At 42.0% G+C, this 103308-nt stretch overlaps 4 protein-coding genes and 1 long non-coding RNA gene across 19 annotated transcripts in view; 2 read left to right on the top strand and 3 right to left on the bottom strand.

Annotated features, from left to right (window-relative positions):
- Positions 1-1201: 1201 nt before the first annotated feature.
- LOC309446103 lies at positions 1202-36352 on the top strand. 2 transcript variants are annotated; one of them, XR_014185410.1, is made up of 4 exons: positions 1202-1302; positions 11453-11554; positions 13884-14016; positions 35777-36352. It is a non-coding gene; the product is annotated as an uncharacterized lncRNA (long non-coding RNA). The 2 variants fall into 2 exon arrangements; XR_014185411.1 differs by having other exon boundaries at positions 35748-36352.
- A 1942-nt stretch (positions 36353-38294) lies between these two features.
- ADNP (activity dependent neuroprotector homeobox) lies at positions 38295-64709 on the bottom strand. Of its 14 annotated transcripts, none has more exons than XM_082065717.1 (11): positions 64444-64709; positions 61811-61860; positions 59505-59626; positions 57697-57959; positions 56697-56792; positions 54492-54650; positions 53118-53163; positions 51693-51999; positions 44161-44273; positions 42871-42963; positions 38295-42493 (listed from the first exon to the last, which is right to left on the bottom strand). In XM_082065717.1, exons 7-11 carry the CDS (start codon positions 53154-53156, stop codon positions 39362-39364), a joined length of 3684 nt encoding a protein of 1227 aa, XP_081921843.1. In that variant the 5' UTR covers positions 53157-53163; positions 54492-54650; positions 56697-56792; positions 57697-57959; positions 59505-59626; positions 61811-61860; positions 64444-64709; the 3' UTR covers positions 38295-39361. The 14 variants fall into 14 exon arrangements, with proteins under 14 accessions (XP_081921843.1, XP_081921847.1, XP_081921848.1 ...); XM_082065721.1 differs by having other exon boundaries at positions 57697-57951; XM_082065722.1 differs by lacking the exon at positions 57697-57959 and having other exon boundaries at positions 54492-54647.
- Positions 64710-74977: 10268 nt separating this feature from the next.
- On the bottom strand, positions 74978-84838 carry DPM1 (dolichyl-phosphate mannosyltransferase subunit 1, catalytic). The gene is made up of 9 exons (XM_082065347.1): positions 84681-84838; positions 83697-83796; positions 83097-83130; positions 80855-80931; positions 80720-80745; positions 79689-79784; positions 78882-78950; positions 78481-78595; positions 74978-75365 (listed from the first exon to the last, which is right to left on the bottom strand). Exons 1-9 carry the CDS (start codon positions 84785-84787, stop codon positions 75261-75263), a joined length of 729 nt encoding a protein of 242 aa, XP_081921473.1. The 5' UTR covers positions 84788-84838; the 3' UTR covers positions 74978-75260.
- Positions 84839-84860: 22 nt separating this feature from the next.
- On the top strand, positions 84861-87258 carry MOCS3 (molybdenum cofactor synthesis 3). The gene has a single exon (XM_082065346.1). The coding sequence runs from the start codon at positions 84919-84921 to the stop codon at positions 86320-86322; it is 1404 nt and encodes a 467-aa protein (XP_081921472.1). The 5' UTR covers positions 84861-84918; the 3' UTR covers positions 86323-87258.
- Positions 87259-99004: 11746 nt separating this feature from the next.
- KCNG1 (potassium voltage-gated channel modifier subfamily G member 1) overlaps positions 99005-103308 on the bottom strand; it is a 10838-nt gene continuing 6534 nt past the window's right edge. Inside the window, exon 5 of the mRNA XM_082065788.1 lies at positions 99005-102838. Within this exon, the coding sequence (XP_081921914.1) occupies positions 102036-102838 (803 nt within the window). The 3' untranslated portion in view covers positions 99005-102035. The remainder of the gene's footprint in view (positions 102839-103308) is intronic.

Below are 103308 nucleotides of genomic sequence, written 5' to 3'. Positions count from 1 at the left end.
ATGGTTCATTTTCTCTGTGGTGCAATGACTTCTTCAGCACGCTTCCTTTGGAGCACCTGGTAACACCTAGTTATTGATATGGCTTTTTTTTTTCCTAGTCACAGTTACATTGGTGATGCTGAGAAACAGGGAACAGAGTTTGAGGGACAGATAAGAACAGCAGATGGTGCCAAAGGAGCTAGAAAAGGTAGGGACATAATCTAGTGCAAGGGTTCATGCTTGTATAAAAAACATTTTATTGGTGTGGTTACAACAAGCAAAGCTGTATCATAATCTGGCATGTGTCAGTCAGTTCTGAAAATAATTTCTGCCTAAAATGAAACTGAATGTCTCAAGTCTTGCAAACGGAACAGAAATTCCTAGCACCTAAAAGCTGCTCTCAGCTGCAGCCTTTAACTTCCCAGCGATTAGGAAACAGACAGTCTCGTGCATCTGATCATTGAATCCCAGCATGTCAGGGGTTGAAGGGCCCTGGAAAGCTCATCCAGTGCAATCCCCCCATGGAGCAGGAACACCCAGATGAGGTTACACAGGAAGGTGTCCAGGCGGGTTGGAATGTCTGCACAGAAGGAGACTCCACAACCCCCCTGGGCAGCCTGGGCCAGGCTCTGCCACCCTCACCGGGAACAAGCTTCTTCTCATATTGAAGTGGAACCTCCTGTGTTCCAGTTTGCACCCATTGCCCCTTGTCCTGTCATTGATTGTGACCGCGAAGAGCCTGGCTCCATCCTCCTGACACATTTATCTTGGCCTCTGCCTGCTGGGCTGCAGCACAGGCTTGTTGAAGCCAAATGCTGTTGGTCAGGGAGGGGCCGGCTCCTGCCTGTGCTGGGGCTGCACTTGGTGCGGGTTTTGTCGAATCACTTTTCGATGGCTGAGGTGTGAATTTAAACAAGAATTGTCCTCAAGGAGAGCGCTACGGCTCCGCTCCCGCCTGCGCGCCCCGGGCCGCCGCCTCGCGCCGCAGCCGTTGCCGCTCGCGCTGCCGGTCGCTAGGTGACGCGCGCGGCCCGCTCAGGCGGGAAACGCTGAGAGCGCGCTGGGGCGGCGGGGGCGCTGAGGGGAGCGCGGAGCGGGGAGCGCGGAGCTGCGGAGCACTGAGGCGGCGCGGCCGCGGGCAGCTCCCGGCGGCGCTGGCTGGGCAGGCGCCGGGCCCGGCCGAGGGGAGGAGCGGCAGCCAGGGGCGGAGCGGCGGCTGCCATGAGCTCAGCCGCGGACCGGCGAAGCGCTGCAGCGGCGATGGTGCCGCGGCCGGAGGAGTTGAGGGCAGCGCGGCTCGGCGGCTCGCCCGGAGAGCTGGCGGTAGGCGCAGGGAGGGGGCGCCGAGCGGGGGCTGTCCCGGCCCAGGGGCGGTCCGAGAACGGGGGAGTGAGGGGCGGACTCGGCGGCGCCTCTCGAGGGGATGGCTGAGGGGCCGAGGCTGCAGGTGCAGCCGCCGGGCAGGGCGGCGGGGGCTCCGTGAGGCCAGGGGCGGCTCGGTCCGGGGGCTCCCAGCGGGCAGGGCAAGGCCGCCGGGGGGCAAGAACCTCCGCTCCCCCGGGCAGAGGCACCGGGGAGCAGCTGCCGCCGGCACACGGGTGAGCAGCCCTGGCCCTGCCCGCCCGCGGGTGGCGGAGCCCCCCTGTCCCGGGGGCTGCCTGGCTGTGCCCGCAGCTCCGGACGAGCCCGCTGCTCGGGATGCTTGTCGTGTTTCTGGAGCCGGCGGGGTGTTTGCGTTCCCCCCGGCTGAGGAGAGTCTGGTCTGCCGGTCTCCCGGGTCTGGGATGCCGTGCTGGACAAAGTTGAGCTACTGCCGAGCTCCTGAAGAGCTGAATAAGTGTTTCCATGCTGCTTTTTTAAAATGACCGTGGCTGCTGCTCTGTTACTTGATGATGTGGAAACAAGTCTGCTGGTGATAGTAAGGTGAGGCTCAAAGCACTGGTGTGATCGAGTGGAACTCAGTAACCCTGGTGTAGCTCCATCAGGATGGTGACAGTAGTGACCCTGCATAGCACTGTCACCATCCTGGTAACGGATAGAGGACGCTTGAGAGCCCTGAAGGCAGAGAGGGAGGTTTTGAAGTTGCATTTTGTAGGCGAAGACGTTCTCCCACCCATCCCCAAACAGAGGGGAAGGCTGCAAAAACCGAAGTAGGGAGCACTTGGGAATATCCCCTTTTCTGACCTGTACAAAGCTCCTATCCTGCTTGAGCCTGGTGGTGATACGAAGTGAATATGAATCTCTGTGGGCAGGTTATTTAAAACTTTCTCTTGTCAATATAAAAGACACTCTTAAATCAGTATTTAAAACAGCTTTCCCTCACTCACCCCCTTCCTTCATTTTGACAGTAAAATGTTGATATGATTTATTTTTGTGTCCAAGAAAAAAAAAAAGAGAAACTCCAGTTTGACTATTAAGAGGTGGTTTTTTCCTATGCTTCTCTCTTGACATCATTACTCCCATCAATTTCATCTCTCCATATGGAGTTGTCTATGATTTGCAATAAGCCAGACCACTCACACACATCCAAATGTTGGGATCTTTTTGTTTTTCTGTTCAGCATTTTCAAGGAGATGATATAATGCTTAGTCCGTGATAACCACATAATTTTCATATAGTTAAACCACTGATGGCCTTTCTCTTACTTCTGGATCAATACTTCATTCATCATCTATACATCTATAGTGGACCAGAAACAAGTATTGGTAATGCTGATAACAATTACAGAAATGCATTTTCAAGCTTGATTAAGATGACATTGCAAAGTGAACAACTTAGTAGGCAATAAGGTTCATTAAAGTATTAGTTCATGTAGCTGGATTCTATTGGTTTTATCAAGTGCCGCTCATACTGGTGTTAAATAAGAAGTAAAGAAGACCTGCCAATTAATAAAACAGGTTTCTTGTATAGTGTTGCATGGCAGACTATGTATTTTTGGGCCCGAGTGCCAAGCCTGTTAGTTCTTACAAGGAACACAGCAACAACTTGTGTTCTTTGCTACTTGCAAGTCATTCTGCTTCCTTCAGGCATCTTCGGCTGAAATTACACGTGTTTTGACACAGATCTCTCTTGAATCTTGCACGTATTGGTAGCTTGCTCAAAGCAGCATACAATTGAGGTATTTTCCTCCTTGGGGATTAATCACAGTTTTTGTCTTCTTAAATGTTTCTTCCCGTAGGCCTTGGCTTGCTAGCTCAGCTCTGTCACATATCACAGTGGTGTGGAAATCAGAATGAGGGCTTTCAGTTCCTTTACGCAAAGAGTTGCCTTAGTTTGGCGTTTTAAAAATTTTTTAATTTAGCATATCACTCCCGATTTTCATTATGATTTTTGTGTAGCAGTTGTGGAAAATGAGACTATGATAACGATGAATGCAAAATAAGAAAAGAAACAAAGACATTTAAAGGGAAGGGGTGAGAACGGGATATTACTATGGGTACAGTATTACTACATAAAAGAAAGTCTGAAAACTAACCTCAAAGCCAGACTGTGTATTTTAAGTTACAAACTAAAGTCGTGGTGTTAATTTTACTTTGTTTTCTTTCCATAAATAAACAGGAGAATCAACAGTGGATATATGGGAACATTAAAATGCCATCTGGAAGTGGTGCTGTTGTGCCTTTGGCTAAGGTTTCATGATACCTTAACACCACTATTGAAAGATCCGAGATGTCTCCTCCCCTCGCTACCTGTTTTCTTTGTCAGTGTAGCCTTAATTAAAATGGCTGTGTAATGAATCGGGTTCAATAACTGATCTGAGATAAAATGATACGGCAAAGGAATTAACAGTTAGTTTTCAACCTAGAACAACCCTGATTCATTCCACTGTGAATGTCTGTCCTCTCCTGTGCAAAGGGTTGGCTTTAGGGGCATGAGTGAGTGATGGAAAAGGATAAGCTACTTCTGTTGCCAGCTTATGTAATTTTAAAATGATTGTGAAATTATAGTCTTAAGTAAGAAACACTTGTCACCCCATATTTTCATCATAACGTTGAAATGTGTTCAGTGGATTTTCGTTCAGATCTTAATGATAAATATACAGTGAGTTCTGTCATCAGCTGGAAGGAGCTTGTATGGTGTGTTTAGTAAGTACCTAATTACAGATTACGGTAAATATATTGTTGATACTGCAATTTGCAACAGGCTCTTCTTAACCATTTTGGAAGTTGTCTTAAATACCTTAAGCCCTTAGAATGTTATTTTTCTCCTTTGCAATTCATATGAACTGCTAAGTGTTTGTGGTGGAGTCCTTTTCAAAAGTAGTATTTTGGCTTTTTATGCCTAGTGTGCTTTTATAGTAGCATGTCTTGCAGAAATAGTGTTAAGTGCTTTGTTTGCATCTATTTTCTATTGTTTCTTACTATTGTTTTCTTACTTTCAGACTGTGTAACACTCTAGAGTAGAAATTAAAGACTGTGAATCTGTTTTGAATTAGCTTATTCTCAGTGGTGCCAATAAACTTTGCTTTTGTCCTCCAACACATGCTACTCCAACGTCTGAATCTTTTTGAACGTTATGAATGCAAGATGCTTATGGTAGACTTTGGAAGGGCTGGTAACGTCAGCAAGTGACTTGTCTGCAGCATGTCTGCAAGGTTAGTCAGAGCAGGACAGTAACCTGTACAGCTAATGCAATTTCCTTAAATGGATGCTTCTTTAATGCATCACCTGTCAAATTAGTGGAATTTATACCTGCTATACAGTCATTCATGTAATGTCTGCTACCATTCAATGGCCTTTTCAAAGCTGTAAGTTTGGTATCAGGTTTGGATTATCTCTTTTGGCCAACTGTGCTAGTTCTGAACATGTCGCTACGTTAGTGGCTTCAGGCCTGTGAAGCTGACTGCACAGACTTGCTAAGAAATATTGAGATTTGATAGAACTGTTCTGTAGGCCGTCTGATGCTTGCACCACCCACTTAACAAAAAAGCTAGGAATTATGTTTGGAGAATCTGAGGTGCAGTTAGGATAGGAGAATATGATTTATTTATATTATTTAAATTGCAGTGCAAATGCAGGATTTGGGGTGGCCTTTTAATTTTACTGATTTCCATCTCCTGTATTTGAACTCTCATTATTCCATTTGTTTTTAAAACTATGCTCAGAATAGAAGGTTTGTTCTCCTTGTAGTTGCCATTCTTTACTGGGATTTTGTGAACAACAGTCTTGAACTATAAACTTCAGTGAAGAGTGCATGTCCACCGCTGCTGAGTTTTTGTGCAGTTCTGGCTCCTTTTCCGATGTGGGAAAAGCATTTCTGCCGTTCTGAGCCGCTCTTGGTTTTCTTTCATAGTGTTCTACTTCAGAATAGTCAAAGTGCATGTTTTGGTGTGTGTATGTCAGGTATTTGCTAATGGGTTGGGTTTGGGGAGGCTTAACCAGTTTGCTATCAGTGAATGATGTGGGTTGTAACTTCAAATCGCCTTCTATAAATCACGCTTTGCTTTTACATCCAAGTGCGAATGTTAGAATAAGCCTTCCTGCTTTAAAACTCGAGTGAGATCCTTGGCAAGGAACTTCTGCTGAAATACACATTGACATGATAGCTGTGAAGGTGCTGGCAGAAAACTCATTGTGAGATCCGGAACTGGAAACCTGGGAGATGTTGGGGACATCCCTTGGGTCACCTGCTAGTGTGGAGGGGGCAGTCCCTCCCAGAGCCTCCACATTTTACATTTCCCAGTACTATGAGTTCTTGTGCATCTGGTCTTTGGACTTTTGGAGCTGGGGATGTGGTGGTTGCCAAACAACTCCCCGGTAGGACGGCAGACGAGGCCCGAGCTCATCCTCAGGTCCCGTTCTTCTCCCCCCAGGTGAAAGAAGCGGGAGAGACGCTTGCCAGCTGCCGAAGGGCCCGGCCGGGCTCCCCGGGACAGCGGCCCGGTCCGCGGCCCGAGCCCGAGCCCGCCGGTCCTGTGGGCGGGAAGGCGGGCGGCGCGCGGGGGCGGCCATGTTGCCGCCGCGGGCCAGGTTGCGGCGCTGCGGCGCGCCCAGCAGGTGGCGCTATGGGCAGCGGCGGGAGCGCCCCCGGAGTTATGAAATACCCGCCCTTTCCCCGGCCCTTTCCATCACCTCGGCTGTGTCGTGGGCACAGCAGCGCTAGACTGCTGCAGACAGAGGTGATGTGGTACAGCAACATTCACGGGCACCAGCTACGAATTAGGGCGGCCCACGCAAGGTGCTGTACAAATGCATCAAGCTGGTTGTGTCTCCAAAGAGCCTACAGTCAGAATGTGAGAGAGAAGTTGACATAGGTGGAGTAACCGAGTGGGGAAATGATGGGGTTGTGACCCATACTCTGTGCAACATTTCTAACACATCAGTTGTCTTTGCCAATTATCCGTGCCTAATTGTTTGTGATAAACCATTTAGAGCAAGAGGTTTGTGGTACCATGTAGCTTACCCTTGGCTTTCTGCATAAAGTAGCACTGTCTGAAGGCTATTTGGGTTATGTTGTTCATGTCAAAATAATAAGTGTGATCTTTGCAGTCAGCTTTTCCTTTCTTAGGCTAAAAGATGTAAAATTAGGTAGAGGAACTCATAGTGCATTTGAACCCTTCCCAAGTGTTTCATAGAGCGGTAGTTCAGATAGCATGGATCAAGTTTACCTAGAGGGACTTCCTCTTGCAGTCATTGATGTGCTGACCATCTTGTCTGCTACCAGCACTTGCCACATTTTTCTTCTGTCTTGAGGTATCTTTTATGATATATGTGTCACTGGCAAATAAAATGGTTGCTAACTGTATTGAATGCACTTCCAATGGCAAGAAGTGACCAGCCAACAACTCCTCAGAGACTTGTTGCTTATGAGCTATTTTGTTGGGTGATTCTTAGGAATTAGATAGATAAATGGAGAGGGGTAGAATAAAGTGAAGCAGATAAGAAAATTACGTGACAAATGTCTCTTAGGCAGTTGAAAAGCAATTTCCTGGCTTTATTCTTGCCAGCATTAGTGCAAATGAAAGACATTGGTGTGCTGGCCTTTCTGCACATGTTCTTCTGTTGACAGAACTAATGCCAAAATTGCCTTCTGAGCATCTTTCCACTTTTCTGTTCACGTGTCCTGGTGTTGTTTGTAGAAATGTGCTTACTCTCAAGGACAGAACTCCTGAGTCACAGTAGGTGGCCCCAAAGCAGCCTGGTGTGGTCTGCAAGGACCCATGCAAAACTCAAATTAGCATACTTTGGTTATGCGACAGGTGTTTCTTCCAGCCTGGATGTGGATTCTGCGTAAGAGAAGTGAGGCCATCATCCTTGTTGTAGGCAAATCAGTCAGCAATACAACCAGTTATTAATACTCTTTCGACTTCTATCGGAGGTTTCTGGTTTTGTTGTTGGCATGTGTTGCGTATGGAAAGGAGGCATCATTGCTTCCAGAAGGACGTGACATAGAGTGGAAAGAAACAAAAGCTTGGCTCGTCAAAGCCTCATTTGGTTTAGTAGGGGACTTAAAGGGAGAAATAGGTGCCTTGTACGAATGGTTCAGTATTAGTGGCTGTTGAAGCAGCTATTTTTCCATTCAGCTTTTGACAAAAATAGCTGTAAAAGAGCGTGTGAACCTCAGAGCATGCAGTCTACTTTTTGATACATCTTGGCTTACATTTGTCAGCTTTAGATTCTATAGTACGGCAGATTTAGTCTGTGAAAAATGTAGAATACAATAGATTGGTTTCTTGGGCCAAAAAAATCCTTGGAGTTCATTCCTGAAAGGTGATGATTGCTTCAGTGATACAACATCACCTGTTCAATGCAAGTGGTTTGAATCAATAGCTCTTCACTGCTGATTGTGTTCCATCTGATTTACTCTTGAGTTCATTCACTCAATTCTTCCGTTTGGGAGCTTACACGAAGATTTTGTATGTACCTTATGATTTTTCCCTTCAGTCGGGCATGCACCTTACTTTTTTGCCTGCAATATAGGGAGGATAGTAAGCTTGTTTGGGTAGATCCAGTGAGCTTCCTGTGAGACTTCTTGTCTTGCCAACCTTTTCTACAAAACTTAGTTTCAATACACTACTTTTGCATTGCCCGGAAAACATTTTTCCACAACCTGCAGACTGTGAATAATGCGCTGGTGTGCAGATTACTGACCTTATCTGGGAACATCAAAGCACTGCAGTCAGTGTGCTGATTCTGTGCCTTCTCTCCAGTACCTGCAATGCAAAGTTCCTTTCGGCAGCACATCAAGTGATATCTGGGAATCTGATAAATACAATGTAGTATTTGAACTGATTACAGCTTCTGTGCCTAGCAATAACTTGTCTTTTGTCTATGCTGACAAAAGGCAAGAGGAACCTGGCTTTTTTCAACTGGGCATTAAGTATTCACAGAGAGGGATTTGGCATTTCTCCTTTGAGTGTGCTGCGGATTTCACTTACAAGTACTCTTGATGCATACATTTGAATATTGCAATGAGCAAAAACCTGGATCCTCAGTGCTAGGAAGACACAATGCTGTTTCCCGTGTTGCACTGTTGTACCTGGCTAGGCACAGCGTGGCACAGCGCTTAAAACGGACACTCGTACAGGAGGTAAGGTGCAGTGACAATGTAAATACAATTCAGCATGCATCACACTTGCCCTAGAAGGAGCATCTTGCAATGAAAAGACTGTGTTAGAAGAATCTTAGTGCCAGTTATTTAACTCTTTGTGATGTCTTCCTTAGGACACTGACTTCAACAAAGTAAAATTAATGTATTTTGAGTGGCTTCAGAGCCAAGTATAATTATCATATTCTGATTTTTAACTGAACTATGATTTGAACCAGTGACACACAAGCAAAAAAATTCAGACTTTCATATATGCTGATCTTATATTGTTTCTATGGGTCATTGTTGGTTGCCTTTTTAGGTACAATTATTTGTTCTTCTTGTATATCTTAATGATTGAAAATGATATCTCTTCAGAGATGCGTGGCATGCTATTAGTTACATGTGGGAATTCACTACTTCCATTTCTTTGGCTCCTAATCCTTGAAGAGGATGTATGGATAGATACAAAATCTCTGGTTATATTTGATACTCTTTTTTTTTTTTTTTAATATGTTGATCTTCCAGCATACTTACCAGTTTATAAAACCACAGATTGGTGTTTCTCAAACCATTGAACCTTCTTGCAGAACTTGCCCCAGGGAAATAATGTGTTTGTAAATCTTGCTTTATTATGGCTCCACAGCCCAGCTGCTGGCTGCTTATCTTTGTCTCCTGGACTTGCAGTTTGGGAACCTCCTCCCCGAGGCACTGGGTGCGAAACCTGGTTTCCACACTGGGGAAAAGAGAAGAAGAGGTGGTTTTGTTTGGTTTGCTGTGGCCTGGGTTTGCTGACTTCTCAGGAACATACCAACCTCAGCTTTCTCTTCTCACCACTTAGCTGCTCAGTTTACAGTGGTTACTTGTGATCCTTTTATGCTACTCTGACATATGGTATCAAAGACTGGAAAAGAATACAGAGAGATCCTTTCAAAAAAGTCCCTCTGACAATTAGACTTTGCACAGTATCTTTGACTTGTGGCTCCAGCTACTTTTTTTTGTTTGTTTCCTGAAACAATGATAGTTCTTATAAAATACATACTAAAAAGAATCTGTGCTTGTTACTGCAGTGTATGCAAGGATCAGCTCTCACTGCCCTACATGCAATGTGCCATTTCTGGTTTGTGTTCCACTTCGTCATTTGTGCTTTGGTTGTGCTGTCTCTTGACTTTGGTGCAGTTGATTTCCTACCTTCTTGAGCTTGGTCTTGCTGGCTTGAATTAGAAGACAAAGCTGAATCAAACCCTCCCTCCTCCAGTTAGCGTAGTAAAACCTAGTGAGAGGAATACAGGTTTGGTTTGTTTTTCTCGTGGACTGCTGTGCTCTAGTGCTTGTGCTGAGCGCTCAGCTAAATCTACACTAAGATAAAGTAAAATACATTGTACAAGGGGAAATAAATCTTGTTTTAAAATGCGAGGTTTCAGGCCAGTCCTGCTTTCTCTGGCTCAGGAGAGGCTGCTGCACCAAGAGAATCATTTCCCTTTGTCATGTGCTGACTCCTCTTGAACTCCTCTGTTGCGGCGGTTCTGCAGACTGCTGCAGAATGACTCTTGAATTGTATCTGCATATCATTTCCTTTCATCACAGGCTGCTTGCTGGCAAATCAGCTCTCCTGTGTCTTGTATTGCTTGTTTGCTTTTACCCTCAAAGACAGTTTAGATTTGTTCCGTGTCTGCTCTGACCTTCTGTTGATAGTTTTTGTACTGGGTCTGTACAACATCTCCCTCTTTCTGGCTCTGTCCCAACTCGTGTTATATTTCCAGCATTTATCTAGTGGTTAGCTGGAAGAGTGGTTCTTCCCTAGTCCTTTCCCAGACCAACATTAGCAAACGTGTTTGTTACCTTAACTTTGGAAAGTCCAGGCTCAAATTTTATTCTGATATAGTTTACCCAAGTATGAACCTCTCCTCAGACAGATCACCAATCTGATTTTCCTATATTCTTTATGATTGAGGAGCTTTTTTTCCCACTGTTGACCCAAAGCAATTTAATAGAACAAACCTGGAATTCTTCTGCTTTGGCTCTTTCATTATGTATTAATTCTGTATTTTTATTTAACATTAGAAAATATGTCTGATTTCATTCCTAGAGATTCTGCTGGCATGTCTGCGCTGACTTCCTGTTGGGTGTAAAGTACATACTGTAAAGATAACAGTGTGGCTGTGTGTGCAGTTGTGTCACTGCTGGGAGAGCTGTCCGTGTGTATATTTGATGGATGTGGTGCTCAGACCAGTTGGCTTGAGTCATTACTATTTTGATATGTCTGTTTGATCTCCTATTGTAGAACACTTATAGCACTATAAAAGCACTTGATCTGCATGTAGTCATTCTGATAATAAAAATGCTGTAAAATCTTACTATGAGTAATTTTATAGCTTTGTCTATACTCACATTTTTAAAACACAGTTTCTTAAAACAAAACACCAAACACACAAATTAGTCATCAGTAAAATGTCCAAGTACCTACTAGAGTTTATAATGCGTAGTCCATGGATTCAATTACTTATAGCAGGCATTTATGCTTTAATGGCAATCCAGGATTAAATCTCAAAATGCCCAGAAAATTCCCTGCAGTATTAGCCCAACTCCAGACTCTCACTGTTTTAGCTAAAAGGTCCTTACTCTTTCCTGTGAGGTTGAAGGAAGAATATCTTCTACTCAGTCTTTGGGACAAAAATCTCTTTTGAAGGGATCCGTATTCCTTTGTATTCTTTATTAAAATTGTTGGATGTGGGAGTCCTGCCATCTACTATTGTTTGTTGTATTGTCTCATGGATTACTTGAGAAAGTAAGTTATTTTTCCCAATCTCTACTTGATAACATACTGCAAAAGGACCCTTGTGATGCCTTTTCTGAATAGATGTTTTCTGAAATATTCATGTGAAAAAAATAGTGTAGTGTTTATCTTCAAAATTCATCCTCATGTGAGATACTTTTTTTCATGCAGATTAGAAGTGATACATGTAGGATCCTGGACAAGACCATTCTGCTCATTAAAGACAAGCTGATGGAAATGTACCACATCTGTGCCCAAGTTGATAAATTAGAGGTTTGTTCATTGCATTAGAAAGTTTATATCCTTCTCTTTATGTGTTTCATAGGTTAACTGTGCATGTATTTAAATGTTTATGGCTCTCTATTGTCTTATGTATGTTTTTAAAATCAATGTGTTTACCCACGGTTCAGCACATATGAGTGTTTATGGGTTTGGAACATCGCGGAGTAATTTATTGCTGTGGATTCTACAATTCCTAATGATAGCTTAAAAGCATTAGTTGTGGGTTTTATATTAATAATGCTAATAATATTAATTGTTTTGTGACTTGAAGGAATATATCTGAAACTATTTATAACTTCAAAAATTCAAGTCTCATGTCCAGTGCTGGACATACCCCTTTTAAGTTGTTGAGATCATCCTATGTAGTAGTGGGGAGATTTCTGAGCTCCCATCTTCTGTTGTGTCTGTTCTGGTGTTTATTGTATCCCAAATGAGGGAAGCCACTATGACTCACAAAGATGATGCCCTCACCATATTTAGGAAGCGGTATGTTAAAATCTGTGTCAACTGAGGGCAAGTTTGCCTCCGGGAGGAATATAATGAAAACATGAGGAGATAAATTGTGTAATGTTTAAAATCAGTTTTAACTGACTCAAAGGGAAAGAAACCAAGTGTTTGTGGCATTAAATCCAGATAGGCAGTGCTTTAAGCTTCAGGCTCTACCCCTGTACAAAGTAATATCCTCTGGTAAGGTTTATTACTGTGTGAGGGACAGGACAATTGCCTTAGCTTTCAGCAGGTTTCCTTTAAATGTGATTCATTTTTGTAGTTTGCATTTTTACACTGACATTTAATAACAGACTTATCAAACCACTTCATATTTTACAGACTTACACAGCACCAGGAGAAACCTTCGGACTGGAAACTGAGGCAACAAAAGTGCGAGTCAACTGTTAAGTTGTTTAGAACCTGTCTAATTTTTAGAACTGAGTACCCCAGTCCAAGAAATAGCTACTGGGCTCTCAGCATACTTGACAACTTGGCCATGTTGAATGTATACTTCAGCTAGCACCATGAAAAATAGCTAACTGAGTCAGGTTTCAGCCAGCTGTTTCGGGAAGTGCCTCACCCATTTAGGTCTTTTTGCAAATTCCATGCTTATAGGTGGTTGGGATTTTATGGAGAGTGTGGGAAGGTGTTTTTGTCTTTGATCAGGAAACTAAAATTAAGCAATTACTTGTGCCAAAAGTATGGTAAGCAACAGGGTTCCTTATTACTTTTTTCCCTCTGATACAGGGAGAGGAAAAAAACCCAACACCACTACAACCTTCCTGGCCCCATTCCTTTAGTACAACCGTAGGGACATAATAATCTGGAATATGGAGAAAACACCTGTCTTTTCAAGGACAACCGTAACCTAGCATAATGCAGCAGAGTTTTGTTGAGAGGCTTTTTTTGGTTATCAAGGGAGTATAATACCTTGATTGGCCAGGAATCATTTCTTCTTCCTGCCATTACCAACTGTAATGGCAGTAATCTGAGAGCACAAGATTAAATTGGCAATTTGTGCAGTAGTTAGTGTTTTAATTAGAACTTTTACATTTAAAGCTTAGCATCCATGGGAATTTTCAAGGGAGAAATTTACTTGTTTTCCCAATAGCAGAAAAGGAAGGGGCTGTTGTGGTTATATAGGGTGAGAATCTGTTGCGTTTTCATTTTGATGTTGCCATTGGTATCTTTTGGGCAATTAATTCACCTGTTCAGCATCACCTTCCCCATCCCTAAAATGGGCAGTGCACAACTTCTCAAAAAAAAATAGTGAAGCTTAATCATTAATAGTATCAAAACTCTTTACAAACTGTTCTGTATTTTAACAAATAAATGCTGTGTTCTTTCTAGTTGGCTTTCCCTTACTGCTCAAGTTTCAACTGAAACCGAACATGTGTATTTTAGGTCAAGAATTCCTGACCTTTTTTTAACTGAAATTGCCTGTTGTCTCCTCCCTCCTATGACTTTGGCCACTTTTTCACTCCCACCAGTAGGAGCAGTGTCTTTTCTGGTTCTGAAGAGCTTGTCACCCCACTGTTGTTGTTAGACTTCTAGACACTATGCAAGTGCTGACATACTCTGTTTGCTGAAAAGGGAGCAAAACTCTGCCCTTGGGTAAGGAGAAAAATTAGCCTTAGGTGGTTCTTCTCATAGCTGTAAACGTCTGTAGTCTGCTGATGAGCATGTGCCCCTTGGATATTTATATTAACAATAGTGCACTTCGAAATCTTGTTCAAGCTTTTCCTTTGACTTCTGATCTTTAGCTAGGATAATGTTGAAACCCAGCACATGTGCTTTTAATTTTCATTAGGTGTTTTTCCTCTCTCTACAGGCATTTGTTAAAATGGTTGCACACCGTGTTTCCTTCCTAGAAGACCAGACTTGAAGAAGAGAAGAGCCACAGCATGTTTCTTAATACTATTTGCAAATTATTTCGGTGTGCAACTATCTCATCGCTTAAAAATGTGAGTATTTTTAAAGTTGCTTCCAGCAGATGTGAAAGTGATGTTAAATACCTGTATCAAATGTAGCCTTACAGCATATTAAATTATTAATTTTAAGTGGTATAAAAGAACTACCTGCTGTTTGCTTCTGTAAATGGAATTATTTTTACACTTTTAAACATTTTGAATCATTTTATGTTTTTAAAGAGCTGCTGCTTTTTTTAAGAGTTGCATGTAATAGTTAAAGCAGTAATTTTTCAACTTCCCTACATTTTGCTCCTGAATGAAATTATTTTCTCTGTATATGTAAATACAAATAGGAAGCTTGCTATACATCATCTTTAGTGAAAGAAATAAGCGTAGATTGGTCTTTCTATTCAGTCTTTGTTTTTATGTCAATTGTGTTGAAACTACTTTATAAAGTCATCCATGGCTGAGCATTAGAGGGGGACGAGAACTCTTTCAAGGAGTTTTAGTGATATTTGCTGGTAGAAGAAGAATGTTGAGAGTCAGGGATAGTGAGATCTGGTGTGGACTTGAGGAAGCTTTACATACTCCTCATCTGTTCTGTCCTTGTGTGCATAATGTACTGGGTAGGCAATAATACACAGGTATCAGTGATCATGTATGTACAGCCGAGCCATTTCAAATTTTTGTCTGGTGTCATAGCAACCTCTGAAAGCTTCAGTTGCAGGAAAAATCCAGTTTAGTTTCTGCAGATCCAGGGCAAAGCTAAACTGCTTCAAGAGAATAATGAATATTCAGTCTGGTTAACAGAGGCGTGGACAGGAGATGGTGTACACTGATTTCATCTCCAGCTGTCAAACTCTAGTGAATCTTTAGAAAACCGCATATATGGACTCAATAAAGAGTTGTAACTTGGCCAAATTTGCTAATATTTTCATAGGAATGGGGAAGTATGTCCCTGATGTATGAGGGCAGTTTACTGCCAATTTAAAATCTCTGTTGTAGCTTATGAAGGGATCAGTGCTTTTCAAAAGAGCTAAACAACACATATTTTCATTAATTTCATTATCTGAATTGGCTTGATTTTGTTCCCTAAAACTTTCCGAACATGTAAATCTTTCAGCAGATACCCAGTCTGGAAAATATATCAGACCTGGAAGTTTTGCAAGGTTGGTCTGCCTATACAAATACTGTTGTATAAGTGGGACACCAATAAGGATGTGGAAAAGGCCAGACTATTTACTCAGAAGCTGGCTTGAGTTGGGCTTAGAGGCAGTATGGCATTTTCAATTTTTTTTTCCTTTTAATTACAAAGAAAAAAATGGAAATATTGCATAATTGTGTATTCATGCTTGCAGGTGTCTTGGAATGGTAATATTAGTGAACAAAACAGAACAATAAATAGGGACTGGGAGAAAAATAAATAGGGAATGGTGTAGCTTCTTACTTTACTGATCCTTATCCCTCCCTCCCATCCTTTCCTACTAATAATTGCACATCTAGAAATGGCATTGGGAAATAAGTTTGTATATTTACCCTTTAAACCTGTCGGTGGGCATCCCTTCAGCTGGTTACCACTTGAGAGGGATTATTTGGCTGCACAGACCTTTGAATGATACTGTACAGCTGCTTGTTATGAACTTCGACACTGTGGCTCTCACTCTAAATTCTGGCTCTGAATGACAACGCTGTGTGTTGGTAAGGAATTATTCACTTCTTGTAGAAGTGTGCAGGAAAGGACTGAATTGTTTAAGGACATAAATGGAGATTGAGTTTCTACAGCAATTTTCCTTTTGGTTTGACTGTTGCCTGAAAACTAACAAGATCCCTGCCAACTACGCAGACTTCTGTACTCTCTCTCCAGATCTTTATGGTTGTCCATCCCCCTTCCCCTGTTCCATAGGATATCATTGGCATCTTTTGCTACTTAAAAATTAGGACCATCACCTTTTTTATAGGTGAGCTGAATTTGTTCTGAAATGAGAGTATCCTACTTGTATATCTTCTCTCCATAGCCTTGATCAGACTGGGTAAAAAGTCCGAGAGTTCTCCTCTGTCTGAGTAGAGTGTGTGCATGTATATATATATTTCAGCTAAGTTTTTTTCCTCTTCTAATTAAACACGCATGCTGTTTTAAATGTAAGGAAAATCTCGCTTTTATAATTATATTTCAAGGTGCAGCAAAATCCTGTCATGTTTGTCTTGTTTGTCTTTGCCTGTGCTTTTGGGGCATGCACAAAGTTGTTTCATATAGACTTCCAGGGCACAGTGACACTGGGAAAGGTATCTAATTTGGGAGAGAAAAGTGAGTAATCAGAATTCACTCTTTGTGTCAGGAATATCCAGGGGTGGTCTGAAAAGAAACAACCTTACACTAAATATATGTTTCAAACATGACTGGGTAAGCCTGACAGGTTATAAGAATATAACACCTCCTGAGGGAACAGAACAGAGGAAAGAACTTTCTCTTGTGAACTTTGTGGCTTTGTGGAAGAGAAACTTTTATTCTGTAAAGCTTGAACTTTGTGTGGGAGAAACTGTGATTGCAAATCTTTTATCCAAGGATGTTATCTGTGCCCTGGCTGAATGGGGTTCAGCAATATTACAGAAAGGAAAGGAAATCTATTTTAGAAAACTTCAGCATGTGGAGTTTAAAGAAAACCACTGGTATCTTTTCTAAGGGAAGAAAATGGAATGTCAGCAACTCTTGCTGTTTTGTCATACCTCTTGTCATATCTGGCATTTTCCTAAAGCCAGAAATTTTCTTTCAGTGTCATTGGTTGGAAATCTTGACAAATATTTATTTTTAGAGTAACTTTTAACCCTTGTATAGCTGCAGGGAAAGGCTTATAAGATCATAACCTCCAAATATTTCATGTTGATGATATGAAGAAAAAGGTGCACCTTTGTTAGATTTTTTTTCGTTTAATGGAGGCTTTTTATTGTCTTTTTCTTTCTACTAATACTGTAATCTCTAGAACAGTAGCTCTCTACCTAAGGTAGGATTTGACATCTTGTCTGGGGTAGATTCTGGCAAATTGAACTGGGAAATTGATAATGGTATATGAAGCATTCCGTGTGTTACTTTATTAGTTCATCTGAGCTCAGTCATGAGCAAGAGTTATTGATGAGTTATATTGACTAAAGTGGCGGTCACTGGTGTAAAGTGTGGAATTGGACATAGATTTCTGGCTGCAGTCTCCATAGATTGAGAGTAGATTGATTCTCTGAGAGAAGAAAGCTCAGAAGGACTAAGGAGCTATGGAGAGTTCAGGTTTTGCTTCATGTAGAAGACAGATAGCTGGCTTTGGATTTTCATAAATAAATCTTAACAAAAATAGATAATTGGAATAAGAAGTCTTTCCTATATTGAGGCTTTGCATTTTTTAAACTTTTCCAGATCATCGTTTGTATGCAACTTAATGTCAGTTTCAGGTTCCCTATTTACTGTCTATGTTACCAGTTTCTTTTTTTGAAGACTCCGAAGCAGCACATATTGGGATTTCTGTTACTGTCTTTGCCACTGACAACGTGTGATCATGTAAATGTCGTGTTACTTCGTTGTGTCTTGATTTACCTCACAAGATAATGTTTAGTGTTTCCAAAATGCTATGAGATTTTTCTGACAGGCTTGAAGAAAAATATTTGTTAAATTATTACTAAAACATAACAGATGGGAAAGATGAGAAGAGAGAAAATAGAGCAGATTATTTCAAAACTGGGGGTGTACTACATTCATATCTAAAACTCATTATTTTTCAAATGCTGAATACTACCAGCCATTTTTTTTAATATTGGGAAAAATAAAAAGAAATCTGACACACACTGAAATTTTTCACGTCACGCACTCTGCGGGCATGTTCAGCTACGCCTGAGGTTGATTCAGTTCCATTCTGATTTGGACTGATTCATTAACTGCTTTGGGAGCCCCAGAGAGCTCATACTGGTTCTGTTTTGAGAAAAAAAACACTTAAAAATGGGAAGATTCAAGTAAGTGAATGCAGTAGGGGCAGAAGTCAAGGTTTCAGCTCCCCATGTCTCTGGCGTTAATTTACCCACTGCTTCGAGAGAGCTGGCACAATTCCCAAAGTGACGCCAGAGTTTCTTGCCAGTTTGGTGAGTCTGGGCTCTGGTGGACGAGCTTGAGAGAGGCTGCAGCGCTGTGCTAGACCCCAGGCAGCGCCGCTGGTTTGGAGGAGCAGAGGAGAGTGCTTGTGGCTCCAACACCGTGCACGGGGCTGAAAACGCACCTGGGCACACACTGGGCATAGAGAATGTGTGGGAAGGTGGGTGGGACCCAGCAGGTGCAGGTACAACATTGTGGGCACTAACACTGTGCGTGGACAGAAGTCAGAGTACAAAACACTGCCTCTTCCCACTTGAACCAGTTTTCTTTGCGTGCACCTAGAGCATATGTAAAAAGTCTTTACACTAGAAATGTCATGGTTCGACTGTCCAAAGCAAGACAGCAGCGGCACATAAATAAGGATTTGTGCAGTACATGTTCTGAGTTACACACACACCGACAGGGAGAAACGGGAGTGTAATTGCTGCTCTGCAGGGAGAAGATGGTGCAAAGGGCCTCTTGTGCTAAACAGGTGCCACTTCGGGGAAACATCAGCTTCTAATCGAGCCATTATGCTGAAATGGTAGTGGAAAAAAAATTCTCTAGCTTATGTGCAACAAAGAAGTTAAAATAACAATCCAGATTGTTTTTTTTTTTTAATCAGTGCTAAGATTGGCTTCTGACTTCCTGTTCTCTGATGGGGAGGGATTAGGCCCTTTATGTTTGGAAAGATACTGAGCCAATTCCTGCTGCAAAATTCAGTACTGAGATCAAATGAATGAATAAAAACAGTTAGGAAAAACTGGATTTGTCAGAAAGCCACCTTCATTAGTGCTTTCTTTTCTACCATAGAAATTATTTTAAGCTATAACTGCATCTCGCTGACAAAAGCTCCTGGCTCCGTATGTAAAGATTTGTAGAATACTGCTTTTCCGTAAGCTGGCATAATCTGTGCCAGAAAATAGAAACCCAGACTCTGCACGTTAAAGAGCTCCTCCTCCAGAGTTCTGTTTCAGTGACTATTGGTTAGGATTGTTGAGGTTTAAATATATTCTGCAGTATATGGTTTACTGGGCTTTGATGTGTGCTCTTGAAAGTAAAGCAAAAAATCTTCCTTCAGCATGCTCTACGTAACATTGCCTTGTGCAGAGTTAAAGTGAATTAGTTACAGAAAAAGTAGTAGCTGGCACCAGTGAAATAAGCGGGAAATGTCACTTCACCCTCCCCTTGTGTTCTGTTCCTTCAGCTGCTCCTGTAAGGAATGCAGCAAGCGGTGCCGCTGCTCGCACTGTCCATTGAAGCGTTGGTGTGCTGTCCATCGCAGTCTGCACTGCCCCGTCTGCTGGGCAATGCAGGATGGCTTCAGCTGTTTGTACTTCTGTTTCTGTCTTCGTATGAGGATCTGTGCCGTCATATCTCTTGTTAAACAGGATTGTGTGCATTCATCATTACAAAACACTGCATGAAAAATACCTGCAGTTCACCATCTCAGTGGTTCAGGGTTCCTGTTCATAAACCTGTGCTGCGCTGCCGTTGATTCTTAAGGAAAAAAAAAGGCAATGAAATAATAAAAGCTCAAAGTTGGCTGCTGTATCTCTAACATGAATGCCCAGTACGTTGTGACAGGTGCTGTAAGGTCCCTTTCTTAGCAGAATTACTTGTCTGGATTTTTTTCATCCCAGAGTCTCTGTTACAGGTGTGCCATTTATACGCTGGTCCTAAGAGAAACTGGAGAGAGTGGAGCATCTCCCACGTGAGGAAAGGCTGAGGGAGCTGGGGCTCTGGAGCTGGACAAGAGGAGGCTGAGGGGAGACCTCATTAATGTTTACAGATATATAAAGGGTGAGTGTCAGGAGGATGGAGCCAGGCTCTTCTTGGTGACAACCAGTGACAGGACAAGGGGCAATGGGTACAAACTGGAACACAGGAGGTTCCACTTAAATTTGAGAAGAAACTTCTTCCTGGTGAGGGTGGCAGAGCCTGGCCCAGGCTGCCCAGGGGGGTTGTGGAGTCTCCTTCTGTGCAGACATTCCAACCCGCCTGGACACCTTCCTGTGTAACCTCATCTGGGTGTTCCTGCTCCATGGGGGGATTGCACTGGATGAGCTTTCCAGGGCCCTTCAACCCCTGACATGATGGGATTCTGTGATTTCCCAAAATATTAGAATTCTCTTACTAAAAAAGGATGCCTGTTTTCCCTGTTTCTTGGTTCCTTTGGTTATAGTATTTTTCTCAGTTTATGCTCTACCAACTACATTTTAAATTCTAGCTGAGGTGCAGAAATATGCTGCGGCTCAGACAATGTTAGGGTTAAACGTCTCAGACAAATTGTAATACATTGAGAAATAACATTTTTGCCAGCCATAGTTGTGGTGAGTTTGATGGGAACTTTGTTTTACCATATTTCTGTGGATTATTGTCTCCACAGCGTGGTATGCTTCTCCACTTATTTCTGTAACCATGTAATGTATACTTGTGTAATGGTGTCTCATCAGAGGAATGTCTGTAGGAATTGTGGTCTGTGTGACAAAAGCAAACATTTCTGTGTTTATTTTGTGCCTATTTTTAATTCTGCACCAAAAAAAAAATAGTTGACCTTCAAAATGATTTTCTGTTTACAAAACATTTTACTTAAACAAAAAAAGCTTTTATAATTTGTAGTAAGGGCTGGATCTTGAAGCACGTGACCGACAGTAGTTCCAGGCACAAACTGCTTTTTGGCTAAACACACCAGACAAAAGGGCAAAAGGAAACACATGCACCAACTTGCTGATGGGAATTGGATGCAAACAGAAGTAATGTTAGTTTATCGTGGTTGTACCATGATCTACCGTGTGGGCTGGCGCTACGTGGAAGTGCCCACGAGCCCTGAGTAGGAGACTCTTGCTGCATGAAACTTGTTTGATAAACTATCATCATACTTCAGCTTTCCATCTGAAGCCCCTTTTTAAAGGATTAAAAAAGAACAGGTGAACAAAGAATCCATTTTTTAACTAGATAAACTGGTACATGACCCAGGAAGATACTATGAGTTAGTAAAGGGTTTAAATACAAAAGTCCTCCCTACAGATATTCAACATGGAAAAATTTCTGTGTTAAAATTTTATTTCATAGCATCAAAACTGTCACATCTAAATAAGTGATTTCACGGTATTATTGAAAATTGTGAAAGATGTTAATAAAATCTGTGCAATGTTTTTAGTACAAAGAAAGCTACTCACAAAATGAATTCAAATCTCGGGAAAAGAGCAGTAGGGAAGGAACTGAGGACAGTAATACTTAAACATATGGGTTTCATTAGTGTGAGAATGAGTGAAGTGTTGGAAATGCTGAGTGAATTCAAGAAACACCTGGGTTTTGTGGAGAGGAAAGATCTGGTCAAAGATCCGGGGTGGAAGTAAAAAGGCATGAGCTTTAAGTATGGAGGATCTGGGACCAGATAAGGGTTTTTTGCTGTGAAGAACGCCTTGTGTTCAAGTATTTGTGGTGTTAATATAACCTGTTAGTGTTGTTTTATGTTTGTGTGTGACATAGGCTGATGTTTGTTTTACTTTGGTTGCAACCACAGTATTTTAACTTTTGTTGTTGTGGGTTGGGTTTGCTTGGTTTTGTTTGGTTGGGGTTGGTTTTTTTGTTGTTGTTGGTTTGGTTTGGTTGTTTTTACTGTTTCCAGTCATTGGAAGTAGGACCCCAGCAGCTAATGAAGCTTTACCAAAATCAAGTCATGGTAGGTAACAGTGGAAATACATCCAAAGAAAAGTGACATCCAGAGAAATTACACTGTGCTGTGGTTTTATGAAGGTAAAATAGTTCTACAGGCTAGTAATAGGAAATGGATGAGAGAGCCAGAAGTCATGATTTCAGGTTTCACACGCTGACTTTATCATTACACCTGGGCTGTATATTAGAGCCATTTTTCATGCACAGTTACTGTCCAGCGACTTTTGTGAGAAGGTTTTGTCCAGCGTCCAGTGGAGAGGTTTCCATCTCATGCACCATCACCACGCGGGCTTCTCTCCCTGGCAGCTTCTGTAAAGAAACCTGCTCTGGAATCTTCCCATCTAGATGAGGAGCTGCTGCTCCGTGTATCTGGGATACTGATGGTAGATGTCATGCATCAAAGTGATTAATCGGATACTTTCCTTACAATCACCCATTTAAAACATGATACTTGTTAAAAGACACAAATGTGGATCAGGCGATTTTCTTTCTTTTTTTTACTTGGCAACAGCTAAGCAGAACTTCATGGCACATAATTTCAGAAATATTTATTCCTTGGTGCCATAGCAAATTCCTTTTCACTTGCATTGCTGAAATGCTTGAGTGCTCTTTAGGATTATTACTAGAAGCACACTGAATGTCCAAGGAAATACCATTTTGGCCAAAACTAAAACAAAGCTTGGCATCCTGTAAGTCATAGGCCCATTTTGGGGGGCAAAATGTTGTTCACCTTTAGTTTTCATGAGGGTAGGAAGTTAGAACTTCTTTTTTTACAAAGCTAATTTTTGGAAAATAAGTCATTTAAAAATTGCATGTTTCTCCAAGTGGAGAAACATTCCATCTGCCGGTACCCAGCCCTTCCTGGCTGGGCCGTTGTCTCTGACCACCAGGCAGCGTTGTGCGTGGTTCGATGGTTGTGCAGCAGGAAAGGTGCTTTGCTGTGCTGGAGCCTTGAGGAACTGCAGTGCCGAGTGGTTTTCTCCAGAGCCTCCAACGCGAATGTGCACACAACACTTGTGGTGGTTCCTTGTGCTCCTTCTACCAGCATGTTCCCTTCCCCCATCTCTTTTACAAAGGGTTTCTCCCTGAGGCAAATTTCTTGCTGTCTGGAGTACCAAACATGCACAGGCATTTTCTTTAAAATTTCGTAGCGTAGCTATGATAAAGCAGCAATAGCTAAAAAGACTGTTTCATGTATGTTCTGTTTTTAGCAGAGAGAGTATGTGTGCACATGTAAAAAAAATCCAAATAAACTCCTAGTTTATGGCTGAGGCCAGGTTTCTCCTATTTCTTTTTTTTTAAGTGCCTTTACTCAGCAGTCACATTTTGTTCTTGTGGTAAAAAAATGCAACATGAGCAGATGGCAAGTATTAACACATGAAATGCACTGCCTGCCTGGAGTTGATTTACCAGTGCTCCGGGTTTCCGTCACTGCCTTGCAGTTAGTTAAATAACGTTTACAAGTTAATGAATTTGTTCCACTTGAAATATTTGATGGTATGTGCTGGGGTTCAGTAGTAAAGGGATCCTTTAGGAGTCATCGAGGAAAACGTGAGGTTTCCAGACACTGGGCTTTTTTGGTTTTGGTTTTTTTTTTTCCTTTGACTGATTTTAGCATTTTTGCCATCAATATGCAGCTGAACAGGGAGGCAGAAGGAACAGTGGCAGACAGTAACACACAGCATTTTCTCTTATACTGCGATCCTGCTTTGAGCACTGCAGTGACACCGTACCTTACAGCAGCTGCATATTTGAACCGGGTAGTTTGCAGTTCATTCCTATTGAATGTCTACAGTTCCTAAACTGTAGACAATGATTTAAAAAACGAAGTTTTATGTAGCAAATTGGGCAATGTTTTCCTATTTCTATGTGGTCTGCTTCCATGCCCGCTTTGGAAGTATGGGTGCAAACTATTACATAGGCTGCTATATACAAATTACCCCACATTTGGCAGCAAAACAGCCTAGAATAAGGTGATCAAATTCCGTATATTTTCAGTTCATGCATAAGATTCCTTACTACAACGCCACACGCTATCTGCATAATAACACTTGAAACTAAGCCAGCTCCAAGGATTTTATTCATAGTAAGAAACAAATATTGGTTGCTGGTAATTCAGCATCATACACAATTAGTATTTTATACAGCGAATTTCTCTCTGCATAGAATGCTCCATTTGTCAAAAGTACCTAAACCTGCAAACCAGGATTCCTTGTCAGGCAACCTCTAAGCACGAGTGCACAGAAAGAGTTAATAAATTTTACTATTTGGGCAATTGGTGCCAAAATAGTATGTTTTAAGGCTTAGTTAGTATATCTGGCACTATGTTTTGAGCTTTCTAAAATTGTAGATCGTAGTTTTGTTAGGGGTTTTGTAAAATGTTACTCACTTTAATAACAGTTTATTCAAACAGGACTGAAGGTCAAGTTCCTATTTGAAAAAGGGTACCGTACTTAGATCACCTTCAGCTTGAAATGTAAGATCACAGCTGCCAGATGAGACCAAACTAATTTGCCTGAATATGCATGAGTGTATCTTTAATACCTAAAACCTGACAGTGATTGACTGTATCCTTTAGAAAGGCTTTTCTCCAAAGTAAACAGCGCTTAGTTAAGTATGGTTTAGATGAGTCTGCAAGCACAGACAGCAGTGCAGCTTCGTGGGGAGGTGTAGGTTTTTAACCACCGGGGCAACGGTATGGTTAACTCAAGGGTATGGTTAACCTGAGGGTATGGCTAACCTGATGGTGTGGTTAACCCCCACCTGTCCGGGGGGGGTCTGTGCTCCTACTGTGTGAAGCTCATGCACAGAAATGGGACTTGTTAACCCAGGCATTTTATTGGGCTTTATGGATGTGTGACATCATTGGCAGCCAATCAGAAAGTGCTTTAGGGCAGAGTTTAAAAGCTATTTCATAATATATTTATATTCTGTGCAGATATTTTTGGGCTTCAGTAGCATTCATTTTGTCGCAGAGCCTGTGTGTCAATATGGCTTGGGAAAAAAAAATATATATGAGAATAGCATGTTTACCCTTGTTTTTTTGTAATTCAGCTGGGTGGCAAAATACTATAGAAAGCATAGCTGGTATGCTGCAAAACAGTTACTATGGAAATTATATTCTTCCTCCAGCAGCAGTGAAGCTGCAAGCCAGTCTCGGGCGATTGTTGCGTGCTCCTTGCTAGGCTGTTCCTGCTGAAATAGCCAGACCTGCAAATATTTCCCAAGCTGCTCTGGTTTGCCAAGAACAAAAATGCAAAACAGTCTGCAGAAAATACGTGTGTGTGTGTGTGTGTGTGTGTGTGTGTGTGTGTGCGCGCGCACGTGCACCAGCCAGTCACCCCAGCAGCTGGGCTGGGCTCTGCTCAGCCGGAGTCACCCCAACCCGGCTTAGCTGGGTTCGGTTCAGCTGAACTGGGCTCCCCCTGCCTGTTCTCCAGCCCTTCTGCAGCGCTCACCCCCTGGTGAGCCAGGCGTTGCCGTAGTCCACACAGACTGTTTTATTCCCTGTTAGTTGACACAACTTTACCTGTCGAAGAACTGTTCCCTGATAGTGTCCCTTCCAGAAAAGTCTCGTTAATCCATGCAACAGCCCCCCCATTCCTGCTTAAGTCTTTCATTTCCAGAGTGCCCCCTGTAGCAGGACAATATGGGATTGTAAAACAAAACTACTGCACGAATTTCCAGACTGTAACAACAATTTTTTGTGTCCGTTGTTACTAAGACAAAATTATATTTCTTTTTATAGGAAGAAGAAATGGAGGCTTGTATCAGTGGTGGGACTATTATTACTTCTATTTTTATTTTGGGCTGTTTCTCCTCCCACTTAAGCAGTGTGGCTGTGCTCATGTCTGGCTGCTAAAAGTCACTATTCGCATATGTTCCATGATGGGCCTGCAAAGCGTACAAGTGCAATGCTGTCTCCTTCATTCTGTTGCGATCCAAATGATTATCTGCTACTGAGCAAAAGACTTGGGAAGAAGTCTTTTGGATGCTAGCTGTATGTCTAGCATGCTGTTCAGCGTTCACCAATAATTTAGAAAATGAGGCATACAATGAGATGGGAAAGCTTGTTGACATGGTTATTTTGAGATCACAGAAGTGAATGCCAACTGCAGCGAGCTGTAGACAGGCCCTGCAACATTGAGAGACTGAGTGGAAAAACTTGTAGCCAAAATGAAATGTCAATAAATATAATGTGATACAAGTGAGGGTGATGCGAGTGAGCCTTATGTGTATGGTATTGGTCTCTGAATCAGCATTTCTCACTAAAGAAAGAGATCATGAAGTAATTAGAGGTGGCTTCATGAAAACTTTCAGCACAGCAGGCAAGAAAGAAAATAGAATGTTAGGGATTATTAGCAAAAGTGCAAAGAAAGTAAGTAAAAACCTTGTGCCATTCTAAATCTGTGGCTTTGTCTTTACAGACTGAAGTTCTGGTGCTATTGCAGCAGAACTAGAAAAGGCATCTAGAATGGGAGTTCGGGACCACAGTCCTTTGGGAAGCAGCCAAGCAGACAATTATTTTAGCGTTCTCTTTTCCACACTGAAGAGGAATGCACTAGAGTTCTTTGAAATCTAAAATTGCATGAAACAGTAGGTAGAAATAATTATGAAGAAATAGATTCAAAATGAACTAATGGAGTTTTTTTTCCTGCAATATGTCAATTAAGTTTGGAACTCACTGTTGCAGTTGTAAATGAAAGAAGATTTGTGTATGTTGAACTCGATCAGACAAAGTAATTTAGCAAAGTTACCTATTTCTAGGACTCCCTATGCTGCAAATTCCTGTAGGTTAGGAGAGCATTCCAGGCAGGAGTTTTATACTCCAAGCATCAGCTGTTGGTCTCAGCTGGAGATGAGTTACTGAGCTTTGATGTGACAGTGCAGGCACACTGGCTATGCCTGTATTTGTGGTCAGATTTCTGCTTGTACTACTGTAGAGCAGCATCACAGCTGCTGACTAGAGGTTGACATATACGCCCAACCTCATTGATCTTTGTTTCCTGCTGTATTGCTCTTGGAAACTGAGTGTAATTTTTCACCTCCTATGTGGGTGGGTCAGCCTCTCTGTTTGTCTGAATGCCTTCCCAATGAGCATCAGAATTCTGTATATTTTGCCAGGCTAAATCTAATGCTTCCAGTTTTGCCACATGTCTGGTATCTGCTGGAGCATCTAAGGTGCTATGTGCTTTCAGTTCCCATTGCCTTACATGGAAATACAGCAGTACCAACATCTGTCTGTTTTAATACTTCTCCTTTATGAATACTTTTTCTAGCACCATTTCTCTATTAGGAATGTTAAGTTTGTTCTTACTGGGAATTCGTCAGGAATAATATGATTGTGATATTGATAAACTTGATTTAGCTCATGGGAAGGTCATCAAGATACTTGGGCTGTAGAACTTGCTCAGTGAAGAGAGGCTGAGAGAACTGAGTTTGTTCAGCCTGTCCCCATGACCCAATAGTCGTCTAGTGCTGAAGAAGTGTCCAGGGAGCTGAAGCTCAGTTCTATAGTGAGGTGTGTTGCAGGTGGAGAGGAGACAGCACTCATAAATTGCAATGCGTTGTTCTGACAACCTCATCCGTTCCCTCAGTGCTGCTGGACCTAATGTGATATAATTGATGAGTTTATGTATGATGTTTCATACTGCTTCATTGCCCCTATTTTACAGATAATCAAACCGAAGTACAGAAACTATAAAGGCTCTTTAGAGTCACTGAGGTTACATCTAAATGTCTTTCTGGTACGAGCTTGAGCTCACTTGTCTCACATCCACACAGCCTGTTTGCTTGTTCATAGTCTCTGAGGAGGAGGCAGAAGGTTGGTTTGTATTATGATAACACTGAAACAGCAGGGCAGCTTGGGAAGCAGGATTTTCCTTGACTTGGCTACTGCTATTGACTTGGAGTGAAGCCAAGTGAAGGAAAGGTGTGTGAACTCCTTGTGCTTTGTCATGTCTGTTTGGTCCATCTATTTTGTTATTAGCCTTATCTGATTCCCATTAGAATTGCAGACTCCTTTCTGAATATAATGCTGCCTCATGCTTCAGATGGATGGTATTATTTTTGTTTATTTTTGTCTGTGGTATTATTCCAGAAAGTGAAATCAGTTTGAGTTGTTCCTTGGGGACCTTCGCTGTTGTTCTATGTGCAAGAGCCTCCAAATGTTTAAATGTCTTAGATGAGAAAATCCGTTGGTATGAGTTGATTTGCAAAGGGACCTATAATTTGAGGCTATTACTATTCTGGTATTGTATGTGCTTTACTTAGACACTGCATTGATGAAGAAAACACTGCTCTAGGACAGACAGCCTTGGAGTCTGCTGTTTATGCTGTAACTCATTTCAGAAAGACTGAAAGCCAGGCTAAGATGCCTAGTTGAGCCTCCCTAGCCATTCATTTTAGCACCTTTGTGGAAAAGCTAACTCCTGCTTTGAAGGTTTGTGGATATAACTCTCAGTCCCTTGGGAACTGGCCTGAGTCTGCCAGCAAGCGATACATTAGTGAATAATGAATAAATTCACTTTGAGAATTGTACATGAGCAGCACACATAGCAGCAGACTTGGACTTTGCACATTTTGCTAGGAGTGCCACTGCATAATGTGAGTGCAACACTGCATGTTTAAAAATTTATAATTTAACTTGTGCAAGAAGGCAGAAAACCTACTTAACCAAAACCTACCTAATCCTAATACCACGTGGGGATTCCCCAGCAGTTAGGGAATGGAATAAATAGCCCAGAAATGCTGACTTTAAAGCTTAGAGTTAACATGATTAAGACCACAGGTAGAATTCAAGTAATTTCTTGCTTCTGTGCCTCAGTTAGAATCACTGAATAACAGAAGTTGGAACTTTTGGAGGCCATCAGATCCAGCTCTCTCTTGAAAGCAGGACCAACAGAAGTTAGGTTAGGCTGCTCAGGATCTTGTCCTTGCCAAATTTGAACATCTCCAAGAAGGGAGATTTTACAGGAACCTGTTCCTGTAGTTCTTTGACTACATCATCACCTAGTTTTTTTTTCCTTGTGTCTGATTGATGTTTCTCTTTCCATAACTTACATCCATTGCACTTCTCCAGGCTGAAGAAACTGGCTGTCTGAGCCTCTCATAATGTGTGTGCTCCAGCACTGAGCATCTTGATTGTGCTCTGTTGGACTTGCTCCAAGTATGTCAGTCCAGTAAATCCTTCACGAACTGGGGAGCCCCAAACCAGGCACAGCACTCCAGACTCAGTCTCGTGGCAAAATAGAAGTGATGACACCCGTGGGTCTGTTGGCTGTGCCTGTACCAATGCAAGTGTGCCCATAGTTTCATTCCTGCCAGAGCACTCTGCTGACTCAGGTTCAGCTGCTTGTGTCCAAGGACCATCAGTACTTTTTCTGCCAAGGTGCTTTCTACCTGGCTGTTAATTAGGTTGGCTAACCATTGTTTGCCCTTATTTGATGTATGCTGACTCTTTTCAATCACCTCATTTTCTTTGAAGTGCTGGAAATGGAATCCAAAATGATTCACTTCGTATTTTCTTTGGGACTGAGGTTAGGCTGAACGTCCTGTAGATTCCTCTGTCTTCCTCCTTGGCATTCTTGAAGTTAAGCATGACATCTGGCTTTTGTCCAGTCATCAAGAACCTCCTCTGATTGCCCTGACCTTTAAGATGACTGGCAGCAGCCTCACAATTATGTGAACCAGCAATTTTAGCATCCTCAAATGCATCCATCTGGTCCCACGGTGGATTTTTTTGTATGTGTTTTTGGTTTTTTTATTAAGCAGGTCACTGTAGTAGTCCCTGGTTGGATCTGCCCCTGTCTTACGCACTTCCTTAGATGGTGCCACTAGACGGGGCATCGCTGCAAAGAATGCACAGAGTTATCTTACTAGTAAAATGAGAATACTTGTGTTAGAAGGATATTGTGAAGATCCAATGGCCAGTTTCTGCCCTTTGTGCTCCTGCAGATAGAAGTCCAAGGTATCATTGTTATTATGTATCTTAGTTTGTCTCATTCTTTCTTTCACTCCTATTCCCTTTTGGCTTTCCTGAAGATTAACACACGAGGCGAAGCCCCAAACATATTACCGCTTCTTACTTAGAAATAAATTGAGAGACTGAGAGTGCGGGAGGCAGCGCCGTGTGCCTTAGGAAGCCTGGTAGACACAAACTATCAGACCTGTCACCAATGGCAATAACAAAACAAATCCAGGCTTGTCTTTTTAAAGGACATGCTCCTTCTGGCAACACTAGATCAGGAAACGGATTATATTAGTGAGAAACTAGATCCATCACTGAAGAGAAGAAAGCCTGCTGGATAACATGGCTGAGCACAAAACCTTAGAGTATATACACTTAGAGAGAACACAGTTTGCAGTGAGATTCTTCAGAGCTGTCACATCTCTTCTGCATCCCCCACTTTCTTGGCAGAGCTGCTGCATCCGTGTGTTTCTGTTTCCTCCTCGAACAGCTAATAAACTGTACTTCCGTGTGGCTTCAGCAAGGTTATTGATTTGTGCGGTGATCATTATTACAACTGTTGAATAGATCTTTGCCAAAGAGACTGAGGGGAAAAAAAGGGGATGTTGTGGGGTTTTTTTCTCCTTTGCCTTTTCTAAATTCTCTTGACTTTATGCATCTCATTACTATTTATAGACAGTTTTTACATGGTTTTGTGGCACTGTACTTCACTAAAGGAAGCCTGATTTATCCTTCCCTTGAACAGATTCTAATCATAAGTCATAAGTGAAAGGCTGTCATTAATGGCTAATCTCAGCCAAAAGGATATATACGATGCTTTCTAGAGCTTGCATGGAATTGGCCTTGCTCTGAAGTGCTTATACAAAATGTTTACAACAACAGGAAGAAAGAGCTTATGATTTATGCCATGATGATAATATGATCATGCTAAGAAGGATAAGGTGTGTGACTTCTGAGTTACAAAGCAATCAGATGAGGGGATGAATTGAATTCTAATAGGTAAATTTCCCATTTTTGTTGTGTATTATTTACTTTGGAAGCTGTTTAAGAATGAAACCCACCCGGTCAGTCTGTGACCTGTTTACCATGCTTTTGAGACCAGTATATAATGCTAGAGAGTGATATGATTGCCTTCTGTTTGGAAACAGCACGCCTCAAACTTTATATTGTCTTCTAATTAGGCGACTAGTAACAGATCACCATAGGAAGAGCCCCCCCCATCTGCTGGTCCATCAGAGTTAAGAAAATTGATGCAAGAGTCAATAGTCACCTGGAAAGCTTTCACAGAAATCCCACAGATTGAAGGAAAAGGGGAGGATGAGGTGCTCTTCAGACAGAATTCTGTGGAGTCCATTTACAGGGGTTGTCACTGGAAGCTTTTGTTGGTGCTGCGGGTGAGGTCGCTGAGCTCAGCCGACTCCAGCTCCTGACAGGTACCAGCGTCAGGAAGCGCTTTTGTGTTTGCTCAGGAAGAAAATTCTGCAGTTTGTACTCCCCATCCTGTCACGTTCTGGGCTCACAGGACGACTGTTAGATTTCTGGTTCTGTAATTCAAACTTTTCCCCCAAAATGTCTCCCAAGAGCCTGCTGGCACTGTGCTGGCTGGGCTGGCAGCAATCCAAAGAAGGCTGATTGGAAAAGTCTGAGTTCATAGGGTTATAGTAAGATTTTAATGTTGAACTTTAAATATTTTTGTTTAGTGGAAATGAAAATTATTTTACCACTGATGTATAGAACTATATTAAAAATTAAATCCAAATAATAATTTTTAAAATTTTGCTGGAAAAAAAAGTGAGAATGTTTGTTTGGTTTTGGAGCTGCCAAAGAAACAGGTTTCTGGGTTTGCCCTGTTTTGATTTCTACAGTCTAGGTATTCATACCTGCGAGAATGACCATATCTGAAAAACAATTATTACCAGATAGCCAAGAATCCCCTTTTCTCTTTCAGAGCAGAGTTCAAATTGCTGCTGCAGGTTTCTGTGGAGAACTGCTCTTGTGTTTTCTCTGGATATCTGCAGCGGTGCTGATCCACTTCAGAAAGCTCAGTGGTCTTTCACTGCCACTAACAGGAGCAAATATGTTTATTGGTGTCGAGGGAAATGCCTTTTAGTGCTGCTTCAGGTGGTAGACAGCAGATGTAAAATAAACGGATTCAGGAGCTGTGGGAACATTATTAGTACTCAAAGTTATCACCACAGTCCAGCAGCATGGACGAAATATTTTATCATTGCTCCTTTCTCTGCTTTGAAGCAGCAGAAGTGATGAGGAGCTCCATTCAGAGGGTAACTACCCCAGGACAGTTATTGTAAATACATCTAAGTTGAACTACCAAGGCTTTAAACTCGGTAGCCTTAGAGGAGACTTTTTTGGTGGATCTGAAATGATTGCTGTCAGAGTAAGAATGTTCAAGTCACCAGCTAAGTTCCAGAGACGCAGCATGTGGAAGGTTAACTTCTTTTTTTCTATGTGAAATAATAACCCTCCTCCTTTTCTCAAGTAATCTATTATTTTTGCTGTCAGTGAAAATAGCTGAGTATTTTAGCTGTAATGGTCGGGCGCACTGCAAATAGCCTGAATAAACATGCTGTTTGGAACGGGGTCAGAAATCCTGACAGTGATGCCGAACGGTTCCGCTGGGGCACTGTGTGGCTGTGCCCACGCAGACACCTCCTGCGTGTGCCCAGCTGCTTCCCACCAGGGTTGTTGTGTTACACAGGGGAGGGGCTGCTGTCCTGCCTGCTCCGGAGGCTGTTGGCAAAGAGAATGGCCAGGGACAGAGGATAAATTGGCTGGCTGGGCTGGGCTCCTGGTCCCTGAGGGGTAGATGCCCCACATCTGCACCATAAAAGTAGGACCAAAGTGGATTTCTGGACCATCTTGTAGATACTTGGGTAGAAGGGAAACAATTTTCCGTGTCCCATCAGCAGTTCTTAGAGCGCTTGTCTTAAATGTAACATTGCTGTGTGTTCAGGCCGACTTCAGCCCGGTGTGAAACAAAACTGAGCAAGCAGACACGTTCAGCCCAGCGTTTAGTTTTGTTCAGCAGAAGGTAGAATCTGACAGTCTGTGCATTAAGCTGTTTCCTGGGTGTGATACAACCTGGAAGTGATCACCTTTTGACCCAGCTTGGCTGTTCTGATGCTGGGTTGCGGTTGTCAGAGTAACCACTGTGCTCTTAAATGGGTCATTTTCTTACCGCTCTGGCGTATTTTGCTTTATCAGCCAGGGCCCTGGCTCTTAGGGGCTTCAAAGTGCATTTCTTGAGGGGGCTTTTAGTGCCTTAGATATTATTATGCCACACGACTTGTCTCCCTGGATAACTTGGCTGCCTGTTAACATGCAACTGACTGAATTCTCTAAAGCTGCCACCAGAAGTTTTAATCTTTCAGGCATGATTCTACATGCCATGTCTTTTATTTGCCTGCAAGTGTGGAGTTGTAGTGTGTACTTTATTATTCAAAAGCTCCCTCAAATGCCTTAATCCTTTTGTTCCTGCTATTGGATCTAGCTTCATCTAAACACGTTATACTGCCTTTCAAATGCTAAATTCCTCTACAGTGTCTTTAATTTTTGTTTCCTCGGTTTATTCGCTCATTGTTGGATCTTTAAGGTAATTAATAGTTTCCAAGTTTGGGAGGAAGAATAAAGGCATATGGGGCATCTCAGCAGAGATCTGTTTCCAGTTTGTGTGTTCCAGGTACAATGTAAACTGGCCACACTATGCTGGGCTGTCTCAAGCCTGACCTAATAGACAAGCGGAGAAACAAGGCTTTATGTATTTGCACTGAGGCCAGCGGAATGCCAGAACCTCACCTGAGGCCTCTAGAGCCTGGATTAGACATAAACCCAGTTTAGTTTTACTGGGACTTGGCCTTCAGTGAGCCAGGGCTGCAGTTGGTGCCAGCGGTGGTTGTTATGGTATGGATGCCATCCTAATGAGAGAGCCTCCTTCATTAGATTGTGACAGCCATGAATCCAGCCATCTAGAGGTGAACAGCTAGTTGTTACCGCTTGAACCTTTCTCTTTTGATGACTTTAATAGGCTTTGGAATTTCAAGCCACTTCCTCCCCCTCCCCCCTCTTCCTTAGCAGGCAACCAGATCATTTTTCCTTGAAGTTTCACAGCAGCCTGACCACAAAGGAATTATTTCATCTTAGGGCTGTGTGATGTGCACAGCACAGACATTCCGTATGCCCTTGTCCTTTAAGCTGGGTGGCACTTGTCCCACAGTGACAGAAAGCTTTCCTCAGCCCGTTCTCACAAAATACTGTCAGGTCGTGTGGATTGGCGCCTTTGCTCTCATTTACTGTCCTTTAAGACATTGATGACTGAAGTCGTTCCTTTAACAGAAGCTGGTGACGAGTGATCCAAGTTTGGTGTGGGTAGATGTAAAACGGGAGGAGTCACCTTTCTAGGGATTTATGGCCCAGTTACACAAGTCACCCAATAGAATGTGGAGGGTGTACAGAAAACAGAGAGCCTGCAGGTCAGAAGGGACTAAGTATATCTATCTATGAATCTTAATACCTCTAGTACTATGCAAGTAATAAGGTATTATTCATCAAAGCAAATTATGGCATCATCTATTTTGAGGAATTCTGGATAGTAAGTTCTAAGAATAAGCAGTTCTAAAATAACCGGTTGCAAATCAGAGTGGAAGAGGGGTTTCCTGAGCTATGGGACAGCCTGAGTCTACTGTTAAAGTTAGTTTGAGGCTCAAGTCCTTATTTCAGTCTGACTGTGCTGATCAGGGCTTTCTGCAGCCAGATTTCACCCAGCCCGTTAAATGTGATTACTGTCACTCAAACACTATTCCTGCCCTGTTTTCTCTGGGTATGACCACTGGCAATATTGCTCTAGAAATGAAGGACAGATTATCTTTCTTTGAAAACCTGAGTGATTTTTAAACTTTTCTTTCTCTCCACTTTTATGGAATATACAGAAAATGTATTATCCCATGGTGAATCAGTACAGCTGGCTGTCTCTACAGCTGCTTTTGGTTGGGGTTTTTTCTCCTTTTTATTTTGCAGTTCTTATGTGATCAATTCAGATTTTTCATCCCGTCTATCCTCAGCGGTTGTGACTGTTGATTTTCAACCTTAGTTGAAAAAACATTTTTCATTATTAACATTTCTAGTACTCTGCCCGCTGAAAGGAGCCCATCTCCTTTTGTTTGGGTCTGCACATAAAAACTTCCAGCCCCCGTGCATCTGTCGATGATTATCGCTACGTTTCTCCCCCATAGCAAGGATCCAGACAGCGAGGAGCTGCCTCTGCTGGGAACACGTGCTGCTCATCTCCCAGATGTGGAAATGGGGAGTTCGTCAGCGGAGCCCCCGTTCATCCTGCACATCCTCCCGATGGCACCTTGGGCATTATATAGATGAATACTTACTTAAATTGTGCCTGGATGTATATGGAGAACCAGTATCTATTCCAAAGAACTAACAGTGGACACTATCAAGAAATGTTTGCACAGCAGAAGCACATAAATGAGAGTTAAATATAAATAAATGTGAGGATTACGTCTAAATAGCAAACTATTCTCTGGAAATATGTTTAAAGCTTGAAGACCGTTAGCTTTACAGCAAGGCCAGACTCTTCATTTTCCATTGAGACTGATTTTAGCTAGAGGTTTGAATTGTTGCACTACAGAAAAATTAATTTATCTCCTGAATTCAGGATTAATCAATTATTTGAATTCTTAAAAACCCCAGAAGCAAAACCAAATCCCTTTCTATATTTCTTCTGTAGTCAGTATTTTCCAATGCCATTAATTCATTTGCATTTTTCTGGGCTTTAAAACTCATTTCCCCTGTGCTCTACTCTATTTTTATCTGGTGGGTATTAATCCAGCTAAGCTGATTGCAAAGTCTGTAGAACCAGGTGCGAAAGTAAACAACTTCGCATTGTCAGCACTGTTTACAGAGCCACTTATCTTGTATTGGGAAGTAACTTCAGTTCTGAGATGCTGATTCCTCTCCCCACCCCATGTCAACCCTTTAAGAATTTTATTTCCTCTTCTTCAGGATTAATTTCTGTCCTGTTGTTGTTTCAGAGACACCCTCCACCAGCACCAGGCTCCTCTGACCTGCCAGAACTCCACCCAAGACTTTTCCCATCAACTATGTAGGTACTAAGTATCAAAGTCATTATTTTTTTACTACCAAAAGGTTTTTAGGAACAGCTGCCTGAATTTATTCTTAACGGTTCGTGTTTTATGACCTTAGGAAGAAGTGTTACATTTCGGGTCTTTGGCTGGCAGTTTTCTGATTGTATTATTGCTGTACGAGGCTGGAATGTTTATTCTAAGAGTTGATGGCAGTAGTTTGCACTTAATAACGAAGAAAATGAGCAAAACCTCACTTAGTTTACCTTCATTTTTACACTCAAAGTGATCAGGAGGTTGGTGAGTGCTCTCCTATAGCACGTTAAAGCTGTTAGGTGATGTGCTAATACCACCAACTTCCCAAACGTTCACATTTTACAAAAGAACATGAAATCAATGTCAGAATTTTAAAACTCAATGTACTGCGCATGGCCAAAGTTTGCAGCACTCCATTTCAAACTCAACGCAGGGTTTTAAAAGCTGTTGTGTAACGTAACTTGACTGGTACAAATAAACCTTTTGCAAAGCTGTTCTGGACCCTTGGCTGTGCCATTTTGTAATGAAGAAGCGATTTAACCAGGACCAGGAGTAGCACCGTTCATCTCCCAACCTGTAGCCTTTGTTTTTGTAATGACTGCAAAATAGGTCTAGGTAAATAAAAACCACTCAGTTCTCTGGATAAGAAACATAAGGGAGAGAAGGTTATATGATTTTAGATGATTTGGTTTGCATACAGTAAAATACGGAGAAATAGAAATAAATGCTCGTTTTACCTGTGGAAAGACTCAAGATGGAGGATCCAATGCAAATTCTGTAACGGGGGAGAAAAAAGCTTACGGTGAAAGTAAAGCTACATGGCTTTGAGTAACCATGGAGACCAGTGCCTCTGGTGCAGAAATAAATGAACTCAACCTTTTCATATTTATTAGCGGGACTGATGATGAAAGATAAAGTTGAATTAAAATATAAAGCAATAGAAGACAAATGCAGTCAGTGTCTCTGCCCCTGCAATGCAGGTTACTCTAATGGATTATTACAAATGAGCTGCAGAGGCAAATTAGTTATGAAAGGAACAAAATACTCTTAGTTATACCAACCTGTTCATCCAAATATCAGCTTGTTTATTAAGAGAAACGAAGAGACAGTACACACAACATATTCCTGAAATCTTTTTGTTCTGATAAAAATTGAAATAAACTTGTTTAAGACCATAGCAGTGTATGAAATACATGTATTACAAAATGCTGAACTGTTCGCTGTAATAGCAGATATTTGAAACCTACTAATTTCTTGGTGGTTAGAATGGTAGAACTTTCTGATCAAAATTCTGGGTGAATATTCAGGTTTCTGCCTTGGAAATACATGTCAAAGGGTCAAATATTATCGGCAGGTTGTTGCTACAGAAACGTTACGGCCGAGCAGAGGATGGCAGCGCTAAATGTCACTTGTGAAATACAACTGCGATGCAGCTATTCCTGCAATACCATGTAAAGGTTTGGTTGAGCAGATATCCTGTGTCAATAAAGGGGTGAGTCACAGGGCCCAAAGGAAAGTGCTGAGATAAGGGTGGCTTTAGTGTGACTATTTTTGTGCAAAACCTTTAACCACTATATAAAATGCTATTTCCTATCATGGAATTTTCTGGTAAATGAAACACTTCCGAAGAGTTCATATTTCATGGCCTTACTGGAGTTCATTAAAGTAGCGTTGCCACATCTTGAGACAAATATGATGCAAATTGGTAAGATACCAGATTTTTTATTTCATTACTTAACAGATAAAGGTGGTTGTACTATTCAGCTATTTTTCCTGAAATGTCTGAAGTTTTCAGCCAGTACCCTCCTGCAGAACAGAGCAGCCTGCAGAGGGAGAAAGGCACAGAACTGCGTTTTCTTAGCAAGGAATAACCTTTCCTAGGACTTTGAGTCCCTGGTTGTGTTGGGAAAAAGGTCAGCAACCCACTGACATCTGAAAGTGATAGTTACCAAACTCTCACCTGATTGACTGAAAAGTCATTTTCAGTGAAAAACTTTGGAAAACCTTCTTGTCTAAATCATAGGTGTTCAAATACCTTTGCTGCCATTTACCCTCAATACGTAGAGAGACAGTTCTAGGTAACTTCCTAATGCGTGAAAGTGATCTCTGTTCATATAGATACAATGGGATGAAAAATATAAGTAATACATAAACCTTGTTTCTCCAGGGTGCAGAACAAGCAAATCTCTATAATCCTATTTATAAAATAGTGGTTTAGAATGCTAAATAGTGAAGACAAATCCAGCCAAATCTACATTTTGTAGATTTTCGATATCCCTGAAGGAGATCAGTCTGTTCAGTAAGGAAGTACCAAACATCCATGTCCCAGCAGAGCTGTGGAGCACGTGGCAAAAACAAAAGGAATGAATGTAGTAGCAAGGTGGGATTTACCAACCAGGAATGCAGCACTTGCATGTAATAAAGCAAATAGTTACATTAAGCACAATACAGCAATTTATTTAGATGTTTAAATGAAGAATACAAAGGGAAATAAAGATCACAAAATTATACATACTACAACAGTGTGTCATATATTAGATGGTATAAATGAATACAACACCTTGTTGGTGTTAACTAAAGATAAAACTAAATATCCAAAACACAGCACTTTTGTTTCAGCGTGCTGCTTGAACACAATACACTTTTATACAGATCTAAAAGGTGTCAAAATTAGTAGCTGCAAACTTGTTTCTTGCATGTGATTTTTCTTTTTTTAGCTTAAAAGATTTCAGAAAATGGCTCTGAAATACGTTTGTCATCGGTTGTAATGTCAAGGATATTCAGAACAAGAAAATTCTATAATACAATAGAGTCCAGATATATTTTATGTTGCTGGCCTCTGGTTTGAGATTGTACAAGGTTATGTGCAAAAACTAAGTTTGTCAAAATTCATACTATAGCAGTTTCAAGCTTTTGCTAGGTAAACTAGATACAGCATTTATTACACAGCAGGGCAACACTAAAAAAGAGAAACAAATCTATGATGGGTACACAAGAACAATTTCATAAGCTTCACTTGAATAGGTCTAAAAGACTGTACAAATATACATTTCAACTATTCAGAATGATACATGAAAAAAATCAATTTCCCCATAGTCTACTATACACGTTGAACTGGTAGCTTGGATGGTTGGCCCTACACTACCATGTGAAAAAGGGTAATGTTTAAAAAGACATCCAACTGAACATGTACAAGAGTGAAATAAATGTTGAAAATGCAGATAAAATAAACCTCTGCTTTTTCTGTGCATTCTGGAGCCACCAGCTTATCTGTTTTCACATTAAGTTACTGTGCTCAGCCCAGCAGGTATTTCTCAAGCCAGATTCGCCAAGAGCATCCTCAGACAACCCCGGGCAGAGCGGCCGCGACCGCCCGCCCTCACACCAAGACAGCACCAGTCAGTACCAGCCAGCCGCCAAGCTTCGCAGTCACACTGAAATGAAGGTGTTCGGTCAGCGGGAGATGGATCGTGTTCCTGACGCTTCCGAGTGCGCGGCTCACGCTTGCTGGCTGCTCAGCTCCACCCCGGTTAGGCTGCTGTGCATCGGCTCCGCCACGCCGGCAGCCACGCCGTCAAACTGCTCTCCATCCTCGCTGTCAATTGTGCTGTTCTGCCATTCCATCTGCTGGTTCGACAAGCTCTCCTCCATCTCCGATGTGTTTTTCCATTGCGACTGGTCTTTAGACCAAAACTCTTCTACTTTTCCATAGGAACGATTCTTCCACTTTGACTGTTCTTCATCACTTTCAGATCCACCCCCTTTTGTCTCAACAGTCGGTTTACTGCTACCAGCATCTTCACTTTGGGAGGATTCATCTGTCCATGCTTCTGGTTTTACTTCCAATGCATTATCCTCAAAATCAGAAACCTGCTGAGAACCGGGCCCACTCTCAGACTGTGAAGCTCCATCCTTCCACTCAACAGCATCATCCTGATCATCCTGATCATCCTGATCACCTTCGCTATCTGAAACATCTCCCACCAGCTTTGTTGGCTCTTCAGCAGAAAGAATCTCTTCATATTTCGAGCTTTCCTCTGGTTTTTCATCTGGCTTCTCCGGAGACTGTGATGTATTTTCTTCAATGATTTCCTTGGATATGCTGTGCTCTGCGTTCTCCACGATGCTCTCAGAAGAGGTTTTCCCACCAATGTCAGGAACACACTGACCAAATGGACTACCACTTTCATTGTACTCCTCTTCTATATTTTCATAGCTGTCTGAGGAACTTTCATTATCTTTTTCTAAGCTTATTTTTTTATCAACAGTCTTACTAACATTGACTCTGGAATTCTTTTCATCGTGGTTTTCAAACAACCATTCTGCATCAAAATCCATTTCATGTTTAACCTTGTTTAACTCTTTCATATTGAAACCAAGCAGCACACCAGGTTTGTATTTTTCACAATCTCGAACGCATTTCTTCCTTTTGTTACTAAAATGAGATGCAATATCAGATTTCCATAGCCACAAACTGGCAGCCAGCTTTTCAATCTCTCTCCTAGTGGGATACGGTTGCTTATTAAAATACTTTGTAAGAAATGTTTTCCTGGCTTCATAGGAATCATCTTCATGACCCTTGGGGTCCAATGCTAGAACAACAGGTTCTTCAGGCCTCTCCTCAAAGGCAGAGGGGGAGTCGTCATCATCCATCTTCCTTTTCTTCATTAGCGAGAACTCCATGTGTTCGTAAGTACGTTTCACGGGTGCTACGGCCGGAGCACCCAGCCGAGACGCCGAAGAGCCTTTGTCCTGCCCGTTCTGAGTCTTGCCCACCCCTCTGCAGTGCACGAGGTGCAGCGTGATGGTGGAGGCCGTCATGTTGCTGGTGTACACACCGAGGCAATGGATGCATTTGTAGGTCAGCTTCTTCTCAACCGGATGAACTGTCTGAATTACTTGATGCCTCTCCCGTAGATGATGTGCAAGCGCATCAGAGATGGGGCCTTTTAGGATTGAAAAGCACAAAGGGCAGAGAGTCTTCCCCACGTCTTTTTTGTAGGGAACCGCTGCTTGCGGAGAACTTTTGACAGGTACATCAGACTTCTCCTGGATTTTCGGCTGTGGTTTTGGAGGAACTGGGGGAGTATTCTGAGCATGGTAAGCTACAGATTCAGCAGGAGCATCTCTCAGGTTGTAGGTGGTTACAAGGAGATGTATATTCGTGTGACTACCCTGCTGCAATGTCAAATCAAAGGTTAGCGTGGAATCAGTCTTAGGTCCCATTTCTTCGTCAACATGAACCATTCGCATGTGAGCAGCCATCTTTTCAACATCATTGAAGGTTGAACGGCAATATGGACAAGACAGACCATGTATTAACATATGATTAAGCAATGTATCAGTGGGTAAATAGCGGTTACAGTATAGACATTTACTAGTGAAATTGTGTATTTTCATTATATAGTTAGCTACTGCAGGCACCTTTTCAGCCTTGTGCTCCTTTTCAAAGTGGACACTATACACATTCTCGGGAAACAGCTCATTACAGATAGTACAGATTTTCCACTTCTGTGTGGATGACGTATTGACACTGGAAGGACCCGTAGCAGCTACAGATTTCGAGCCAGACTGACCTAATACTCTTGAAGCTGCCTGCGACTGAGATAATGACGTCTGCTTCAGCTGAGCTGACGAAAGAGAAGATGAGTTGGCAGACTGAAGAGAGAATCTTGCTGAGGCCTGTGACCTCTGCTCCCCTCCAAGAGTGTATGGCCTTCCATTGCCTGAAAACTGTTTCATTGATTGCGATTGCTGTGGAATAGAAACTGCTGCGTTACCGCTTAAGCTGAGCCTTCCGCCTGGCTGGCCAACATAACTTGGTGGTACCGACTTGACTCCGTAATTGTTTTGTTGTAGGTGAACATTTGACATCATTCCTGCGGAATTTAATGTAGGCTTTGGTATAGTGAGTCTGTTCATCATCTGTTGTGACGAAAGAGATCGAACGCTTCCAGGGGACAGGGCACCCATCCTCTGCGGGAGTCCCATGGGCTTTTTATCCTGTGGTTTTGGAGTTATCAGCATCAAAGGTTTAGATCTTGGAACCACTACATTAGTGTGACCTATCATTGCTGTTACCTGATATCCTATACGTTCGTGGTCTTCGATAACATGCTGTACTAAAGCTTCGTATGATTTCGGCATAAAAAGGCATCGTTTGCAGTGGATACTACCCTCCTCTCGGGTACTGGAACTTAACGGAACTGCACCATTGAGTGACTTCTCCCCTCCCTTTGCTATATAAGGAGCAGCAACATGCTGAAAATGTTCCCTGTAAATGTGCTTTCTAACTATTTCATACAGAGGATCTCGGTAAGTGCACTTCTTACAGTAATAAACAGCTTGTTCTACACTGTCAGCCTGCTTGGGTTTAAGGCTCTCATGTTTGTTTTTATCTTTAAAAGTGCTGATGCCTCCACTCGGTGTATTGGCATTTGGAGCATGAAATATTTTAATGTGCGTTTCCAAAGTCTTTTTGTCCGCATTGAAAGTACAGTAAGGACAATTAAGGAGAATCCTATTTTCAAAGTCTTCGCTATGAACATTCCGGAAGTGGCTTTTGTATGCTGAAAAGAACTTCGAGGAAAATGGACATGCACTGCAGCAAAAGGGCTTTGTCCGATAGTCCTTAAAACAAAGAACACATTGAAAAGCCAGTTTTAGAAAAACAACAGCCATGATCTTCTCTAAACAACAATGTTTCTGAAGTCTCAGAACCCACTGCAATAGATCTTTAGATTAATTTCTTCTCTCCAATTTTTGATGCAGATCAGAACCTAAAAAGTTTATCATCTGAACACACACATGATGTGGTAAGTGCCAATTTAGAGGTGCCTCAAGAATTTAAACTTAGCATGCAAGGCTAAATCATCAACGTCTTCCTTCACCAGTCCAATGAAGATCAATAGGCAAAACTGCAGAAAAAGCTCTTGGCATATTTGTGAAATGCCCTTTAGTATGAACCACCTTCGGAATGAGACGTGTCAACAAAAACCATTACCAACCTGGTTTTTTGTAAGCGATGGGTCCCACAATCCTACATCTTCCCATGTAGTGTTTTTCAAATAAAAGTCATTAGGTTCAAACTGCTTAAAATCCTGGAGAAGGGGAAGATGGGAAGAGAGCACAGAGAATCAAAACCAAAGAGCAATTTCTCCCTTAAGCAACTCTTGTGAGGTGCGTGCAGCCCTCTCAGCTGCGGCTGGCAAACGGGACATCGTTAACCCAAGGAACCAGGAGTATTTGCCATGTACCTCTTTGGAGGACGAGTTGTCTCAACATCAAAAAACACCTGAAGAACTACTTTCAATACTCATCCTCCTAATTAATCCAAGACTGTAATTACATACCTGCCCCATTTTCAAAAGCAGACATGGAGAAAAGTTTTCCCGGGCTAGTGCTAAACATTTAATATCACACAGATGCTTTAGCAAAACTCTGATGTTAGGTTGAGTGGTGGGTTTTGTTTGATTGGCTTGGGCTTTTTCTTACTTTAATTTCACAGAGGAATTCAGAACCAAGTTTTCAAAGTTTGGCTACATGTACGATGTCCAAGAAGCCAAATTGCTATTAAAAATAATCCTATGAAGTACTTCAGTGTTTCATCTTTGGCAAAAGACCACAGCACATAAGGACTCAAAAATAGTATTTCCACTGAAGTGAACACTGAAAGTAACATCATCTCAGGTCAGAATTTTGCCCTTAAAAATTACGACTTGCTCCACAAATTTTGCACGCAGAAAGGACTGGCCGTTCGTTCTTTTACACATCTCCTTTAAATGCTCTTTAAAGAGACAGAAACAGCAAAGCTGAAGCAAACAGCTCATAATTTGCTGAGCACTCTAAAGAGTTAAAGTGTGTGAATTTACAGGACAGAAGTTACTGTTCAGGAGGGAAAGCTCGACTTTGGGATGGGAGTTATGGAGTTTGTCCAGAAGAGCAGTACAAATGCTCTTCCCTTGTAGGAACTAACACAGGTACAGAAGTGATTATTTAACTCGTAAAAAGTGTTTGCAGGTACATTGTAGCTCAAGTCATTAAGTCCTACTTTGTGTAGAACTTAAAAGCAACGCAGGGGTAGCAAATGGAATCCCAGAATCATTCTCAGAAACTGATGAGAACAGAGGAATAGGGTGTGGGAACAGGATACAGAGGATTCCTTCCAAATTAACAGGAAACATTTAACATTTTGTGAAACAGATTAAAAAAAAAAAAAAAGTCCTACACCAAAGACCTCACAGTGCCACTAACTTTGGAGCGTTTTAACCACACCCCCTGGGAGGTACGATACTTACTTCTATATGCTCTTTACAGTATTCCAAACCAATGTCACTAAGTATTTTTTTCACAGTTTTCCGGGCCTTTCTTAAACTGCCAAGGTTGTTGACAGGGAGTTGGAACATAGTTTCTATTGAAAAAGAAAGTAAGAGAACAGGTTTAAGTCAAATGTGTTTTGTCTGATAGTGTTGCACTTTTAATTATTACTAGTTTTCTGTCTCGTTTTACCCATATAACTCAGTATCAGAGCTGTACCATTAACTAAGAAACTACCACATTTTCTGTCTGATTTGTTCTTAAATGAGGCCATAAAGCCAGATATCGACAAACTTAAGAGAGCACTTGAAAACCCAACAAACTGATGTATCAACTACTGCAGGACTAATCAGGTGCATCTGGAAATAATTGGTTTTTAAAGTGTTTGTATTTACAAGAAATTTACCCCCTATGCTGAATTACTTAAAAACTCAATTTAACTTTTGTGCATAGACAGAGATCTGAAAATCAGTCAGATGAGCTTTGAGGTTTGTGTCAGTCTTGTAATACATTTAATAGTATCTCCTCAGTGGGAAAGACACTTCTGGCATTCAGACGTAGGCAGGAAAAGCAATTTATACTGCTTCCTCCATTTACTGTATATATAGCTTTAAGCAGCTGCCAAGCTGGGTAGCATACATTTTATTAAGATGGGACCCAAAAGCTTGGGTAGAGCCCTTCAGATATAGAAATCACTGGAAGAAGTACAAGAGATGCCTCAACACCTCTAACTGGAGCTGAGACAACCCCCCCTTTCAGATCCCAACACAGAGCCAGCTCATTCCAATTAAACCGGCCGTTGATGACCGCGACCATCCAGCTGCAACAAAGTCTACAGTTTTAAGATATGTGGATCCCCAGATTCAGCCGTCACCACTAAGGTTTCTTCCAAACACTAAGAACTAGTCTTGGTGCGGGTGTCTGCAGTTCCCAGCCCGTGTCCTGCTGTCCCTGCTCAGCTACACAACCACCCCCGAGGCTCCTGCGCCTTGAGAAGGGGCAAAACAGCATAAACGGGAAAGTCCCTCAACACCTACAGTTATCTCGGAAGGGAGAAATTGTTGTATTAAAAAATTAAGCCCACGAAGAGTACATTTACATGTTTCAGGGCAGCATCACAATTAGTTTAGTTACTTCACCAAATAGAACTAAAAATCTCAACTAAAAATACCAATTGAAGGTTGCAATTTTGCTTCAATTGTAAAAACGTATAATACAGTTTAAAGTCGAGCCAGATCCATTTGACATTAAAGACATAAATAGTAATTGAAAATATTTAAGAATGGGGCTGAGGAGCGGCAATACCAATTTTGTGAAGTATCACTAACAAATTAGTTTAAAAGATGGTAAAAACTCATGGGAAAAATTCTGTTGCCTAAGAATTGCAGCTCCTAACTGGCCCACTGATTAATGCCCATGGTTTAGTAAGGTTGTGTCTTATTTGCAACTTCCAAGTAGTAGCATTTTATCTATTTTTGACCTGTAGTTGAAACAGCAAGAGAACCTTAACATTTCCAGATGGAAAAAGCAACTCCAGCCTGCAGTTTCTTCTCCTAGGCCAGGCACTATGAAGTAGCTTTCAATGCTCAGCCCACTGCCACTTCTTTCATGACTTAAACCAGACCTGACTTGTGTGATAGCACAACTGCATTAATAGGAAAACAAAAAAATGCCACATAGTGCACAGAGTTGAGTTATATCCCTGAACACAGGTCACAAATTGGAAATAAAATATGCTTAACATTCTATTCCCTCTCTTCCCTGAACAGAACTGGGAAGTATGGCTCTGAACGCTAAGCTAACACAAGTTGGCTTTCAAAGCACAGCATAGTGGGGTTTTTTTGTTGTTTTTCAAGTCAAGAACACCATTTCTAACAAGTTCTTGCTGCTGCAGTTCATCGAGCCAGAGTGAAAAATATGACTGTAGCCAAGAAACATCTTCTGGCTCCACTAATTCCTGCTCTGTCAGGGCAGCGGGCGGACGCTGCTCATTGCCTCACTTCACTCGTGCTGCCCGGGGCTGCTCCACAGCTACCTGCACGCTCCATTTTCTCATGGAAAAATATATGAAGCAGCACAGTCAAATATGTTCAGGATTTGAATGAGTATTTTCAAGTGAACTTCAAATCCAAGGAGGTAATGTCCTAGTAATTTTATTCCACAATAACCCAAGTTCTTAGTATCAATTGTAGAAACGTCAGTGTCTGAAAAACATTACATTTGAAACCTTCTAGCAAGCTGTGCTGTTTTCCTTAAAACCAAAGTCCCTGATTAAAGAATTTATTCATTTTGCTTGTGAAGAAACCATTTTTTTTTTCTCATGAACAAGTGATGTTTGTCTTTAGGCGATAATCACTTGTAAACTGGAAAGTCAGCCACAAGCTGAAAATCATGCTTATTATCAAATAACTTCTTTAGTACAAAACACTGCTAACAACTTCTTCACCAAAAAGAATCAAATGCTTTCTCTTAATTACTGTGTCTAATATAACTAGACATGCCAAATATGCCATGAGATATATAAAGCCAAGTGATAAAGAAAGCAAGACTAAGGATAGATCTCTGTTCTGTCTGCACCATCTTGCCTCTGCCCTTTCGCCTGCCTCCCAGACAGATCTTAAAGACAAGAAGTGACCAAGATCTTCCTCTCCCAACACATCAGCATAGAGAACAGCATTAGATCTTCACATCTGAAAACTCAAGATCAACCTTAGTTTGCAAATTCTGCTTCATAGCTGAATCCAGCTCACCTAATCCTCACAAACAACTCCTCCTTAAGCAAATACAGTTAATTGTATTTGGGAAGTTCCTTGCCCATTTAATCATAATTAGTGGAGTGGCAGATACAGTCTGATATTATTATGGTTTGTGACTACACAAAATGTCTGACTGTACCAGTCAAAAAATAGTGGTAAAATAAACAGACTGCAGGAGAAGTATTTGGAACCTGCTTTTGCTCTGTATTGATGCAGCACCAAGCGTAAGGGTCTAGGCCACAGCCAGGTACTGATTCCTAGAATAATTCAGCAGCCAAATGGAAGCAGAAAAGACAAGCTACAAAAAAGCAGAGTATCGTTACTAAATTAGAAACACTGCACTTCAGTCTCCAGTCCACAGTCACGTTTTGGAGGTGCAAAGACCTATTTTAACCAAACTTCATGCAGAACTATTTCACTGCTATGGGCAACAGCCACTATGCAAAACATGAACGAAAAGACGAGTTTCCTAGCGAGTGCACGTGTGTTAACGAAGCGGCCTGGATGAAGCACGCTTGGATCTTCATCCAAAAATGTGAAGGGAGGGTGGGAGGGAAGGGTTTGTGACAAAGCAAGGACTATTTGTAAGGTAAGCAGAGGAACAACAGTTCAGAGACTTCACTGAACTCGGAGTGTGTACATGGTATCATGCACTGAACTGCAACACCATCCTTGGCTTTAATGGGCTGCAAGAGTCCCAGGAAGGAAGAATTTAATCTCAAGTGCAGTTCTGGTATGTGCATCTTATCACCTCAAAATTAGGGCATAAAATCACAACAAAGACTTCTGAAGTTTGAGAAGTCCGCAGGAACCACATCAGTTCACTCAACAGAATCACACCCTGAAATGGGAATGGGCCGGGACACCATATAGGCTGATTGATGTAAATTAATAATTATGTCCAAGTTTTAAGAAGCAACTACAACTGCAGGCCAAAAGAGGCAACAGCATTTGGCTTCATCTGTTTGAAATCAAAGGCTTCCTCACTGTTTTCAAAGAACTCAGGTTCACAGGTGTAATATGAATAAAAAGGGAGCTCACTTCCAGTTAGCGCTGCCTCCCAGCAAAGGGTTTCCTCTCGGCTCAGTTCTCTGACCCTTTTCGCCATCGGTGGGAAAAGAAAATACTAGCGGGGGGAAAATGGTGTAACACCTTAACATGCTCTCAGGAGCACTAGTGTGAACAATATTTGGGAAAAAATATAATTCAAGTGAACAGTAAGGACAAACCCACTGCTAGAGAAAATTTCTGCTTAGTTTTAGGAACTTAACAGTGCAAATATCCTAAGCACGGGAAATCAAGACTTTAATTTTTATGGCATGACAAAAAAGCAGAAAGTTAACAAGGTCTAGCCCGCAAGTTAACCACTGCATAGTCACACACAAGTTCCAACAACCCCCATATTTTTCAACATACTAGGGGTTTTTTTTAAATAGATTTTAGCATTTAGATAGACTTGCAGTGACTTGTTGCTACTCTTACTAGCACTTCAAATTCCAGACAGAAACAACTGCAGTGACTATTCTGAACGCTTCCAGAACGCAAAGTCTGACACATCCTGCTGCTACGTTACTCGAAGTGATTTTTAAACCACTTTTAGTATTTAATAAAAACACACTGTCCCCACTGTAGGAGCATCAAGCACTTCAAATTAACATGGCCATGCAATTCAGCCCTTTAACGCATCAGTTACCAAGGGACTGGAACCACCTAGAAAACTGAGTCAAAAGATGAATTCAAGATAATTCATGGAAAATACAACACTGCATGCCTGGTTTAGAGTTCTACGTTGCAACCATGAAGGGTTTCTTTTCCTCAGTGCAAGCAGCGCTCCCATCCGAGGGGAGCACCCATCTCATTCACAACACGCCGTGTTCACACCTGCAGAGCTACCACCTGCCAGGGGGATAAGGAACACAGGAGGGAAAACCAGCAAAACCCCGCATCAGCCAAACTATCACAGGTGATAAAAAAGAGAAAGCTTCCACCTGTCTTTAGACCCCAAAAGCTGTTCCTATTTTAGTGTAACTAAAAATCTTCATTCTCTGGTGTGTCTTTTGTATTTTGGAGCTCACCAGAAGAGCTGCCTTTGATAGCATCAGGCAGCAGATGTCAGACTGTTTCAGCTCTGCCAACTCCATCTACAACAATGCATTAGAGGATCTTCCACCATACAGCTTCAAAGCACCCCCAAGGTAACAATGCTGTTCTAATTCCGGGAAAGATGCATCAATTTCAGAACAAGACAACCTTTTCCTCTCAACTACACATTCCAAATCTGCCTCATCATGTTATTTTCATTTTTGGACAACATTAACGTGCTTGCTATGCTTGTTTTGTATTTGAACTTTGTTACAGTTCTGACAAGCCACAGGTATAATATCGTTCTAGTGCCACAGGCTAGTTAGGAAAATGGTGGGTTTCATCCAGAAATAGTTTAAAGACCTAAAGAAAGAATCTGGAAGAAAATCTTGCTGTGCAAAGGAGCCAAGACAACACCAGTCTAGGTATTCTAGAAAACCTACTCTAGATTTTCTCTTCTTTTCTTTATGCTTAACTGAAAACGACACCAATTCCTTCCTACCACTGCCAGTCTGCACCATCAGCAAAGCTTCCATGAGCACCAGCACAGACCTGCAGGTGACCTGCACAATCCAGCCAGGAAGAGTCCTGCACTCAACAGGGTCTGCAAAGAGCATCACCGTGAAATGGCAAGTGAAAAAGAAACAGTTATGGAATCCCTAAAAGCTATAAAGAAAAGAGCCCTAGTCCGTAGTGCAGCTTATTCAGGCATCTGGGTATCCCAACGCTCCTCACAGTGGCCACTGATTCTTCTGAAGTAGCTGTTCCACTGGGGGGACAATGGCAGTGGAATACACGAGGCTTTTAAAGCCCTTTTTTTTTAAACATACAAGGAAAGTATTATGTCAACATTGCTAATGATACTAGAGGAATAATTTTAAAGTCACTATCTGGCTATTCCCCTTATTTCCTTTGGGAATTTTATGAACATAGTTGTGAGTTTCTGTAACTTCCCAGAGCTGAGAACAGTCAGAAGCAGCAGTCAGTCAAGAAAACTCCACAATTCCATTTTCCTAGTGAGTACTGAGTGAAAATTAGGAACGAAGAGAATAAAAAAATTACAGAAATAAAACCGAGGCTCCTGGAAGTAATTGTTTTTATATGCATTTATCAATTTTGCTGACATACAATTTATTTTACCAGCTGATGACTCCCAGGCCTACAATGAATCCTGACTGGAGCACAGAGGTACAGAGCTGCTATTTCATTTCAGGAGCATTTTTCCCTCACAATGAAATATGTGAAGTTACTCATCATAAGCAACATTCACCCCTCACTCTTAAACATTGCAAGTTTATTTTTTAGGCTCAATAGGAAGGATCAGCACTAACAAGAAAAGCTTTATGCGTATTCAGTATGCTGACCGTTTTGGTTTTGTTGACTAACAAAATAATTCGGCCACATAGGAGTCAGTGGTTTTAGCAGTAACACAACTCTGGTCTCTGCTGGGTGGCTGTGTCCTGCCAGGCCCCCTCCCCAGGGCTGCCCAAACACTTCCGTGGAGGAAAAAAACAGATCCTCAATCCTAAGACAAATATATGTTAAATACAGAAAACCCGAAAGACGAAATGAGTTTCTCATTTCCAGACAGTGAATTCGTGACTGCTGCTGAGAAGAAGCGCTATGTCACCCAAGATGCGGTGACAGCACCTTCCCCACGCTGTGCATCCCAGCCCCAGAGGGGAGCAGAGGCCTGTGTCTGCACAGGCACCACCCCTTCTACTCCAAGGGCTCATTTCGAAATCCCTGTGGGCTTGTAGCAGATGAGAGTCTGAGTAGTCCAATAAACCCCTCGCCAGTTCCCTACAACTCATGTTTTAGGGCTACTGCAACAAAAACACATTTCGTAACTCCAGATTAAAAAGTCCTATATAAAATGTAATAAAAATGCAACTTTAGAAGGGGCCTTCATACTGTAAACAGCTACTGTTTGTCAGTTTGTCAGACTGGATGCCAAGGTGTTGGCCGAATTTATCAAGTCAAATGTGACGCTAACTGATTTGATGCCAACACCCGAGGTCTAATGACACAGAACGTGCCTCTCTTGAGCTGACTGCTTCTTAAACAGCATCCTGTGAAATTTACACTTCCGTACAACTTCTGTTAAATAATCTACCTCAGAATAAACCTGGGGATGCAATTACAACTACCTCTTGGGCATGTTATTGAAAAGAATAAAATAAAACATCGGTTTTACCTTCTCTTACGAGCACATTTGGTTGCCCCTTTCCTTCCTAATGCTCTCATTTGCACATATTGGGAACACTGTGAAAACCTGTACTTTTTGGTGATCTGAAACACAGTCTTATCAACTGTACTGTTGAAGAAAGTATGAGGTGTGAGCATGTGTGCAAAACAGGCAATTACATAAGCAATGTGTAAACCCAGCCTTTGCTAGCCCATTGTGACTCGTCAAGTTTGCATACATCTATACTTAGATCAATCTTGTCTTATTAAAATAATTAGTGCTGCAAGAACTGTAATTCATTAAAGCAGATTTCCTACAAATTTAAAACTAAAAGATACTAACATTTTTTGTTATTTCTGCATGTGTTCTTATTCTCTCTTCTCCCCTCTCCCCCTCATCATCCCTCTGCTGCTTCGAAAGGTCCATCCTTTCGTTGCTCTTTCCCCCTCTCCTTTCTTTGCTGGTTCTTGGCCTTCTTGGTCCTTACCTCGCTCATTTTCCCTCTTCTCATCTTCCCTGTGCCAATTCATAGGGTCCACATTCTTTCGTCGTTCTCTCTCATCCTGTCTCCACCGCTTCTTGATATCTTTGTCCTTAACTTGCTCATTTTCTCTCCTCTTCTCATCATCCCTGTGCCATTTTATTGTTTCTGCATTTTTCTGCGGCTCCACGCTTCTTTTGAGATAGTCTTGTCGCCTCCTCCTCTTTTTTAACATATCCCTTTCCCTGGCACGAGCCTGCTTTTCTTTCTGGGAAAGAAAAGCTTTACGGGGCATCATGAGCTGCTGCTGTACCTGTAATAATATCGTATCCATGGAATAATATACTATACATGCACTCAGGCACCAACAACTCTCATTCGGAGCTGAAAACTTCAAATACTAAGCCCAAATACTTTACTGCTGCTTCTCTTTCCTTCAGAACCCTCTGCTAGCTCTGTGTTAGAGAATGACGGGCAAGCTGCTGCGTTCAGCCCCAGGCAGCCCCGATGGCACCTCTGCAGCTGGCGCAAAGTCAACCCCAGAAAATCCCGGGCCTAAACCCTGGGGTTTCCGTCCCCTCCTCCTGACAACTCCTCCCACAGAGTTTTTAAGCAGCCCTTGGCATTGCTGCATCCAACAGGCTGGTAGGAGAGTTGTGAATGAGACTTGAGAATGTTCAAACCTTAGTTTCTTCTCTTCCTGGAGATCTACATTGAATGCAACTTAAAAGGTGCGTGTTTATCTTTGCAGTCCTCCACCTCTACCAAATTTAGTTGAAAATGGCCAACTTTGTTCTTGGCTGGGAGGGAGGGGAGATAAGGAGACAAAGCACAATCTGAAAACTCGTATAAGCTTTGTTTCCTCTGGAAACCTGGCCAAAACAATTAACTGCAGTTCATGAAGTAAGTCCTGACTCATCTACTCAAACTTCGTCTCCGTGCGTTATGTCTTGCTACTCACAAAACAAAGAAAGAAGAATGTGACTATTCACATTCCAGAGGAGCAGCACTTTTCTTGGGGGGCGTGGTGCTTTGTTTTGAAGAGCTGTCAATGAAGACTACTTTGTAACAGGTTTTTTCACTTTCAGTCATTTCTCTGTAGTCACCCAAAACATTCACATCTTTAAATTTACCCGTGTTAAATATCTGCAATTTTGAAACTATGGAAAACAGACCACAGAAATATTTTATACTATTAATAATATCCTTTAAATATTCTTCTGTACACATTGAGCAACATTTCAGAAATGTCGAACTGCAGTTGTGGCCCAGGTTTGCTTTTTGGGTTTGTTTTTGAATTTTTGTTTAGAAGAGAGTTTTGCAGAGGTCTAATCAAAATGAAAACTGCAGAAAGGACAAAATTACTAGATTAGAACACTTAAGCAAAGCCTAAAACAAAATGAAACAAATGTACTTTTAAAATTTAGCTACCTTATGGAAAGCACTTGTTCCCAGCATGCAATACTCCATCTTTTTCCTACAGAAAAAGCAATGGTTCAAACCCTTATTCTAAAAGCTGTTCCTTTTCCCTATGTACTATACCGCCCCGCACACTTCAACCCGCTGCTCTAGTCCATTGCCCTTGTTCGCTTTGTATCGTGACCCCATGGTTTTCATGTTAATAATTCAACCCCAAATTTCTTAATACCCATAACACTAAAAGGGAAGGGCTGCAGCAGAGTGAAACAGCATCGTCAAACAAATGCATGCAGTTTGGTAACAAGTTAGTTATGCTAAAAATGACTTTGTTAAAAAGTGCAGAATAGCTTTCTACTGGACAGCCTGGTTTTGAGTATTAAATAGTTCTTGATAAGAGTTATTGTTAAAATCAGAAAGCAATGGAAATCAGGATCAACATCGTCAGTGCAACCTGGACACTGGAAATGTTTAACACAGTTCTCAATTCTCTATCGGCTGTGGGACACTACCACATTACTGTTGTTTACTAGAGCAAACTTAACTTATTAACTATTAAAAAGTACATTATCTTTATAATTTTATCAGTAACCTTATTCCAATAACAATAGCACGAATAAATTTCAGAGTAAATAATATTTCATGCAAATTATTCTCCCTTCCCTCCCCCCTGTCCCCGGCAAGTACTGACACTTTAAATCTGTCATTTAAAAAACACTCTTTTGGGACTAATTGTTATATTTTCTTTCATTTGTGTTGGGTTTTCTTGTTTGTTTTGGGTTTTTTTCCCCTTTTGGCTTGATCTTTTCACTGTTAACTACAGCATCCTTCCCTCCCCTCCCTTCTTACATATCCCAGCTCACTTTGACAGAGCGATTTAAAGACAAATGATAGAAAATATCTTATAAAAAAATATTTCAGTTGAATTTCCAAAATGAAACATTTCAATTGAGATTCAAATAAGAAATGTCAGATCCTAAGGAGTAACTTAAAGGAACATCCAACTTAAACTATACCTCTTTACACTTTGGTATCACAGGGTTTTCCCCAGTTTGTTTCAGCACTTCAGGCCCTCTGGCCATTTCTCTTGTAGTCAAAATCATCTTTCACTTTTGCCTCTGTTGGTTTTAATAAACCAAAAGAGGGGGGAAAATTTAAACCAGGAAACTAGTGAATACGCAGCGAAGCTGCCAGACTGATTGAGCTCCAAGTCCCCCACACCCCCAGTTTTTCTAGAGTCCAAGTTGGTGTTCCTTTAAGTTCCAAAGTTCCAAATGTCAGGAGTAAACAGTCAGAATTATCCTCTCTCAACCTTTTTTTGCCCACACTTCGCCACATGAAATTCTTAACTCTTCCCAATCTATTTAGTACATATTATGAGGCATTTACCTCCAAAATTAATGGTGCTTGGGCGTCTCAGACTCATTGGACAAGTTTCATGCAAAAGCCTCCAAAAATAATTCTCCTTCCAGAACGCCCACCTCAGCGATTATATTACACCTACTGTGTGAGGCCAAAGCCCGGACATAGAAGAAGGATCATATCCTGCTGTACAAAACAAAGCGTTAAAGACAAGAGATAAGAAATGTAATAAGGGCAGTCTTACATTTATAATGTACGTTTCATTGCAAAGGACTCCAAAGCTAATTATAAACCACATTTACGGTACCTTTACTGACACGGGGCTACTGCAGAGTGCACTCCAGCAAGTGCTGCAGGAACTTTTATGGCTTAAACAACAGCTTTCTCTGGGTGATGCTACCTGAGGAGTATTTTTAGTGCTCAGATTTCAGTTAAGTTACCCAATTCAGAAATCCAGCAGGATACAGAGACAAATGCTCCTGCCCACAGTTCATGTAACCTTTTGAGTCAAATGGTCAGGACCTCAGTTTCCACCTCATCTGAGCTACTAGAACCCACAGCGTAGCTGCACCCTGTGTAGATGAGGTACCAGGTGAAATACCAACAGCACTTCCTCGCACAGGTCATTTTTGCTAGAAGGTTCCCATACAAACGCTGTCCCACCTTAAATTACAAGACTCTAGGAGTTCAAACAGGTACTGTGGCTCTCAGCCACAACCTTGGGGACACACATTCATTTGGGAAGTATTCAGATTAAAATGGTCAGTTAAAACACCGCTGTGAAGTAAACTCTGCTGTGGAGTAAACTCTTTTGGGTAACAGCATGTCAATGATCATGCTTCTGTAGGAAGACTGATACCTCTTCAACTCACACCACCCAGGGACAGAAACTCAGTCTTGAGCAGACTGGAAACATAAGACATAACATTAGTATCACAAAGTCTGGAACAACCAAATCTGAAGTGTGTAAAAGCAAAATTTGTTGAGTCATTTATAATTACTTTTCCGAGTAATAAGGGTTTTTACTGTTTAAAATTGTTAGGTTTTAAACTCTGTTGATTATTCAGACCACACATCCATAGCTTAAAAGTACAGAATGTTTTTCTTCAGCAAGTATGATTTCAACACAAGATACTAACATGTTCTAAGACATTTTAAAAGACAGAATTCTTAAAATACTTCACATTGAGGCAAAACCAAATATTGCATATGCTTTAACAAAACCACTAGCCATGTCTTCAAACAGGTATGGATGACAGATTGCTTTGTTTCACACTGGCTTATTTTCCAACTAGAAAGTAGAATTTGGGCACCTGTGTCTCTGTCGAGTCCAAATTCACCTCTGTCCCTCTGACTCCTCACTGCAGAGAGCCCATCAGTGACAATTAGTGTATCCGTCTGATGATACAACTAATGAGCACAGGGAATTACTTCATCCCATACTGGGCCTTCTGAAGACTGAGTATCATTTCCCTGCACTGTGGTGCTGAGGAGAATCACCAAGCACCTGGCATTTTTCTGACTTTATACAATGCAACGTTATTTTAGCCCTTATTTTGCTCATATTTTAAGTTGAAGAAATTCTTTGTTTACATATAACAGTGCAATACAGTAGCATGTATCAGAGCTGACAGCAGGTGTATGTGTCTGGACACAATGGAACAAGGCCGTTACTTTCTTGACACTGTATTTTTTATCTCCCTGCTCCAACTACATTTACAATAAGGTCTACTTTTCATGATCTGCCCAGCCAGCTGCATTGAACAGCATGCTCTAAAAAGCCAGCCACGAAGCAGATTTGCAAAGGCTGTTAGTGCAACACGGAGTGAAATACCCTAAAATACAAGAAAAATAGGCAAGAAAATGAACCTATGGTTCCCACAGCAATAGAAAAGCAGCCTCCTCACATATGCAGGTTAGATGTCACTATACAGTATGATGGTGTATAATATTCTGTATGCACGTAATGAGAACGGCCTGTCCCTGCAGCAAGGCGGAGGCTGGGACTGCAACCTGACCATTCCAGGAGAGCTGGGCAGGGAGAACGACAGTCAGGAAGTGGAAAGGTGAGCAAATCAAAAATACCAGGGGCAGAAACATCAGGGAGAACAGAGGAGCTGGAAGAACCGCAAACTACTAAAAACTTCCTTGAAAAGAGTTGCAATTAAGTATCTCCCCTCCCTGCACTAAGTAAATGAAGAGTCCACTCCCAACACATCTGTCACGCCTTACGTTAAGCATTTGCACTTTCTTCTGTTGGACTCTTCTCTTTCCTCCTTATTTCAGCATGTCTGGCCTAATTTTCAGAGCACTGTGCACCCACATCTCCTGTGAAGGTAATGAGATTTGCAGTTTAACAGCACATCTGAAACGCCAGACAACTAAGGGCTTATTTTTCAAGCCTGCTATAATCCTAGGATGGAGACTGTTTTGTAACAGCACACGCTCTATTCTCATGGCAACATTTTAAACAGAGAGCACCTCCTCAGCCTGATCGCTCAGCCATCTGCACCACCAAGCTTCTGCCCAGGTAACACCATGGTCTTCAGTGAACTCCTGTCTAAACACCCCTCAGCTCACGCGAGAACACCCTGTGTGCAGCTGCCACGTCAGACCCCGCACGTGAATTCCACCTAAGCCAGCACATCCAGCACAACCCCTGGGCCCTTTGACTCGTGTCTCTAGCCAAGGTCCTTTCCCTTGTGTCTATACCCAAAACAGGACTAGGCATATTAGGAAGACAAAGTGAAAAGAAAACCCGAATCAAACCATCTGGAAAAAATTAAGATTATTGAAACTGAAGGAAATTAACAAATGTGGTTTGCCATCCGGTTAAAGGATTGTAAAACTTTTGCAGCACTGTGCACATAAAACCACCCCAACTCCCCCTCACAGTCAAATAGTCTATTTCTTAAAAGTCCCTTTGTCAAAAAAGAATTTTAAAAAATATAAAATTACTTCAGAGATTAAATCAAAAAAAGTTTCAAGTTGTGTGTCAAAACAAAAAGGACTGTTTAACACACCACTTCTCTGGACATCCTGTGTGAATATTGCTTCAGGAGAGCACAGAAGTCCATCTAAAATGTGGTACTAAAAAAAGAAAACCCCACTGAACCTACTTAAAATCCTTTGGAGGAAATTCTTAGGCTAGAAATCTTAACATGGTGTTTCTATACAATTTTCAGCAAGGGCTTAGGAGACTCTGTTTTATCTCGGGTTTTTTGGAACTTACTGTGGGGCCTCAGCTGGGTGACTCCAACTTCCCGGCAGAGGGAAAGCGTGCACGGCAGACAGCTCTAGTGAAAGGAATCAGTAAGGCTGATACGGCTTACGCTCCATTCAGTTTTTATTTAAAAGTTAAAAAACCCTCTTCTGCAGTCCAGCAGACAGAGAATCTTCCAAGTCATTCACACACTTCTCATTCTTGCTCGATTTCTGGAATTTTCCACTGGTGCCAGAAGCTCCATCTGGTGGGTGTGTGTACTAACTGCAAAACTAAGAAGTAATTAACTATTTCCTTATCAACTTTTGTTTAGTAGTAAAAGTTCTGTACAGTGTAGTTTCTACGTCCCAAATGTAAACCACAAAATGGCCAAATTTCGATTGCTCTGGGAACCACAACTCTTTATTCCTATTCCTGATGATTAACCTGCTACCTTCCACTCTGCTGGGAACTTCTGTTGGGTTTTCTTATTAGGCTGAACTACATTAAATGATGCCCTTAGCTAAATCTGAATGCTTTCTAAAGAAGGATCTTTTGAACACGCATGATAAGAAACACATCAATTCTGGCCATCTCTACTGCATTCCGAAAAGCAGTTTTAAATTGCATTCATTCTCTAGGGCATGCTATACCTCAGTGCATAGGAAATTTTAAATGAGAGGCAGTAGCAGCTCCAGAAGTAGGCTTGCACACCTACCGCCATCTTAAATAATATTTTGTGACTGTTCAGGATCTCCAAAGAGAAACGATTATATGCATCCACACATGTGCCGTGAAATCAATACGTAATATACATACTCAGTATGAAAGTCTCGCATGTTTAGGGCTATTTCTTAAAGATTTCAGTTTAAAATGTAATAAACTCTGCACGTCTTGCTGAAATTTGAAATTGAGACTGGAGATCATTGAAGCACAAAGGATGTTATTTGCTTACACCATGATATCCACACTTCACTGATCAGGAAAAAAGGCTGCATGAATATGCTTTACAATTCCAATTGTCATCTAGATCATAGCTAAACATGAACAATCCCAGAATAAAAATTAATTTGGAAATATAAGCATGGTTCATGAATAAGCAGTTACATTTAAATTAAATCAAGAATAATCTTGAAATTTTCAATCCAAAACTCACAGAAACATTTCTGTAAAAAAGTGGCAGAGAAGTCTCTGTGAAAACAAAGCATGTAATCAAAATGCACGTAATTTATGATTGGATTACACCGATTGTGAAACCGCAAGTGAAAAGGGTAGTCCTGTCGTGTGTGTCGTGTCTTCCTGACATCACCACCGTGTCAGCAGCCAGAGCAGAGCCCTGGGCCAGCCGAGCGGGAGCGCTGTGCAGGCAGAGCGGCTCCGCGCTCCCAAGGGCAGCAGGGCTGGCAGAGGCAGGAGGCAGCGCGGCCCATCCCAGCCCTGCCAGGGGCAGCACACACACTGAGATTGAAACCAAGGGTGAAACTGCAGCCCTCAGTGCCGCCTGTCCAGCAGAGGCATCGCTCGCAGGCTGGTGTAAGTGGCAGAAGAGATCAACAAAACAGAAGAGAGCACACAAACAGTTTTGGAAGCTCATCCAAACCCCTGCCAATACATGCTTTCTCAGATAGTAGATACATTAGATATTGAAAAGGTCTCGCCAACTGGCTAGCATCTGAGTATTTAAAGTGTAAAAATAGTCTGTGAAGTAGGCTGATGCTAATTGTTTTTCCTTTGCCTTACCACTTCACACACGCTATGCACAAATGCTGGCATTACATGATTGGGTAAAGTCTATAAACAAGAGCTTAAAATCAGTCTTACCACTTCACATTTCTTACCTCTTTCCCTTTCTGTCTAAGCATAGCTCCCAGTGTTCCAGGCCCTGACTACATTCCAGCGTTAATCCACCTCAGCTACTGCTGTCTTCCGTCTGACTCGGGAACCTTCGATATTCAAAAGGCTTCATAGCAGCAGCAGCAGGAATGGGGAAACAAAACAAACAAACAAACAAAAAGATCACAAACTTAAGTTTTACTTTTTTAGAGGGAAAAAAAAAGGCATTTAAAGACCATTATTTTATATTTCAAGAGACATTTGCCCCCTTACTGTTGCTGCTATGAATCTGCATCACTAACACTGTCTTTGGCCCAGCCGCGGCACAAGCAAAGAACTATCAGATCCAGAGTCACATCAGAAATCAATACACAGAAAAGGTAAAAAGGGGTGAAAGGAATAAAGAATGGCGGAGGTGTGAGGCTGGGAAGAGAGGAGCTGGGGGTAGGGAAGAGACATCAAAGAGTGAAGCCAGGCTAGAGCGCATCCCTTTGCCACATTTCAATGACTGGATGAGCTGAAGGGCATTACCTGAGTAGACAGGCTGTTTACACAGTTACTTACTTTCTATTTCTTGTAAATTGTTTCAGATACTACTTGGGAAGCAGATTTTAAATGAAACATTTTGCTACATGATTTGCACAGCCAAGAACCTGCAGATGTGAAGTGTTTGGAGTCAACTATACAGGTTTAGGACCCAACAGCCATTATCAGTTTTCGTCCAAATAATCTCTAATGCCACCTTAAGAAACCAGTAAGGATATAAATGGTGGTAGCTGAAAGTGACTCACTGCAGAAAAAAACCTGTAGTTATTCCACTCTTATTCAAAACCATCAACCGTTATACTCATTCAAAAGCACTAATGTGAAATCAGAGTGAGACACTAAATTCAAGCCCCATGTTCACCTTTCAACATCAGCCAGCTCTAGTGAAGCTCCAAACAAGGTACATTCTTTCTTGAGGCATATGGCCCTCAGGTAGATAAATAAGAGTTACACCCTCTCTAAAAATGTCTTCATTCAAACCTAGAACAAGTATTTGGTTTTCATACCAGGTCTAAGTACTTCCTGAAAGCCCCAAACGAACAGGTCCATTTGGCCATGCTGAGCAGCAGAGCAAGGCCGCTCTTCCCAAAGTGCCAGGTGAGTGAAAACAAACCTTCTACGTATTCAGGAGGTACAAGGTTTTTTAAAAACTAAATTAACATAATCAGAAGTTCTTTGTCTTCCAAGGCGTATGCAGACATTTACATTACATTATCCTCAAACCAGTACCTTTTATGCTCATCTCCATAGCTTATACTATTACTAGGAAACATACACTTTTATCAACGTATTTATTTATATGAGCAGGACTACCTCCACAGTAACAATAACACTGCTACATTTATGTTAATAAAAAACATACCCTATATATATATATATATAAAACCTAAGCCTAGAGCAGATCTTAATATAATCATAAATACTGTAATTCTTGTCTGGATGGGAGGCCAACAGTCAGCTGTTATCTTCTTTAAAAAAGCATGTTACAAGCATCTTAAAAAAAAATCCCAGCAAACCCTGCACTATTAATGTAGAAATGCAGGTGAACTAATAATTTAAAAAATCTCCCATCTTTGCCCATGCAGACAGAGCAGCACCTCTCCTGGCACCCACGTCCTCCAGACCTCCGACTATGATCCTCATCATATCTGATACTGTTTTGTTCATTCCTCATGTATAAAATTTTGTCTCTGTTAAACTAACTTCAAGTAGTGGAGCAAAGATAACTTCCCCTTTCTGAAAAAGAAAAAACAGCAAAACCACAAAACGCCCCAATAAATTTCCTATTGAGCCACTAAATCTTATTTGCAGCGATTTCAAATACATTAACCTATGAGCGCTGTCTTTGCTCCCACAAAATCATTTGTTCAAATTTCTGCCTTTACATCAATCAAATCAGCTGCCATCTTAATAAAAAGTTATAAAATACACATTTGGACTATATGACTTGTGACTACTGATAAGATTCTGATGTGGTTATCTATTCCAGGAATGCTACTTTAAATGCTAGTATCTACTTTCAATATTTACTATTATTATGGAGTGGTAAAGCTGGGTTGGGAACAATCATCTATTATTCACTCTGCAGTGTGTCAGAAGCACAACTTACCTTCCACAGAAAACGGGTACGTGCATTCATCTAGAATTTAATAGCTCATTCAGTAACTGCAGAGCTCGGTTTGGTAAGTACCTAATGAATGATACTTTAGACTATTAACGCTTAATTAAAATGCTGTTGTAATATACCACTGTAAGTGACACATACCAATTCTGAAAATGCTAATGGGCATCTTCTGACAACTGGTAACTTCTATCCTACATACACAGAAAAAAAAATGAGGTTATTCATCTCATCCTGAGGAGCACATGCAGCCTTCCTAGATGTTCTGTTGGTGCAGCTGATGCTTAACACTGCAGGGCACGAACTTTGCAAACCAGCCAAGAAGTTCCTCTCCTGTGAGGGTTTTTCATTCCTGAGCACTGTGAGCAGAGACTGTTCACCACTGGGCTGTCTCACCTTCCCCATCCCTTGAGTATCCAAACACCTCCATCCTAGAAATTAACACAAGTGATCTTGCAAGCTCTTAATGACTTTTAAGCTCTAATAGTTCCACACAATATACTTTCAAGCATAAATAGTAGTAACCTAAAGAGATGCTTTCTAGAAAGCTGTCTAATGGACCATGACTTCAAGTTTAACAAAAAAAAAAAGGGCACCAAAATCTATCGTTTTGCAATGATCTCAGAGAGCTGCTGGAGCATCTCATTTCTGTTAGATAAAAAAAAGTATTTCTAAAAAGTTAATTAAGAAATTATATTAGTCTTAGCAATGGCAGCTTACTATAAAAATAGTAGAAAACCATGTAGTTTAGGATTACTTTTGGAGGAGAACTAGTTATTTGTTGTGTATCGAAAAGGACATGTCTACTTTGACAGAAGTGTATTTAAGTATTTGTTGTAATAATTTTCAGTAAATGTAACAGTCATGTTACAACCCACCAGCCTCAAGTGCAAATTTATTAACAACAGTATGTTTCTCTTTTGTTGTCTCTTTTTGACATTTTAAGATTTAAACACATCACAGCAGATGTAGATGTGCTGATATCGAATTACTACCCAACATCTGTAAATACCCATCTAAAAAGGAACCAAGCTTTGGTTTGTTTGTGGTTATTAAAAGCAAAAATGATAATAATTAAAAAAGCTTTTCTGTTTTTTAAACAGGATGATCCATCTTTCTCACCTAGAAGGATGGTAACTTGTAACTCCTACAGTTACCAGAGTCCCCAAGTAAAAGTTTTTCCAAGTAGCAGAGACCCTGGCAGGGGGAGCAAGACCGGTGGCTGCAGCACATCCCGGCTACGCCGGAGCCAGCTGAGGCTGCTCCACAATACCCTGACAGGTGGGAATGTGTCTCCATCATCTCTGATACACCTTGTACCTCCAAACAGAAACAGAAAATAGAAGTAAAAATAAATAGAAACACAGCTAGTAAAAAAGCAAACCCAAAACTCAAAAAAAGGGAAAAAAAAAAACCCTCTTTCACACCTACCAAGTGGCCTGAATACATCCAGTAAACAAAGAATATCAGAACGTCAAAGTGTGCGGTTATCCGGACTCTCGCTATGGCCCCAGACAAAGCGCTCGATGCTTCACCAACGCCTCGCCCCGCAACTTTGTACCGCTGCAGCCGTGCGCTGGGATGTGTGAGAAAAGCCATGCAAGTTCATGGAGCAAACGGCACCACAAGCCACAGCCAAGTTCTGATACAATCGCCAACACCCTCCACGCAACCTGGCAGAGCCGCCCTGGATCCTCTCACCGCCCCCCAGCGCCCCCGGCCGGGAGATCCGCTCCGGGACGGCAGGTGGGGCGGCGGGAGCGCGGCGGGGCCGTCCCGCCCGGCGGAGAGGCCGGAGCGGGGCTGCGGGCGGCGCGTTGCGGTGGCACCGCCGGCCCTTCCCTTCCCCCCGTCCCCCCCCCAGCCCTGCCCGGCGCGGGGAGGGCGCCCCCTACTGCCTCCCTGCCGCACTCGGCTCCGCGCCGCCGACTGGGCTGCGGTGCATTTTGGGTGGGGGCTGGTATTTTTCTTCTACGGCCATAAACCGGGAGCGACAATACGGATCTAACGGGAGAGGGGGGCACCGCCAGCATCGCGTACGCGTGGTACTTGTTTTGGAAATCTCACACACAAACACACCCCCCCGCCCCCGGGCTGCGGGTGCCAAGTGGAAGGAGTGCGTGACAAGGAGGGCGCAGCTCCGCGCTGCACAGCCGGGCTGCAGGGTTTGGTTCCCCCGCCTTTGTCTGAGAAACGGGTGTCAGTAACTATAGCCCAGGGTAGGGAAGGGAGGGATGGGTGAGTCAACGTTGCTCCATCCCGCAGTTGGTGCCGGGCTCGGGATCCCGCGGATCGCGCCTTTTCCCGCAGGCACACACACCTGGGCTGGCGGGGACGCTGCGCCCCATTCATCGCGCCGCAGCCGCGCTGCTCTCCGAGCGGCTCCAGCGGAGACGCTGCGCCCGGCTGCCCCGGGGTGCCGGACCCGTTCACCGCCTCGCCATCCCGCTCACTTCGCCTCCCGCCATCGCCGGGACGCCCCCCGCTGTGGTCCCCCCTGGCGGGCGGGGGAAGGGAGGCGGCCGGGCCCGGGCACAGGGACGGCGGTGGCAGCGCCGGGAACCCGCGGTCCGGCCGGGGCACAACGGCCTCCCGGCGGCGGCCAAGTCTCTTCAACATGTGTGCGGCCGGGGAGGGGAGCGGGCCCGCCTGCCAACTCCCGCAGCGCCCGGCTGCGGCGGGCAGGGCCGGGACCCCGGGCTGGCGGGACGGGGCCGCCGGGCGGAGGGCGGGCGCTGCCCCGCCGGGTCGGACCGCGGACTCACGCACACACCTACCTGACCGGGGCTCTCCTCGGCAGCGGGGGCGGGCGCTCCCCGGCACCGCGGGCTGGGGGTGCGCGGAGCTGCCTCCCTGGCGCCGCCCGGGTCCCTGGGCGGGCGGGCGGAGCGGAGCCGGCGGCGGCGCGGGGGAGACAAAGGGGGCTGGATGGCGGGGGGGCGAGTGTGCGGGGGCGGCCTATGGTGAGCGGGTCCCGGGGGGCGGGGGCGGCGGCTTCACTGGGTTCGGTCCCCGGGGCGGGGGGTGTGGGGCTGCGGGCGGGGGGGTGGGGGCTCCCTGGGCGCCCTGCAGACAATACAGCCGGGTCCCTCCTGCCCAGAACCTGCCCTGGCCAAGATGGCGGCCGAGAAAGAGCGGAAGTGACGCGAGACTCTCATTAGCATACGGGACTCATTGTCCGGCGGGAGGGGAGGGGGCCGCGCCCCGGGGGGGAGGGGGCCCGAGCCCCGGTGGATTCCCGCTGGCCTGGCCCGCATCCCGCCCCGCGGGCCGCGCCCCGCCGGCGGCGGGCGGGCGGGTTACATAACCCCGCCGAGCGGGGGGGCTCTCGCGAGAGGAACGGAGGTAGCGGCGGGCGGCGGGATCTACCCCGGCCCCGCTAGGAGGCGCCGCGCCCTGCGGCTGGGTCCGGAGAGGGAGCTGACGCCGCCCGGTTATCCCTCCGCCGCCCCCAGCCGGGACTACATCCTGTCCTGAGGGGCCTCCGCCGCCGGGGCGGGGGCACGCGCCTGGCGAGCGGCGCGCCCACGTGACCGCGGTGCGCGCACGTGACCGCGCGGCCGGGAGCGCACGGCCTCGTGCCACGGGCAGCGGCGGCGCCTCGGGCTGCGCGCGCCCCGCCCCGCTCCGCGCGCCCCTTGACCGCGTCCCGCCCCGCGCGGCCCCGCGCGCACACCCCCGCGCTCACCCCCGCGCTCGCGCGTCGCCTCACACCATGGACAGCGGCGCGCGCGGGGAGCGGGGCCGGCGCTCCCGCCGCGGGACCTTCCGGGCGCCCTTCCCAGGCCCGAGCGGGGCGGCCGCTCCCGGGCCGGGCTGAGGCGCAGCGCGAGCGGAGCGCGGCTTCGCTCGAGACGAGGGCGGTTGGGAGCCTCGTGGGGGCCACGCGCTGCCGGATGTTCCCGACCCGCGGCAGCGCTGGGCGGGAAACGGGACGGGGTGACGGGACCGGTCCGGTCCGCACGCCGCTGCTGCCTGAAATCCGAATCTGTCGTATTTGGGTTAATTTCTGAAGGTGAACAGTCGCCCAAAGGCGGATGTGCGACGTGTTTGTGGTGGGCCTCCTGCTGGACAGGCTCCCAGGGAGGAGTCACGGCCCACCCTGACAGTGCTCAACAGGAGACTGGACACCGTCCCCAGACACAGGGGTGAGCTGCGGGTGTCCTGCGCAGGGACAGCAGCTGGACCCCGTGAGCCTGTGGGTCCCCCCAACTCAGGACATTCCATGATTGTGTGATTCTAGGTACGTGTCCCACACATCTACACCACAGACACGTCACCGGCTTCCCAGGTGGCATTTCAGAGCCGTAACGCGGATCATGACAAGACTCCACACGCGCTTCCTCCTTGTGAGTTATGGCAAATATGCTCAGGAGCCCGACAAGGCACAATTCTATAGCACAGTGAAAAAAAAATTCTACAAGTGAAAGAGAATAACTGCTTTTGTTACTTCGAAAATACACAAACACTTGAAGGATGAAGCGAAGCATAAAATCCTTCCATCCTTGGCATTCAAAACCTTTCTGGTTCAGACTGACACCTATTATAGTTAAGCCTTACAATGCTAGAAAGAAAAGTCTGTGTTTTCAAATCGTTGCCTGAAGTATGAAAGCTTAGCAAAGTTGTCATAAATTACTTGGACTCCATAAAACTCAAGGATCTCCTACGTTTTCAAGAGGCCAATAGCCTGAAAATGTGTAACTACTGTGTTTAGCAGAATTCACATAAATAGCTTTTATGAAGAATATAGTGACATTTTATTGTATTTGCCAGTTTGCTTGAAGACTTTCTGGTTCAGCAGAACACAGAAGCACGTTATTTGTCAGTGTCTGCAAATCGCACCTTTATTTCACCAGGTATTTCACGTTATCTTCACATTAGTGGTCATAAGAACCAGTAAGTCTTTTACAATGGAATGGAAATACACAAAACTTACCTGCAAAAACAAAGCTTGTGCTTTAGCACTTAAAGGGTTTCTAGAACTGAGGTACTTAAAAGTTTCCCTGTGATATACATATGTGGATATGCAAATGTGTCAGGAGGATGCAGCCAGGCTCTTCTCGGTGACAACCAATGGTAGGACAAGGGGCAATGGGTACAATCTGGAACACAGGAGGTTCCACTTAAATTTGAGAAGAAACTTGTTCCCGGTGAGGGTGGCAGAGCCTGGCCCAGGCTGCCCAGGGAGGTTGTGGAGTCTCCTTCTGTGCAGACATTCCAACCCGCCTGGACACCTTCCTGTGTAACCTCATCTGGGTGTTCCTGCTCCATGGGGGGATTGCACTGCATGAGCTTTCCAGGGCCCTTCAACCCCTGACATTCTGGGATTCTGTGAAATATGTCTCAACAAAGAAGAGCAGAAAAAGCTGCTTTGGTTTGTCTATAATAACTTCAGTTTGCCATCCAAGAGTAGATGGGGTGGTTTTTTGATGTGCAATTAAGAAAGTGTGTTGGGAAACATTTCTGAAATGTTAAGTCAGTGCCGTATTCAGAATCTGTCAGCTAACTTCATGGCTGCTTAAGCTGGTTGCATTGTTATTGGCTAAAATACACAAGCCCAAACAAGGTTTAGGACCTGCCTATTTTCCAGGCTTTTTTCACTCATTTTTTACCACTGACACACTGATTTAGATTGCAGCTCAAAACATTCTTGTGTCATTCAGTTACACCTGGGCAAGGTTGGGGAGGATTGTCCCATATCACTGCTTACTTATGTCACCACCATACTTTAGGGCTCTTGCATGGATTTATTACACCTAGAAAATAAATTTCTAAGAAAATACAGGAAAAAATGTGTAAAAATACAGCAGCACTGGAAAAACAAATCACCAACCCATAGACCTTGTATCCTAAGGGTTCAATTTGAGAAAATGTAGTGAGAAGTGATTGAAGGTTAGAGGAACTGAGTTTAAGGCAACAGGATAATGCAAGTGGAAACAGAAATAATATTCAATAGATACTTAAGGGAATGAACACAACATGAAAATATGTGCAAAGGATACGGTAGACCAAGCAGAAATAGTTGGAATGCAGGCAGGAGAACTGAATAGGTTTTCAGACATCCTTCTGTGTCCTGAATTCTGAGTGTGAGCGTAAGTATCAGAGTAATTTTGTATCTTGCTGTAGTTTCTTGATATTTCCCAGAAGCAGCTTGGCTGGCAGCCAGACCAGATGAAGACACAGGGTCCTCCAGCCACTTAGAAATCAACCATATCAAGGAATTTCCATCTGGAAACAGCATTTCCAGACATGATGGTGGCACCCAGCACATCACTGAGACCAAGAAGAGGGTAGAAAACAATTTGTGAAGAGTTCAGAAACTGGAATTTGGTGCGAGAGGGAGATACATTAGATGTGGACAGAGAGAAGAGCATCGGAAGGAGGAAATACCCACTCAGTGCACAAGATGGGTGATGCAGGCAGTTTTTCAGGCAAAGGAGAGAAGAACAGGAGGGAAGGATAATGAGCAGCAGCAGGTTGGGCAAACGTGAGCCAGTACCTGCTTCAGGGTAATGTCTGCAATGACAGGGCTGCCAAACTGGGGGAAGGATGAAGCGGTGTGTGTGGAAAGCAGACCTCACCTGATGGGCAAGACCTTGTGCTCGTTTAGTTCGGTGAGGGTTTTTGTGATGGTTTGTGCACTGTGACAGGTGTCAACAGCGAGTTAGAAGAGAAAGATGAGAATAATACAAAGTTTGTATTAAAAGGTTCATTTTAAAGGAAAAATTCAAGCAGTGGGCAAGAAGGAGAAAAGAAGACTTGAGTCCAGATTCTCCTGTGTGTATAGAGTGAGTCGAACAAAATGAAACAACAGTTGATTATAATAGTCTTAATATACTTTTAATGTTACAGAAGTGGGTGTTGTTTCTCACAATAGACTACAGCCACTAGAAAAATCAGTAAAACCATAGCATTGTAAGAGACTAAACATTTAATGCCGGAGGGGAGACAGCATTCCCAGGTTGAACAGGTATGATTGAGGATGTGTTGTGCCACTGATTCACCTCAAAATGGTGCCCACATTCATAATTGTGCCCACATTCATAATTGTACTGTTTGGTTTTGATTCAAATGCAAACCAATTAAGATGGCTATCAATGGCTTTAAGCACCTAACATAATTAATTGTATAATAAAGACAAGTAAATTAATCCACACCAGCATTAAGATCATAATGATCTTTAAGACCATCCAGCCCTGATGCTGTTCAGACACTTCACCGTCTGTCAGCGTTCTCTAACCTTCTTCCATGAAGATGTCTTTGGGAAAAGTCAGCAGGAAGGAATCAAATTTAGCCTGTATTGAGATGAAAGTAGGGAAAAACTACCCTTTGACATTGAGTACTCTCCTTTTCTCCTTGTGTTTTAAGAAGATAATCATGTTGAGCAGGTCTGCGATTAGCGATGTTTAAGGTAGGTTTGCTGAGTTGGTTGAGTTAACTTGAAAGGAAAGGCTGATCCCTTAGACCCGTAAGAAATTTATGTCATAAGCAACGCTTAAATTTCACTGGGAAGCTGGTCAGTCAAGTGTCATCTCCTTGGAGGTGACACTGTGCTGCCATGACAAACCGCATTCTTTCTGTGGAAATAGGATTGATGTCTTACATGTTGTCAATGCTTTAAGAAACACTGGATTCAGATGGGATTTACTTAATGAAAGACATTGATTAAAATTTTAAAAATGCCTAAGTTCAGTATTTCAATAATTTATCACTTTCAAGCAGCTTGTCTTTTTTACCTCCCCTGCATTTTACAATAAGTAATATAATTATTTTGACAGGATCCACCCATCAAAAGTACTCCCTTACGCCTTCTTTGCAAGCAGAATGGAAAACTGGACTGGAAACGGGAGCTCTGCAAACACATTGCAGTCATGACATGAAATTCTCCATGTAGTAAGTAAATCTGGTTATTTTCTTCCTGGGTATTCCCCCAGTAGTTGCGCAGTGGGACAGAGGACCCCAGAGCATCCTCAAGCGGTGGCTATAGGAGCTCAGTCAAGATCTTTCCTGTTCTGGAACAAAAGTACAAGTATCATTTGGTGCTCAGATTTTCCCCTTCCTGAGGGCACCACATTTTAGGAGCGAGAGACTCATTCTCAGCTTCCCAGGAAACGTCACATTCTCAGCTGTGGTTTTGTCTGTGTTCATCTCCCAGGGGTGTGACATGTTTGCAACAAGTCAAAACAGGAAAGAAATTTGTGAGCCGAACACAAGGTGGTTTTGTTTTTGTTTTTATTACGATGCAGCATTGACACTAGTTTCTGTTGGTCAGTGCAACTAACCTTGCAGGGATAACCTTCCTTGTTGTGACCTGTTTCCACTGCTGCTTTGGTGAAAGCCCCTCTCAAGGGCTGAGTTTTCAGATCTAGTTTGCAATTCAGTTTCCTTCTCTCCAGTCCCAATATATTTCCCCCGAAACAGTAACAATCACTGTAAGAAGAGGAAATGATGCTCAGAAAGTTTCTGTGCTTTACAGAAGTTCTGCAATTACCTTCTTTATTCATGTCTCATACAGCTTGACACCTTGGAGGTAATATGTCATAAAACAATGATAAAATTTGGTAAGCAATCCTCTCATCTGCCTATACTCTGTTCATGCTGATCCTCGTGTTAACATTTGCCTACAGCTCTGGAATGCTAACGGTTGAAAAGCTGTTGCTGAAGTCATCAATGTATTGAACTCAGTAGGCAATCTGTCATTTCATTCATTTGTGCCAAGATTTCAATCCATGCTTATACTTGGAATCTTGATAGGCCCTTAAATAAATATTACTGATTAGTCATCATTATTTTTTACTGTTGATATGTAGAAGGTTGTGCAACCTTGCAGTTGGCTTTGTACACAGCCCACTGGAAAATATGTTTTATTATAGTGCTTATATTGGCAACTGGGGACATCTTTGTTGCTGGCTCAGATTAAAGCCTCAGATCAGACAAATCTGCACGTACAAGACCCAAAACAGATAAGCCAGGGATCTCATTTTGATACTGGTTTCACATTCAGTTGGATACGTTAACTAGGCCTTGGCTGTCTGGAGTGGTTGTCTCAGCTTCAGAATAATAATGATCTAGGTCAGAGGGATGAAACTGCTTGACCTTGTGAATTACAAACTGGAATCTGCATCTGGCTAGAGTGACAGAATGCATCCCGCAGGGCACGAGCCTGTATTGCACGCCCTGAGGCCGGGCTGCTGGGGCGGCAGGAGACCACAGCTGCTCCCAGTCTGTGCGCCTGGGCTGATCAGCTGCTTAGTCCTTGCACAAGAGCTGGTATCAGTTTTAGTAGCCCCCAGTTACGTGTTTCATCTCGGGCTTCGGATTGTCCGATTAAAAACTTCACACTAATACAGGGCTGCATAGGTCACCCAGCAGAGCTCTGACTGGGGCTCTGCGTTCAGAAACACTCGCAAACCAGAGTGCAAGAGCCAAACTTAGGTCAAAGATAATCCTAATGATACTCCACGCAAAACTCCACAACGCAGATTTTAACCTCAGGTTTGTTGGAACTATACACTTGACATTTAGCACGTGCTCTGGCTGTTCTAATGGGTTTGAACAACTGAACCTGCTGCGTAAGATTTTTTATACATCATGTTGACTTTCTAGCCCACAACAACAGAACGAGAGACCTTCCCAGAGCCTTGACTGTCTGCCCGCGGAGGTAATCAGTTTGCTGCTCAGGGGAAGGTGAGTTTTACTGCTGCAAAATGTGTGTTACCTTCTTCTCTCTCTTCATTGAACATGCCCGACCAAATATATCCATGATATATAGTGATTTAAGTCAGGAAGGAATTAAAGCTCCTGTTCTTGCCAAATGATTGAGTGCTTGCAGACACAGATTCCTACGAAAGTATAATAAAGTACATTAGCAGAGTATTTGTGCCTTCATAGGAAATGAATATGGATGTAATTAAGGAAAGCTGATTTATGTGGAACTGTAAAACCAGGTACATAAAATGAAAAATTCTCTGTAAATGTTAAGGCAGTGTTTTGTGGTGGCCAAAACAAGGCACATAGAGTATTGCAATGTTACTAAGAAAGGAACTGAAAACTGAAATGCCACTGTATAAATCCCTAGTACATGAATATTTAAGATGTTGTATGGAGTTCTAGGCACCTGATCTCTAGAGATTATAGAACTGTTGTTCTACCATAGTCTGCTACTAACGTTTTGAGAATAGCAATGTGTGGTGTGGCTTCTGTCTGAGGAAATTGAAAGTGACAAGACTAACTATGATGAGGGGATAACTAGGGTCTATCAAATAATAATGAAAGGCAAACGGGAAAAATTTAAAAAACAATCAAATCCTTAGAAAACACAAGGAATCATTAAATGATCCAGACCTTGACCTCTGTCTCCACAAGACACTGTATTGCTGACTGTTGGTGTATTTGGGCACAGATCATACTGGCCGTGTTTCTTAGTTGCTTTCGTTCTGCATCCATTTTGAGCACTGTAGGAGACAGTACAGCCATTCCTGCGTAACTTCCTTCTCGCATCATAAGCCATTCTTCCTCTACATGTTCTTTTAAAATTTTTGGGTTTGTGTTAAGAATTTACATAAGTGGTCTTCAAATACAAAGAGGCTTGATTAAAAAAAACTGAGAACAAATTCAAGCAACTCAAAGAGTTTACGTTCAAAAAAGTAAAAAACAGTTTAAGCAGCACTAAGGGATGGCTATTTCATCCCATTATTTGCTAAAAAGAGAACAGCTTTATTAAAGAACGACCTCTATTAGAGCTTTGAACACCGGTCACAGTATTATATTCATTTTTGATGAGCTCTCACAGCAGTGCATGCAAGAGAAAGGTCAGCAACAGAATGCAGCCTTAGAGCTTGTTTTGCAATGTTTTCCTCTGTACAGAGCAGGGCTGGAGCACTGGTGAGGTTCTGCAGGGCCACATCGAAGTGCCCAAAGACAGGGAATACTTTAGAACCAGATGCGTTTAGTCGCCTCAGTGGAGGAACTCCTTGGGAAGAAAGTACTGCAGGCTGAGATGTATGTGGGAAAGGAAGAAAGGAAGGAGAGGTTATTTAGGCCAGTTCTGGGCAAAGATTCAGTATCTTTTTTTTCTAACAGCATTAACAGAATGCTATTTTATGATTCTCCCTTTACAAGTGCACAAACAGCAGCTACTTCTTCTGAGCCTCAGGCTTTTAAAATTTACTGTAAGACAAGTTTTGAAAGTCCATTCACATGCACCAAGTTATCTGCAGTCCAGCCCCCCTCTCTTTTTTTTTTGAAGAAATATATGTGTGTGTATCTATTCCACTAACACAAGGAAAGCCTGCATGTTATTATTTCTGGCTCCTTCCCCTGGGCCCGTGTATTCGTTCCCTTCAGTAGTGCTGCCCACAAGTACCTTGGTGCAGGCTGTTGAAATCAGTTTCACTCTTGTGACCTTTTGTGTCAAGAAGTATTGTAGAGTATCCACTTATGTCCTGATACGAAGCACTTCATTTCCTTATAGCTCTTCTTTCTTGATAACTTACATACATACCGTGACCTTTCATAATAATTAAAAATATTACCTATTTATCTAAAAACTGAATATAGTGTTTCAAACTTTTACATGCTGGAGCATACAAAATACGCCACATAGTATGATCCTAATTTATATGTAAAAGCACCTTCCTTGAAACACAATCTCATAAATAGATCAGTGAAGGAAATTTACCAAGTAATTTTCATAATTAAAAAGTAGGCATGCACATTCTAAAAGCTAAACCCTAATTCACAGCAATTAGATCATGAATAACCAATATAATGGACTTTACTTATAAATCATTACATAGAAGTTGGAGAAAAATATTATCTTGCTGATGCACAATTTGTATTCTAGCAAATGGTTTTCAGTAGCATGTACATTTGAATAAATGTCTAATACCCTCACTATTTGGTCATTAAAAACCCTGTACCTATTTGCAACTTAAAATGTTTATTTTAGCCATGAAACCTCCCAGTGAAACCTAAATAGATGAAATCTATTCACTGGAGATTTCAGTGGCCCTTAATACCCAGAGATTTATTTCTGTATAAATTATTAGATCCGATTAGCCTGCACCAAATGAAATTATATATAATGTGCTGGAAAAGTACAGGCAAATGACACAAAATGTACAGTTAAGTCACTGTAATCCAGTTACAGGTAGATTCAAAACCTAGCTACATTCTTAAATTATTTTAAAACAAATTAAATATGAATCATTTGCTCTGAATACTCAGAAAAAAGAAAAAATATCAGAATCTGTACAACTTTGGTAAAGAACAAGCAAATATCTCTAAAAGAGTTCACTAGAATATAACCTTTAGTTTTAAAGTTAATTAATTTTTGTCACTGACTGTGGTAAATAACTATCTCAAATATTAATTTATCATTTATCTACAGACTTTCTGGTGTTTGGTTATTTTAAAATTTAATTTAATTTTATTTAAATTAACAGCTCTATCTAGTGTACTAAAGGAATGCAGACAAACAGAAGTTAAACAGTTGTAATTTTTAATACATTTGTTGTTTTACCTCTCCTACCATTGATTTTCTGATACAGGTACCCACAGAACTATACCCACACCCCTCAAAAAATGAAGAGTTTTTTTAATATATACAAAAACCATTATCAAAATAATTTAAAATTCCAGCTTGGTTCTTCCCCCCTCACTCCAAGTGCATATTTGGTTGCAAGGGCTTCATGATTTCTGAGTTCTGGTTATATCAAAGAGTGAAAAAACAATGGTATTACTCTGAGTTTCATTCATTGGGACTGGAACAAATACAGATTTCATGTTGCAAACTGTTATTTGACATATGAAAAATTTCTCAGAAGTCTTCAGGGAAGTGAATCGGGTCTTCTGGCACCCTAAAGTTGGGTGAGATGTCATACTCCTGGTTTTACTCTAAAAATGTTTTGTTTCTAAATAAAATAGGAAAAGGGAATCATCTTCTTCTGGACAAACACACAGAATACAAAATTATTCCACACTTACGATTCTGTTTCTTATCCAAAGAACATCCTTGCCAGTCTAGGAACAGTTTTACAAAGAACAAATCACTGTACTCATCTGTATTTCCTATTAAACTGCACAAGCTATCATGAGATCTGTAGAAACCCTTCTATATATCTGTTTTAAGCTACATGTACGTATGCGCTGAGGAAAGAAAGGGAACTAACTGGTTGATGTTTAAAATGCTATCTGCAAAACACAGAACAAAGATAAGAGAAATTCTGTCATTTTTTTATCTTTGCTTGTCTTTATTTCACAATCATCTTTAGCTTCTGTTGAATAATGATTCATTTCTAAATGCAAAAGGTCATTTAGCTTTTTGTTCTTTATTAAGACTTCATTCCTTTTTTACAAAAATAGAATAGAGCATTAGTCTTTATTCGTTTTTAGTTTAACATACAGTTCATTTATTTGGAACGGAGCATTTTGGGACACAATATATTTAGTTTATTATTGGTAGTTTGTTTAATTGTTAGTTTATAGCAGGTCTTCTGGTCACCACACAAATTATCAAGCTTCTGCTAGTATGTATTAAAACCCACAGATATCAGAAAATGTTTTCCTACTGAAGTTAATTCAGGATAAACTATCATGTTGTAGCAAACAAGGTCAAGAGTCCCTTTAAGAAGGAAACGATTTCATTGCCTCCCAGTTTAGATTCTCCATAGACACGGTCCACAAATGAAATAGGAACCTGTTGAAACAAGCAAAACTATTTTTAAGGTTCAAAATCTAAATAATCAGATATTCTGTAAACAAAAGAATGGCCTTTGAACTACAGCATGTTTAGGCATGGGAAGAAGGCAAGAATCAGATTAGCTTCCTTTGCGTCAGTTCTTACCAGTGGCTTTCATAATGCCCCCTAGCTAGGGAGCATGGAATTAATTGGTTTATCACCTTTAAAGATGATCCAAAGACATTACTCAGTGGCTGGATGATAAACCAGTCGGAACAAACCTAATAGCTGAAGTGCACTAAAGCCTGGGGGCTTAAAATGAACCTTCACCACTTTCCTCGTTAGCTCAATTCAATGAGTCAGTGCCTTGGGAAGGCAAAAATCTCCTGCCACCGTGAACCAGCGTTCTGCTCAACCTCACCGCTGGCTGCAAGATGACATCTGAATACGGCAGTTAGTGCATATTTTACAAACAATACCTGTCTTTATTAGTCTTTGATAATTTTACAGATTATTTACAGGATTAAAGGGCATTTAAACCACTAATTTTGGTTTTCTTACTGAAGTGATCATGCTGTCCAGATGAACTCACTACTCCTAAAAGGTTAGGAACACGCTGCTTTTCAGTAATTCAACCACGTACAAATGACGTATGATGGGACATTCTGCCAACAATGTATTAGAATATTCAAGAATTTCCTTTTATGTTTGTATGCAAAACTGAAATACTTCAGGGGCTAAAATAATTGCATTTGCAAAAGTCATTAAATAATTGGCTTGGTGTTCTGCTGGCAGCTTCAACCAGAAATCATCTGGCAAGTGGACCACAAAAATCACCACACCTTTGCATCTGCACCAGGACTGAGGATTTCTCACTATTCTAGCACATCAGTCCATGGCAGAAGAAACCCCAGTCAAGACGACAGTCAGAAGATACCCCAGGCAGGATGCAGACAGAGTTAGCAGTGACTCTGGCTTCCTAAGCAGGGTCCCTTTGATGATCCCAGGAAACGTCCTGGCAACTACAGATGGATGATCTAGGGGGCACAGACAGAAACTGCTGAATATGTAGTGCAGGATGTCAGAGGTGACATTTTCCAACCAGTGGGGAAGAATGGTTAATACCTCATCTAATAAGAGGTATCCAGTCTTTCCCTTCAGTATAGGAATTAACCTTTTGTGTTGTTGCTGGACTTCACATTTCTTGCATAAGAAGTTTTATCATTAGTCTTAAAGGAAGCCTTTTCAAAAGAGTGTATTCCATGCACTGGGGGATGTTTACATACGGTGAAGAAGTGCGGCAGAATGAAAGAGAAATGCATACAAGACTATTCAGGTATAGTTTGTGTCAGTTCATCTCATCAGCTATTAGTTCCTCTTAGGCTGGCAGGTTTCAAGCTTCATCTTCAAGAAATATTTCACCCTCACAACTGTATCTACATTTTACAACTGCATAAAAACTCCTGTTCTGCCTGTAGGGTTGCAGCCCTGGCAAACCAGGAATTAGACATGCAAGGGTCACCTCTTCTGGAATTTTGGTATTACTATTTGGATAATTATAAGGTATATCAAGATCATAAGTATTGACGGGAAAATACCATATCAATGTACTTGAAACTTGATGGAAAATTGTTCTCGCCCAGGAAGTTAAAATATACAGATGACACACAGAACAGTAAAAATATGATAGTCTTATTTATAGGTCTGCATCAGCAATCTGAACACAGTCAGGTTTGTTGCAGATATCACAAAGGAAATCTTAAAGACAAGGCCAAACAGAATAATGAAGCAACTCTTCAGACGTTAGAGAGAACTCTTCCCACATGTGAGAAACCAAAGGAGGGAAGACGATGCTTACTTGAGAATGTAACGGATGAGTTGCAGAGGATGGCATAACTGACCACCACAAAACAGAGCCCACGTCTCCACACTAACAGCGAGACATCAGGCCTAGCGAAGACTGTCCATCAGGCTTAGAACTGAAGACAAATAGCTTATATTTGATGCTATACAACCAGTAGAGGCATGTAAACCAACAAGTGGTGGGATCAAATAACATGTAGAAAAAAGGTCTTTGTGGCAGCAGCCTGAAGAAATGTAAGCAACCCAAGACTGCATTTTTTTAAAGCTAGAGAAGTGTATTTTACTGTTTTAAACCTTGACAAATGCATAGTAAATAAAACCTCATTTCAACCTAGCTTTCAGTATCTGGATGTATAGACACGTGAGGATTTAATTCAGCAATATTAGAAAGCAGTATGTGAATGCAGCTGGATGTGAAGACCAAAGAAATTAAGGTCAAACCCCAACTACAGACAGGATAGTGATGTTGCTCCATAGGCAAGAAAGGTGGAAGAAGAGAGCTTCCTTTATTGCACAGAAATACTCTACCTGATGGTGACAGAGAAATGCAATACGAGGCTTAGAGGGAGAAGTACAGAACAGAATTCTCCGACAATTCAGCGTCATGAAAATGATGATGAAGAACTGGTTCTGAGATTTGGCTGCAGAGAGAATTCCAGTGAATCATCTTTAAAGACACCAGCAAGAGCAATTCAATGAAATACAAAAGGCAGCAGAGTGCCGAAAATGTAGGAACTAATAACTGTTTGGAGTTCCTTTTCAATGACTGTAGACAGCACATTCACAGAGTTCAGAAGTGGAAAGTTGCAATAGCTGGAAAGCTGGAAAATAATAAGGAAATAAATGACAGAGAACAGAGTAAATTTGAAATAGAATCAGGTCGCTGGAGAAAACAAAATTATTTGAGAAGACCTAACTAGAGATGTCTGTACCATATGAAGGAGGAGAGTAAAGGCTCAGAACAGCTTTATGGTATATTTTGACTTATTTCCCAGAGAACCTGCTAAAATTGTATGCAACTAAAGAAATAGCAACAGGAAGAGGGAAGGATCTGAGAAGCCTATCAGCTAGAGGAATAAGTAACTGGAATTTCAGATCCGGTATCCACCTGGACAAGTTGGGAAAATAAGAGTTCTACACATGCAATTTCTTTATATAGATTTGAAAATCTTGCTGCTTTTTGGCAGTGCACCAAATTTCCTGTGCTCCCAGTAATCTGTATTTACATTTAAATGAAAGCACCATGTACTTATCAAAACTTTTACTATACCTCTCCAATAGTGTATCCTAACTGTCTAGCCCGAACAATCATCTCCATCTGGAAGACGTATCCTTTAGAAACGCATTTTTCCATTAGTTTCTGTAAGACTTCTTTTCTGTACAACCTGTAAACCATTACAAAGAAAATGAAACCTTGAGCACAATTTCTGAACTTTAGAAATCAAGGTAGTGTGTAGGAAACTTAACTGTAATCACGCATATTGCTGTTAATGATTTTTTAAAATAGTAAGGTCATAGGAGCAACAGTTCTTGCAATCTAGTCTACTATTGCTATATCCTTTCCAAATAGATTTTAGTCTGCAGTAAAGAAGGTACGTTCTTACTGCAGTTCCTTGTTCAGCGGTTTCTTAATTTCAAATAAAATTTATGAATTGCAAACCAGACCCATACCTGAAACTCCCTGTTAAGTCTGATGCACCTGGTCTCAGCAAAACCTGAGTTAGAAAATTGGCCCCACGACTGTGAAAGAAGAAGATCAGACTGGTAACACAAATTGTGCTCCTTGTTCTTTACAATAACTTACAAATTAGCATTAACTTACACATACTCTTAAATAAGGCATAAGAGAGAAAGACTTTCTGCAGAAGAAACTTGCAGTTTACCTGCTCAATATCTCTAAGTCCCTGTAAACCCGAGATGGCAGCCTCTGTGTGCTCGTACAACCTTGATGTCATTTTCCTCCTGGCTTTTGGGTGGAACCTCTCCCTGGTGCTCACTGTAACTGTTTCCTGAGCAGTGATTTATTGACATTGATCATGCCAGACAATTCTTAACTTATGACAAATCATAGTGTCAACAGAGGGGTTTAGCAAGTGATTTACTGTTTAAGGAAAGGACCGTTATAGATCCTGAAGCTAACCAAATGTGTCTTTTAAACTTGACAAAGGTGTCATAGTCTCGGCTCATTCTTTGGATGATGAAGCTGACAAACTGTCCCACCCTGATCCTGTGCAGATTTCTCCTCTGTTCCAACCCAGTTCTCACACCTGGTCTTATAATTACATTCTTTCTTGGTGGGTTTTTAACCATGGAATTTGAAATCATGCATGTTTCAATTATTTCATATAATTTTGGAGTACCTAGTACTATTGTCTAAGCACTCAGTACTGCTCACAGAGATTTATTGTTTGAGTACTCAGAATTCTTATACATTTCTAAATAACAAATTTATGTGTAAATATCTAGAAAAACACTAACCTGATTAATTTTCTTTTCAAATCCCAGCCATATACTCCTCCATTTCCTTTATATCTTGTTCCAGATACAATATCAAAATTGCCTTCTTTCTGCTTTCTATAAGTAGTTGATTTCATTAGAAAAACAGAATGAATATTTGCATGAAGATAGTACAAATTTCAAAATAAGAACAATCACTCAGTACAAAATCTGTATTTTACAAACCTTTGAACAAATAAGTAGACAAGAGAGGAAAGCAATAGCTATGGTGGGTATAAGCATTATGCATTTAAAAACCTGTTAATTGCTCTCTTATAAAGAGCTATGTAATGGAATCTTATGATTATCTTTAATCAACTATGTCATAAAATTTCATAGACTAATTCATAAGTAGTTTATAAAGAACAACTTATGCATTTTAAAAGCCTCTGTCTAGTATAAAAGACAGAATGATTTTAAATACACATCTAAATATTTATATTACACAAAGCCATAGTAAGGAACAGAAAGAAGTCTGAAACTATCCTTAGTACGCACTGTGCCTGACTGCTGCAGAAACCTATAAGTGAGAAAGTTGAAAATGACACAGACTGCGCCCTCAGCCCCCAATGTGCTGCCCATTGGGCGTTTGTCACAAACTCAAGTGTCACAGGCAGAGGAAGCGAAGAGACAGGCAAAGGAGAGAAGGATTCCCCAGCTACCTGAGGACAGGGCCCTCTAGTCAACATCCCTACACACTCAGGGTGAAATAACAAGATGACAGTTATGGATATACTTCTCAAAGCTGAACAACTTTTCCAAGGAAGAGAAGTACTTAGTCATACATGCTGTTACTTTAAACTTGAGGATCTTTGTTCCAGATAGGAACTAATTACTTTTCTGGATTATTTGGGGACACATCTAATGAGGTCCAATAACTTTTATTTGAATTCCTGCCTTGACGGATTGGTCACTACAGCTACACAGCTATACAAGAATATAAAGCTTTCAGGTATTACTACAAAACAATAAGTGTTGAGGAGTCATTTTATCATATTACAATTGGCACCTACCTGATAAACTCTGGAATAAATTTTGGCTGAAATGGAACGAAAACAGATTAAAAAAAGAGTAAGGGGTGGAAAAAAAAATCAATGAAAATTTAATTATAAGAGATTAAAACCATACCACATAAAATACAGACTTACATGGTGAGAGAGGTCAGCATCCATAATAACAATAAAATTCCCTGTAGCATGCTTCATTCCGTGAATATAAGCAGTGCCTGATGAAAATGGGACAGAAATAATTTCCCTCACTCTTTTAAAATATACAATCTTTTAGCTACAGTCTTCACTTATTTTCTAAAATCCCTAAGTTACACTAGTAAAGCATCAACAAAAAAACCCAAAAATTTATTTTAATATTATGTATCACTGGTCAAACATTAAAATAATTTTTTTTCTTTTCCCTACAATTTCAGAACTAGATTTTATAAATTTAAACCTTGGCAAACGCTCCTGCACTAGAAATGCACAAACATGACTTGGTAAGTGGGTCACTATTTGAACTATAATTTTCAGAAGCGCCACAGGCACTTTGGACCATACAAAACTAGAAACGGGACACAACAAAATAATCACTTATAGTTAAAAACCCCTGTGTTCTAGATTCGGAATTTACTATTAGTGGTATATAGAGTTTGGGTTGTTGCTGACACCCTGAATTATATCCTGATACCTAATCTGCAGACAGTCTTTTTTTTCTTACTTGAGATTTTGTTGTGTTTTATCCATCCTGTATGAGTGAGTGTAGCTATCTTGATACGAGCTGGAATGAGTCTTGCTATTAGTTTCCTCAACAATGTGAATTTCTGATCCAAGTCATAGTTTTCAAGACAGCGCTGCTCCCAAGGACAGCAGAGCAGCACAACAGAGATTCAAAACTGGCACATACTCTTAGTTGATCCTAATTACTCTTGAACCTTTCTGTTAAATTCATCAGGAACACGTAAAACTGAAAAAACCCTACTCTTGACTGCTGTCCTCAGCAGGCTCTTTCACAGCAAACCAAACTCCTGGTTAATGAACAACTCATCTTTCTTTTTTGTGTTGTTTGCAAAGTTACCCAGCAGGAGCGTCACAGATGTGTGTACTGTGCATAAATAGGAGATGTGGTACAAGAAAAATTTAAATTCGGTCAGTTTTAATCCATAACACTGGTCAAGTTAGGACACAAGATGAAAAGGCAGGCAACACGAAATTGACTATCTGTAAGGTTTTTGGAGTTTCTTAGATAAATGAGATGTAGAAAAAAGTATAGAAAGGTGATTTAAATAGACAATTCAATATCAAAATTAGAATTTTTGTTCAGTGGACTGGAGAAATTAGTTAGCTGCAGGAGTTGGCACACAAGACACCTCAAATGTTTTACCAGCACATGGAAGTGGAGATTACCAAAACATGTAGCAAGAAAGTCAGATACTGATTTCCAATAAATCAAACAAGGTATTGCATTATATCATTTTCTGCATTCCTATTATAAGAGAGGAGGGATAAGGATAAAACGTGAATCTTAACAGATGGAAATATCTCCACTTTATTTTAGGATAGCTTACATACTACAGGTTTTAATGGTGTTTATGACTTTCTAGGATGTCTGTCTTTCCTAAGGCAAATAATGACAAACTTCACTTACGTATTCTGTGAAATATGCCATCAGGGCTGTAAAATTGCAGTCCTGCATAATTCCATGCAAATTTTAATGATCAGTCTCAGTGGTACAAGATTGGCTCCCAAATTAGTGAGATTTCTGCAACGCCAATTAACTTCTGCAATGTACTTCAAAACCTTCCATTCACATGTCCGTTATAGATGAGACAATAATTCAGGAGTTTTGAGCACTGGACATCTGTCAGATACGTATTTTTTTATTTAATTATAGTCATAATTCACACTGAAATGGATTAACTGTAAAGAGCTCTGTCCAAATACAGTCAGGAAAACATCCCAGCCTTCTCTGGAGGTTGGACAAACTGCAGTGCGATTTTTGAAGCATCCTGCACATGGGCAGATTGCACAAAAAGTCCCACTGTCCCCTCTGAGTCAGTAGGTTCCAGAAAAATATAGCAGATACTCTTGGAAAAACTTATGTTTTTTCTCCTCAATCTAGACCCCTCAATTCTGTAACCAGTGACTAGAGGACGGGAGGGAGAGAAGCAGCTTGATGTTAATGGGAAAACACATTTAGATAGAATTGCAGTGACCACAGTTTCCAGGTTTGAGGTTGTGGGGAACTTGTGTGTTTTTTAGGCTTGATGAAAACATATATTCTGCTTTTGGGCTTCACTGTGATTTTTTCTGGAACTTTATACACCAGAATAAATCAAAGAATACAATAGATTTCTTTCTTTTATTTTTTTAGTACTAACCAGAGTTACTATGGACTTACCAAGGCCCAACTTTCTTGCTCTAGGTCTCAGAAGCTGCAGGATATATGAAAATATACAGATATTACTTGAAGTACAATTTTAAATTAACTTTAGTGACACCTTAAAATTCACTATTTTCAAGGTATTAAAATATTTTAAATGTACTTTCAATTCTTAAGAATCTAGATAACATATAAGAATAAATTTATCTGTCAAAATACAGGAGAAACAAAACATTTTATTAAACAAGTATTTGATCAGATCATATTTAAAACAAAACCCCTTCTAAGCTTTAATTAGTAGTTCTGCAGTAAAACAAAACAAAACAAAATTGAAAGCACCATCTTAGTTACTACAGGATTTCTTCAAATTCCACAATCTGAAATACAGTTATAAATCTAAACAGCAGTCTCCCCAGCACCATCACTTTTAAGGAATGACAAACACTAACAGCAAATATTTTGGCGTGTTTCCCAAAGTGATGCAGCGTACTTTTAGTGCTGAATATAAATGTCAAGATTTTCATGTGTGTGTAGATATAACCCACAGATACGTGGTCATGCACATCAAGTACTTTCCAATAGAACAAAACGGAAAAAACTATAGAATATACAACTCACTATTTTATCTGATCCGTAGATCTTTTCCAATTGCTCAGCAATTTCCTGTGTCCCATCTGGGCTTCCATCATCTATGATGATAATTTCAAAATTGTTTCCACTGAAATGAGAATTATTTCTTTTTTAAATGCACAAATGGAAAACCCAATTTCACTACCTATGTCACACTGAAAGGCACGAAACTGAAGATGAGAATGCAAAGTGGTTTTCTGGCAGCTCGAGGAACAGGTTATAGTTATTGTTACAGCTGTCAGTCTGTGGTTGCGGTGACAAAACGCGTCACTGGTTCAGCCTGAAGCTGCGAACGCTGCACAAACCTCCCGGTACCCACCGCTCCTCAGCTCCGCTCCAGCCTCGGACTGGGCAGGACACAAAGCTAAAATCGCCTCTGTGGTGATTCAACCTGGCGGTTGGTGCAGAACAGATCACAGCACATGTGAGACTGCTAATTAGTATAATTTCATTTCCCTAATTAACCCCAGAGAAGTGCCATTCCCTGCTCTATGGGTTAGGAACAGCCGGCTGCACCCCCTCCCCCCGAGTGAAAAACGTTACGTATTTCACAGCATAACCACAGAATCATGGAATGTCCTGAGTTGGAGGGACCCACAGGATCGTGGGATCCAGCTCCTGTCCCTGCACAGGACACCCACAGGTCACCCCGTGTGTCTGAGGACGTTGTCCAGTCTCTTCTTGAACACTGTCAGGTTGGGGCCGTGACACCTCCCTGGGAGCCTGTTCAGTGTCCAGCACCTCTGGGGGAAGAACCTTTTCCTCATGTCCCACTGACCCTCCCTGGCTCATCTTCTGCCGTTCCCAGGCTCTGTCGCTGGTCCCCAGATAACGTTATGTCATTCCGTACACTTTAATGCCGCACGTTTCCCGCCCCGCCGTTACTTTCCCCCCCACCTCACATCGACAGTGAGGGGGGTCCTCACCCCGCACCGCCCCCAGCCCCCCGGCCCCTCCCCCCGCGGCCGGTACCTCTCCTGGAACGTGCGCGCCAGCAGCCAGACGACAAGGGGCAGGTTCTCCCGCTCGTTGTAGGTTGGCAGCAGCACCGAGAACTTGTCGGCGCCGCCGGCCGCCATGTCGGGCGCGCTGACGCGGCCGGAACCGGCCGGATGAGCCGCGGCCAATCAGCGCGCGCTGCGCCACCGGAACCGCCGCGGCGGCGGCCGGAAGTGGAAGTGACACGCCGTGTGGCGCTGTCCCCGCAGGCATGGCGGGCAGCGCGGAGGCGGCGCGGCTGGGCGCGGAGATCGGCCGGCGGGAGCGGGAGCTGCGCGGCCTGCGGGAGCGCTTGGCCGCCCTCCTGGCGGCGGGACCCGCAGGGAACGCCGCGCTCACAGAAGAGGGAACCTCCGACTTTCCAGGCGAGCTGCCCCCTCTGCCCGCCCAGGCCTCGCTGAGCCCCGCCGACATCCTGCGGTACAGCCGGCAGCTGGTGCTGCCCGAGCTGGGCGTGCGGGGGCAGCTGCTCCTGGCCCGCTGCTCCGTGCTCGTGGTGGGCTGCGGCGGGCTGGGCTGTCCCCTGGCCCAGTACCTGGCCGCAGCCGGCATCGGCCGCCTGGGCCTGCTGGATCACGACGTGGTGGAGACGAGCAACCTCCACCGGCAGGTGCTGCACGGGGAGGCCCGCCAGGGGCTCCCCAAAGCTGTGTCTGCGGCAGCGGCGCTGCGGCTGCTGAACTCCACGGTGCAGTACGTGCCCTACTGCGGGGCCCTGAGCCCTCGCACCGCCCTGGAGCTGGTGCGGCAGTACGACATTGTCGCCGACTGCTCCGACAACGTGCCCACCAGGTACTTGGTGAATGACGCCTGTGTTCTGGCTGGGAAGCCCCTGGTGTCTGGCAGTGCGCTGAGGCTGGAGGGGCAGCTGGTGGTTTACAACTACCAGGGAGGGCCTTGCTACAGGTGTCTGTTCCCCAAGCCGCCCCCACCAGAGACTGTGACTAACTGTGCGGATGGAGGAGTGTTGGGTGTTGTGCCAGGCATCATGGGGTGCATCCAGGCCTTGGAAGTGCTGAAGATTGCCTCGGGAATGGGTTCCTCCTTCAATCAGTTCATGTTAATGTTTGATGCCCTCCAAGGGAGATTTCGCAATATCAAGTTAAGACCAAAGAAACCAGACTGTGCTGTTTGTGGTGACAATCCGTCTGTCACCTGCCTTCAGGATTATGAGGCATTTTGTGGTTCTTCTGCAACAGACAAGTGTAGGACTTTACATTTGCTGCCCAGTAAAGACAGAGTATCTGTAGAGGAATACAAAAAACTGTTGGATGAGCAAGTTCCTCACGTATTGTTAGATGTTCGTCCACAGGTAGAAGTGGATATCTGTCGCCTGGCACATGCTGTCCACATTCCTTTGAGTAAATTAGAAGATAAAGATGAAGAATATCTGGAACATTTAGAGAAAAGAATTTGTGAAGAAAAGCAGAGAACTAATGGCCAAACACCTTTTCCTGTATATGTTGTTTGCAAATTAGGAAACGATTCTCAGAAGGCTGTAAGAATTTTGCAGGAGTTACCTGTCAAAGAATTTGGTTCTGTGTTAGCTAAGGATATTAAAGGGGGGCTCATGGCTTGGGCCAGTAAAATTGACCCAACGTTTCCTCAGTATTAGAAATTCAAATGGTGAAAAAAAATGGAAATTTTCATAGTAAATTCCATAGGGTTTCATTTTTCTCTGTGTAATGACTGTGTTATGTGGCTAAAACAGGAGATAGAAACACAATGTTTTTTTTTTAATGGTAGTTTTTTTCCCAAAAATAATTATGTATTTTTTTTAAATGTCTGATTATTTTTGTAAAAAATGTGAAATTATCCATGGAAATCTAAAGAAATATGTTTCTTGGTTATTATTTAATAGTGAAAACTTGGGATAACTACTTAATTGTGCATTGACAGTGACTCCTAATTAGTAATTATAACCTGAAAGAATGACAAAGCACAGCAGTCAAGTGTTATTGCTTATGTTGCTCACCGCCTAACAAATTGAAACGGTGTGTGCGGTGATTATAAAATATAACTAACTGTTCATCTCTAGCTGGTCGGTAGCACTGTTAACTCTGTCATAAGGAATTGCCAAGACAATGCTGACAAGGCTGTTTCGGTCAACACCTTTTAGTTCTCTGTTTATGAAGGAGAAGTGCTCACTGCAAATAACAGCACCTGCAGCAAGGATGTTCTGTTAAGAACTTCAGGAGCCATCCATCCTCATTTCTTGGCTGGCAAAAAAGTTTATTTACATTTACATAGTGACTTACATGGAAAACCTGATGTTACATGTTAATAAGGCATAAGTTTAAGCTCCAAAAGTTTGTAAAACACAAAATGTTTTTGTGAGGGCTTAGGAAATTTCAGATTGAGAGATGAGGAGGTGAGAAAAAACCCAGATGTGTGTCCTCCCTTCTGCAAGTACAAAGGTGTATTTCATAAGCATGTCCCCAGTTGCACTGCGTTATTTTGTTTACTGGCATGAAGAGCCACACACATCTGAAAAGTTCTTGTAGACAAACTGAATGAAAAGGAAGAGCAATAAATAGCTTCTCAACAGAAAGCTGCCTGAGTCCTCATCACTTAAGCATAGTAATTATCTTCTTATTAATTAAGGTATGGATTTCTTTTACTTTCTGAGGAGAAAAAAAAAAAACACTTGTCATGACTAATCTTTGCATTATAAACCGGCAAAAAAATAGAATCATTATAATTAGTAGTCAAAAAGGTGTATTTTAATAAAATAAATTTGAGAACATCCACACCGCCTACTTTATTATAACATGCCACAGGCTTTAACAATAATAATCTTCATCTCTTGTGAAGGAAACAGTTACGTGAATTTATAAATACAGAGTTGTATCTCTCGCAATTTAGAAGACAAGGAAAATGTTGAAACCATGACTTAAAATAAGCGTGAGTGTTTTGTGGTGTGTAGTGAGAGCATTGTCAGTCAAGACGTTCTAAGCTGCGTGGTGGAGGTTGGGTTCAGTTGGAACATCTGGCTTCTGGTGGGATTCGGCTTTTGGGAGTTAGAAACCAGAGGGACTTGTTTGAAATGCCTGACCTATGTGTTCATTTTTCTTTCTTTACTGTGGTGTCAAGACGAGACTGAAGCATGAAAAGGAGCAGTAGCAATAATTCTCTAATACCTGATTTTCCCATGCTAAGCAATGGATGGTATTTCATAAATTCACCTGGCCTGAAAAAGTGATTCCTTTTCAGTCATTCAAAGAATCTGTGAACTCGGGGAAAAGGGACAGACTTTTTATTCGAAATTTGACTGCTACTTCCAGTGGATAGAAATCGCGTGTAAAATCTTTTCCCTTGTTATAACATTTTAGCAGCAGATGTACGCGAATTCTGTGAAAGAAAAAGGAGATGACGTTAAAGCCTGTGGTGTTGGTGGAACATTTTTTGTATCAAATTTATAACTCCATTTCTTGTAGCACATTTTGAAGCAGGAAACCAGGGTGTGAGTCTGCGCTGTATAGAAGACAATTAACACATCAAGGATCTGGAGAACTCTGTGGAAAAATAGTGATAAGGATGAGTGAAAGTGGACCCAGACCATAAAATTATATCAGAACTGGCAAAACCAGTAAATGCATTAAGTCAGGCTGATGAGAGACAAACATCCAAGGATCTTTCTATTAAAATGGCTTTTTAGAAAGACAGTTCTGGTAAATCTGCATGGACTAAGGTCCAAATTCCTTGAAGGAGTACAGCATCTGAAATGCATCTGTTATTTTTGTGTAAAGAGAGTTCTATGCAAAACCGATTGGGCCATACTATATAGAGAAGGTTACTCTGGAAAGACGTAGTGGCTCAGTTCTGATCTCAAGAGTATGCAAGATTTAGGTTTCTTTGAAAAAAAAAATATTCTTCCCTGACTTAGCAATTAAATTCTCAGAAATACAGAAATCCCAGCCTTGCATCTTAGATGAAGATGGGGTCCAGAGTGCTTGACAAAATGTCATTCTTGACATGATGAAGATTTTTTTTTTTAATTTATTGTTTTTCCCCTTGGCTTTCTAAAGTGATGCACAAGTGTCCCTGTAAATGCAGTCCTATGCAGTGCTGGGCTCTGCGGAGACAGGCAGATAAATCAAGGGTCATGGGATCATAACTAAGCCAAACCCGTTCTTATCGTTGGAAACTTATCGTTTGTTTTGACTTGTTTTATTTCTTGAACTCTACAAAGCCTGTCGTGGTTTCTCTGTTCACCAGGAAGTATAACAGCAGAACTCTACGTAGACACTCGAAGAGAAGCAATAAAACTGTATCATTTTGTGTTGCTGCCAAAGTGCTGTCTAAATATTGGTATGTGTTGACATTGTAAATGTAGACAAGCTGCTTTATTCAAGGAGCCTGTAGTGTAGTTGGTCTCAAATGTGTTAGCAGAGAGGATAAGGTCAGTCAGCAGGGTGTATTTTCTCTTTGTCCTTCGCTTTGATGTCATGAGGTTGCTTTTTGCTTGTTTGGTTATGTTCTCTTTTAAATGGCTTACTGGAATTTGGCACAGGAACTGAACAGGGAACAGCGTCCTGTTAGAGATCTGGGAAATAGAAAGTGACTGCAGCAGTTATTCTGAATTGCTGCATTTTAATGTCTCCCACATGTGGGTCTATGGTGTAGCCTCACGGGTCAGACGCAGAGTTAAGTATCTGAACTTGTTCTGTTCTGGAGGTGGTTATTATTTTAAGGCAAAGCAAATCAAGCTGCTCTGGCTTTCAGGTGAGTCTCAAAGGTGTCTACATACCAGGCATTAATGTGCCTTGACAGGCTAAAATCCTCCTTATTTTGGTGGCAAGAGTCCCTCATCTCTCAGAACTCCTATAAATTTTGCACTGACCTGCTATCAAAGTGTATGATTTAAAAACAAAACAAAACAACGATTAATGGAGCTATTTGTAGACAAATGTATAAGGGTTATGTTCAAAACTAGTTCTCAAAGGTCATATACCAGAATTTTAGGTATGTGAGCATCTTTATTAATATCCTATTTGTAAGCATAATTTCTGATAAAAAATTAACTGTTCAAAACTATGCACTAGATGCTTAAAATAGTGCAAGCACAAGTTTGTCTTTTTTTAAAAATGTGAAAGCTCTATGCTGTCCTTTGTAAAGCTACATCAGGAAATGTTAAGGACGTTTGCTAGGTGGCACTGCAAGTTAATAAACCAAATCATTCTCTGGGTTTTACGATTCAATTCAGCCTCAGCAAGAACTGAGGTTCACTTGTAAAAATGTGTTGTTGTACAGTTCTTTTGAAAAAAGACCAGGGAAATAGAATAAAATGGAGCAGGGCGATTGAGCAGTACGTACAATATTCTGATTAAAAATAGAATGGAAATTATCTTTCTAGGGTAAGTTTTCAAAACATTGTTTGTTGTAGAGGCTTAACCTGAGGGTTTTTCCGAATGCTATTTTGAAACAATTTTGCAGCCAAGATGGGTAATTGTACAGAAAAGGGCTGTTGGAGACACTGGCACAAAATTAAACGTAGATCTTAAGTCTACCAAGATTCACTGCAGAGTCATTGCTAGTACTTTCTTGATATTACTAAAAACCGTTGCACATTTTCTTACCTGGTTGGGGGAGGGTTTTTTTTTAAAAGTCAGGGATATTTCGTTTTTGGCTTTCTGGTTTTATAGAATGGAACAAATTGGACTTTGGAAAACAAGAACTGAACTTGCAGACCTGATGTATCGAAACAATCCCATAGAAGCGTCTGTGCCCAGAACTCAGGCACATGCCTGTGGTAATGCAACCAGGTTGTGAACCGCAGCATCCTACATAGCGCCATGGAGACATTTCACGCCTGTCGTCAGTATTTAAAAGATAAATCCCGCGTGTTCAGTGCAAATGTCATGAATGAAGCTTCTAGCAGCAAGCTGAAGTTTTACAGAAACTTCAGATGAGAAGAGCAGAGAGGAGTTATCCTCTCCTGGCTCTCCAAAGAAACGTGGGGCAACAGAAGTGCTAAAACAAAGGGGTGAAAATAAGCATCTCCATTTGTTTAAAGCTTCTATAGTTATAAACATATTTTAACCCGGGATTTATCAAAATAGGTTTGAAAGGTTTTTGAATCTTTAGCTTCATGTGTGGGACTAAGTTTGTGTTCCTTTAATGCTGCCATTAAACAGCTGCATTCTGCTCGCAGTGGAGAGTCTGGAGGCCTCTTGCTTCATGGGTATAAATCAAAAGCAGAGGTCTTGTGAAGTTGTGGCACTTGCATCTGTTTGAATATTTGTGATTTTCATTGAAATCCAGGTGCTGGTCAGAATATTGAAATGAAAAGATGGTGTATTTGGTAGTTCCTGCGGTAGAGTATCACAATATTACTTATGAAATGGCTTAAATCATGTCCTGGTTAATTAGGTGAGTTGTTCCTGAAGCTGCATCATTCTGTCACTGGAGATTAGACTCGCTTGTCACCGTGTATTTTAGAAAAGGTTGAGTCATTACAGCGTTAGCGTGAACTTTATTGGTGTCACTGGATTTATATGTGTCTGACTCAGTGGCCCTGTGTTTGAAGCAGAATTTACACACCTGAGAGGGAGGAGCAGGGGGTGCTCTGCTGCTGTGGTAGAGCTGCCAGCTGGGTCCAGGCACCGTGCTGGTGGTCTGTACAACTGAAGTGGCTGCTACGATATCAGAAGATGATCTTTATAGTGATTGAGGAAAAAAATGCACATATTCCAGTGCATTTGAACAAAATGCAGCGATGCCAGATGAGAAGGGTGGAGCTCAGTCATCCTGTAGTGGTATAAGAAGCTTGATAAATACAAACTGTGGTGCTTTGTTTCATTACAGGGCTTAAGCCAGAAATAATTGAGGAGTTTTGAAATGACAGAGTTGAATAAAAAGCAGTTATGTCACTAAAAGGGGTTGCTGGAAGAAGAAGAAAAGAGCAAAGGCAGCAATAACTGTGGCTGAAGGCTCACTGGAGTTCCTCAGGGGTCATACCAGTCCGTTGAATTCTGCTGGGCATGATGTGGTCATGCTTTTCCTCCTACAGTAAGACTGGGAGACACGTAAAATATTGACATGTATTAGGGTAGCAAAATTTGGAGCACCATTAGCGAACGCTAATGCAAACCACAGGAAAACATACACACACTGGTTTGTGGCATTAACCTTCTGTGGTTTGGTTAAGTATACCAGCCCCATTGCTTACACTTACACTTACCTTACCCTGCAGCTTCCAGATCTTTCTGGGGAAGATAAATACAGCACAGAAAAAAAAGCAATACATTATTAGAGCCCATGGTTAGGAAGGACACATAAAGATTTGCCAGAGCTTTCTCCTCAGATAACTCGGAGTTGTCCAAAAGAGAATAATCTCATAAATAAGGCAAAAGACCGAGAAGAAATCCCGAATTTCTGCTAAGTTTTGGCTGGACTCCTCCTGGGCAAGTCCCTTTCCCCCCAGTCCCTGCGGTGTGTGCGTTGTGCTTATTCTAGCGACTAGGTCCCAAGGAAGCTATTTAATAAGCATGTTGTCCTAGAACAGCTCTAAGAACTAAAATTCATGGATTGTGTGACTTGGACAAAGCAGTAGGATATTGTATCTGCGATGCTGGAAACAGGGACAAAACTCACAGTGCAAATACATTACGGTCTTTATCATACAGTCAGAACCTTGAGCCATGCAGCTGAATGCTCTTCATGTTTTCCATATAGCATCAGCAAAGCAACTGGTGTGCTCTGGTCTTGGCAGCAGGAAAGTTTGCCCGTTCTCTAGTCTTTTATCATTTAATGGGTTAATTTAATCTTGTCTTCACAACATCTTTCCTATGATTGATTCAGCTGATTGTCAAAGCCAACTGAAGTATATCTGTGTGATGGTGCCGCTCTGACCTGTTCTTTTTATTGTGAAGTACTTGCAATTCTAATATTTCATGCTCATGACACAAATTGTAGCTAAGAACAAAAAATATCTTCCATCCAAAATGATATCTGTCATATGAATCTTATCAGAAGAGCAAAGTGATAGGAATTCTCTCTAGTCCTGTTGCAGTACAAGCTTTCCAGCTGGAAAAGAAGCTATTTCTATTCTGCATTGGGGCTACTGAAAATTATAATATCTATTGCAAGCTAGAATCAGGCTCCGGCTGTAGCCAGAACCAAGAAAGGATTAGGTAGGAGAATCCCGGCTGTACCACGATGTGCCCGGATTCAGCCGCGGTCCTTCCTCCGCTGGGACCCCGACGTGCGCGTTGGCTGAGGTGTTGCTGACCTGGCCCTTCACCGTTGTTCACTGAAGGAAGAAACCAGCAGCTGGATGTTCTTGGGGCTTCTCCGTGCCGCGGCAGGAGGCCCTTCTGTGCAAATAAGCCCTAATTTTGTTCACAAGGTGTTCATGCTGTTGCTAGGAGACCGAATCTCTGCTCGCGAAGAAAGGTTATTTCCAAATTTAAAATGGCTCCTTATATATTTGACTGGGAAATGAAGTCTCTTATACAAATGGGGATTCACCTGCTCTTGAATAGTGAAAGGAGGTTCTTATTTTGCAAAATAGATTTATAAATTCACAATATAAGGGTTTGAAACTCTTAAAAAAAGTGTGTAAAGTAATTTTTATATATATATATATATACACATATTTATATGTACACATATGTAGGTGTACACTCAGAGCACAGGTGACATCCTGTGTGATAGAACCATAAGCGTTGGGTAGAATTTATAGAAATCATTTCCAGGACATGCATATTGTCCGTTTCAAATACCTTTTTGAAACTCTGCTCTCAGTTTCTATTTTATTACTGTAGTAGTGGGAGGTAACAGGTGTTATAACGGTTGGAACTCATTAAAGCACTCTAGGTGCCTTTTCAGTTTATTAAAACTGAATTTGTGTTGTTGTGTCTCCCTGGTTTTCCTGCCTTTCAGATGAGAGCACCGTGTTCTTCAACACGTGTTCTCACAACACTGACAGACTTTCACTGGGCTGGGCACTGGGCTCTTTCAGCTCTCCGTGTGGTTCAGGGTGGTTGTAATGCCTCCAGGGTCCAGCTGGGAAGGTGACACAGCTGTACTGTCATTATTTACAGTGCTGGAAAGTTGTTCTTACTTGTGGTGGTTATACCCTACATGTTCTTTTTGTCTACCTGTTTCATCTGCTTTACCTGTTTTTTCTCTCTCCAGGGAGCTCTGAGGGTGCAGAAAGGGTGACAAAGCCACTTAAGTCTTAAGGTATTCTGCTGATGCAAATTCAGAGACAAAATCACGTGCAGAAATTCTGTGCAGAAGAGTAGGGTGGTCTATTCCTAACTAATGGACATTATGTTAAGTGTGTGTGCACCCCCACTGCTAAATGAACTGTCACAGAAGTTTATCACGGTAGTGTTTCATCTGAGATGTAAAAAGCTACAGCACCGTCCCTTCCTTAAGACTTCTAGTGCACTTCTGGAAATTAGACTTTTTTTTTTTTTTCTAAACCCCAAACAACAGGAAAGCAAATATTTCCTGTTTGCCTATTGATTAATTTACAAACTGAACCTCACAAGGTCGTTTGGGTGGCAAATTGGTGATTAGGGCCTTGGTACCATCTTGTTTATTTACACGAAGGAATGTGAGTCTTCCTTTTCCTCCAAGCCAGGTTTGTTTCACGTTAACTGTAGAACATCTCCAGCTGGCTGCTCTCCCACTAGCAGCATTTCTCTCTCCTCTCGGGATGAGCTTTACAGCTCCCCTGCTTCTGTGCTCTCCACATGCATCACTCTAATTTAGTGCTGCCGCTCTCCCTCCTGGTGGAAACTGCTCTTTTCTGGCCCTTCCTTCTGCAGATGTTGGTGTTCATTTATCCCCCAGGGAGCCTTTCAGGGAGAAAAGAAACCCCACCAAAGCAGAGGATGCATCTCACCAGGAGAGCCAGTGCCTCCGAGGGTTTGCGACTGGCTCTGGGAGAGCAGGACACTGAGCTCAGGTTTAGGTGATCCTGTACCATACTAGAGCAGCACCTTGAGCTACAAATTTACACCCTAGTTATGACATTTGGGATCCACAAGACTTGGCTTTTACTTGCCACGCAGCCTGTTCTTCTGAACAGTCCCTGCTGCTATTTACAGCTGCTTTCCCAACACAGAAAGACTTGATTGCCCTTGCTATTGAGCTTGGCCTATCCGTTGTGTTAAATTTTGCACTTGTCTACAGATCAGTGCTTAGTGACAGTTTTTCTCTCTTTTGAGCATAACACAGTGATGGCTTCACTTTTTTTCACAAATACGTTGTAAGGTTAAGAAATATGGATTAATCCTCCGACAATGAAAAAGCAGCACAGTTTGTGTTAGAAAAGATGCTCAGTATGGGGTTGCCTTTTCCTAACTTTTAATATGTAAAGGCTAAGATTAGATTCAAGTTCTCCCTGTAGTTAGGGAGAGCAATGGGTCTGTCCTTTGCAGGGTGATTGATCGCAGGTTACCAGAGGTGTCTGGTGAGATGCCGTGAGTCCTGCTGGGGCTGTCAGCTGCGTGATGCTGTAAGAGATGTCCCACCGAGCCGCGTTTCACACGGAACTTCTTAGCAGTGCTGACATGGGCCCGTAGATGGCAATGTAAGATCCCTCAATCGGGCGTGTGCTCCGCTCTGCATTGAGGAAAACCGGGTATCGTACCCAAACACTGACACACAGCTTGGATTTACAGTGTTTCTCAGTAATTCTTGACTCTTCTAGCAGCCTGACCAGTGCATCCCCTATGGCTAGTCATGCATTTTGAGTGCTAGGACTTTCATAGTTAGAAATGCAATAATATTCAAATACAGCACATCATGGCAAATTTTGATTTACAGGGAAAACTTTCCCTTGGGTTTTGCATATCAGCAGTCTACAAAAACTTCAATATGCATCGTGGTCTCATGCAAGTGCTAGAAGTACTTCAGCCATGGGCCAGTTACTGCTGTTAGAGCAAGGAGTTAGTGGAAAAATGCATATACAGGTTTACACAAGTCCCACCAAGAGAAATGTTTTATTAGTGCAGTTTCAGGGCCTATAGAAGCCTGTGTGGTGGGATGAGGACGCCAGCCTTACCGCGTGCTGTTGGTGCTGGTGCTGCTTTCCTGTTCCCATCAAATCACGTTCATTTTCATTTTGCCATGTTGAATTTGTGCTGCCTTCACCGAACTAAGAAGTTAATTTCACCCCCTCCGTGTGTCGTGTGATGCTGTGCAGTCTAACTTTCCTCACTTAGGTCGTTCTGAGAAACATTCCTTTCCACAATTGAAGACACCTGCAGTTCCACAGTGTTGGATCTGATTTGCCTGAGGATAGTATTGCTCTGAATTCCCAAAATGTGCTTCTATTTAGGAGTGAAACTGAGTTGTCTTTTTTTGGTCGATCTGGGATCTATCACTAAGAAAGTTATGGGTATCACTTAGCTGCCTTGTGACAGGAGGTGCCTCACTGATGAACAGCATTACTTCAATTTGCTATTTAGCAATTCTGTATCAAAACTTTATTTCTATATATAATTAACTATAGAAACTTATCCTAGCCCATGTAAATTTTTGAAGAACTGCAGTCGTTAAAAAGGTACCTGGTGAAGGGGAAACTGAAACCACAGCTTGACAGCATTACATGCGTTTATGTGCCCTGGCTGACACTGGTGTGACACAAGGAAGTTCAACTCATGCCACAAGGGCTACAGGGATAACAAATTAATATTTATAAAGTCTAGCAAATGTGCTTTAATTACCCTAATTGGCCTGCTGTGTTTCCAGTTATGGCAGAACTTTATTTCTGTTCAAGTAACACTTGCTTCTGGATTAGTTCCCACAGGCGAAGAGGAACTAAAAGCCCACTGGACAGTGCAGAAATATCCCCTGATATTATGATCCTGCTTTTTCTCCACCATGCTTTTCACAGGGTTCATAGCATTTGTAATACCTATAGCGATTTCTAGGAAGTGTTGCAGAAGATATGAAATGCTGGAACATGACCAAAAAAACCCCAAAACCAAAAATCAAACCAAAACCAACCACCACCACAATGAGCAAAAAGGGAGAAAGGTCTAGTTTTATTGTTAATTAATAGGCCAAACTCTGAACATGTTCCGTTTGGCAGCACAGGCGAAATTCTCTTTATTTGTGGTGTAGAAATTTATCTTTATTTGTGGTGTATGATTTTACATAGCGACTGACAGCTACCAAAGAAGGAATCCTGTCCCAAGGACTTACACTCTAATGGTACAAGACAAGACAGAACGTACCCAGTGTTGAACCGATCCAGTGAAATACAAGTTTTGGATCTGAACTGGCCTTCATTTTCCTGTTTTTATACCACCATGTCTATGTCAGGAACACTGAGAGCATTAGTAATGCTGAAATGGGATTGGTAAGATGCCACAGAGATCCTAAATGAGTGAGTGGGTAAATCTAGTGTCAAGCATTTTTGGTTTTTACAATAGAGCTTTTGAAGTGTATTTTTGTTGACAGGGGTGACGTTCATCCGCTGTCATGAACTCTATTTTATGCCTGTCAAATCTTGCATAAGAAGCCAACAGAACTATTAACGCAGAAAAAAATAGCCCGTGTACTATTTTAGCAACTACTGATAGAGATGAAAATGGTGAGTAAACTCTGACACTGGGGCCAGAGGACAGGGGTTAATGTCACTGACTCATGTGTGAGCAGGGATGGATGTCACAGTCTTCAAAGTCACATTTATCACTTTTTTTGTTGAATTTCTGATTAAATGCAGTCAATTAAATCTAGGTAGGTTTAGGATTATCCAGTCCAGTTTTCAGCCTGTTGCAAACCAAGAAGGCGATGTGAAATTTGGTAGCTTTGTGATGAGAAGTTCTTTTCCTCTTCTTTTAACTTACTGGTCTTTTTTCCTATCTAAGCGAAAAACCCCCAGTAATTGTATGGAACAGAACTATTTTACAATCAGGCATGAACTGCCAAGAACCGATATATTTGTGTCATATAGTTGTTTCAAACTGACCCTGACCATGAAGAAGCTGAGCTCTGTGGATCTGGATTCTTTATGCTGTTTCATATTCCTTGGTCCCCACATACAGTGAATGGGATGTGGAAAGGACAAATACTGCGGAGTTTGTGCTGATAGATTTTGGTGGTGCTGTGCAATTGAAATATAAGATTCCAATTAATCTATCCTAACACTGGCCTTTTAATGTGACACCTGAGCTGTGGATCTAGTTTGTTCTAGGTTCCCTCTGTTAAAAAATAAAAACCAGAGGAGACACGGATCTGCCAGTGGTGATCCGGATCTTTCGATGAGGCTGCTCCTTCACTAACTGCCTAAAATGAATTTTTACTCTGAGTCTCACCCTGTAGCCTAAAGGACTGTTAGAATGAGAAGCTTTTGCTCACAGAGATTTCTCTGAAGCTCTGGTTTTAGTTCCAGAGGAGCGCTATAGCAGTAGGAATGAGAACCTTCTACAGCAAACATTTTTGCTTTTCCATCATCCTGGATGCCCAGTTAGACTCTACCCACACGAGTCATGAATGTATAGAGCAAGCCAGTTTTCCTTCCCAGACGTGCACCTGATGGTGTGTAAATCCATGATTCAGTTCTGCATGATGTTTTTTAATTGTTTAATTGGACATTGCTAAAGACTCTGACTATTCAACACTACTAAAGCCCCTGACTATGGAAATCTGGAGTATTGAATTACAGTGGAAGAAAATATAAAGGGACAAATGGAGACAATTCCGATATATTCTTTAAAAAGAAATTTCCCCGAGACCTTGAACTGGAATGAATGTTAGTGTAATACAAATTATTCCAACTCACCTTGCAAATGATGTTCTTTGATGTGCAGTTAGAGAATCCTTGTGGCTCTGTCTTCATTTACCAGTGTTGCACTCACCAAGTGAATTTTGTTGCTTTTGTTATTGGTTTTGAGGAAGGAAGATGGAGCGGGGAAAGATTTTGGAGAAAGTAATTTAATACACCACCTTACCTGGAAAATCTTGTTTTATTGAGGGACTTTACGCTTTCTCAATCTCCACAGCTCCTTCCTGTTCTTTTTTTTGAATCTGTTAGATTCTTTGGTTAAATGGTTCAAATATTTTAAAGTTATGATATCTCAATTCACTGTGATCATGGTTCTTGGGACAATGGGCAAGGAAGAGGTTTCCCTGTACAAGCTGCTGAATTGGTACTCAGACTTTTCTGTACTGAGATCATTTTCTTTCCTAGGAAATGCTCTCTACCACAGCCAGGCTGCTTCAGCTCGCAGTGCTCCAGCCCCAATTCTCCCTGTACCGAGCCCGGGCTGTCAAACATGCCTACAGCATGTGTGATAGTCTTTCTATACCATAAGAAGCACATGAAAATGAAAGGAGAGCCTAACACTTTATTAATCAAAATTAATACAGCTACTGCTGTTTGGATTCATACTGTACATTTTACTGCAGTATACAGAAGATATATAAATAGCAATGCAACCCCATCTCTATTGGAGACATGCACCACTCCAGCCGTGGCAATTCAAACAATTCTTTTGACTTCATAAAAGCACAAGGTGTTTTTATTGGAACTTTCTTGTTGACTGCACATGCTGTTAAAATGCAAAAAAGGAGCGAGAGCTGACTTGGTAGCTGTCAGCTGTGTCACTGGAAACAGTCAGCTTTTGAATCAATCCATCATTTTAATGAATTTGACTAAAATTTAGATAATATACTGTAAAGAGGCATAATGATCTTAAGCCTCCAGCCTTCACAGTAAAAGCTGGAACACAGCATGTGGGTTTCATACTAATGTTGTGCTCTTAAGACATATAGCTGGATTTATTTAGCATAAGGACTACAGTATGTATTACCTCCTGTAAAACACAAGCAAGTTTGTTACAGCGATTCATAGTAAAACATGTTGATATGCTTACAAGTCGTGTTGCCAAGTACTAAATTACATAGGGGTACATCCTGGACGGCTTATGTGTTCCTGGCTTAGGCAGAACTTGTGACAGGCAAGATGCTGTCACGGGTTTGCTCAACCAACACCCAACTCCAGGGTGGTTTGGTTTGGTTTGTTATTTATTTTTTTCTGGACAAGGACTTCAGAATCAAGCTACAATTATAATGTAAAGGCATTGAGAAAATGGATGGATGTCCAACATTTATTAGCTAACATAACATGGAAATAAGCTTAGGTTTTATTTGGTTAAGTCTTGATTTCTCTTTATATTCACTTACAGCTTCTTCTTTATGGCTCAGCCTGTCAAACACATTCTTAGATAAGCAACTGTTGCTCACAGGACTAATCGAACTACCAGTTCTTTTCATAATGAATGCTGACACAAAGGTAGAAGGATGTATAGCACTTGTGTTGGAGCCAATGCTACAGATGATCAAACAGTTTTAAAATCAAGAGTATTTTGGATGGAAAAGGTGTCCCCTTTTTTGTCACGATGTTCCTGGGTTTTGTCCTCTAACTCAAGCTGAAGAACAAGAGTGAAAAGCTGGTTACATTTGTAGCTCTGGTACATAATTAATTGCCAAGAGTTTAGACTGGGTAGTCTGGCACTCTGCAGTAACGCTCCATAGAAATGTTTACCTATAGCAGGCTGAAGAATGCTGGAGCCCTCATTATTTGTGAAGTGCATTTTAAAAAGTTTTGGAATTATGCTTCAAGAACAAGCACATCAGAATACCTTCAAATTGTGTTCTATAGACATTTGAAAAGAAAACCAGCCTGACATGGGTTTGGCCAAACAGCACTGGCTGAGGAACAATTCTACCTGTTTTGAAAGGACAGTGTTTGTGTCCTTGGCCTTAATTTAAATCCCAAAATGCACATTGTGCATTGTGGCATTTCTAGCAACCTGCTCCAGAAATGCCGATGAGCAGTAGTATTTCTGAAAATCAGGATAGAGAAGCATTGGTGAATGCAATGGGACCTTCTAAATTTCCCTGGCTCTTAACTGTTAATAAGTGAATTTACTAAAAAAAGAGGGGGGAAAAAAGTGAAACTCTTAAGATCAGCTTTTCTTTACTCCTAAGCACACATGAAATCAAATGAGTGTATTTTTTTCCCTTAAAGTCTTAAGTTTTATTGCTGAGCTGTTATGCAAGCCAGTCTCATTCCCTCTAAAATAAACGGGTCTGTCACTAATCTCCATAGAAACTTGTGCCAGACCAGAGTGTCTCACTGACCCACGTGCTCCCACTGACTTCAGCAGGAGAACCCAGACCAAGACACACGTGCAGATAAGGACTGCACGGTTGTGTTTTGGGACTGTAATTGCTTTTTCATATGACGTTTAAAATTTTCTCCTTTGCTATGATGTCTGTAATGATGGCAAAGGTATAGTTAATTAAGTCATAAGTTCCTCATGCTTGAGGACAGAAAAGTATAAATCTGCCAGTACTCCCCCCCCGCCATGACTCAAATGATATTTTCATTTTTTCATCATTGGCAGCTTCCCACGACCGTATATTTTCTGCTCCTTTTAAAGAACCAAATGCTGAATGTGAATGGGTTGCCGCAGTCAATTTGCCAAGTAATGGTAGGGTGTCCCCTGGAAACAGGCCTCTTTAACTCTGCTTCAGATCTGGGGTAAAGTAAAAACATGGAAACAGATGGCAGGGAACGACTGGCAGCTCATCGTGCATATTTCGTTTGATTTGCAGCTAGTCACCTCTCGATAAGAATATTAAATGGTACAAAACTTAAAGACTTAGTCCCCAGGAATACCGCATTCAATGACATGGGATCAAGGCTGTAACTTGAATTAAATTTTGAAATTGGTGAGTTATGGGTATTTACATCTTCAGCAAGGTTATCACACGAACAGCTCAGTTCTTCTTTTCTGGTATGTTTAAGGCTGATTTACTGCAGTTGCTGTTGTGAATGACAAATCTTACTTAATGTTATTTTAAGAGCACAATGGGACAAGCATCTGTGGTTATTTCCATTATGCTTGAAGGCATTTTACTGGGAAAGAATTTAGCCATTAATTTTGTTGTATTTACATTATTCACATACAGGAAGAACAAGAAAAATGGCAGCCTGTTTAATGATTATATACATTGTGATTTGGTTGGAAAAATGTGTATTACAAATGGCAAAACAGCCTGCCAAGCACACAATTATATGTTGCTCTTTCTTTTGTTTTTGTTAGAGAACTTTTAATTCCTAAGATCCCACCGTATGATCTCAGTGAAAGATCCGTCCTATACATTATACTGGGAAGGGAAGGAACAGCATCATAACAGACTTCTTCAACCACACCGGTTCCTGGCTAATAGCTCCTTTTCTTCACTTTAATACGAGGGTTACCTTGGTAAAATGCTTCCAAAGCAAATGAAAAGGTGGAATCTGATACAACAAAACATTACTTGACATCAGGAAAAATAGTAACTTAAATTTCATTCATTGTCCCTAGTCTCAGAAGAGATACTGGGGAATAAAATATCACTCCCTTGTGACGCATTGCTTATCTGAGACTTTGTTTTTAATAAGAACTGTGCTCTCCTGTACATTATTCTTTCCTGTTCTTGCTTTAGCTCGATGTAGGAGCGTGAGAACGTGTGGAAGATGGAGGTGACTGGAAATGCCATGAGGAGGATGCCGCTCAGTATGCTGCTCAGTGCCACCACTTGGCCAGGAATGCTTCTGGGCACCATATCTCCGTAGCCGACCGTGGTCATGGTGATGACAGCCCACCAGTAGCACGCGGGGATGCTGGTGAACTCCTGCGAGTCCGCCATCTCGTTCTCAATGACGTACAGCAGCGGTGCGAACAGCGCGATGGCCACGCAGAGGAAGAGCAGCAGGAGCCCGAACTCGCGGGTGCACCTGCGCGCCGTCAGCCCCAGCGTCTGCAGCCCCAGCGAGTGCCGGGCCAGCCGCATCACGTACAGAATCCTCAAGGCACGGAGAATACGGAGGACCAGACCTACTTTGTCCAGGTAGATGCTCCCGGAGCTGGGCTTTTTATAGCCCACTGAAGTGGTGTCTACTAGCAAAGTGATGTAGTAGGGCAGAATGGCTATTATGTCTATCAGGGTTAACGGTCTGCGCAAAAATGCAAACTTGCTCTTTGCCTGGATGAATCTTAGCAGGAACTCCAGGGAAAACCATGCCACACAGACAGACTCCACAATGAAAATATTGTAGCACATCTGGGAACACTCGCCCTGCAGGAAAGAGGAGGAGTTTGTCATCGGCACTGGATAATAACTATTTTAGTTGGTACGGTGACAGGAAGAGAGGTTTCTGTGTTGGTTTTTTTTTGTAAAACTCAAAATATTAAAGGAATTGAAGCTGTTGCCAAGGGGAAACACATTGGCAAATTGGAACAAGTTACATGCAAAACTTCAAAAAGAACTACTTTTTCCACAGAATATGTTGCTTAGTAATTTCAGGCTTTCTAAATAGCAAATACAAAGCTTAACAAGGTTAATATACAATTGTACAGAAGAATGCACGCTAACAAAATTTTCTTTGGAGATAAAACTTGATACAGTTAGTCCTCTTACAAGTAACTGAGCACAGTAATGTAAGATTTGAAATATTCTGTGTGTTATTTTTTCCCCTCTAAAGACAGCTGCAAAATCCTCATTGAAATCAATACCAGCAGACCTTGTACTTGTTCTGCTCTTCCCAGCACATACCATTTCCATCCTGAAAAGCTAACTT

Source organism: Streptopelia decaocto (assembly GCF_964273445.1).
Source record: "Streptopelia decaocto genome assembly, chromosome: 14".
NCBI classification, from domain to species: Eukaryota; Metazoa; Chordata; class Aves; order Columbiformes; family Columbidae; genus Streptopelia; species Streptopelia decaocto.
The sequence above is the reverse complement of the archived record's forward strand: the minus strand, read 5'-3'. Positions and strand labels throughout refer to the sequence as shown.

What these genes read in the sequence shown, in the direction of transcription:
- MOCS3 (XM_082065346.1), top strand. Translation starts at nt 84,919, where the DNA reads ATGGCGGGCAGCGCGGAGGCGGCGCGGCTGGGCGCGGAGATCGGCCGG.
- DPM1 (XM_082065347.1), bottom strand. Translation starts at nt 84,787, where the DNA reads ATGGCGGCCGGCGGCGCCGACAAGTTCTCGGTGCTGCTGCCAACCTAC. An exon ending in TCTACGGATCAGATAAAATA is followed by an intron (nt 83,131 to 83,696) that starts GTGAGTTGTATA and finishes TATATCCTGCAG; the next exon opens with CTTCTGAGACCTAGAGCAAG. An exon ending in GACTTAACAGGGAGTTTCAG is followed by an intron (nt 78,596 to 78,881) that starts GTATGGGTCTGG and finishes AATGGTTTACAG; the next exon opens with GTTGTACAGAAAAGAAGTCT.
- ADNP (XM_082065717.1), bottom strand. Translation starts at nt 53,156, where the DNA reads ATGGAGTATTGCATGCTGGGAACAAGTGCTTTCCATAAG. An exon ending in GAAGAGGGAAAATGAGCGAG is followed by an intron (nt 44,274 to 51,692) that starts GTAAGGACCAAG and finishes CTTTTTCAATAG; the next exon opens with AAACTATGTTCCAACTCCCT. An exon ending in ACTGTAAAGAGCATATAGAA is followed by an intron (nt 42,964 to 44,160) that starts GTAAGTATCGTA and finishes CCCCTTCTCCAG; the next exon opens with GATTTTAAGCAGTTTGAACC.